Below are 144,179 nucleotides of genomic sequence, written 5' to 3'. Positions count from 1 at the left end.
AAAAGAAAAGCTTGTCTGTCTGTCACAGTCTTACCTTTTTGTTTTCCTTTCTAGGAAAGCAGCATTGAAAGTTTATTTTATCTTCTTTAGAAGAGTGTAAACAGCAAAATAAATCAGCCATTCTACCTTTTACCCAAAAAATTCTGAAGATAATAAGTGCTCAGAACCCATATGAGGCTACGACGAAAGACAGGTTTTTTATTTACATCATGCCTAAATCATGCGGTGGGCCCTAACTCTGCGAGGCAACTCAGTACCCAATTTAACCTAACCTAAAGTTATAAACAAACAAACGAAAAATAACCTTCCTCAATTCATTTCAAAATAAGTGGAGTACTCGACCAAGCACTGGGAGGGAAACTATCTTTTGAAATCTCAGTTCTAGCGATTTTAAAGAAAGAGAGAGAGAGAGATAGAAATATAGAGAACGAGAGATAGAATTCAACAAAATTCCTAACAAACGTGGCATATTAACAATACCAACTGAAAACTAAAACATTAGTATTTAAAACATTTTTTTGATTTTCAAACATCGATAAAAAAAATTTTTAATCAAATTAATATTACAAAATATACAAAAGTCGATACAGGAAACCTTTCATTAAATAAAATGTCAACGATAAATGCCGGATATAATATTTCTATTTTAAAGGTTACAATATTCATCAAAAGAGATAGAGAGAGAGAGAGAGAGAGAGAAAGAGAGAGAGAGAGAGAGAGAGAGAGAGAGAGAGAGAGAGAGAGAGAGAGAGAGAGAGAGAGAGAGAGAGAGAGAGAAAGGAGAAGAAAAAGATAGAAAGATAGATAGAGAGTAGATAATGTTAGATATAGAAGAGTGAAAGAAAATGGATTCTTTTAATTGAGGGAGAGGCCATTGGGTTTCTGAAGTTTTTTAATAAAGTTTTTCTATTCGTTGGCTAAACAACTTTGAGGACTTTTATTGACTTTTGATTGGTTGGTTCAAGAAGTTGAGTGTCCAAACGTTTTAACCACTTATTGTAATCTACAGAAGGGGTAATTTTGTGTATCATCTTTGGGGATGTTTGTACATCAATTTATCAGCTATTGTATTATCCCTTCATTTCATTGAAATGGAAAAGGAAAGTAGAGAAAATGAGGATGGAGAGATAGCGAAAGAGAGAGAGAGAAAAAATGAGAGAGAGTTAAAATAATCTGCCTCTGTAATCTACTATTATAATTGCTAGGTGTGCATCAGTTTCCACATATGCATAACACTAGCCTGCACCATTGGCGTTTTTGGAAGCACATCAGTTAGCTGTTGCTTTGCACAGGAGATGGGTCGTACTAAAGACATTAAAAATGGTGCATATTGCTGCTTTGTCAGTTGCCTAACAACAAAGAAGTGAAGTAAAAGAAGTGTAAATGCTTTAGACCAAAGACAGGTATTACTTATAACCTTAATCAGACTTCTAAGAAAAGATCATGCAATGAAAGGATTGGTTGTCAGTTCGATGTTACTTTATATAATATCCTGTTTTTGGACAAAAAGAAATAGCCTCACCCATACGAGGTAATTGACAAAAAAAATGTCATTATCAAATAATCAGAACCGTATATTAGTAAAAAAAAACACAAGCTCTCCCTTTCCTTTTGATTAGCTATCAACTTTAAATATTCTCATTAATTTATCGATGGTAAATTAAAATAAAATTACTTGGATAAATTGACAGGGTAAAATTTGTCGTCATATAGGTTGCTAATATGGAGATCATTTATTGGCCAATTCGTTCCTCCAGTAGGAGGGGAAGGGAAGGGTTAAGTTGGTGGATCGGGGGTTTCGTTATATAAGCCCGCTAGATTATAATTTTTATGAGTTCAAGAAAATCTGGTGCAACATCCAAGTAATTGTATATCAAATGCTATTATGCCTTTTACAAGTATAAAACAGATTGCAGATGTTTAAATGTGCGGAAGTGAAAACACACCTTATTCCTTAAATATACTTCAATGTTCCAGTTTGATGTACTGAAAATGGATTGCCTATTTCTTTAATAATTTCCAAATGTGTACAGCAGATAACCCAAATATTGCGAAACCTATTTTATGCTACTCTGGTCAAAGGGAAACCAATATAATGTATAAACGATTTATACATTATACATTCAAAATTATAATTTTTCAAATTTTGATTTTTTCTGGAAGTTTGAAGCTTTTTTAGCTAGTAGTAGATATTGAGATAAGACGCGGAGGCTAGGTACTTTTTCGAAAACTAAAATTCAGTACATCTCCAGTTTATATAACCTCAGGAATACTAAGGGATATGACACTGGGCAATAAACAAATTTTCTCCAAATTTTTGTTTGAGGTTCTGTCTATCTTAGATATATATTTTTTAGGGAAAGAGAGTGCTGTAAATTATTTTTCCTGAGAGACTAAATACATTTCAATTGAAATATATATATGGTGCATTATTTGCCAAATGTACCACTTTTCTGCACTACCTCTCCGATTTTGTTAATACTCTATATTTTGGTCCGTTGGGTCATTCAAGGATGCTGGATGGCCAAAAAAAAGTTTCAGAGTCCCTGGATGTCTAGATATCTAGCTATCTATGAAGGTAGGTAACAAAAATGTAAAAAACACCCATTTTTTCACAATTTTAAAAATTAATTTTTTCATCAATCTTACATCCAATCTATACATTTTATACACCAAAATGATCGTTTATTCATGTAAAAAGCGCACATAATGCTATTTTGGCCAAAACTCTAATTTTACAGGGTGTCCAACAAAAAGTGTATTTTGGATATCTAGCGTAATACCCAAAATACCTGTCCGAAAAAAATCATTTTTTTTGGCTTAAATCCTGTGCTTTATTTGTGTGCATATGTGGTATATAACGGTTCGGACCACCCGGGACTATAAGGTTGTCAAATTTCACTTTGGGACACCCTGTAAATGTGATTTTTGCGTCTGTAGAGCTAAAACTTGGTCCAAATTGGCTATTTTTTTCAAATTACTCTAATATGTGTCTTAGTATGTTTGGCCATAGTGTTTTCTGACCAGATCAATATTTTCATATTTTTTGGACACCCTGTATTTTCAAAAAAAGAGAAAATTTTTTTTTGTTTTTTTTTAAATTTTTTTTCTATTTTTAAGTTACTTAAAACTGTCATATAGATACAGATTTTGACTAATAACAATAATATTTGCCTATTTTACAAATTTTTACACTTTTGGGACACCCTGTGCATGTTTTTGAAAAATGATGGTTTTTGCCCATTTTTGGGGGGAAGAAGTCGTTTTAGGGCCATAGACTATTTGTTCATTTTTGTAGAACTTTTCAAGACACATCATTAGTTATTTATGCAAAAACCGAACCATTTTGCGGTTATTCACCGCAAAAGGCAGATTTTTTTACGTTTTTTGCCGTTCTCGAGGTTCTAATGGGCATTTGTGGTAAGAAGACGTTGATTTATCAAGATAACTGTGAAATACTTTTATTTAGGCATTTTAATTTACTAAATTTCATGTGAAGTAAATTTTTTTGTATATCCAACCGATTTTTGTCAAAAAGAATTTCAAATGCACATGATTTATGTTTCTTTTATCACTTATGTTATTGCAATTATTTATGTTATATTCACTTCATTTTCTTGCTTTAACAATTGAAATCCATCTCGACGAAAAACGGTTAGCTGCACAAAAAATTTTACTTAATATGAAATTTAGTAAATTAAATTACCTAAATAAAAGTATTTAAGAAGGATCTTGATAAATCAACGTTTTCTTACCACAAATGCCCATTACAACCTCCGGAACGGCAAAAAACGTAAAAAATTCTGCCTTTTGCGGTGAATAACCGCAAAACGGTTCGGTTTTTGCGGTTTTTGCATAAATAACTAATGATGTGTCTTGAAAAGTTCTACAAAAATGAACAAATAGTCTATGGCCCTAAAACGACTCCTTCCCCCAAAAAATGGGCAAAAACCATCATTTTTCAAAAACATACACAGGGTGTCCCAAAAGTGTAAAAATTTGTAAAATAGGCAAATATTATTGTTATTAGTCAAAATCTGTATCTATATGACAGTTTTAAGTAACTTAAAAATAGAAAAAAAATTTAAAAAAAACAAAAAAAAATTTTCTCTTTTTTTGAAAATACAGGGTGTCCAAAAAATATGAAAATATTGATCTGGTCAGAAAACACTATGGCCAAACATACTAAGACACATATTAGAGTAATTTGAAAAAAATAGCCAATTTGGACCAAGTTTTAGCTCTACAGACGCAAAAATCACATTTACAGGGTGTCCCAAAGTGAAATTTGACAACCTTATAGTCCCGGGTGGTCCGAACCGTTATATACCACATATGCACACAAATAAAGCACAGGATTTAAGCCAAAAAAAATGATTTTTTTCGGACAGGTATTTTGGGTATTACGCTAGATATCCAAAATACACTTTTTGTTGGACACCCTGTAAAGTTAGAGTTTTGGCCAAAATAGCATTATGTGCGCTTTTTACATGAATAAACGATCATTTTGGTGTATAAAATGTATAGATTGGATGTAAGATTGATGAAAAAATTAATTTTTAAAATTGTGAAAAAATGGGTGTTTTTTACATTTTTGTTACCTACCTTCATAGATAGCTAGATATCTAGACATCCAGGGACTCTGAAACTTTTTTTTGGCCATCCAGCATCCTTGAATGACCCAACGGACCAAAATATAGAGTATTAACAAAATCGGAGAGGTAGTGCAGAAAAGTGGTACATTTGGCAAATAATGCACCATATACTTAAATATTTTTCTCTCTTTTTGTACTAAGATACTCAGAGGAATTAAGAGCAATTTGGTAACTAAGAAAAAAATTATTTATTCTTTTTTAATATGATAAGAAATAATTCATAATTATAATTTTATTAAAGAAAACGTAATTTTCAAAGAAGGTGTCTTAACTTTTATTTTTATAGCTAGTCTGTGTTTTTAGTAAGTAGTAGATGTAAAATTTTTCATGGAATTTAGATATGCAATCGTTTTTTTTGTAGACCTCTTATTTTTGAAGTAATTTAAGTTTTTTTTAATTAAGTCGGTTTTTAGGTACTAAAATGCAACAAAAAATAGTAAGATCTTTAATTTGACACCTTACTTTTTGAATTCTGTCAGGTAATTATTGAAAAAATCGATTTTTTAAAACCTGTGTTTAATCAAAACTTTGAACATAAATATATCCTAACACAGGCATAAAAAATATGGGTTTATATATACCTTTAGAATCAGAAAAATATTACAAATCCATTGCAAGCAAAATTGAAAAAGTAATAAAATTTAAAAAGAAAAAAATGGCCTAACATATTATATTGTACAGATAACACAATTGGTTTGGGAAGGTAATCCCCACTTTACCCCCCCCCCCCCCCTTGGACGTCTATGTGTGTCTCCATAACACTACAGATTATGATGTAGATACTATTCAATCTTAAGAATTTCACCAAAAAACCATACATCTTAAATAGCAGCTGAGAAAATCACGTTCCAAATCTGTACACGGACAGACAGACAAGGAATGGAGAATTATAGCGTAGACACGCTACTAAAAAATAATGTATATTTCAATTCAGCTTTCTAGTTGTAAGTTGCTGAAAGGTTTTTTTTGAAGAGTCAAAGTTTGACCCACTCACCCCCCCCCCCCTCACCTTCACCGAAGAAATGTGTCAAATGCAATTTAAAATTTTCCCCGAAGTAAGTGCAAATTTGTCAAATCCTGATAAGCCAGTGAGCAACCCATACCCCCTTCCCCAATGTAATTACTTTTAGGTTAGGTAATATAAGGTTTTTAAAGTCCCGCATGGCTAGCATGTCACAGTTAATTACCTTACAACAATGCAGGGATAAGGAATAGGTCATTTAAGGAAAAACTTTTTCTATCATTTTTCCTCTGTTAAAAAATTCAAGTAACTACGACTAAATCTGTTGTAAATATGTTGTACATAAGCACGTTAAAATTATCTACCAATGAAGACAAATGCAAAAAGAAACTGTTATACTCAACGGGCATAAAATGCCGTAATGTAGGGGAAAAATAGTTTGCCTTGCCTTGCTTATGGAAGGCAATAATTATGTCTATGACACTGTAATGTCAAATACATGAACATCAACCGAGAACAACTGCAAGAAAGAAGCTCCATAACACATTATTAGGGGGGGGGGGGTATAGTCCACTGGTGATAAAAGTAATTCTGCTTGCCAATTTAATATCAAGGTCAAAACTTAACTTTTAATGCAGATATTTTAAAATTAACTTTCTTTAATATTTGTTCTAGTTAAATATTGATTTTTTAACTTGAATACCTGTTTAAATACACTAGTGACTGCGCAATTAGCATTTAGGGAATCAGAAACAACCTTAAGTGGGCGGGTGGGTTTTCCCCAACACCTGAGATTTCTGCTTAAAAAGAAAAAGAATGAAAGCCATCCCTAATTTTATTTCTTGGGAGATGTAGACACCCTCCCGCACGCCCATGAAGTAAACTGTAAATAAATTGCATTTTGTTCTAAATAAAAAAAAATAAAATTCATTTCATGTATAAAATCACAAAATTTGAATGAAAATATAATTATTTTCTTATCAAATATTGATAAAACTAATTACACATTAAGTTAAATGATAAGTTTATTAATTATATATAATATATGTACTGTACATATATGCCTTTTCATAAAAAAATATACAATTTGCAGAGCCCGTCTGCCGCAGCCAAAGCTTTAAACTAGTGGTATGAAGTAGTTGGTGACACAACAATGGGGGTGTTACAAAAAAATTGCACACTTCGCACGCCAATGATCCAATTCAGTTACAATTTTGGGACTATATAGTGATTAGGTGGATTCAAAACCACTGATTACTCCCCTTTAATTTGAAATTGGAAACGCATGCCTTTAATTTTTCACACCATAATGGATTCGCCGAAGCCGTTTTTCAAAATCCTCAGCTATCAATAACTATTTTCAAGAATCCGCAGGAGCATAAAAATGCTACACAGGTCCAGGAACTAGGAACCAAGTTTTTGACAAATAATTCTAAGCGAAAATTTTGTTGGGGGGATTTTTTTGTTTTGGGGGGGTTAGGGGTGTCCCGCCGCCCAAGAAAATAGCTTAAAACCACCACAGGACCAGTAGGTATATTACCTGAAGAGTAGAAACCGATCGGTTTGGTGGTTACTGAGATCTTAAGGGACAGACGGACAGACAGACGGACAGACAGACGGACAGACGGACGGACGGACAGACATCATTCTACTTTGTATTATAGATATCCAATTAAAAATTAATTTAATTGCGTTTAAGTTTAAATGTTTAAAGTCTAACAGCAAACGCGTATTCAAGACCCAATTTTGTTTTCCAAAATGGCGATTTTTTTGCGTACTTTTAAGCCGAATATATTTTTGGTCACATTTTAAAAATTTTAGCTATTGCACGTGCTGCAAAAGAAAAAGTACGAATGCAAAGTTAGAAAAGACTAATTTTGTAAACACAAAGTTAACTTCTTTTGCATTTTCAAATTTGGAACTGCGTCACAAAATTTGCGGATTTTGAAATGTTCTTGAAGTGGATGTATAATTACTTGGATCTTACACCAGATTTTCATGTTCTTTAATAAAGTTAACTCTGTAGCGGGCTAAAATAAAGATCTCGCCCGTCCTCTTTCCTCTTAAAGGATAAACGGCCCGACCAATAAATGCGGGGGGAAATTGCAACCTAAATTGACGAAAATTTTTCTCCTCTTATATTATCCGCGTATATTCTGCATCCATTGTTATAAAATATTTTGGGGTATAGTTAGTTAAATCTAGAAAGCTTTCTAGACAATTAACATTTCAACTTATTATGTTTTATGACGGGCCAGCCTCAAAAAAAGTAAGGATAGGTCATTTGGAAAAAAAATATTTCCACAGAAAATAAAAATTGCGATTTTCTTTTTTTTTGCGAAGATTGAAAAATTTGCAAAACTTGTCTTAATTGGAAAATACATATCAACATTTTCCAAAAAATCAATGGGTACAAATTGAAATAGTTAGCAATGTCTTTAAATCGTTCTTTTTGAATTGCCGTTTTATAGATCTTAAGAGTAAGCATACAAACAAATTAACAAACAAATACATTTTTCATTCAGAAATTAAGAAAATAATAAACAAAATCGTTTTCTTCTAATATAAAAATAAATTCTTGGGAAATTTTTCTAATTCATTCTGATTTAGAAATATCCTGTTTTTTTGTATATAAATTGTTTACACAATATTTTTTAATAATATTTTGTTATTTTTGTTCTAAAGAACTTAAGGCTCGACAACCGCCGTAGCTAATATTTTAGCGGCTTCTGTGACTTTAGCGTCTATTTGGCCTGAAATTAGTCGGCTTAGGTGGATATCATTACTCTAATAGCTGCGGCTGTAGATTATTGAATTACTGACGGCTGCAAATATCCAAAAAGTATGCAGAAAAATTAGTGGGTTTTTTTCAGTTGTGTGTGTGTCTAAATGTTTAAGATGACATGGGCCTGTTAGTAACTTAGTCACGGCTTCTCTTTTTTTTATGGACGTTATACGTACTTGTCTGTTTGACTGTGTGTGGCGAAAGATCTTGCTAACCACTGTACCGATATGGTTCTCCTTTACAATACATCTTCTCATGGGTCATGGGAAGGTTCATACTATTTTTTTATTTTCTTTATTACAAAAAATTGAAAATTCGGAGTCGGGGTTGACTCCTTCTTCCCATCTCAATTGAAAGTAGGGGCCTGTAAGGGCGTAGCCGCTAGTTTATGTATATTTGAAATCGTATAAAAAGGCAAAGAAAGAAAGATAGGTCAATGTAGATTGTACATCATAGATTTTTTTGTAGCATACCTGTCGAAAGAATCAATAAATAAGTTTTCATCCCTTTTTCCTTTTTTATTCTTTCCTTGCGTTTTTTCATCCTTGTTTCCTTTAAAGATAAGACTATAATTTGCAGCGTATACCTTTGTAAAAAAAGTTATCTAAAATTAATTGTTGACTTTTAACCTTTCGTCTAATGTTCACTTTCGTTCTGCAGGTACTGTAAAAATACACATACAAAAATGGATATATATAAGTGGATATTATGACAGGGGGAAAATTCAAAATTGTCGTCCATTTAGCTTGTTAACATGTAAATCGTTTATTGTTAAGTTCGTTCATCAAATAGTAGGGGAGGGGATGGGGTAAAGGGGGCGGAACGGATTAAATTTATTTTAGTCCACAGCAAGCTTCATTTCATTGGAGAACATGAAAATCCGGTGCAAAATCCACGTAATATCATATCCATTCATATAAAACAGCAAAGCAACGTATAATTTGCTAGCTTTACTCAAAACATTAACATTATGATATAGTCATTCACAACGAACTACCGATATAGAAGTTGCGCTGAAGCTAAATAATAACATTCAATAAATCACTAGGTCCTAATTCCTAAGGGATAAGACAATGGACCAAAAATTATGTACACCACTAATATGATTATATTGATAAACAAAAATACCCTTCTTTGGATAAAAATAATATTAGAAATGTTTTAATAAGCTAGCTAGTTTATACCAACCAATCAAGCCTCAAATAAATTTTCCAAAGTTTGTTAGCCAATATATGAGCGAACGTGGACCCTTAGGTGTTCATTTGAGAAAGGATATTAAACCCTAAACGGTTAAAAACATGTTCGTTTATTCATTGGCCTAAAAACTGTAGGGAATAATTTACATTTCAACGTCTCGTTTCTCCCTGAAATAAATACTCACTAGTCCATGCAACAGATCTATAGTATAGATGTATATACAAACAACTACCTCCCTTCCTTTTTCAAAGACCTCTTTCGTCTGCTTCTAAATTATTTTCTGCTACTTGGCTGTGTTAATATTAGCGACACCATTGGTTGATTTTTAATGACCCAATAGGAAGGTTGCACAAGACGGTTGTGATGGGGAGATACAGTTATTTAACCCTTTCTCACTCTAGTGTTTACTCTAATGCCCATGCCTCATACACATGATATAAATTAATTATCCTTGATAACAAAGTGCACAGTCGCGTTGTCCGCGATTCTAGTCCTTACTTGATTTTTAAAAATGTGGATAATAATTAGTCATACAGGGAAAGGATAATCAACGATAAATTATCTTTTACCCAAAATTCTGTCATTTGTAGTTGATAAAATTTGGGGGTAAAGAAAGGTTTGTAGATTAATAAGATCATATTTGTCTTCTTCTTCTCTGATAATATTATTATTAGACTTGAGTTATCATTCACTTTGTTCATGTCTACGGATAAGACATTGGACGATAAATTGATACACATTACACATCACCAATTATGATTGACAAAATTAGCATTTCTTTATGTTCATGATGGACAATGCCAGTATAAACCAACTAATCATTATTGATTTTATAACTTGTACCAAATTAATAATAAGATGGACCACTAGGGGGGTGTTAGCTCCGACTCCCTCTAAGAATCAAAAAACCTATTACTCCTTTTATTGTCACAAAACACAGGGATCTAAGGGGATAAGACAATGGCCGATAAATTGATGTACATCCCCAATTATGATACACAAAATTACCCCTTCTGTAGATTAGTGGTTAAAACCTTTGGACACTCAACTTAATGAACTAACCAATCAAAATTCGATAAGTCACCAAAGTTGTTAGGCCAACAAATTAGAAAATGTTATTTTAAAAACTTTAGGGACTAGTGTGATAAACAGACCAATGTCTTCTCACTCACTGCCAAACTCGCAAATGTAAGTGCACGCCACTGCACTTAAACTAATATAGTTTTCGAACCATACCCTAAAGAAAAAAAAACCTCGAGGCCAGTGGGACAGCCAGAATAAAATTACAAATAAGATAAAAAAAATCAAAACTCGCAAATGTAAGTGCACGCCACTGCACTTAAACTAATATAGTTTTTGAACCATACACTAAAGAAAAAAAACCTCGAGGCCAGTAGTGTAGCCAGAAAAATATTACAAATAAGCTAAAAAAAATCCATTCTTAGTGGGGGGAAATGGAAAAAAAACTGCTTATGTAATTATGAATATGTGATGTCAGTATTCAACAATTTCAAATATGACCTGGACACAAACTTATGGGAGAAAGGTATGTAAATCTAGTTCTAACCTGATATTCTACATTTTTAGACAAAAACTTATTCTAGAAAAACTATTAAAATAACTCCAAATAAAAATCATATTTGGTTCAAGTAAAAAAATAATCAAAAAACTAATATGAACAAGGATGACAACATCCATTAAACTGAAGCTCAACAAATAAAGCGCTTCTTAAAGACACAATATTAGAGAAAACACTAGAGTAGGAAAGGGGTTAAATAACTGTATCTCCCAATCCCAATGTCCTTTTGCCGACTCTCAATTGGGTCTTTGAAAATCAACCAATAATGTCGAGAATATTAACACAGCCAAGTAGCAGAAAACAATTTGCTAGCAGACAAAAAAGGTCATTGGAAAAGTGGAGCAGGTTATCTGTATATACATCTATACTATAGATCTGTTGACACAGTTCCCCTTATTCCATTAACCCTTAACAGTCGGAGGGGGGGGGGGGCGTTGAAGGGACCCGACCGTTAAGGGTTAAGAATATAGTTATTGCTGCGCTACTAATGAACCAAATTGTCCTTGTATCATTGTATAATAGCATGATGTTAACTAATTTTAGCCTGGACAATATATCTACATTATAGATGTATTACCTCCCTCACTTTTTCAATGACCTTTTTTTCTGCTACTTGGCAGTGCTGAAACATATAACACCATTGGTTGTTTTTCAATGACCCAATTGAGAGTTATAACACGGACAGTGCGATGGGGAGATACACTTATTTGACCCTTTCTCCCTCTAGTGTTTTACTCTAATGCCTGGGCAAAATTATTTCAACCTTCCCATTTATTCATTAAAGCTTCTAGGCCATGATCAATACAAAATTGTTGTACTTTTAAATTAAATTAGTGGCTTTGCCCCTTGCCTCGAGGCTTTTTTTATTAGAATGAGGCAACATTTTCGTGAAGGATTTCCCTTCTTAGTCAAGCAGTTAGCGAGATTTAAAGCTTCAAATAGACATTGCTCAACCATGTATAGTATGTAGATAGGAAAATTTTTGTCCAACAAGCCCGACATTAAAGCGAAACTAGACAAATTAAGACTGACTTAACACATACGAACAGCATGAAGTGTGTTGAGAGTAGCACTCAGAAAACAAGTCTAACGAATTGAAAAGTAGGCTCAAAATTCAGAATTTACGTTTTCACCCTTACAGCCGTAGTTTTAAGATGATACGCTTATAATCTCCTTCCTAATCATCAAAGGAATCAAAATACAATTTGTTAGAACCTCAGTCGTTAAGACCGATCATAGTTAATCTAATCGGCGTAACATTCAAACACCCAACCTGAACAATCAGAAAAACGAACTAATTAAGAGTCATAGAGTAGCAGTGCTTCAAACATCGCCTACTTTTTAAAAACTCCTTTCTTAACATTGTAATAGTACAAATAGTGTTACCACATAATAATAACGCGCGTCCTTCTTTAATTGATTAATTTAACAATATTTCTATTCTGATAAGCCTAAAATCAAGATGTTTCACTCAACAGTTTTATTTTATCTCGTATTGAGGCAGAAAAAAATTTTAATTAATAGGAAGGATAAAAATGGATAAGTACAAAGTACAAGTTCTTCGCTTTTATAGATATCATTATCCTTGTTAAATAAAAATTAATGAACAAATATTATTTCTTGAACAGTTTTATTTCATTACCGATAGAAATGAACTAATAGTGTTGCCACTAAATTGGCATAATTCTGAATCCAGTAATATTGTGTGGGCACCCCCTCGCGCCCCCACCACATAAGTGGCAAGGGGGCCAAGGGGGGGTGTCCACACACACGCACAGTAAAACATTCAATACAAACAAAAAAATGTTATGATTATGAGATCATTTTGCGAATTAGCAGTTCTTGTTCAAATAAAAACATATTTTACTTGATTTTTTGTTACTTTATTTGCGACCATTTCTTGAAATTATTAAAATGTGTATATAGGAGGAGGAATATGGTCTCAAAATTTCAAATCTATTTCAACAATAAAATTACAAGTCTTTAAATATTAATAAACTCTAAAATTGCCATATTAAATCACAAGATTTGAAAGAAATAAGTATGCCAGGCGTCTAAGAAAAATCTTGAGAAATATGACAATTTTTAGAGCAAGATTAGGTGTAAATTGTGGGTGGAGGGGGGAAGGTTTGAATGATCATAACATAGTACATTTACTATAATAATAATAATATTACATTGAAACGTCTACAACTGCATGAATTTTCTCTAATCTGGCACCTCTGCTAACAGAAGAGTGACCAGACTTTTTTTTTAATAATTCAATTTTTATACATAAATTGTGTTATTATTTCTATAAATAGGAAAAAGGAAAAATGTAAATATGTATAGGTGGAAGAAAAGTGTTTAAATAATTAAACTAATCATATGTTTTTGAATGCATGGTAATTATAGTATTATCATAAAGCGGTTTTTTGTGTTTGTTCTTAAATTCCAGTCTTATTAATATTTCTACAAGTTGAACAAACACATTATATATAAAACCATGCATATTCAAATATTCAGGATGAATGCTAATATACGTTATAAAGAAAAAATGAGAGAGAGGGGGTGTGTGTATTAACAATAAACGCCAAAAGCCTGCAAAAAAAAAAGGAGATATGAAAGGGGGGTGGGGAGTTTGAGAATAATGAGAATTTGGAGGTCAGTGGCTTTGAAAGAACTGAAAATAAGGAAGTTTGTTTGAATACATTTTTTTACACAGTTTAACAATAAACAGGGGTTGTATGTTTTTCAAATTTTTTTATGGCTTTTTTATGTTTACAAATAAAAATATACAACCCTGTATATTTTCCAGCTTAATTGCCATATAAAATAATAACCTCAAAATTATATTATGTAACATTATTTAAACTTTTTTTTAAGGGTTGGTTTAATGTGTATAACCCAATTTGTAATGTTCATGTTGATATATTATGAGGGTTTATCAGGATTTCTTATCATAATTTGACACAAGCTGAATGTGGAGCAGAGAGTTAGTGTTATCAATCAGCCGAAACTCACTTCACGGAAGTAAATCAATAAAATAAAGCTCATGGTTTGTATGTATAGTAAAGGAGGAGAGTAACACATCGTACTAGCTGGCTGATTGGCAGCTGAAATAAGCGGGCTAAGCTTTGAGTTTATGGCGATGGTTTTTTAAAATTAGTTTCGGCTCAATTAACATTAGATGGTTATCTAAAACACTCCACTCTGTGTATAGGCTGATGATTCAAACAAGGAGTTAACTTGCTGGTTAGGTGGGACAAGGACAGGTCCAGTTCACGGTTTCGCGGCGGCGGCTACGCCTGCCGGCCAGTCTGAGGGTGGTACAGCTGTGGTTTATCACGGGTACAGCTTCAATGTTAGGGAGCTTTATTTACATTTGTTAGGTGATTGACTGGCGCAGAATAGCGCGCGCGCATCACGCGCGTCAGCGACAACTTCTTGTAGGTATAACAGGAGAGTTCCAAATTGGAACAGGACCCAGCAACAGGATTTGTTGTGTACAATACTCACACGCACACGAACACCATTTTGGTAGAAGTAAAAGTACACATTCAATAATCTAGCTACGCATCTAGACTTCGGCACAAAGTGCATTTTTTTGTATTTTTTTCAGAACGAATTTTTTTGGAAACTTTTTTTTGGTTTGTTTTAAATTTTTTATGTATTTTTTCTGAACGTTGATTTTTTCACTGAGTGTTTATGTTTTTTTTTCTTTAGTAAAAAGAGTGAACTATACAAGAATGTTTGGGGGGAGGAGATATGGGGGAGTGGAGGGGGTGTGGCTACTCTGTAGATGAGACTGGACTGTCTGACCGTCTCTTAGTTGTAGCCGACTCCGATGGCAGGTGGGGTGCGACAATCCTCGTCACTGTCGTAGAAATTTCTCTGTATTTTGGGTGACAGTCCAAGTTGTAGTCGTCTCACAGCCTCTTTCAACAGATTTCCTTCACTGAAAATAAAAATAAATAAGTTTTGGAAATAGTGCTAGGAGCAATAAGGGAGGGGGGGGGGGTCTGACACTTTTACGTTAACAGGTATTATATGCTTTGTCGTAAGAGTGAGAGGATATGTTATTGGGCAAAAAGTCTCAGAACTCCCCTCCCCCTTAATTATGCATTATTTCCTCATCAGAAAGTAAAATTCTTACCTATCCCCCCCTCTCTTTTAATAATGCTGAATATTTTGACAGACAACTAGGATTTAATTAAATACATTCAACTATAATGAAGACAAACATTCAAATAATCTTTATGCTAAACAAAGGGAAAAATATCTTTCATTTGCCTATTTCAGTGGATTAGACAGTTGGTGATTTAATGGAATTAAAATATATGTACGATATTAAATGAAGGCATATATATTCGTAAATGTAAAGCAATACAATTGTAAGCTAAGATATTAGCGTATTCAAATAAAAACTTACCTTATAGGTAAAGAGTTTAATATAGAGTAGTAAAGTTAATAATATGTACAGAGGCAAATTTATGTGACCAAATAAAATGTTTAGAAGCTAAACTATAAATTGTCTTTAGTATGACGCGGCGAGGGAATGCTTTCAGATCTAGGAGTGAAGCTTCTCTGATGGTTGTGTTGACACGTACTGGTGAAGTTTATTCTCCGTCATTCAACAAACGAGGACAATTACGTCCAGGGTAGGACAGCAAAACTCAGCCAACATTTTTTTATAATATAAAAAAGAGCTCAATTTTAAGGCAGACATTGTCAACAAATCACAGAATGTGACATTTTAGCTAGAAATGTATATAAATCTATGCATGTAAAATCAGAAAAAAAGAGCAAGAAAATTCCAAAAAATGTAAAGACGGGCGACATAACATAATTATAGAGAAGAACTATGTTCTATTTTAAATGGATTAATAAGACAAGAAAAAGTTAGCTAAGATTCAAATCGATTAAAATTATTGTTTAGAATTCCCCCATTTCTACTATTTTGTAGGTCATGCAAAGAATATATATTGATTTTTTACGCCTCCCGCCCCAGCTAGACATGTGTTTTTTTCTAGAAAACTTTGTACGTGTGTGAGTCATCGATTTTTTTAATATCGATTATTATTAAATACTCCACCACGGATTTAAACAGAACAAAATAACCATAAATAGCGCAGCAGCAGAGATATGTACTCAAAAGTAAAATATAGCTGTGGTATTCATGCCACTAAATTAAACTATGATATTTTAAGTTGGTAAATGCTAGTTTATAATCAGAATAGCTGGAGCCTTTAGGGTGAGGAAGGGCAAGTCTAAACCCTTTTTCAGTTAAAGTTTTTATTTAACAAAAAATTGCATTTTTAGGGAAAGTGGAGATACCATCCCCATAAACCTAGAAATAGTTAGAAACCTTTCTTAGACCTATAAAAAGCTTTATTGTAAAGGAGAACCATATCGGTTTAGCGGTTATCCTGATCCTTCGCTACAGACAAATAAAGTTTACTACTTTATATAAAAGGATTAATCTACACTATATACCAATAACAATTCAGCTGAATAGAAAACAATTTTCTAAAGGGTCATCATACAGACAAGATGTACCCCAATTATAGAGTGGCTGCGCTCCAAATAATATGTATATTCCCCTCAGATTATTGAACAGCTGTTAAATGCCGGCTTTCTCGCCCCCCACCCACCCATCTCCCCCCTCCGACGGTGGAACTATAAAACATGCTTCATTCTACATACATATACATTTTATATATATATATATAAATATATCTGCCAGGGATAAAGAAGTAGGACACTATACAATTAGAAAAAAAAAATTTGTTAATATCTTATTTCTGGTGATTTTTCATTAAAAGCTGTTGAACATTAGTAAAGATTATTAATCAATTTTTAATCCATTCACCTATCCCCAACTTCCCTGCAAAATCCCTTTCCATTTAATAACATTGAAAATTTCCATACCCCCCCCCCCCCCTCTCACTGTAAATAATAGGATACGCTATCCCCCTCACACCAATCCCATTCCCTTCCCCCCCAACTAAGCCTGCCTTACAAAGCCAAACACACATTCTCACACAAATGCAAACTTTTTTCGTCATGGTTGCCAAAACTCAAATTTCAAATGATAAAAAAATAATAATTAAAAAAATAATGTTATTTCTTTAGGATTTTAGAAAAATGGTTTGATTTTCTTAATTAAAATTGGAATACTTGGAAAAATTTTATGTTATAATAAGTGTTACATTTAGCCCGACCCCCCCCCCCCCCCCTCAACAAAAAGCCGGCATAATAACAAGTATAAGACAAATTTAAAAGAATTTATACAACTCTAAACATAGAGAAGTTCTTCCATCTGAAAATAAAATTAGATAAAAAATTTACCTGTGGCTGCTTAACACGAGAAAAACACTAAAGTTTTACGTACGGGTACGATTACTTACTTGTTCTTGGCTTAACGTTACAGTCGATTTTAATCAAATTAAATCATTATTAAAGTCCTAATTGTTCAACCGTAACACCAAACAATTGAATCGTACCTAATCAACTCGTGAAGCATTTCTAGGGGATCCTCCATGCGATCCAACTTCTTTGACCCGTTTGCCGACATGCTGGGATAGCGCTTGCGCGCCGCCACACTCCACTTCTTGCCGCGGTGTGGTCCGCCGCCCGCGCCGGCTCCATCGTCGCTGCAGTCAACACACTTGCCGGCGGAGCCAGTGCACGAACCGCCGCCGACCGCTGAACTAGACTGCACTTTACCAGGTATGAAGTAGGGCGAGGCTCGGCTGTTGCGCGAGCTTAAATAACTTTTGGCTTTTCTAGCGGCGGGTGTGCACGAAGAGGGGGCCATGCTGGAGGCCATCGACAACATGGTCGAGGACGGGATCAGCGTGGATTCCGTGGTGGAGGTCGGTGAAAGGAGATGGCGTGAGAAGTCTGTAACGTTGAGCCCCCCGTGGGAGTCGCCAGCAGAGCAGGCGCCTGGTAACCCTGCCTGCTTCACTGCACTATTATTATTACTAGTTGGTCCCCCTGCTCCCCCCTTCTCAAATGACACAGCCTCATAAGTTAACTTTAAATTATCTTTGATGTTTTGGACCAAATGGTCAACGTCCTTACGTATCAGTTTAGTTTCATTTTCTGATAGCAAAAGCACATTTTCTTTTGCAGGCATTTCTTTAAATGAGGAAATTTTGAGCGTTTTTTGTTATAAATAACAAATAGAGTTTCACAGAGAGAGTGTATGTGCTTTGTACGCCTGGCAGCAGGCGAGTGAGGGGAGGATAGGCAGAGCTAGGCTGACGTGACGGGTCCACAGAGCAGCAGCTTGGCTGACGTGCTGGGCCAACAGAGTAGCAGCTTGCCAGACGTGTAGGGTCAATTACGCAGTACTCTTGCAGCAGCCGTGCTGGGACAATTTTGTTAAGCTGTGATAGTAGGGGCTAAGTTTTCTCTCCTTCTCTGCTGAGTCAACAGTTTTAGTGGACGTGTTGGGTTGTTTGTTCATGTAACGAATTTTTTTATTTCGTTGGTCGAGTTGTTAGCTTTTGTGATATTAAAAAACTTTTTAATGTAAAATCTACATTGAGTTTACACAAATAAGATAGAAAAATGTTCTTTTAATGTAAAATAAGTTTGTACAGTGTTAAATTTAAAGTGAAAAAGTTCGGTGCTCTAAAATTCTTGCCCTAAATGGAAAAAGAGAGAGAGTTCAAAAACTGGCTTTCCGTGACGGTTCGGTGCAGGCGAGGATGAATGTATATGGGGTGAAGTTTATTTTTAATAATCTGTAGACTTATACCTTAATTTTATCAAAGTAACATATTCTTTCAAATGTTATAGAAATTATACTTTTTGGGTATTTTTAAAAAATTATACTATATCCTTAAAACAAATTTTGATGTTTTAAATAAGATGTTTTATTGAAGAAACTTAGTAACTAGATTTTAATTACTTGTTAAAAATGTGGTATTTCAAGTTAATAACCGATGGTTTCAAAAAAATATTCAAATAAAATCGTTTTTGCTTAAATTGTAAAAATAATTATAATCTACAAATCATATTTTTTAATAAGCCACCCCGTCCTCCTTACAAACTGACAAAACAGTCAAAACGCTTGCTCGCTCGCTTCCTATCCCCAAAATAAGGTTTTTCCTACTCTCTCTTTTGTCATCCCTTTTTCTGCCTTGTTTTACATTTTCTCCCAATTTTGGGGGAAATGCAAAGGGAAGCAATAACTCTCACAAAGTGGGGTTATCGACCCTGTCCGTCGGTTTGTACTTATGTTCTATTTTGTTATGAAAGGAAAGAGTCGGGAAAAGAGAAGAGTAAAATAAAAGGAGCCATCTATTTTACTCTCAGAGGAGGAGGTAAACTATCGCGTAATGCGGGCATACACATTCCCCTTTTATATTTACTCTTTTACACCCTCTCTTTTTTCCTATTTTAGATTACATCTCCTAAGTAGAGAAATTTTTTTTTCAACGTTTTACGCACCAACCCACATAAAACGCACATACATACATTAACACATCGCTTACATACAATTGCTGCAGCTGCTCTATCTCTTGCCTTCCCCTTTCTAAAATTCTCCTTGCATAGTGCAGCTAAACAGCTGTTACGCCAATTTTTAAACCTCGAAACAGTACGACTAAAAAGAATAGTTTTTGCGTAAAATAACAATTTTATTACTTAAATGACATACTTTTCCCCAAAATTACTTTTAGTCATATTTTTAATAAAAAATTTGAGTTTCAAAATAATTTAATATTTTAAATATATTTCCAAATAAAATCAGCGGAGTAATATTTTTCTGCAAAGGAAGGTAAGGCAGTGAAGGGGGGGCGGTTGCGTCAAAACAAATGAACTAAGACGCAGGGATCTAGAACTTTTCTTGACTATTCATTTTTTTTTTAAAAATAAGCCCATAAAAAAATGAATATTTTTAAATATTAGGTATGGCCAAAAGTCTTTAAATGTCTAAATTTGGCTTTTTAAACCATATAAATTTATATTTTAAAATATTGTCTAAATAAAATTTTGTAAGATACAAAGATATTTTTTTTGAGATCCAAGGAAAGGTTTCGCGATTTTTTAACAAAATATTGAAATAAATAAATTCCAACATACAAAGTGTAACAAGACACTCTTAGTCTTTTAGAAATGTTTAGAATATTTTACAGCAATAAAACTTTAAGAAATTGAAATGATATAGTTTTATTCAGGCGCGCATATAGGATTTTAATAGGAGTTATAGGAGTTAACCTGGGGGTGCGCGAAGCGCGTTTAAAATTTTTCTATGCTGCTAAATTTTGACACCTTTCTTTGAATTTAAACGGGTGCAACAAATTTTATACATATTATTGAATTTAAGAGGTTGTTGACACCCCTTAAACCCCACTAGGGCACGTCCCTGGTTTTACATCATATCAAAAGTACTAAGCATTATAATTAATATATCTACATCTGTTTAGCTTTCTAATTTTTATGTGTCTTAAATTGCTCTCAATTTCTCTTTTATGACATTACTAGCGGCTTTAACCCTAGAGGCCTCTAGGGGCACTTGAGGAGGGGGGATCCCAATAAATTCCAAAACCCATTTTATCAATTTAGATCTAATTTGGAGGGGGTAGGGGGGTGGCATCCTCCCCTACAATAGTTATAATCCTTCCCGGGACCTATGAGAAGCTACCCTGTTAAGGAGTACCCGATCGGTTCAGCGGTTAGCGAGGTTCTTCGGTACACTAGCATACAAACAAACAGACAGACATCGTTCTACTTTGTATTATAGATTAAGCTAATTTATAGCAGGTGATTTGTGTAGCAATGAATAAATATTAAATGTTCAGAAGAGAAAGCTATTCAGTTGAATCTAATAATTAGCCGGCTAAATTCATGCATAATAAAGGGGGAGGTCATTTTCTAGTAAATTCCGTAAAGGTGTGTAAAGGTGTGTGTGTTATAAGGCCTAAAAATAGTAGTAGAACGATAAGGTGCTCCCTATTGTTCTATTCAATAGGGAATACAAATATATAGAGCACCTTATCGTTCTACTACTATTTTTAGGCCTTATAACACACACACCTTTACGGAATTTACTAGAAAATGACCTCCCCCTTGTTAGTTTTCAAAAATCTTTAGAGTAGTGAATTTGCAAAATCTTGACCAATTTTGTTGACCAATGCACATAAATATGCTCTACAAATCGCTTTATCGATGCTGCTATCGTTAAAACATTTTTAAAAAGGTGTGCTAAAGAATGAAGTTATCCTATTATATAAAGTAGTATGATGTCTTTCTGTCCGCCTGTCTCTTAAAATATCCACCACACTGTTTTTTTTGTTTTTTTTTAAAATTACCTCTTGGGGCAAAGCATTAGAGGCTAGGGGAGAAACCGCTAGTCCTATTATATAAAGTAGTAAGCTTTTTGTCTGTAACGAAGGATCTTCTGAACCAATATGGTTCTTCTTTACAGCGAAGTTTATTATATGTAGGTCTAGATTAGATTAGATTTATTATTCTTGGGTGTACATACATAGAAAAAAAAACAATAATAAATAAATTAAATGAGTATTATGTATACAAAATTTCTTCCCTAAAAAGTAGGGTATGCAGTAATGTGTATTCACACATTGTTTTCATACAGGCCATATAAGTAAGACAAAAAGATAGAAAAAAAAGATAATAAGCAATAGATAAAATCATATTGGAGAGGAAAGAATGATAATAGGAAGGATTAATTAGGGCATACAAGTCTCACTCCATTATTGCAATGATAGAAATTTAAGAAATTTTCAACAGATAAATTTTAACTAATTTATCAGATTTTAAACAATATTGAAAAGAAATTTAAATTTATCTACATTCTTGACATAATGGGTTGTTACACACTAGAGTTAAGCTTGATAACAAAGATTTTTTTTAGATTTTTAATAAATTTTGTTCTTGATTGATTGTGGGTTAATAAATCATGGTCTATGGAAAGTTTAAAATTATTGTAGGGGATCGAGTGTAAAATACCCACCCCCCTCCAACTACATCGTCTTTCCTTTTCCTTTCAAAAACTTAAGTTAAAAGTAAAAGGTCAACTTCCCCTACCCTCCATTCCCTCATGTGTCCCTAGAGGCCTCTAGGCAAAGTAAGTGTGTGAGTAAATATTCTTACCCATTTTATCCTTTCAAATAATCAGATATAAAATGGCACATCCCAAATTTGAAAGCAGTAACCTGCGGGTCCATTGTGTCCGCCTGGAACCTGGTATGGAAATTAAATCATCATTACTCAGGTAAATTAATATTCAATATACGTGGATATTATGACAGAGTTAAAATGGTCTTAAATTTTGGTTGCTAATATGGACATCACTTATTTTCCAGTTTGTTCATCCATTAGAAGGGGAAGGGGTGGGGTAAAGTGGGTGTATGTATGGGGGGGGGGGGCTTTTTTTTGGCCAACTACAAGTTTCACTTAGAGTACATGATAATCTGGTGTATGATCCAATTTATAATAAATTCATTCTCAAGCATAAACTCCCATAATAACTTAAAATTAGCCTCTTGAAGATGAAGGGTTCTGCAGCTAAGAGACAAGTAGTGTCTCCTTTTCTGTCCAAGCCCAGAGTGAGGTTATCACCCAACTGACAATCAACCATTTGATTACATGACTAATGTCATATTACATTCACTATCTGTAACCATAAAAGAAACAATTAAGATCATAATTTAGATTTTTACAAACATTCTTCAATTTAAAATATTTTTATTAATACGTTTTAACTTTTTTAGTTATGCCAAAGAGAATAACCTACAAGCCCCATTCATAATGACTTGTGTTGGAAGTGTTACTAAGGCTACCATCAGATATGCAGCTCAGCCTACAGCGGTAAGTCACGTGTTAATAAATTGTTAGTGTAACTAAGGCTACCTTCAGATATGCAGCTCAGCCTACAGCGGTAAGTCACGTGTTAATAAATTGTTAGTATAACTAAGGCTACCATCAGATAAGCAGCCTAGCCTATAGCTGTAAGTCATGTGTTCATAATGACTTGTGTTGGAAGTGTTACTAAGGCTACCATCAGATATGCATCTCAGCCTATAGCGGTAAGTCACGTGTTAATAAATTGTTAGTGTAACTAAGGCTACCATCAGATAAGCAGCCTAGCCTATAGCTGTAAGTCATGTGTTCATAATGACCTGTGTTGGAAGTGTAACTAAGGCTACCATCAGATATGCAGCTCAGCCTATAGCTGTAAGTCACGTGTTTATAATGACTTGTCTTAGAAGTGTAACTAAGGCTACCATCAGCTATGCAGCTCAGCCTACAGTGGTAAGTCATGTGTCTATAATGACTTGTGTTGGAAGTGTAACTAAGGCTATCAACAGATATGCAGCTCAGCCGACAGCTCTAAGTCTTAACTGTTTCTTTTAAGGAAGAGGAGTACACAGGGTTTTGCAAATGTGGGGGGGGGGGAGGGTGCAATTTGATACCCCATTTAAGCCAAACTCGAGTGGGTGTAATACAGAAAAAAAAGAAGGTTGTTATTTTATTGCCAAGGGGGTGATTACACCCCCCTAAAGTTCAGCCACTGTATAATCAACATACTTAAAAGTTTAAATTGCATCCTTTGTTACTGTTTCGAGTGTAATTTACAGTCCAATGTCCCATCCCTTCTTATGTTTTAAAAGTAAATTTAAAATATTCATTATAATTAGAAAATTGTGCATTATCAAAATATATTTTTTTTTATTTTAGGACAGCACAGTTGATCTGAATGAAAAGATGGAAATTTGTTCACTGGTGGGGACACTTGGAGCTGGAGGTCACCTACACATTGTGTTAGGTAATATTAATTTGTTCACTGGTGGGGACACTTGGAGCTGGAGGTCACCTACACATTGTGTTAGGTAATATTAATTTGTTGGTGGGGACACTTGGAGCTGGAGGTCACCTACACATTGTGTTAGGTAATATTAATTTGTTCACTGGTGGGGACACTTGGAGCTGGAGGTCATCTACACATTGTGTTAGGTAATATTAATTTGTTCACTGGTGGGGACACTTGGAGCTGGAGGTCATCTACACATTGTGTTAGGTAATATTAATTTGTTCACTTGTGGGGACACTTGGAGCTGGAGGTCATCTACACATTGTGTTAGTTAATATTAATTTGGTCACTGGTGGGGACACTTGGAGCTGGAGGTCATCTACACATTGTGTTAGGTAATATTGATTTGTTTACTGGTGGGGACACTTGGAGCTGGAGGTCATCTACATACATATTGTGTTAGGTAATATTAATTTGTACACTAGTGGGGACACTGTAATATTAGTTAATATTAATCGCATATTTTTAAAGATAACTTTAAGGAATGTAAATTTATCATTCTATGTTTAAATTGTGGCTACGCCCCTAGCATCTAGTAGGTCTATATTCAAATGTGGGGGTAGGTGACAGATAACTAGCCAAGAGTCATTTTAAGACCTATACATCCCTAGACTTATGTAAAGCTTCCCTAAAAAACAAGAACTCAATTGTTTCATAGGGTTTGACAAAAAACCTTATTATACTCTATGTTTTGTTGTACAAAGCAAAAAAATTCTCTAGTATACTTTAAGCCTTTTGGGAAGGATTAAATCGGTTTTCATATATTTGAAATGATTGAAGGTTCATTATCAACTCCAAAAACCATTGCATAACCTTATTGTAATGTTGTTAATTTAGTATACTTTAATCATGTAGCGGGACAAAGTGTTTCAAAATCAGCCATTTGACTATGACTAGTGATTATCCATTATCCATCTCTTTTTTAGGGGTTTTCTTTCCTACTTCTCTCATCTCTCTCATTTTTAGGACGTCACATGGCTGAATTTTGAGAAGTTTTGTCCCGCTACTTAATCATAAATTTATGAGATATTTTTTTCAGGAAGAGAGGATGGTTCAACCATTTCTGGACATGCTATTGGTAAGTTAATTATTTTATATTTTTTTAAAACTTGCAATAGTTTACCAGCATTACAAACAAGATTTGTAGAGTAGCTTCTAGTAAAAATGTGTGACAACATCCATACAAGCAAAGCTCTGAAACGGTAGGACAAACAACATTATAACTGAATAATCAGAATTCAGAATATAAATGTATAAAAGTCGAAACAAAATTGTAAGTAAATTTGTTGAAAAGTGCTTAACTACAGGATAATGCTTCAGGACTTGATTATAGAGATACTTTGCCTATAACATTGTACTTTTTTGACCTAGGAATCAGTGTTCCGAAAATCAGATCAATCGGATAATAATATCAAATTAAACTTTGCCGTTAAAAAAGTAAAAAAATCGACATGTTTAAACTTTAAAATGGACATACGGACATTCTGGTTAACTGTAATAAAGTTGCTACGTTTCTAAATCGTACATAACTACTACAGGAATCACCATACAAAGTTTGAAATCGATTGGACAATTCTAACATTCCTAAATTAACGCAAAAAGCTATCCGTTCCAGATGGACGGACGAACGTACGTACCAACCCTTATTACAGAAGTGCTTCGATTTTTAAAAATTATAAATTGTATATTTGTTTATTTTAAGCTTTGCTATTTTAAGATTGTTAAATTGCTTTAAACAATCCGTAAAATTGTATTTTATGCATGGATTAAAATCTACTCATCTGTGATTTAAAAAAAAGAAAAAAAAAATTCCAAAGACAAGGATGTCATTATACATTTCACTTTTTGGATTTAAATATTTAACGAATTTGTCTTGTATTCATAAATAAGGGGCTAACCCCTTACCAAAAAAAGAATGGAAAAACATCTAAACATGAGTTTAAAGCATATACTTCATAAGGGTTAAAAATTCTTATTTTTTTTAACAAATAGTATGAAATATCTTCAGAATATAAATTTAACTAAAATGGTCAAAATAAAAAAGAACAATGTAAATTATGTCCACAAATAGCGCAGTAACAGTAATACATTTAAATATATTGTGTTTAAAAGCAAATTTTTATAAAATAATTAAACTTTCATGGTTATTATAAATTTTATATATATATAAATTTGATCCATAGTAGAACACGGGTCAAATGAATGAGTTTTGAGGGGAAATATGATAACAATATTGATAGTCATTTTATAAAACTTTTAGGTGGTTGTTATTAACCTTTTGTCTTAGATGAATAATAACATTAACCAACAATCCTTAAGATCATTATATAAAGATGATGTCAAGGATCTAAAGGAATAAGACAATAGCCGATAAATTGATGTACATCCCAAATAATGACGCACAAAATTGCCCCTTCTGTAGATTAAAATTAGTGGTTGAAACGTTGGAACACTCAACTTAATAAACTAAATAAATCAAAATTTAGAAAATGTTCCCAAAGTTGAATAAGAAAACGTTTATGTAAACTTTGAGGACTTTTGAAATAAACTGCCCATCGTCTCATCTCTCACTGGGATGATGTAAACCTTATTGTTTTTTTTTAAGGAAACCTGGAAGTGTTTACAACAGCAGAAATAGTTGTCGGCGAGTGTACAGACCTAGTATTCAACAGAACTTTTGATTCAAGGGATTTTTCATAACATTTTCAGTTTTTGGGTTGCAAAGTTTTTTTCTGGGGGGGGGGGTCATTTTTGTTTAGGGTGGTGGTATCCTACCCCTTGACCTATGAGAAGCTTCACTGAAAAGGAGAACCATAATGGTTTAGCGGTTACCACGATCCTTCTGTTCACTCAGACATTTAGACGGGGATCCTATTACTTTTATATAAGAATTAATGGCTTAGATGTAAGCCTCTATGGGCCTTTTTTTAAGGGAAGGGAGGCTAAATTTTCCAATGGTGATTACTCTTCGGGGGGTGAAGCTACCATCTCAAATAAATGATTAAATAAAAACGACCTAGTAAAATGGTCTTGATCAATTTATCAAAAATTGTAAACATTTTTCTCTGACAAGACTCCTCAAGCCAATAAAGAAACAATATATTTCTGATTGATTTTTGTTAAGAGTAAATGGGTTAAATCAGGCAATAGTTTTGTTCCATTAAAAAGATAATATTATGAAGAATTTGTTTTAAAAAGGACTGGATTTGATGAACTGGATATTCAGAAACGAACATAGTAACTGCCAAAGACTAAACAATGATGTTAGCATCCATGACAGAAAATCAATAAGAAATTAAATATTTTATGTTGCATTTATCGTGTTTATTGTATGATTTTATATTATGCTTTCAAAAATAAACCAAAGATTTTTTGTATCCTTGTTTTTATTCAGTTTTATACAACGGTTTATAATGATAAAAGAACAGTATATTATAATGCAGAAAATATGGCAAGGAGTTAGATGCAATAATTGAAGAACATTTAGAAAATTGCCGTCAATTTAGGTTGCCATTTCCCCTTTCTTTTATTGGTCAGTTTGCCTATCCTGTAGATGGCGTTGGGGTAAAGGACCGTTGATGGGGGGACCTTTATTTTAGACAGCTACAAAGTTCACTTTGTTAGAGTACATGATAATCTGTTGCAAGATCCAAGTAATAATATATCCATTGAACATTAACACCCACAATTTACCCTGTCCCGTTTTAGAAAAATTTTGTTAAAATTTTTGCCCCCAGCCATAATATGGTTGATTTATGCAAAATAATGACCCATGCAAAATATTTTTTCTGTAATGCAAAAATTGCGATGGTACAAGCACTGCAAAATTTTTAAAATTTGCAAAAAGACCTGTTTTTAAAGCTCTTGTACCATCTCAATTTTAAAGATTTTTTAAAAATTTCAATTCTAGTGTGTCAAAATAAACCTGAAATTTACCCAAAAAAATGGGGGCAGTCTCAATTCTAACATATGAAGGACAAAGGTGTAGCAAGTAATCTTTCAAAGTAAAAATTGCCAGATTTCATACACAAATAATAGGGTTAGGCCGGATTGGATGGATACAGATATCCGGCTGATATATAATTCTGGATATCAAGTATTTAGGTTTATATTGACACACTAGAATTGAAATTTCATAAAAATCTTTAAAATTGAGATGAAACAAAAGCTTTAAAAACGGTCTTTTTGCAGATTTTAAAAAGTTTGTCCATCTCAATTTTAAAGATTTTTACGAAATTTCAATTCTAGTGTGTCAATATAACCCTAAATACTTGATATCCAGAATTATGAATCAGCCGGATATCTATATCTATCGATTCCAGCCCAACCCCATTATTTATGTATGAAATCTGGCAATTTTTACTTTGGAAAATTACTTGCTACACCTTCTTCCATTATATGTTAGAATTGAGACTGCCCCCATTTTTTTGGGTAAATTTCAGGTTTATATAGACACACTAGAATTCAAATTTTGTAAAAATCTTTAAAATTGAGATGGTACAAGAGCTTTAAAAACAGGTCTTTTTTTGCAAAGAAGTTGTATCAACTTTTTTTTTTATAGCTAGCTGGTTCTTTTAGTAAGTAGTAGATGTAAAATTTTTCATAGAATTCAGATATGCAATCGGTTTTTTTGTAGACCTCTTATTTTTTAAGTAATTTAAGTTTTTTAAAAAAATAATTAAGTCGGTTTTAAGGTACTAAAACGCAACAAAATAAAAGAAGAAAATGGCCAGTAAGAACAAAAATAGTAAGATCTTTAATTTGACACCTTACTTTTAAAATTCTGTTGAATAATTATTGAAAAAATCTATTTTTTTAACCTCGGTATAATAAAAACTTTAGACCTAAATATTTTCTCAAACAGACATAAAAAACATGGGTTCATATATACCTTCAGAATCAGAAAAATATTACGAATCCATTGTAAGCAAAATTGAAAAAAATTAAAAAATTAAAAAATTAAAGAAATGGCCAATTATTTTTTTTGTTCAGACAACACTATTGTCTTCCCTTTTTTACCCCCTCTTTACCCCCTCTTTACCCCCTTCCCATTTTTATACTCAATTGAAGAATTAAGACGTTGCCTGTACAATATAATATGATATTTTCATATAATTCCTTTTATTGTAGTTTATATACTATATTGTAAACTTTTTCTTTCAATTTTGCTTACAATGGATTCGTAATATTTTTCTGATTCTGAAGGTATATATGAACCCATATTTTTTTATTTGTGAAATAATAAAATTAAGTTCAAAGTTTTTATTCTCGTGGGTTAAAAAAAATCGATTTTTTCAATAATTACCTGACAGAATTGAAAAAGTAAGGTGTCAAATTAAAGATCTTACTATTTTTGTTCATAATGACCATTTTCTTTCTTTTTTTTGTTGCATTTTAGTACCTTAAAATCGACTTAATTTTTTTTTTTTAAAACTTAAATTACTTAAAAAATAAGAGGTCTACAAAAAAACCGATTGCATATCTGAATTCTATGAAAAATTTTACATCTACTACTTACTAAAAGAACCGGCTAGCTATAAAAAAAATAGTTGATACACCTTCTTTTAAAAACTTTGCAGTGCTTGTACCATCGCAATTTTTGCATTACAGAAAAAATATTTTGCATGGGTCAATATTTTGCATAAATCAACTATATGGCTGGGGGCAAAAATTTTAACAAAATTTTTCAAATCCGGGACAGGCTCCCACATGAATATTCAATATGAAAGGTTTCGTGATTTTTTTCTTTTTTGTTTCTATTGTTTACATTTCTGAATATTGAATATCCTTTGTGTAAACTTTACGGTAACAACACAAAGAAATTTAACATTATTTCAGGATACCAGTTTCAGCAATGCATTCATTATTACTTAGATCTTTCTCCAGTTTTTCATGTTCCCTGATGAAGTAAAACTTGGCCCCATCCCCTCCCCTTCTAACTGAATGGACTGACTTACCAATAAATGACAGGGGAAATAGCAACCTAAATTGACGACAATTATTCCCCTGCCATAATATCCACGTTTAATCTACACCCATTGCTCCAGCAGTGTTTATTTGTCTTTTCTATCACGTCTTGCCCTTTTTTACGCAATGTGTCGCCAATATCTTCAACACGCTTCGTGTATTAAAAAAATGCTTAGCCACAGTAAGAAAAAGCTACATTTTAAAGATCCTTATTTCGTTAATTTTGTTATGGAAAATTATAAACTTTTCACTAGTATTAAGCTTTTTATCTGAGGCAGAATGGCATATTAATAATGTATGTAACCTAAATATAATTACTTCTGGTGCATTATTCTGGAATTGAGTTGAGTGGATTGGAAAGGTTAAAATCCCTCATAAGGCAAGTGTATCACCCCCTCCCAACCCTAATGTAAATTTATAGTTGAAAATATGAGAAAAGGGAAGTAGAAGTTTATTGTAGCATCTACATTTGGGCCTACATTATGGTCCTAAATTCGCGAAATTCCGTTTCATATAGATCCACGTGTGTTTAGACAATACTATCAGAATTGGGATCCAATTTTGTAAACATTTCCTCGGATTATCATTTCTGGTTTTTCATGTTTTACAGGATAGGATGGGTTGGAAAAATATAGTAGTAACTCCTCAGGGTTAGGGCTGACCACCTGAATGACTTGTTTAATATTACATTGTTGCCACGACACGCAGCCACTTATTCGATACTTTGGTTGTTTTTTTTTTTTGTTTTTTTTTGGGGGGGGACGTGTTTAAGACAGTAAGTGGACACTTTATTTTGATTAAAAAACAGGGGGATGTAATTGGTATACTCATGATTTAAGAGATGTCTCCATAAATTGTGTAGAGAAATACACTGACTCACAATATATGCCTTACATATGCCTACTTGCAATTAACATTTCCAAGAAATTAGTCATAAATTTTCCAATTAACTAATAAATCAGTTCAATAAGGCAAAGCACGAATACTTTAAAATTTAGATAACAATGATGTTATAATAATAGTTAATAAGTTATTTATCGCATCATGTTATAGACAGCTTCTTTCTAGGATTTTTAATTGAATATTCGTGAAAAATTGTCTAGCGAATTCGCCCCTAGCCTCTAGGGGCTTTGCCCCAATAGGTAATTAAAAAAACAGTGGTGGTGGTACAGCACCAATGTTTTAATTACCTGCCTAAAAATTGTTGGGTTGGGGGTGTCCCACCCCCAAAGAAAATAGCCTAAAACCACCACAGGACCATTCCCTGAGGAGTAGATCGGTTCAGTGGTTACCGAGATCTTAAGAGACAGGCGGACGGACAGACATCATTCTACTTTGTATTATACTAGCGGCTTCGCCCCCATTACTTCCCCATAAGAAAAAAATTGTGGAAAAATAGGTACCTACGCAAGAAAAGAAAAAAATATTGGGGGGTGGTTTTTTTTGGGGGGGAGGGTGTCCCACCCCCCAAGAAAATAGCCTAAAACCACCACAGGACCAGTAGGTATATTCCCTGAAGAGTAGAATCCGATCGGTTCAGTGGTTACCGAGATCTTAAGGGACAGACGGACAGACATCATTCTACTTTGTATTACAGGTATATAACAACTTCTCTTTTTGGATTCTAAAGTTAAACAAGGATAACAACATCCTTAAGTAGCAATAAACAAATAAAATCAAGGACGGACAAACGTACAAAATGAGTAATAGAGCAGATTTTCAGTGGGGATAAAAAGAGAGAATAAGAAATAAAACATTAGAAAATCATGTAACCTTTCAAAATGAAAATGTTTTTCTTTTATAGCAAGACTTAGTTGTATGCTGGATCCTCGTTGACAAGGGGTCTCGTGTCTAAAACAAATCAGCACACTTTTTCTTAAAAAGCAGCCGAGAAAATCACATTTCCCATACAGAGTTACCGACTGACAGACAGACAGAGAGAATCATAGAGTATCATCGCTACAAATAATCATAATTGTACACTTTTCAACAAGTTCTATAAGCTTCATTACTATCAAAACAATTGTCTTTGTTTTAAACAAACTTTTTTTTCCATTAAAAGTAAGGCTTTTTATGACGCAATGAACTTTTTCATTGTTATGTGCTGAGTTCATTAGAAATCCCAAAATTTTCCATTACAAGCAAAAGACCCATGAAAGTTTTTACATAACCTCTCCTCCAGTTGTATTTGGGGCATACATGAGCCTCGTTTCCTAACACCCAACTTTATATTTCCTTCTGTATTTTTAAATGTATATCACACTAGATGTAATAGGCCCATGGTAGAACCCATGCTGTTAGGATCCGGCACCACCCCCATAAATTTGTTCAAATACCCCTCCCCCTTATTCTAAAAATCACTAACCCCCCCCCCCCCCCCATTTACCCTAAACTATACTGCACATGTACGCTATGGCAATGATAGTCTGATTCTTCTTGTAAGAGATTCTTTGGGTATGTTAGACCATGGGGAAAGGGGAGAGGTGAAAGAAAGGGCATCAGAAGAATGAGTGGGAGTAAATAGAGAATTAGAGAGAAAGAGAGAGAGAGAGAGAGAGAGAGAGAGAGAGAGAGAGAGAGAGAGAGAGAGAGAGAGAGAGAGAGAAAGCGAGGAAGGAGAGAGATAGACAGAGAGAAAGAGGTAGACATAGAGAGAGAACATGAGAGGCATAAAAATGGTAGGAAGCCAAAGGAAAATGTTTTTACGTACATTCTAAATCTCCAGTTGTGGATTAGATTTCAGCTTGGAATGCAGGGCAGAGTCAAACGCTTTTGTGATATCAATAATACTACAATTTAATTGGTTTAAACATAATAATCAGAACTTATAATTTTATTTGTTTTTATTATAAAAAGATATTGAACTTTTTTGATTTTGGTAATGCAATAAAAATCTTGGAAGCAATATATTTTTATATTACCTATAAAATAAATCTGAATGAAACATAGGAGATAAGATTTTATGACTTTTTGTCCGTACCAAGAAAGATTAAGTCAAACACCAAGGATGATGATATTCAAATAGGTACAGAAAAGAATTTTGAACTTCATATTCTTGATTTATCACTTAAAATTTAAAGATTCTTTGAACCATGCCATTTCTATGCTGTTATTGTACTAACATGGCACTATTCATAATGTCATTGTCAGAATAACGTAATATGTTAACAGATCATTAATGTTAGTCAAAAGTCAACGTGTTGAATTAAAATCAGCCTTATCTATTTTTCTCAAATGTTATTTACATTTGATTTTAGTATTTGTAAAAGATTGAATATTCGGGTATAGTCCTTTTCACGACATCCCCCCATAAGGAGCGATTCTTCGTATTTTTAAAATGGCTTTTTATAGGTTATTTTAGGTTAGGTTAGGTTATATTGTGTTAGGTGATTGCCCCACAGGGTTAGGTAATTGGCCCCGCAGGGTTAGAGCCCCCCGCAGGGGCTAGAAATAGGAGAAAAGCTACTGTGAAAAATACGAAGAATCGCTCCTTATGGAGGGATGTCGTGAAAAGGACTATACCCGAATATTCTAAATTAAAAACTTTTAATCCTTAAAAATATAACAGTGTGTTCATTTAGATTATGTAATTTTAAGCTTTCAGGAAAATTATTGTATATATTCATATTGAGAAATAGAGAGTTTTTGGTTTGTTTGTGCAAATAAACAAGTTGTAAACAAGGACAAACTAATTTATATGACTATATACATATATAAGTTGATAATAATTGGAGAAAAGCTATTTCGCAACAAAAAACACAAAATCTTACAAAATTGTTTGTATATAGATTTTTTATACCATTATACATTTTAGAATCATATAATTAAGCATTAAGATTGTTAAAATATAAATAGAGTAGAGTAGCTGCGCTTCTAATGGGGATAAAAAACACCAATATAGCAAACTACAAAGATCATAGGCTTAATTTTTTACAGCTGAGATTGTAACTGGACAAAGGGTCTCAAAAATTAGCTTGTGACGGCATAAAAATGAGGGAGATGAGAGGAGATGTGGGAAAGAAAACCCCTAAAAAAGGATGGATAATCAATCATTTTTACGACGTCACATGGCTGATTTTTGAGACACTTTGTCCAGTTACCTTAGATTTACAGCTTTTACAGCTTACAAATAGCGAAAAATGCTACATACGTTCGACCTACAGACTTGCAAACTCAAATCTAAGAGAGCTTCGCTTGTAAAATAGAATATTTGTTGTAAGTAATGTTGAATAGCTCATCAATAATGATGTTATTTGGTGAAATAATCTTATAATCTTTTTCAGTTGACCAATAAAAATTCCCTACTTTAATTTTGAAGACAAAGAAATTGACGTCATAAAAATGAGAGATAGGGAGAGGAGGAGTGGGAAAGAAAACCCGTGAAAAAGAGATGGATAATCCCTTGTTTTTATGACGTAACATGCTGATTTTTTAGGGACATTTTTCAAAAATGAGTTTCCTTACATGGGTGAGGAAACCAAGTGGCGTGCACAGGGTTTTGCTAAGGGGTTGCCCGATTGCACCCGAAAATATTTACTCCCCTTAAACCAAAATTTAAGAGGTTGTAATACAGGCAACAGGAGGGGTGTAATTTTAATGTCTGCAAGTCCTAATTCTGTGTGTGGTCAAAGGCATTTCTTTTACTCACTCTAGATGTCATGTGCAGCAGTAGGTCCTTTTTTAACGTCTCTAGTATGGTGCGGTGTGATCTAGACTAGAACCCAACACCTCCATTCCAACAAGCATGCCTATTACAAGGTTGAAGGGGGGTTCAAAGTTTTTCATTGGCCATTTATGGGATAATGACTGTTATTTTGTGTGATTGGAGAAAACCAAAGGAAAAATTTCTACATGGCCTCGTAATAACATGCAATCAGGAAAAGGATAATACGATAGCAAAAGTCACATACAGAAAAACCTGCAGTTTTTCAATAAGTTAGGTTACGTTTTCATTACTAGTAGATTGTTGTTATTTATGCAGACCTGTCAATTTTTTGTGGTGTTGTTATTCTACAGTCATAATGTCATTATCAGAATAGAGTTAAACTAGAGATATATTAAATGAATAGTAAGGTTTCATTTTGAAGCTTAAGATTTCGATATCTACTTTACCGATTGAGTTTTCCAATTTAGGTAAGATTTAAAGAGGTCCCAGTATGGTTTTAGGCTATTTTCTTTATAGATTAAAGTCTTAGTCTTAGATCATAGATTACAGCGTACCTAGATGCTATGTGCGCAGCCACTAGTTATTTTTTAAGCAAATGAGGCCCATATGCACGATATATCGATGTTTTACTGTCATGCCTTGCCTTATATTCCGACAAACCATTTAATTGTGTGTCAACACAATCTTACAAGTTTGATAGGGGTTTTGTACTCATTTTTGACGGTTACCTTGCTCCCCAAGCTTTCAATGCATTCACTATCTAGAAAAACCATTAAAAGTTGCAAGCTATCAATCAATCAATTATCTGCCCGCCATTTATAACAAGAATAGTATGGTTAAGAAAAAGGAAAGCCTTTTGCAAAGCAGATTAAAACGGGACAAATGAAATGTTGTAATCTGGATAGTATTGAGTTCATTAGATCATTTGAAGCATTTGTCTATTCAGTACACGACAAAGGTCGTGTAATCAAAAGGTTGGTTGTCTATTGGATGTTACTTAACCTAATATACTTGGGTGTTAGAGTATCGTATCCCACAACAAGTTCATGATACTCTGGCTTCTCTAGTTACATCACTTAAATCGTAGGAGAATCACGCCCTAACGAGGTAATTAAGGTAGTATAGGTAGAGTAGGTCTTTTGTAGAGTAGGTCTTTTGTATTGGTAGGTCTTTTGTAGAGTAGGTCTTTTGTACGGGTAAATCTTTTGTAGGGGTAGGTCTTTTTTAGAGTAGGTCTTTTGTATGGGTAGGTCTTTTGTATGGGTAGGTCTCTTGTACGGGTAGGACTTTTGTAGAGTAGGTCTTTTGTAGAGTAGGTCTTTTGTAGAGTATGTCTTTTGTAGAGTAGGTCTTTTGTAGGGGTAGGTCTTTTGTAGAGTAGGTCCTTTGTAGGGTTAGGTCTTTTGTAGAGTAGGTATTTTGTAGGGGTAGACCTTTTGTAGGGGTAGGTCTTTTGTATGGGTAGGTCTTTTGTATGGGTAGGTCTCTTGTACGGGTAGGACTTTTGTAGGGGTAGGTCTTTTGTAGAGTAGGTCTTTTGTAGAGTAGGTCTTTTGTAGGGGTAGGTCTTTTGTAGAGTAGGTATTTTGTAGAGTAGGTCTTTTGTAGGGGTAGGTCTTTTGTAGCAACGCCATAAATTCAGTACATAAGACACGCAAAAGAGCATAAAATCTTCTTGAGTACTTAACAAGTTACAACAGCCTGACGCTCAAAGTCTGTAGAGAAGCTTTGCTACAAAAAAAGTGCATAATTATATTACATGAAAACGTTGTTGGTAAAAATTTTAAAGTAAAGTAAATAAAATAGTTTAACAATGAACTTTAACTAGTGTAAATTTCATTTTTTTGTTGTATATTTTTAAGATAAAATTAACAAAAATTTATAATTTTATTCTTTTTTAATGTTATAATGCAATTATTCATTTATTTGTCTTAGAAAGCTGAAGGAAAAAACTCTTTTGTTCTCATTTTTTGTTTTCTTTAGCCCAAATTCTACAGTTTGTATTCTTCTAAAATGGAAATGAATTTCCAAGAACCACGCTGGCAAAGCTGTAGATTAAAATTTGGGAACAGTCCTCTTATTGACAGCAGAGCAGGTATAACCCCCATGGTGGTCATTATCCTATTATATCGCCCAAAATCATTCAACTTGAAGAACGTGGAGATACTGGAAAGGGTTAAATAACTGAATCTCCCCATCGCTTTGTCCTTGTACCCACTTTCAATTAGGTCATTGAAAATCAACCAATGGTGTGGTGTGTATTAACACAGCCAAGCAGCAGGAAATAATCTGGTAGCAGACGAATAAGGTCATTGAAAATATCTGTATATACATCAGTTTTAATCCCTTCTTCCTCCCTCCCTCCTCCATAACATATTTATCCCAATGTTGGGGGTTGTCTCTACTTGACGCTCTCCCATTTCATTTAAGATTTTTATATGGAGGTTTATGGGCGTTCCACTGTAAATTTGAGGAATTCTACCTAAATATTTTCTCTCTAAAATGAATCTGCGATTATTCTTGAAACTTAAAACCAGGGACATTTATATTGAAACTGACACGTAAATATTTCAATATTTAATAGTATAAAATATGATATAATTGTTGATAATAAAAATTTTTATCAACAAAAATCATTTTAATATCAAAAGTCACACAAATATAAAACATATAAAACAATACATTTGATTTCAATGATGGCTATGTTCGTCCGACCAAAAAGTTGAAGGAAAATTATTCTTTATAACCTTTTCCCTGTTTCTTTTTAAAATGTTTTAAAAGGTTTTCTATGTTGTTTTTCTTTTGAGTGATAATATGTGTTCACAGAAAATTTGTGTCACTCAACTTTGCCGGGGATAGGGCAACGGATAAAATATGCAACCTTTACCCAATTTTGACAGATTTTTAGATATTAGAGTAACATTGGAGTATAGATTAATTTAAAAAGACCAAAGCTGGATCTTTAAATGTGGAGCGGTTGCTGTAGCCGTAGCCCTTGCCTTAGTCGTGGCCGTAGCCGTAGCCGTAGCCACTGCCAGTGCTGCTAATAAAACATGGATTTTTTAATGGTTGAAGTTTCTACGTATTATTTTTTTATTTTTTTCTTCATATTTTTACTGAAAATTCAAAAAAGTTGTTTTGATTTAAAGATTTAAAGCCGTGGCCACGCGTAGCCAATTTGATTTAAAGATCGCTATTAGTATAGTGGCTTTACCTCTGGCAGCGGCAACGGCAACACATTTAAAGATCCAGCTCAAGCTAATATCATTAGATTTACTTCTACAAGAGAAATCATCGAAAATGACATCTGGCATCTAAAAGGATTAGACAATGGCCCTTGAATTGTTGTACATACACAATGATAATACACAAAATTACCCCTTCTGTAGATTACAATTAGTGGTTATAACGTTTGAACACTCAACTTAATGAATGAATCAATATAAATTCACTCCAAAGTCTCCAAAGTTGTTAAATCAACAAATAAGAAAACGCAATTAGAAAACTTTTGGGACTAGTGTAATAAACAGCCCATTGTCCCCTCTCTTTGATAACTGCCAAATATAGTATCGATCTAGAATTTCTTCTATCTTGTCCGCTAGTTGTCAGGTAGCAGTCAGCCCACATTGAAGCATAAAATAATTATGAATTAACTGCTGCTATGTCAGTCGTTTAACATTCTTTAAGAAACCTGAAGCAATTTTTGGACTTACAATGGAAATTCCTATAAAGTCTAAGAAATAAAGAATATACCTTTAACTTAAAATATCTTAAATAAGGGGGTAACAAGTAAAGTTAATATGTATATTGTGTATATTATAAAGGAAAGCAAAGAAGAAAAATGGCCAATCTGCCAAAATTGTATTATGTCTATGGCTAATAAGATTATGTTCCCTACCTTTGCAACTAGTTTATTCCCTTTATAGTCAGATTTCATTTGGCTCATGCAGTTGTGCGGCTAACAAAATATCTCTTATACTTTAAACAACCTTAGATTTCTATTTTGGTTACTTATCACTGATTTAGAAGTTTTGGATCCTAACAGTAATAGATCTATAAATATAGATGTTTAACCAGATAACTATCTTTTTCGTCTGCTAGCGTATTGCTCTCTGCATTTTTGTAGCGATTTAGCTGTGTTAATATTCCCTATGCTATTGGTTGATTTTTTAAGACTTAATTAAAAGTGGGCACAGGGTCCTTGGGGTGGGGACATACAGTTATTTAACCCCTTCCCTATTGCTTTACTCTAATCTAATTTACCAGTTCCCAACAAAAAATAATATTAAGCTCCAATCAGGACAACGACAAAGCCCATATTGTCCTGTTGTGACGTCATACAATTTCGGGATAGGAGAGGTGATGGTGGGAAGAAAATCTCTTGAAAGGAGATGGGAGAAATGGGGTTCTCCTTTCCCTTCTCCTTTCCCTTTCCCGAAATTTATGACGTCACAACAGGACAATATGGGCATTGCCAGGACAACTACAACATATCCATATTATAAAGCAATATAAAAGTTAAGAGAAGGGGTTCATTTTCAGCCACCCATCCTTCATACATACTAGAACATGTTTTATGATCCACGTAGTGGGCCAATTATTCCGATAGTATTTGGCCTGTGTGCCACGTTTGTACTCACACATTCATTCCAAGAAAAACAAGAATAAATGCAACCATAACTATCAAAATGTTCAGTAATATTTTCCAGTATGGCTCCAAAACAGACAAATATCCGCTAGATTAGAACCGGTTCTTAGCCATACAGAATAATCGTATTACAGACATTTTTCAACGAATATTAAAAGATAATCATAAAATTAATATCAGTTTTTAGCCTTGGCGTTTGACCCATCGGTGCTAATCAAACTGGTTTAAATCTCATAATTTCTTAATTTTCATATCGGCGGAAAGCTATATATGATACGATGCGACAAAAAACTATTACAAATTGGAATTTTTTTATATGATAATTAAATGATCTTTCTAGTACCTATTCAACAAAATTTTCTCAAAATTTGTACTTTTTTAATTGTGGAGAAATTTATATGCACTACGATACTGTACATAAAATCAGCAGCAAATTCAAAAAATCATTTTTCGCAGAATAGATTCTTAGCGAGCATGCTATATTTTTTTAATCTTTCTATTTTCTTGCAAATATTGGATAAACAAACATCCATGAAAATAATAGTAACAAGGATGGCAACATCCATGCAAAGTTTGAAATCGATTGGACAATTCTAACATGCCTAAATTAACGAAAAAAGCTATCCGTTACGGACGGACGGACGGACGTACGGTATAAGAAAAGCTTTTAAAAACAGCCAAACAGGCGGATGGTGAAATGGTTTAATTTAGTAGATGCTTTACTTAAACTGTTTTTAAACTATTTTTAAAAGGTATATTAAAAATATACTTTGACATCTGTAGAATCATACTGCAAAGCCAAAAATGAGAACAATTGCCCACATCAATTTTTATTAGGATTTTAAAGTTTATTTTTTACTATGGATTAAATAATTTTTACTGAATCGTGATGTTTCTTCCCTTTGTAGGTAAAATACTCAGCTGTTAGAGTGTCTTGCTTCGTAAATATTGTATGCAAGTATACAGTAAAGTTAGGTCTTTTGATTTTATCTTTCAATACTAATTAAAAATTAATTCTTTACAATATATCAATGAATTAACATAAAAATGTTTCATGTTTATTAAACATTAAAACACATAAAAATTAGCTGTAATGGGTTAAATAAATTAAGATGACAACAAATGTTTATGCAATACAACAAATTTCTTTTTGTCACATATACAAATATGATATAAAATAAGATTATTCAAACATATTTTTAAAAATATTTTTAAAAAGTATGTATCTTTTATGAGTAGGGTTTTCATTCTTTTCATTTTTATTAAATAAAATTATTTAACTACGTTTGAAATAAGTCACTTTGTGAAAACACTCTTTCGGAAATTCTAATTTCTAATTGGTTTAAATTCAGCATTATGTTTTTTATTGTATTATGTCAGATTTTTCATTGAAATTAATTGTTTTAGAAAAAAAATTATTTCCATTGAACAGAGTAATGTTTTTTTTATTGTATCAGTATAAAGTGAATTATATAAAATTGTTCACTAAGTTACAATATTACACGAAGTAAAAAAAGACCCTTTGATCTGGTAAAAATGACCAGAGCAACAGTAAAAATTAATTTTTAAAACCCCCAAATAAAGTTTATTGGGGACTTAATTCAAATTTGGGCTCTGCAGTCTGATTCTATAGGTGTCCTAGTATATTTTTGACCCCCCATTCAAAAATAGTTTAAAAACAGTTTAAGGAATCTTCTATAACTTTTGAAATAACTATACTAAATAGCAGCTGCAAAAATGCAATTTCCCTTAAAACCAACCCCTTGTTCAATAAAAAAAATGAAAAAATTACCATAACAATTTTAACTATGATTTTTAATAAAACCTTTTGATAAGCTTACAACTCTCCTATGACCTCTTAAAGCTTCTTAAAATAATTTCAAGTATGGCTTCGAATCCGATTATTATCCCCTGGATTAGAACCGGTTCTAAGCCATACTGAAAAATAATGTCTCGTATCGTATTATATCCAGTTTTCTACGAATTTAAAAATGTATAATCATATTTGGACTTTTTATTTCCGCGGAGAGCTGTTTATAATATTTTGCGAAAAATAACTATACCTGTTTAAGAGATATGCAGTATCAAACGGATAGAAAATTGCTAACTTTAATTATCTATTTTTTATTATTATGAACGAATGAAGTCGATATTTTGAGTTATATATTAGATGAGCTACTAAAAAATAAAAATAGATAATGAATCTAATAATATCCAAGTTTGATGTAAAAATTACAAAAAATTGCATTTTCTATTTTTGGAAGAGTAATTTTGTAAAAAGAAAAAGCTTCGTTAAAACTTGATTTTCTCTACCTGCAAATAAACTTTATAAATTCAGATATAATCAGTAGCGTGCGAGAAAGCTCAAAGTGTTATGTGTGACGTCATAAAAATAAAAAGTGGGAATTTACACCCCTAAAAAAGAGATGGATTCTTATGACGTCACTTTTCTTTTATGACGTATTGACACTGAGCTTTCTAGGAGCGTGCATTTGATTGGTGGAATCAGGGGTATAGAGGATGTACTTACAATATTTGAAATAAATAGAAATAAAGGTGGAGGTGTTACATTTTCAATAAGAAAAGTAAACAGAGGTGGATTCTTAAAAAACTTTTTGGCTCACTACATCACTAAAATAAGTGAGGCTCGGTAAAAATTTTGTAAAAAATTCTCCAAAATCGCATAAAAAATTTGCAAAAATTAATTAAAATCATAAAGAGTTATTAGTATAAGATTTTGTTTATTTTTTGAAGATTTTTAATGTGATTTTGGAGGATTTTTCACAAAAATGGTTAGCGAGCCTCACTAATTTTAGTGAGGCAGTGAGCTAAAAAGTTTTTTAAGAATCCACCTCAGGTAAAAAATATAACTTTTAATATCCAATGTACCCAATGTTTATAACCACTTAAAAACTTGGGGCAAAAAAATGTACAATTCTTACTTCTCATGAAAGATTGGCAATAATAGTTATTTCTCTCATCGTATTATAGACAGCTTTCCGCGGATATAAAATGTACCATTATAAGATTAAAACCACTTTTATGAGCCCCGAGATGTTTTTAATCTTATGATAGTACATTTTATAATCGTAGAAAACTGGATACAATTCGATGCTGCTAGACATAATTTTTTTTCGTATTGATGAGAACCGGTTCTAATCCACCGGTTTCGAATGAATACGAGAATAGTTATTTCTCGCATCGTATTATGAACAGCTTTTAGCCCGTGCCTCCGGCACCTCGGGGCTAAAAAAACTGGTTTTAATCTTATGATTGTACATTTTTATATTCGTAGAAAGCTGGATATAATACAATGCTAGACATAGTTTTTTCGTATGGATGAGAGAGAACCAGTTCCTATCCACCGGATTCGAATGAATACGAGAAAATAATTTATAATATCTTTTTATTAAAAATATTTAATAGGTGGATTAAGATAGGTTTTTCTGCTGAGGCAGGTACACCAATGGGTATACCTATTTATATTTTTGCAATTAGATCTGTTATGATCCTTACATAATCAATATTTATGCAAAATCAAAGAATTTCTGGTTAAGTGCATCAAAATTTGAACAAGCCTGCAAAATTTTGCAACTATGAAATATATCTATTGCAAAAATATGACAATTTTTAGGTACTATCCACCAAATCGATTATTGGACTTTGAATAACCCTCTCATTTTATAAAAATATTTCTTCCGAAGCAAAGGTTTTTGTCGAATACATGTCAATACCAATATTTTTGTCGACTTTATGGTTGCAAGTAAAATGTTCATAGTTGACATTAAATCGACATTTATAAGGTAACTCTTCGGAAATTTCTAAATAAGAGATGATATGTACTCATAACAAAAGTATTATATATAATTTTTTTTTAAATAAAAGAGGCTAAAAATTTATGGAAACTTGTTAGCAGAGCAGAAAGTACTTTTACATTGTGACGGAGTGACATACAAACGTACATACTATAGTTATAAATTAGCTTCTATTAGAAGATCTAAGGGGGGGGGGGTTCTCGATTTAAGGGATATTGTTGGCAGTTTTTCTAAACGCTTATAGAGCCCTTTAAATGATTGTGCAACAAAATATTGGCATTGATTCTTCCTTTATAAGAGCGCAGCTACTCGTTACAAGCTTCATATTTTATATTTGTAATAGCGGCTATGTCTCTAGAGGCCTCTAGGGGCACTTAAAGTAGTCGGGGGAAAGTCACCCCCTTCTTCTTTTAATTTTGAGGTTTTTATAGGGAATACTTTTTTTCTTGGAAGGGTGGAGATTCAACCCCCAAATAGTTAAAAAAAAAACCTTACCTAGACCTAAAAGAAGCTTCACTGTAAAGGAGAACCATATTGATCAAGCGGTTAGCGAGATCTTTGGCTACATACAAAAAAAACTTACTACTTTATAAAATAGGATAAGAAAAATTATTAAAACAGAACCTTTTTATTCAGTTTTATCTAGATTTCTACATGCAAATTTAATCAGTAGCATAACTCTTTATAACCTTGTTTTTTATTCTAACCCCGCGGGGGTACGTCCATTGTACAAACCTATACATAAATATGTATCCAACTGAAGTATATTTGTGGGGTAACAGTCTATTATTTTCAGAAAAAAAATGTCCGTAATATCTGATAATTCAACCACTACAGTTGGCTCTACGGTAAGTACTTATCGGTCAGGAATATGGTAACTATAATTGTTATTTATTTCGTATGGATGAGAACCGGTTCTAATCCACCAGATATTAATCGGTCTTAAATGAATACGAGAAAAACTATTATGCCTCTAAAGAACGTGTCCTAACTTTTGTGATTTTTTTCTTCTAAATAGCTAGTCCGTGTTTTTAGTAAGTAGTAGATGTAAAATGATCCATTTAGAATTTTAAAGAATTTAGATACGCAATTGCAACAAAAACGAAGAAATTGCCATTATTAACAAAAATAGTAAGATCTTTAATTTAACACCTTACTCATTTTAGTGAACACTAAAACATTCTTCAAAATCTGACATTTTTTTTTAGGCAAATTAATTGTGTAAAGTCTTCTTTCCCTGTAAGCACTAAACAATCCTCTTAATATTACAAGAAAAATCGATTATAATGTTATTTATAACTTTTTATAAGGTTTAAGTAAACAATAAATTTCATGAACAATAATAAATGTTAATTGTACTTTCAACAAGTTTACTAAACTTTGAAAATTTTTCATGGCCAATAATAATAAAATGATTAATACAACAACACTTATTTATATTTAGTTTACCTATCATATTAGCATTTCATACTGGCAAATATTAAGATAATGGATTTATTATTACTTGGATATTACACTAGATTATCATGTACTCTTATGAAGTGAAAATTTTAGCTGGCTGAAATAACCACTCCCGGTCATCCACCTTCTTTACCTTATCCCCTTCCGTTCTACTGGATCGACAAACTGACCAATAAATGATGTCCTGTTAGCAACCTATATTGACTTTTCCCTGTCATAATATCCACGTATATTCTATATTCATTTTTAATATTATAACTGTTGTTCAGGTGAGCCTGATAAGAAAGGAGGATGACATTTGTTTAGCTGATGAGCAACCAGAAGACAACTACAACAGCCACCAACAGATTGCTAGAAGGGCACAGCAACAACACATGGATAATCATGCAGCTAAAAAGCCTTTCATGAAGAAGCTGTCAGATTTGTCCAAAAGCTGCTACCCGAAAAGACCGAAGGTAAGCCAAAAATAAACTGTCGCGAGTAGCACATTTGAAGTCTAAATGAGCAACTACTTTTAAAAACTAAAACTACCCACGAACCCTTATATATAATTCTTTCCTAAAAAGCATATACAAATCATTTCATCCGATATAAACAAAAAAAGGAACCTAACCAGACGGACAAAGTGACCTAGCGAGATAACACTCGTTTGTCATGGGAATCTGCACAAAAAATAGGTATTGTATCATTAGCAGTAGAAAAAATCTCGTTTGCCATTTCGCCAGACGGACAGACTGGCATTTCAAATCACAGAGTTGATTCGCTACTTCCACCTCTTTGCTGTATAATGAATGTTTGGTGACCCCCCCGCCCCCCCCCTCTACAATAAGATATTACATGATATATAATGAACTGAGATAGTGTAGGTAGAAAATTATTATTTCTAAAGAACTGTACATGAGAATCATTAATATAAAGAAAAAGAAACCGAAAAATCCATTATTCTCTACTAAAGCAATTATACCACCCCTCTTAATTTACAAAACTTTGTATGTTCTTTTAAAAAACAAAAATATTCAGCGAAGGACAAAATAAAACATAATTTATGGTATTATTAAGGGCTTCAAAATTTAAGTAAACAAACATTCTAACATTTTAACTATATTCACTACTATTTGAACCATATCCTCATTCTTTATAGCGAAGCTGCTCTACGTTACTCCTTGTCAGTCAGTCAGTCAGTCCGTAGCGCTATGGGGAAATATGATTTCATTTAAGATAGATAGCTGAAATTTTCAGTGAAGATACATCTGACAGATGAAAGATGAATGCCGCATTTTTTCGACATTTTTTTGACATTGATTGATTGGACAAAGATGATAGGATTTCAACAGAGTATACAACTTAAGAATTCAAAATTTAAAAATTATTATTTTAGCCATTTGTATAATGTCTAATACAGCTCTAAAAAGATGCATTAATAAATATGCAGCAAAAATGGATTGAAGATAATTTGTTTTTCTTCTATGAAGGCCGTACCAACAAAAGCGAAAGAATTAAATAAATAGTTGTATACTCTGTTTAAATTTCGCGAATTGAAAAAACGCGGCATTCATCTTTCAAAAACCCATCTCTGCAGTCATGCTTCAAAGACAACTGAACATCTGCGTTGTAACTCACTTTGTCCATTTGTCTATATCATGAGTTTGATATTATTATGGATTAGGGTGGGTCGATTTGGAATTTTTACATTAGTAGACATTGGCAAGGGTTACTGGGCCAATATAAAACCCTTTGAAACTTGAAAGAGTTTTTTTTAATCCAAAAACAACGGGCGCGCGGGGGATATAAAATGTGCCCACCCACATAAAAAAAAACAAAAATTGAAATTCCTTCAAACACAGGCATGTTGCATATCAAAATGACCGCATTGAAATGCTGATTACAGATCTGAAAACTGTTTTGAAATATACTGATTCAGTCTAAAATGATTTTCAAATAACCTACCAAAATGAACATTTTTAAATAAAAAAGCTGTTTTTAGGTACTTAATGAGATTTTATTCGAACTAGGAGCAATATTTTTCCAAACGGTTTTTAGATTCGTATAAAGCATTTCAATGCAGTCATTTTGATATGCAACATGCCTGTGTTTGAAGGAATTTAAATTTTTAGTTTTATAAGGGGGTGGGCCCTTTTTATACCCCCGCGCGCCGGCAGCCATAAAAGCCAAGTCACTTTTTAAACTTGAATGGGGCTTATCATACATATATATTAAGAGATATAAGTTTTCCGGAATTTTAATGTAGGGAGTAGATTTGAAATCTGCATCAAATTTTAAGGATTCTTTATAAAATTCGTTTTTTGTAAAATTCTTTATCTAAAAGCGGAAATACATTTTAAGTTAATTAATTTTGACCAATAGGATAGGTGGATTTTAAACTACCTGCGCTCTAATTGGTTGAATGATGTACGACATCCAATCAGAGCGCAGATTTTTTAAATCCACCAATCACGGATGCCAAAATTAATTAACTTAATTTGTATTTCCGCTTTTAGATAAAGAATTATACAAAAAACGAATTTTATAAAAAATCCTTAAAATTTGATGCAGATTTCAAATCTACTCCCTACATTACAATTCCGGAAAACTTATATCTCTTAATATATATGACTTCTGCAACTTATGATATCAATAAAATCTAAAAAAAAAAGGGTGAAATGGACCTACCCTAATATGTATGTTGTCATCCTTGTTAAAATAATGTGGCAGAGGGGATAGGGACACTACACTTGCAACAAATAAAATTATGCCACACAAAAAAAGTATCTGGTATTGAACACACCTCTAATAGATTCTTTTTCTACGAAACAAATTACAAGTAATGATAATGTAATAATAGATATACTTCAATATTTATTTTTTTCTACAATCTCTAGAGCAAACATTAGGAATAAATGCTTTAATTTACTGTTAGGTTAGGTCACTTAAGGCTCAGCAAGTTTAAAACTCCTTTAGAGGCTAGATGAAAAATTAAAAAAAGATTGACGACGGATTATACCTATTTTCACTCCAGGCCTTTCCCCGGTTATAATATTTCATGCAGTTTAAGGCAAAACGTCACATAGGGGGAATAAGTCACTCCAAAATCAGACACGTGACGTCATAAAAATGAAGGAGATGAGAGGAGAAGTGGGAAAGAAAATCTCTAAAAAAGAGATGGATAATCCCACAATTTTATGACGTTACGTGACTTTCTCCCCCTACAATTTCATTCTTAAGATTTAAGGAAAGATTTATCTATCATTGTCCTATCCTCGCATACCTGGATACAAGTGGACATTCCTCTGAGAAGGAATGTAGTGGCCATTTTAATGAGAATCCTGTTGGTATTCTGTCTGCCAATAGTTCCATCCAAGCCAGGGATACAGTGATTGCACAATGAACGAAAAAAATCTACAAAAATTAAATAACACTCCCAAATTTTTTTGATAATATACTTAATTCCCCCCCCCCCCCCTAGAAAATTAATTCACTCTACATTTGATGGACATTTCTAAGAGAAAACTATTTTGTCGCATTCTCAATCTTTTTACCGATTTCTGTAGAAAATAAGGAAGACAAAATCCATGTATTGTATGTATACCAAGCTTATCAAATTATAAAAATAGTATAGAAGAAATAGAAATTATTCGGTGCATTATAGACCGACACACAGAAAGACTTCTAAAGAAGCAAAGCTTCTAAAATATAGGTATTTTTTATCTAACAAATGTTATTTTGCAGGATCCGTATGCAATGCCCAAAAATGTGCCACTTAATGATGAAGTTGGTAAGTCAACTTTTTTTTTGGAGCGAACCAACTCCATAATTTGTTTATAAAACCACTAGTTGATTAGTCCCTAGCATCTAGGAGAGGGTAGGGTAGGTCAGGAAAATAGCCTAAAACCACCCATAGGCATTCATGAAGCTTCCCTGAAAGTACAACACATTCGGAACAGTATTTTCTGAGATCTTAAGTTTCAGACAAAATAACCTTACTACTTTATGTTATGTCGGCCCGTCCATTACATTATTTTAAAGGAAAAATTTTGTTTTTGCTTGGTGAACAATGTAACATTTTTTAAATCTTTAATTTATAAATTTATTTATACAATCTATTGTTATTTTACTCCTTTGTATATTTTACAAGGATGGCAACATCCATAAAAGCGAAGCACTGAAACGGTATGACAAACGGACATTAACACTTGTAAAGTGTAAGAACTGAATAAGCAGAATATAAATGAATAAGAGTCGAAGCAAATTTGTAAGTAAATTTGTTGAAAAACTGAATAATGTTTATGGACATACTTACATTTTTAGGACTTGATTATAGAGTTGCTTCACTTATAGTACTGTACTTTGTTGTCCCAGAAATCAGTATACCAAAAATCAGATCAAACGGATAATTAGATCACATAAAAATTAATTGTTAAAAAAGTAAAAAAATCAACATGTTTTAATTGGACGTACGGACATTCTGGTAATGATTATAGAGTTGCTACGATTTCTAAATCGTACCTAATTACTACAGGAATCATCATGCAAAGTTTAAAATCGATAGGACAATTCTAACATGCCTAAATTAACGAAAAAAGCTATCCGTTACGGACGGACGAACGGACAGACCGACCGACCCTAATTATAGAAAAGCTTCGCTTTTAATAAATAATCAGAAACTCTTTCAATGCATCTAAAAAAATGACGGCGTACAATACAAATTACCAATGATATACCAATACACAGACTAAATTACCAATAGCAGGCCAGTATACATTTTAATTGACCAATGGTAGGCCAGTATGACGTTATTTTTATGGGAACTACAAAAAGCTTCAAATTTTCCAACTATTTTCAGTGAGATCCGGGCATATCGAGTTCCAGACCCTGTATGCAGCTAACGATGTTGTCACACCTAACTTTGTTGTCAACGGCCTCGGAGCACCCAATAACTCTACCACAGTGGTAAGTAGAATTCTAAACTAATTAGGCATACTTTTTAAAGACTAACTTTATGTCTAAAACTTAAGAAATGTTTGTATTTATTGATCGCAAACGTCATACAATTTAAAAGTTATACTTTAACATTTTTATTTTTTAATTTTACTAACATTTTATTTCAATATGAAATAAAAAATTTTTTTTCACATGTGATTATCCAGTAATGGGACCTTGAGACTTGAGAGTCTATGAAAAGGATAGATATAAGCCATAAAAATCGATTGAAATTTGTATTTTTAAAGATTAAACGCCATTTAAATTCAGAAACTGCCTATATATGGATCCCATGAATTTTAGACGTCTAGCAATATGAATCAAATAATACCATTAAGTATCAAATGTTAAACTTAGTATTCTCCATTTAAAGTTTAAGAACTATGTATTATTTCGTATAAACCCTCTTACTACTTACAAAAGCCTTCTTGGCAATTATATAAATCTTTACAATTGAGGTCCAAATGCAGAGGTGAATACTAAAAAAAAACTTTTTTGGCTTACTGTGAGGCTCGCTAAAAAATTTGTGTGAAAAATCCTCCAAAATCGCATAAAAAATCTACAAAAATGAAATAAAATCATAAAATGGTTATTAACATAAGATTTTGTTTAATTTTTGTAGATTTTTTATGCGATTTTGGAGGATTTTTCACACAAATTTTTAGCGAGCCTAACAATGAGCTTTTTTGTAGTTTAGATGTTAAACCAAAGACAACTACCTGGTAGTTTTCTTGGTGACCTTTTTCGTCTGCTAGCAAACTACTTTCTGCACTTTTGTATCGACTTTGCTGTGTTAATATATTCGACGTTATTGCTTGGTATTCAAAGACCCAATTGAAAGAAGTCACCGTGTCCACAGGGTGGGAACATACAGTCATTAACCCCTTCTTCTATATCGTTTTCCCTATACATTAAAACTAGCGGCTACGCCCCAAGAGGCCTAAAGGACACGTAAAATTGTTTCTTTCAATCTATTTTTAAATTCAGCTATTTACCAAAAATATTTCTTTCGCCGATAGATGGTGTTAGTTGTGTTTTTAGCTAATTGCAAAATTTGTCTACAGGGCGGCGTTTTTTATTTAATCTATTTTTATCGATTTCTCTGGGGAGGTTGGTGGTAACCTCCTCCAAAATAGTTATAAACCTTCCCGGGACCTATGAGATGCTAAAATGTTAAGGAGAACCCGATCGAATTAGCGGTTAGAGAGATCCTTCGGTACAGACAAACAAACAGACAAATAGACACACAAACATCCTGTTACTTTATGATAAGGATTAGATGAAAAACTGTACTTTAAGTCTGTATATAAAAATAATGTAGTTAAAGTTAGTGTATTATTATTCAGTGTGGCTGCGAGAATATTAGCTGTCCTTTCTGTAATGTTGTTCTAAGCATTAGAAACAGGTATTAACTTTTATACTATCTCACGCTGCAAGGCTACTCTACAAATCTTACGTAACTTCATAAAGTGTCTCAAAAATCAGCTATGTGACGTCATAAAAATGAGGGAGATGAGAGGAGAAATAGTGGAAAAGAAAACCCCTAAAAAAGAGATGGATTATCCCTCATTTTTATGACATCACATAGCTGATTTTTGAGACACTTTGTAAAGTTAAATATTCTACGTCTTTGTATGTAATGCTCATATTATTTTTATGCCCAGAGTGTTTTCTGCCTCACCAGACCCTATTTCTATTAAATATGTTTTCTTATTTGTAATATCTGTAACCTAAATTAAAAACTAAGAACGTCCAATGGAGGGGGGGGGGTAAAGGGGTGACTACTTCCCAAATTAATTTGGGCGTGTAAATTTTGAATTTTTACACCTCCACCCCAAGTAGAAAAGCTTGGACGCCCTATTAAAAAACCAAAGCGTTTAATATCAAAGGATCATAAAAATATAAGGACAATAAAAACAAGTTAAAGAATTTTTAAACTATGAAATTTAAAAAATGAAATTTTTTTTGTAAATATTAAGTTAGTAAATCAAACACTATATTAAAGTCAATTTAACACTAATTGATTGTTCATTCGAACTTAAACTCAGGGAGGAAGGTTTCCAAAAAGTAGTGATCAGACTTTTCAACTTACTGATTTTAATCTACTGAGGGAGTTAATTTATAAAAAATCATTGGGAATTATATCAATTTATCGTTCATTGTCTTATCCCTTAAGATTCATGCTTAAACTTAATTAATTTGATTTTCAGGGACCCGGCTCTAGATGCTGAAGATTTAATGAAAAAGTAAAAAAAAAACAAAAAAAAACATTTTATGTTTGTCTACAATTTACCTATTGGTGTAACCTAAGCATTTTTAAAAGCGCAGCTTTTCTATAATTAGGGTCGGTCCGTACGTAACGGATAGCTTTTTTCGTTAATTTAGGCATATTAGAATTGTTCTATCGATTTCAAAGTTTGCATGATGATTAATATAACTTAGTAAGTTATGATTTAGAAAGCGTGGCAACTCTATAATCGTTGCCAGAATGTCCGTACGTCCATTTTAAACATGTTGATTTTTAACTTTTTTAACAACCATTTTTTTATGTGATACAATCATACGATTTATCAGATTTTTGGAGTACTGATTCCTATTACAATGAAGTACAATGTTACAAGCGAAGCATCTCTAACAAATTTACGCATAATTTTGTCAAAACTAATATATTTATATTTTGTATATTCAGTTCTACCAATCTACAAGAGTTAATGTTCGTCAGTCATACCGTTTCAGAGCTTCGCATTTATGGATGTTGTCATCCTTGTTTATTAAAGGAGGCCTTTATAAAAAAAATTTGATGCAAATATTAAAAGCTATAGTTAATTGTATTTTTTTGTTTGTGTCAATTTAAAGTAATTGTTATTGTATTTTCACCTATAATATTTTTTTTAATATTTCATTTTTGAATTTAATTTGCCTCTGTAAATAAGTTTAGTAACTTTTGTCATCAAATGTCATTTTTAATTTTTATATAATATCTTTAGTGCATAGTTAATTAATATTTTACATATTTTAGATTTTATATATTACGTTTATTTATTTTAAGTATTAAATTTTAAAAGAAATGTATCTAAAACGCTTAAATTTTCAAGGGTAATATATTTTTATTTTCAGATTTTTCTTTTTTTCTTTTTACCCAAATAAACACTTCATTTTAGAACGAAATAAAACTTAAGTCTATTTACTAAATCATCTTTTTAAAAGTTATCAAAAGCACAAATTGATATAAATCAAGAAATTTTATATAAAAAAAAGTATTTTCTATGATTGTATTATACATATAAAGTTTATGTACAATTATCGTAAATAATATTGGAAATAATAATCATATTGATTATTTTTTTTGTCCCAAGACGGGTTCTTAAAAAAAATTTGAAATTCATCGTTTTGTAAAAAAATCTATCAATTTGATACCAAAAATCTTCAAAAATTTAATAATATAGAGTATGTATATTAATAATTTTTCTAATGTTTTAAAAAACCTACTCTAAAAGACATTTTAAAAAATATTATACAAATATAATTTTGATTGAGCCACTATGTAACTGACGTTTTTTAAGACCCCGCCTCAAAGGTTGGGAAATGACACCATGAGATAAAACTAACTTTTTCGTAAAAACTTAGATTCCTTTTAAAATTATTTTTAAAAGATAAATAATATATCCATTATGATTATTTTCACCAAAGCTCGGCTGCGCGTCAGCCGCGACTAAGCCTCGAATTTATTTTAAACCCGTTTGGATGGTTTGAAAATCCTTTTAAAAGAGGGATTGCCATCATTTTTGGGTCATTTTTAGACTTCCAACTAAATTAAAATTGTGAAAGGTTAATTTCATTGAAAAATTATTGGCAACTTAGGTGTCATATTCTTGTCTATTTTAACGTTCTTTTGGTTGAATATTCTTTGTAAATATTTACATGATATTTTTTTTCCTTTTCAGCTAAATTAATTATTTTAAATTTTTATTTAAAATTTAATTAGAAAGTGATAAAAACTTTAATGGAATTGTTATAAAATACTAAAAATTAAACTATATGAGAAATTCAATGTATCTAAAATTTTTACTATTTTCTCGAGCTTCTTGTCTGTAATACTGTATCAACTATGAGCAATGCTACTCTATAATCTGTTATTTGATCAATAGCACATTTCTGTGAAATGTAAGTGAAAATCTGTATGGAATCAATATGTACTCTAAACGATTTATTTAAATAAAAGGAAACAGCGTAGCGTGCAATAAAAAATGACGTCATATAAAACATTGTAATTGAGCAATGGTAAATTTAATACTAATTAATTAATTGGTAAACTAATGGTGGATTGTAAACTGGCCTATCGTTGGTCATTTGTATTGTATGACGTCATTTTTTATTGGAAACTATATGCTGTTTCAATAAAAGTGTAATTTGATATCATTACGAAGTATGATTCTTTAAATGCCGAATTATAAAAATGTGAATTATATCTGCTGTTGCTGCGCTACTGTGAATGTTAACCATCTTGTATTTGGGTCATGTGAAGAAAACGAAGTTGCGGGTTTCGTCATATTTTCACAGTAGCTTTTCTGCTATTTTTAGCCCCTGCGGGAGGCTCTAACCCTGCGAGGCAATCACCTAACCTAACCTAAAATTACCTTTCAAAAGCTAATGTTAAAATACGACGAAACCCGCAACTTCGTTTCCTTCTCATGACCCTTGTATTTTTACTATTGTGATTGAGGAGAAATGTTGCCAAAATAAAAGTGAAACCTCTGTCTTGATGTCACTCTTTTTAAATGTCAAATAAATATTTATTGAAAGGTTATACAGTTTTGTTTTATATGTATTCATTAGTGAAAGGATGTGAGTGTGTTTGTGCCGAAAGATCTCGCTAATCGCTAAACAGATATGATTCGATCCATTGCATAGGTTTGTTACTTGGGAAGGTAACTTCATCAAACCTACGAAGAAAAATTCTTCTAGCATAAAACTACGCCCCCCCCCCCCCCACCAAAAAAAAGATTGTAGATAACCTCCGCCTAACTCCCTTTCTAAAGTCTCCCTGAGAGCTTTTATGAGCGTGGCAAAAGCAATAATTAATCAACAATCAATAATGTATTTAACAAGAGGCATTCTTAACTTATTACCTAAAGTTTTAGAAAAATATAGATATTAAATATTTTTATATAGTATGAGTATGACTAAATTGTTTTTACTGTACTCTCTTTTATATTTACATATATTTTCCTTAGTATTTTTATGAAAACTACATACTTTTATGATTTAATATACGATACACGTCTAAGCTAAATTGTTTTAACATAGGATAACCCTTATTGGTAAAAAAGGATGACTTTTTAAGTAGGTTTAATATTGTACATTCTTGATTTCGAATGGGAAATTTCGGGCCATATATCCCTGGTCACAATTGGATCTATGTGTTGAGCAGTTTATGAAATCTTAATGTATAGGCTTCTTAAGTGAATATAGGATGATTATGGATTCCCTGGATTTCAAAGAAGTGGGATAATAAAAAAAGTTTTTATCCGCCTTGAAAGTTTTGATGCGTGCCACGTCTGCTATGTGTAAGATAATGTCTTAAATTTGCATAGGATAGCCAGTGTAGCATGTAAACTTTATCTATATCAATAGAGAGATAATTAACTATTATCTTTTATTAGACTAGCAGCTAGGCCCAATGCATCTAGGGGTTCTTTATTTAAAGGATATAGGCAAAAAAGCGTAAAACCATCCTAAGGCTCAAATTAAAAAACGAAATGTGGACATTACCATACCAGTTCCTATATGAGACTTCCCTTAAAAGAAGAACTTGGTCAGTTTAGTAGATAAAATTGATTTATGAAGCTTCAGACAAAAAAAATTACTTCTTAATAAGAGGTTAGTCAGTACAAGATCTTAAACATTTTTACTGTTCCAACCGTAGTAAAATATGAATATGAATTCTGAGAAAATTATTTACCTAAAGAAATGACCCTGCCAGGTTTGCTGGCATCCTGTACCCGCCAGGATGGAGATAATCAAAAAATTTTATCTCTCAGTTATGTGTCATATCCACTATTAAAAAGTCATCCAGGTATAGCCCTTTATGTTTCAATAGAAAAAACCGAAGGGGTTAAAGAGCCACAAGAGGATTACATAGAATTTAATATGACATGAGTTTCATTGGCTGTCTTATTATGTTCATGTACATATAATCCTTGTTCCATATTTCATATGATACAATGTGTAATATGTATGGTATATCTATAATACAAAGTAGAACGATGTCTGTCTGTCCGTCTGTCTGTCTGTCTCTTAAGATCTCGGTAACCACTAAACCGATCGGATTCTACTCTTCAGGGTATCTACCTATTGGTCCTGTGGTGGTTTTAAGCTATTTTCTTGGGGGGTGGGACACCCCCAACCCCCCCAAAAACCAAAAAATACCCCCCCCATTTTTTTTTTTTTTTTTTTTTTTTTGAAGGAGATTTCCATGGTCCTTTACGATTTTCGCCAAAAAAAAATTTTTTTATCACCTCTTGGGGCAAAGCCCCTAGAGGCTAGGGGCGAAGCCGCTAGTAATATATATGGCCACAACTCTTAATAACATTATATATTTACTTCATGAATTATAAATGTCTTTCACATCAAAGGAATACTAATTCACAAGTCGGAGCGGGTGTGCATTCAATTCTGCACATGTATCACATTAGTAAATTAATAGCAGCTACGTCCCTTGAGTGAAGAGGGGAGTGGGAGCTTGAGTCAACCCTCAACTTTAAATTCTAATTTTATAAAGAAAGAAAAAAGAAAAAAATATTTTTTCAAGGAATGATTTATCTTTGGATGGAGGAGGTACCATCCCTCAAACTAGTTTTTAACATTCTCTGGACCCATAAGAAGCTACAGTGTAAACGTAGACCAAATCGGTCTAGCGATTTACAAGATCTCATGTTACTTTTATAAAAGGATAAGAACCGCATTCCTTCCACTACCATAAACCTATCCTACTTCTTTGCTTTCATCTCTTTATACACTTTCTCTTATAGTTATGTGAAACAATTGCGGATTGGAAGACAAACACTAGAAGCAGGTAGGCAGATTTTAGACTGAATTAAATATTGGAAAACTTCTAAATTATATACAAGAATGACAATGTCCGCTTCAGGAGTTTATAAGAGATGTTCTCAATATATGTTTGTTGGTTTATGTTATACTAGCGGCTTCACCCCTAGCCTCTAAGGGCTGTGCCCTAAGAGGTAATCTTAAAAAATTAAGTACCTGTGGTGCTGCACTGATTTTAAATTAACTGCCTAAAAAATTTGAGGGGTATTATTTTGTTTTGTGGGGGCATTGGGGGTGTCCCTCCCCCCCAAGAAAATAGCTAAAAACTACCACAGGACCAGTATATATATTCCCTGAAGAGTATAATCCAATCGGTTTGGTGGTTACCGAGATCTTAAGGGACAGACGGACGGACAGACTGACAGACTGACATCATTCAACTTTGTATTATAGACAGACAAAGTATCATCCAAAAGCCAGGGTCAGGGAGGGAGGGGACATTGCACTGCAAAATAAATTGGTACCCAAAGTTTAACACAAACGTTCTCTCATTTGTTTACAAGAAAACGTCAGGGTCCCCAAACTTTTCAACCAATAATCAAAATGACAATCTATAAAATTACATTATTTATAGCAAAAAAGACATACAATAACCTCAGTAATAGAGAGTAGCTTTGCTTTGAAAGCAGAAAAAAAATCACAAATTCTAAATCTAGTATTTATTTCTATTTGTTATTAATATCAGCAATATGTTAATATTAAGTTACAATATTCTCTCTATTTACATATATTTCTTGCATATAATAATAATTAATCTAGTAAGAAAATAATAATTAGAATATCTGCAACTAAGAAAGCACCGGAGTATTTATGGTTAATTATAAGGTATGCGTGGCGTTACAATAGAACTAAGGGTTCACCACACCCCTTAAAATATTCAAGAAAGTTGCAAGTAAAGTTAAAGTGGAGGGTTTGTGTCTGACAATGGCCTTAAACCACCCCAAGCCATAAGACAATTTCCTTATAATGCAATTTCAAAGATCTTTTGATAGGGAGAAAAATAATGGATGTAGAATTTAAGTGGATATTATGACAGGGGGAAAATTGTCTATTTAGGTGGCTATTTCCCCTGTCATTTATAGGCCAATTTGATAACCAAGTTGGAGGAGAGGGGATAGGGTGGATCATTATTTAAGCCCCTTACAAAGTTCACTTTACTAAAAAATGATAATCTGTTGTAAGATCCATGAAATAGTAAATCCATTGAAAAAAATACAGTTTGAATCACATAAACAAGTGATATAGATTAAAATATCATTGCCTTTTATGACAGCATTTTGAAATGTCTTGAATCTTGATTATTTTAAGGAATGTCGCGAGACAGATTTAATTTCAAATCAATTTGTCATCTTTACAATAATATTAAATCAGAAATATTAAAACAAGCTTAGCATTGGAAATCAGTTAAATATTAAGCTGGTTAAATACAATAAAATGAGAACCATCAAATAATTGTACATACATTGGGGTATATGGAGTTTACTTTTCAGCTATTCTATTGTATCTGCGGATAGAAAAATAAAAAGTAATACGATAAAATCTTTTACTATACATGTGTTTTCAGCACGGTATAGTAATATTTTTAACCAGCAAAAATAATTCTGTTTTACACATTCTTTGTGATATTGAAATAAATCTACCAATAAAGTTAAATTCTATAAAAAAGTCTATTAAAATAGCTGAAGAGTATCTCCCATTTCCCTGTTGGAAGACAATCAATCTTTTGGATCAATTTTATTTTACTTTATTTTCTATTATCTATTTCTATCTCAAGATTTATTTCTTTTTTTTCTTGGTTAAATATTTATATATCTTGATTTATGGACAGTTGGGAGGTTGAAATATTTTAGTTCTCTTTAAAAAATCTATAATGGACTTTCATAAATTAATTCGGTAACCTTATTTTCATAGTTTTAGAAGAAGGGCTACTCTATATTTAACAGTGTTTGTCATTCCTTCTGTCTGTTCTTCAGTACTGCTGCGTTTTATTCGGTTCTCTTTATTTCTCTTTCTCTCTTTCTCTTTTTTTCTTTCTCTCTTTCTCCCTCTTTCTCTCTCTCTCTCTCTCTCTCTCTCTCTCTCTCTCTCTCTCTCTCTCTCTCTCTCTCTCTCTCTCTCTCTCTCTCTCTCTCTCTCTCTCTCTCTCTCTCTCTCTCTCTCTCTCTCTCTCTCTCTCTCTCTCTCTCTCTCTCTCTCTCTCTCTCTCTCTCTCTATCTCTCTCTCTCTCTATCTCTCTCTCTCTCTCTCTCTCTCTATCTCTCTCTCTCTCTCTTACTATGTAAGGACTCAATGTAAGTTCGGTTCTCTTTATTTCTCTCACTCTCTTTCTCTTTTTTTCTCCCTCTCTCTCTCTCTCTCTCTCTCTCATACTATGTAAGGACTCAATGTAAGAGAAAAAGTATCTAAAATTAAATATTAAATAGAGTTACAATATTTCAACCGCCCAACTGGTTGGATGATGTATATTGACTAGAAGCCGACAAATATTGGTTTGAATTCTCTATCACCCCTGACATGTTTGTCAATATTCCACTCTGGTATGGTCGGATGCCGCACTCTGAAAAATAAATATTTATTCATTATTGTTTATATATGCATTATTATGTGATTGAGTTTTGACAAAAAAAATACATTAAGATATAATACTAAGACAATATAAATGATAATACAAAGAAGAATGATGTCTGTCCGTCTGAAGATCTCGGTAACCATTGAACCGAATGGTCTCTAACCTTTAGGGAAATAATGCTACTGGTCCTGCGGTGGTTGTATCCTATTACCTTGGAGGAAATTCCACCCCCCCCCCCTTCTTCCACGAAAAAATGCCCCCTCTTTGGTTTCCTATGACTTCTTTGGAAGAAGCTCCTATAGGCCAGTGCCAAAGCCACTAGTGAAATTAAACGACAGTGTTACAGACTGACCAACACTTGCACGTTGTTATGTTATAAAGTAGCTTAGCTTCTAAATCATGGGAAAATAAAAAGTTTAGTAAATGAATAGACTAAAAGTAATGAGCTTAAAACTTGCTAATGAATCCAATTAGGTATTTTTGTCACAAATATTCATTAATGTACATACAAAAACAACAAAAATAATGCTTTTTTGGCGTGTATGTAAAAATTAAGTTTTGACAACTGTTCACTTAATTTTTAGACAATCTGCAGATAAATTGCAAGTTGGTCAACAATATGTAGTCCATACTAACAGAGATGGGTTTTTGAGTCAAGAACGCCGCGTTTTTTCAACATTTTTTAGACCTGTCGTCTTCCGTCAATCAATCATTATTATGAAAATGCCTCGTAGGATATAAACAGAGTATACAACTTTGAAATTCAAAATTTTAAAATTATTATTTTAGCCATTTGTATAATGTCTAATAAAGCTCTAAAAAGATGCATTAAATAAAATACAGCAAAAATGGATTTAAGTTTATTTATTTTTCTTCTATAAAAGCCGTACCAACAAAAGCGAAATAATTAAATAAATAGGTGTATACTCTGTTTAAATCCTACGAGGCATTTTCATAATAATGATTGATTGACGGAAGACGACAGGTCTAAAAATGTCGAAAAAACGCGGCATTCTTAACTCAAAAACCAATCTCAGGTTTATAACATAACAATCAGCCACAATGACAAACATAACTAGAAATGGTGGCTTGATAGCAAACACTGAATCAAAGCTGCATAGATTTTTAGCTGCAACGTAAATGTTTCAAAAAATGATTCTCAAAAAATTTGCAACTGCCAAGCCCTAGCAAATATTATAATAAATGAATGTAGTTAATTACATTAATAGACAGGGAATCGTTGGTTGGGTTTTCCTTGTAAAGATTTGACCTAAATATGAGGTTTAGCCTTAAAATACTAGAACGTTTTTATATTTTTATATGTTAATTACTACAAATAGTATAGAAATGGATTCTTGTTTCATAATCATTATACTAAATTAACAGGATGTTTGTCTGTTTGTCTGTGTTTCTGGACCGAAGGAACTCGCTAACCGCTGAACCGATCAGGTTCTTCTTAACAGGGTAGTTTCTCATAGGTCCCGGGAAGGTTTATAACTATTTTGGGGGAGGGTACCACCGACCTCCCAAGAGAAACCACAATAAAATCGTAAAAAAATGAAATATTTCTGCCGCATAGTGTTGCTAGCGTAGTCGCGCTGCGTAGAGACATGAATTTAACAGCTGATAACATCGACAAATTATTTCTCAAATTAGATATTTAAAATAAAATAAAAAACATTTAAATTCCACTACAGGCCTCTAGGGGCGTAGCCGCAAGTACATAAATATAGCACGTTTAGAATGAATTATATTTTCTATGTAAAATCCTTTACTTTGATGTGCAAGTATGTGCCCTCATTAAAGTTAATGACCAATTAAAATACCAAAACTTGCCAGCTAAAAATATATAATACAACGTGACAGATTTTGGTCACATGTCTGCATTATTTAACACAAGCATGTTTTATATGGTACAGTTAAGGGATGAAATTGTTCCATATTTCTAATAATCAGGGATTGATTTCAAAAAACCATCTACAATTTGAAGTAATGGTGACATAGAAGGATGTATTTTTTGTTTGGGTTTAAACTCTAACTGCTTACTTTAAACTATACTTTCTTTCGTCTGCAGATAATAATTTACTACAAAACGGCTGCTGCAGCTGAACACTGTTTTAAATTATGATAACACGATCTTTAAAATTTTAGAAATACATTTTAATAATAAAGTCAAGATTAGAAAAAGTAAATTCTTTGTAATGTAGACTTTAAATGGGTTAATAGCAAGCTAAAGTGAAATTACTCATATAAACTTGATCATGATCACGGCCAACTTTTTTAAAATGCTTAATTTCAAAACTTCTAATAGCCATAGGGTAGGGGACATTAGCAGCTTAGCTAATTTGTTCTTATTTGCCACTAATATTTTTAGCCTACTAAAGGCAGAATTGTACACATAAAACTTTGGTGGCAAGATAATCTATTATTCATTGCTTTATTAGAGAAATTATAATATCATAAAAAATAATCATTTATTTGTTATCATTTTATAGGATTTTCAATATCTCAACTGATGTACGTAGTTCTATAATTATTTAATTATCGATAAAAGGTAAATCAATTATAATCTTATTTTGTCAGAAAAATAATTAGTTTAATGTATCTGTATTAGTCTATACCAACGTCATATCGTTAATCGAAAATGTAAACCGAAAATCTAACAAGGATGACAAATAACAATAATGAAAAAAAGGGAAGCTTATCAAAACAGACAAACATAAAAACAGTATTAAACATAGAGTTGAAACAGCAAAAAAATGACGTCATACAATACAAATGACCAATGCTAGGCAAGTATACATTGTAATTTACAAATGGTAAATTGTATACTGGCCTATCATTGGTCAGTTGTATTCTATGACGTCATTTTTATTGGACACTAGCCGCTGTTTCCATAGAGTTGCTGAGCTCTTAATACTGAACAAAAATCCGATAAAGGCACTTGAGGTGAATGGGGGATTAATTTGAAGGATGCACCCCCCCCCCCCTGAAAATAAGATATAAACCTTTACTGGACCTTTAAGAAGCTTCCCTGTAAAGGAGAATCATATCGGTCCAGTTTTTTTAGAAAACACAGACGTGCAACAAACATCCTAACACTTTGATAGGATTTTACCTGGAGAGAGCATTATGAAGATCTCTGATGACCTCGTTCCTCTCCAGGTTTCCAGACTCCGCAGAGGTTTCCTACCAGAAATAATCAATTAACATTTCAATAAATTATTTAGAAACAAATATCAAATGAGGAAATATATAAATGTGTTTCTTGTTTATTAATTTTACTTTAGATTTTTATATTTATTTCTGTATACTTTCATCATGATAGAATGAAAAATAATAAGAAATTAAATATTTTCAAAAGTATTCTATTAATAAACCAAACAAGAATAATTAAATACAAAAAAGCGGGGCTCATTAATATAATAAATATGTTTAAATCAGGGACTAGGGGATGTGAATCAGACAAACAAGTGAAAATTTTCCCACAACCCTTTACTTCTCCCCCTTCTTACCCACTTTCCTTCAGCTACATCAAAAAACAACTCTACGCCAACAAAATATCTAATTTTCGGTAACTTCAAATGGAATTAATTGGCTGAATCACAGCAACTGTGTTTAAATATAAACAGCCAAAAGGATAAATTAGCTATCATAATAATCCTTCATAAAGAAATGGATGGACGTACATTTGAAATTATAGAGCAGCCTATATATACCTAAGTATTAAAGCTTTGTCTAGAAAATAAGCCATGTGACGTCATAAAAATTAGGGATTATCCATCTCTTTTTAGGGGTTTTCTTTCCCACTTCTCCTCTCATCCTCAATTTTTATGACGTCACATGGCTGTTATTTTACACACTTTGTAAAGTTTCCAAATTATATTCCTACCTCTTTCTCCGTTGGAAGATTTGAGACTCCGACAGAAATTCTAGAAGAAATATAATTTAATTACATCAAGTGGAGAACATGGTAATTTCCCGTGAAAAACATAGTAGACCACTTTAACCTTCATCCCTGGACGTATTTTAAAATTAAATATTGGGGGGGGGGGGGAATTAATCATTATTTTTATAAATGAGAGGGGTAATGGATTTAGGTCATGTGAAGGAAATGAAGTTGCGGGTTTCGTCGTATTTTCACAGTAGCTTATGAAAAATTATTTTAGGTTACGTTAAGTTAGGTTAGGTGATTGCCCCACAGGGTTAGGCACTTGGCCCCGCAGGTTTAGACCTACCCACAGGGGCTATAAATAGGAGAAAAGCAACTGTGTTTCCTTTACATGACCCATAGGTTTTTAGCATGTTAGAATAACTATTTCATTAATATCCAACATTCCATGAGGATGCCTGAATCAATAAGGTATATCATGGAAAGCTTAAAAGCTTTAAAATTGTTCCTATATCTTTTAAGTTTCGTTTTTATAAATGTTGTTATCCTTGTTGTGGTAACAAATATCAATTAATTTTCTGTAGATCTTAATTAATTTCGTTTGTTTTGTTTCTTATTTTCATTAGTAATGGTACATAAAATTCTCAAGCACCAAACAAGTCTATAAATAAAATATATAAAAATCCCCATAATTGAAATGAAAAATAGAATAGACAGAAACCACCTGTTTTGAGATATAATAAATAAAAGACCCAAAAAAAACTTCTTAGTACTTTAAATATTAGAACTAGCGGCTTCGCCCCTAGCCTCTAGGGGCTTTGACCCAAGATGTGATAAAAAAATTTTTTTGGCGAAATTCGTAAAAGGACCAAGGAAATCTTCAGAAAAAAAATTGGGGGGGGGGTTGTTTTTTGGGGGGTTGGGGGTGTCCCACCCCCCAAGAAAATAGCCTAAAACCACCACAGGACCAGTAGGTATATTCCCTGAAGAGTAGAATCCAATCGGTTCGGTGGTTACCGAGATCTTAAGGGACGGACAGACAGACAGACGGACAGACAGACATCATTCTACTTTCTATTATAGATAGTGTGAAATTGTTGATGTTGGTTTCTAATATCAGATCCCTCATGCAAAATGCTATTAGGACCACTTCACAGAGCATAAAACAAGAGGAAATGTAAAATTTCACTTAAACGTTGTTGACCGACACTCCCAGATTACTTGAAGGGCGTTTCACAAAAAAAATTTCTCACCTGGATTCCGCCCCACTGGAATCAATTGAAGACTGTGGCCTTAATTTAATCTTCTCCAGTGCCAGAAACACGGGATTTGTTGGCCTAAATCAAAATGAATTAAACAAACAATTCAAGCCTTCATAATTCCAAGCCTTTTAAAATTGAAAACTATTTAGGCTTTTATTACCTGTTATTGTGAATAAACAAATTTATATATACCCTACATGTCGAGCAAAAATTAGATTTTGATGAGGTGCAAAATATTTGAAATTCTATGATAACGTGTAAGATATGCCAAATTTTAAACTTTACAGACATAAAAACTTATACCTTACTACTTTAACACAGAAAGATCTAACTTAGCCCAAGAGTTTCCAAAATTTAATACAGAATATATAACTTTTTAGATACAATTAAATTGATTAAAAAGCATCTTTAAAAATGTTTGTATTGGTAGAAAAATTTTTTTTTCAATTGACAATTGAGTCATAGAATAACCGTCCTATAAATGCTGTAGCTGTTTGAAATAAATTTATTTTTTATAAAACTTCACAAGATTCTTTTTAATGAAATTTCTCTTATGTAAAGCGGATTTGAAACAAAAGATAAATTCGAAATGGAAAAAGAAAAGCGTTAGGATCAAGTCTGGTAATACCAAGGAAGATAATTTCCGTCAACTTTAAAGCCTGTCATCCTTATAGAAAGTGAAAGGATGTCAATCTGTTTATGAGTCTAGTTAACCGTTAAACCGATTTGGTTCTACTTTATACTTAATCTTCCTAAAGGTCAAGGTAAGGTTTATGACTATTTTAGAGTAGAAAACAATCTCCCCTAAAAGGGGTTAGTCGACCCTCAACTTTCAATTTTAGTTTAAAAAGAAATACAGGTCAGTATATAAGAGTGGCATGATATCTGTCTGTCTCTGTGTACCGAAGGATCTCGCTAACCGCCGAACCAAAATTTTTCTCCTTTACAGTGTAGCTTCTTATTGTTATGTCGAAAGTTTACAACTGTTTGAGGTATGGTACCACCACCCTCCCACGAGAAATCACCCCTAGAAAAAAACATACCCCCTCCACCTAAATTTTTACTTTTTATATATATAAAAATGTTTAATTGTCCCTTAAGGCTTCTAGGCGCTAGTAATAAATAATTAGAATTTTGTCAACATGCAATTTTAATGGTTTATATCGACTAAATGACCTAACTTAAAATTGATCAAAGCTATAAATCGACTACATAACGTTATTCTAATCACATTAGGATCCCAAACTTACAGTGAAAAAATTACTATTGCAGCATTTAAAGTTATTGAGAAAAAAGACCTTCCTCCGTTTATACAACATGATCCAAGATTTCAGTTTTATTTAAATTTTAAAATTTTCTCAAATCTTATTTCACAATGTCTCGACAAAACAAGCAGTGCAGTGTGTGTCAGAGAAATGAAAACATAATATTTTCATATCAAGTTCATACAGTTTGCAACATTTAGTTTTCTTTAAAAATACAGGGTGCCCCTCGTAAACTGTTTTTTTGAAACGCTTATTACTCCCTTAATATTTTACCTATCTTAGTAAAATAAAAAGTATTTGGCAGCCTACTACTGACCATTTAATGATATAGTGATGAAAAATCCGCAAAGTTAACAAAAATAAATCTACAAGGTAATACATAACAAGCTGATTTTAGTTAATTTAAGACTAATCCCCAAGAAAAAATATGCCTTAGTTAACTTTTAAAGCAGCTGGTGGTCAAGCGGTGAATCACAAAGACTTACTCCAGACATTATAAGAACTGGCATTGTAGTCTAATTAAATAATCTGGTATATTTCAGGTTCTTGTGTGCATTTGAAGCGAGCTCACATAAAAAATTTGCAAAGAAGGTCAATATTATGCCTATTTTTACATATTGTTCACTTATATTACACTTCAGATTCTTAAATATAGAGAATTTCTGGTATGACATGTCAAGCCTGTTCTTTTTTTGTGCTTAGAAAGTCTAAGCGACCAGCCGTTTGGACCCCAACTAATCTTAAAGTTCACAAAGCAAATATTTTCTTGTGGGTTAGTCTAAATTGTTAAAAATGAACCTCTTATTTAATACCTCGTAGATTTTTTCCTGTTTATTTTGTGGATTTTTCATCATTACCCCATAAATTGGTCAGTAGTAGGCTGCCAAATACTTTTTATTTTACTAAGATAGCTCAAATATTAAGGAAGTAATAAGCGTTTAAGAAAGAAACAGTTTACGAGGGACACCCTGTACATTTTTTGTATATTTAAAATTGAAATCAAATAGAATATTTTTATTTATTTATAAAAATGGCTCAAATGCACTTTTCTGAGGCATTTTAGTTTTTTTTTATATGTATGTCAATTTCTTAATCTGGATAAGCTATAAAGGAAGGGATTATCTTTTAAAAGTTTATAATTATGAAGTAAATGATAACATCCTTCAGATAACTAGCCCAGAACCTGCGTCTAGCTAAGATATTTAAGCTAATAATATGACAATGTAAAAGGCACCTAAGCACAGCAGTAGTTTGTACAGATTTTTTTGTCTCACTTACTTTTCTTCGGCCCCCTCAGTTTCCTGTAGGGGTGGTGTGCCCACAACCAACCCATGTTTATCCCTCTTGGATACCATCTTTCCCAGGAACCGGGTTGAAACAGGCAAACCTTAAGAAATAATGTTGGATTTTATAGTCAGGGTAGTAAAAAAAAACAGACCCAACCCGCGAAAAAAACGGGCTTTTTGAGGGTTAGTTAGAAATTTTAAATAAACGTTTATACAACAAAGTAAATAATGATTAAAACTGATAGTTTTAGGTGTGTTACCCTCCTTAAAATATTTCTAAGTGAAATTAAAACTAACATTTTTGGTGCTACAACGAAGTTAAGAAGAAAAAAATCAACTAAACGTAAAAAATATTGTATTCTATTGTAATCTATTATCATTTACTAAATTTACTACTAACTTATTATATTTAGAATAAAACGTGGTTTTAAAAAAATCACATAAAATCTTACCTTTAAACCAATGACTTCCAATTTCCTGAAATTAAAATAAGTTTTAAATGCTATTTTTTCCATAAAATTACATAAATTATTTATCATAAAATGAAAAATGTAGTCTTTTAGAGTTTACAGTATACTATTAAAAAAGTTTTTCAAGTTCAAGTGTCTTAAACCCACTTGTTACTGCTTGTCTACGAGTAATTAAATAACGTCTTTACATAGGAAAGACTTTGGACTGCCAATTAACTACGAAACGAGTGGTTTATTAAATCTAATGTATACCTGTTCGGTGACAGTTTCATCTGCAAGAGAGGATGTAGCTGCTCCCTGGCTCTTTCCACCTGACTTTTTACCAACAGATCTAAATACATTTAATTTCATATTATTATAACTTTATTTTAACACTGAACCCCTAACATCTAGAGAAGCCACCCCAAAAATTCCTTATTTCTACAGGAATCTTCAGGCAAGGTATGAAATAAATACTCGTTTATTATGCTTGTATAGTATCAATGCTATTCGTTACGCCATGTGTTCATGTTGTGGTACCCTAAATTTAGAAAAGCTATGCTTTAATTATTACTAGCGGCTTCGCCCCTAGCCTCTAGGGGCTATGCCCCAAGAGGTGATAAGAAAATTAAGGCGAAATTCGTTAAAGGACCAAGGAAATCTTCTACAAAACATAAAGGACCAAGGAAATCTTCAGCAAAAAAAATGGGGGAGGGATTTTTTGTTTTTAGGGGGGTTGGGGGTGTCCCACCCTCCAAGAAAATAGCTTAAAACCACCACGTGACCAATAGGTATATTATACCTGGTATATACCCTGAAGATGAAAATAATACTATCGGTTCAGTGGTTACCGAGATCTTAAGCTTCAGACGGACGGACGGACGGACAGACAGACATCAAGCTACTTTGTATTATAGATTAAGTTTTAAAGATTGAATATTCAGAAACAAAATATAGAAATTTGTATTTCAATAAATCAGTTGCTTTTCTAATCTTTGCTGTCTTCATGAATCAGAGTTTACAGTTATCAGGGTTGAGGGGGATATTGGTCTGTTAATTTCAGCAGTACTCAAAGTTTTATTGTCACGTTTTCTTATTCGTAGGCTTAAAAACTTAAGGTACTTTCATGGAATAATTGATTGGTTGGTTCATAAAACTGAGAGTCCAAACAGTCACTATTAGTTTTTATCTACAGATGAGGTAACTTTGTTTATCATCAATGGGAAGGGACAGTAATTTATCCTCCATTATCTTATCCCTTAATATCCCTAAAAGTTATAGAATTGTTGTTAGTTCCCGCTTATTGTATCTAAATTGGATAAATTGATACAAATAAAAGTATTTTCCACAGAGACTTCAACTTTGGAAGCACTGATAGAAGTGTTCCTTCTAACATACTAATTTTTATACAAAATGTAATACACGTTAAAAAAAGCTTTTTTGTGTAGCGTAGCTGCTTTAGAATTTGGGTAAGCTATTCTATGTGTGTGTATACATATGTTCATGAATTTTTCGTTACTGGATTTACTGCAACTGAGAAACTAAAGTACTTAGGCTCAAATTCTAATCCTGTAGTACTGACATTTTACATTCCTTTTACCTAAATCCTGAATAAACTAAGTATTCTTGACAATGCACGAAGATACTGCTAAATTTTATGTGAAAAAATTTATATAAATAACCATACCCTGATGATGTTTATGCCAATAAACGAAAATATTCGGAGCTGATGTGTTGATTTTTTTCCTTGTTGGGGAATAGAATAGTTGGTGCGCGTCCTTTTTATGAATATTAATTAAGTATTGTCAGATTTAAATTAACAAGTAGCCTCTAGGGGCTTCACTCCAATAAGACCCCGTCCCTAACTTAAACTAAGTAAGTGTTGAATGCTTCAAAATGTAAAAATATCCTACCTGCTTTGTCCACCAGAAATACTACTCCTTCTTCTGGAACCTCCTCCAGCGCCCTTTACAAAGTAGAAGATTAGTTGTGTGCTTTATTTCAGGGCTCGACAGCCGCGTGTGACCCGCGACTAAGCCTCAAATCTAAACCCGTTTTGATGCTTTGAAAATGTTTTTGATAAGATGGGTTGTCACATAAAGGAGGACCATATCGGTTCAGCGGTTAGCGAGATCCTTTGCTATAGATAAAAAAGATTTCTACTTTATAAAAATAAAAACGATTTCTGTGCTACGTTTAGTTTAGGAGCTACGTGTTAAAATGTCCCTACTGACTTAAAACTTGATTTTCGAGTAAATTTTGGGACATTTTACCACCTAGCTCCTAGATTATTTGTAGCACAGGAACCGTTCTTATATTTCCAAACAATACAGTTCATAGCGGTTTTAACGGTATGCGTAACATTTTTCTACTAGTAACACAAGCCGCGCAATTTGAAATTTAAAAATGTAGGCATCTCTTTTTGCAAAATATCTTCTCTAATTTTTAGTTATATTTTAAAATTTACTCGCAAGTCAAGTTTTACATCAGTAGGAACATTTTAACACGTAGCTCCGTAACTATACGTAGCAGAGGAATCGTTCGTATATTTCCGAAAAATAGACTTCTTAGCGGTTCTAACGGTATGCGTAACATTTATCTACTATTAACACAAGCCGCGCAATTTCAATTTTAAAAATGTCCGCATTTTTTTTGCACACACTTTAGGATAATTTAAAATCTAAAGTTTGAAAATATCCTTCAAATTAAAAATAATCACCTGATCCTGAGAAGGTTTAATGAATCTATTGAGATAAGTAGCCGTGGCAACAACCTCTTCAACAAAGGTTCCTATTTCCTTAGTAATCTCCTCGCCACCTATTCCAAAATATAAACTTTAGAACACCGTATCAATTATGCACCTTGTCATAAAGCCACAGTATCCCATATTCTTATCAAATAGTCTTTAAGGCGGTTAACAGCAAACAGCAATACGCCATTAAAAATGAAAAAAAGAGCTATAAATAATATGAAAAATAGTCAGCAGAGCTCAATTATGCGCGTTTTTTAAGCACTGTGCGCTAACTATGCACAATTGGACTTGAGTTTTTTATGAATGCTCTGATATAAACCAGTTTTAATTTTGTATGAATTTACTCTGTGCGACCAGCCGTTTGTCTTTTATCTGCCTTTAATGTTATAGAATAGAAAGAATAGTAGGAAACTGAGACTTTAGCCATTTCTATAAAGTATTTTGCTATTATTTTTTCCTTTTTAATAAGTGTTTTTGTTAATTTTGTCCTGGATTTTTTTTTTAAATAGGAATGTCCTGTAATTATTTATTATTATACCTTCTTATTTTTTTATTTGCTATTTTTAACAATATATGATGTAAAAATGATAAAAATTATCCTAAAAATGCAATATGTAATGCGAAAAAAAATTTAAACAAAATTTAGATATTCTGTCAAATTCAAAAGAAAAATATTATTATTCAATGTTCCAAATAGAATTTTCATTCATATAAAAACATAAATTCTGAAATCTGACAATTCTTTGTAGGGGGCTATTTTCATTTAATTTTTCTGTTATAATATAAAATTATTTGATTTGATTAAATTCTTGTAAAAAGAATATTTCAAGTAAAGTTCTGAAAGCAAAAAAACCTTTCAACTAGGAACTACATTATAGCAGATTCTTGATCATTAATGTTTGTTTTAAAATACCAAGGATCGATGACCGCATTTTTCAAGCTGGAGCCGCAATCATATCTGCATGCATAATGATTGTTGATCTAAAGCTGTAGTCTAGCACAAAGAAATTAGAAGAGCAGCAAAAATGATCAACTTTTGCTGTTTTCATCAACTTTTTTCGCTTCTCAGCTGATGCAGTACGGCCACATTTTTAAAAAAAATATTGATTCGCGGTCACACCTGCACTACATTTGAAATGGCCGGCTGCACAGCCCTGCTTCCAATGAATGGACTCTTTCAAAGCTGACATCAAAGCCCAGTAAAATGTTACAAGTTTGTGCTGCATTATATATTCAATATGCAGGAAAATGTCTCAATTTAAATTTACTTCAGCACTCACTATATAATCTAAATTTTTTTAAAATGACCCCCCCCCCCCCTCTGCGTTGTATAATCGAATAAGAAGTTTTAAGGCAAGTTTTTAATGCCTTCAATGAGGTTACGTCCCCCACCCCCTTAGTCATTGCTGTAAGCGTGGATTTAGGGTTAGGATTATTTTCTATTTAAATTTTAGATTAAATTTTAATATTAATGGATTCAACTATGTATATTGAATTTAGTTTTTTTTTCAATTGTTAGTTGAAGTATTAGTATTACGTATCTATATTTAGGACAAAATAGCACTTTCTTTTTATTAATTTAAAGTTTAGGTTTAATGAATTATTTGATTATTTTAAAAATGGAAGAAAGAAGACTTTTTCTTTTATGACGAAAGGACAGCCAGACAGACAAAGTTTGTAGAGCAGCTCAACTACCTCACTTGTAATGTAAACCATATAAAATATTAGAAATAAGTAAAAGCTTTAGGGCTTTTTAAAAAGGCATTAAAACTATACTACAGCCGAAATTAAAAAAAAAAATTTAGATCTAAATTGTCGGGTATAGTCCTTTCCACGACATCCCTCCATAAGGGGCGATTTGTCGTATTTTGAAAATGGCTTTTTATAGGTTATTTTAGGTTAGGTTAGGTTATATTGGGTTAGGTGATTGCCCCACAGGGTTAGGTAATTGGCCCCGCAGGGTTAGAGCCCCCCGCAGGGGCTAGAAATAGGAAAAAATTTACTGTAAAAAATACGAAGAATCGCCCCTTATGGAGGGATGTCGTGGAAAGAACTATACCCAAATTGTCCTGTAAATGATCAAAACTGTAGAACATTAAAATAATCTTATTAGTAAATTAGATTTTTAATGTTATCAAAGTAAATTCAACAATAAATTAAATCAATAATTTTCAATATTTCTCTACATATAAGAAAAACTGTACCTATTCTTTTTAAGAATAAGTACATAAAAAATATTATCTTTATATATATGAATTAAAATGATATACAGAAAGGAAATAGTAAAACTAATATATGTAAAAGCTTTCTGTCTAAAATGTGCATAACTTGAACTCCTTTTTTTAACTTGTTCATAATTAAACGTTATGTTCTATTTTAAAAGTCTCATTTTTCTTTTAATTAAATTTTAAATAAAAGATAAAAAGAGCAAATCTAATGTAAGCCTATTTATTTTATTTGAAGTCCTTTTTCCATGATTAAAACTAAAACCTAATGATTTATATGATACTAATAGAGCTTTCTTAATGAATAAAAATATATTTCTATGTTGTACATATATCAAAAGTCCCTTTTATAAGCCTTTGGGTACCAGGACAAACGTAGGAGTCCCAAACGTCGGAGTGGACGAACGCAGGAGTGTTAAAATATTAATTTAAGTAAGTATTTCTATACAGGTTAGGTTAGGTTAAGATATGAATATACAAATAAGCTCCCCGCAGGGGTTAGGCATTTAAAAAACCTAAATTATGGTTTAAAATAGGTTAGGTTAGGTGTCCACTCCTGCGTTTGTTCACTCCGACGTTTGGGACTCCTGCGTTTGTCCTAGGACCAGCCTTTGTACTAATTATCAGTATTCTAATATAGGTTTTTTAATGTTCTCTAAATATAAAGAACATAAAAAAGTCAAAAATTTACAGCTCTTAATAACTTTCTATGTATCCAAAAATAAAAATGTTCTTATTTGAAGTCCTTTCTGATCTTGCATTTTGGTGGACTTACTGCTTGATGGTACACGGGAGTCAAATTCATCGTCAAAATCTAGTTTCAATCAGTGGTCAATAAAGTTATCAGGTTCGGTAGCCGTCAGCCAACCGCCAAAAAGTCATTTGCTGCAAGGTGGCAGTTTTATAAGAATTGTAAGTAAGTTGATACAATTTTTCCACAGCGTTTTATTGGCGGCTGCCGAGCCATTAATTTTCCAATGTTTTAGTAACGAAGCTTCGCTATTTATATGGTCTGTCTTTTAGTCTGTTGGTGTGTAATGCTTGAAGAAATAAAAGATGTGGTTGCAGATTAGGATGATAATATTTGACATGGTGGGCGGAGTTTTTAAAGCCACACCTCCACACTATATGGATAAAACAGGTTTTAATACACTGCCCGTTTCTTAAATCAAGATATGTTCGCTGCTTTGGGAAATGTTTGTCCTTGTTTATAATAACATATAACATACACATTTAACATTTAGAATTTATAAATTCGTAATAATTAATGTAGAATATTTTGTTTTTATTTTTGCTTCTTTTAAAGAATTTTAGATTTTTGAAGTTTTATCTGAACATTAATATTGCTTTAAACATACTTTAAAAACTAAACATCTAGATAGAATTAGACAAGTAGAAATTTTAAACATTTAGAGCGATTTCATAAGATGAATTCAAAAATATTGTCCTGAAAAAATAATTGAAATCATGCAGACGGGTTTTACAATTTATTATTCTCATTTTTTTGGTATTTTGATTTTTTGCATGCTTTTAACAATGAGAATATTTCTAGATTATTATTATTTTTATGTTTTTATACCTGGGAGGAAATAGCCATCAGAACCTAGAGATAGAAATAAGTAAAAATAACTTGTTTTCCATGTAAAAAAAAAATTATGCAAAAAATGTTCAAAATTATTTGCAATTTTATATGCACATAATCTAACTTTCATGTTCAATTTTTCATGTTTCACTAAGCAGATAACAAAATCCCTAAATGCCAGTGAAATATCCACCCCGTCCCATATTTATATATTTTGGAGGGAAAGAAAAATAGAAGTAAATATTTCTCTGTTAAGTTACAAGATGCCTTGCCCACAGGGACCAGCAATAAGTTTTGGAATAGAAAAATTAAAGGAAAGAACTGTCTTGCAGTCCACAAGTCAATATAATGGATTTTTCAAGCAGTTTAAAGGAAGGGGGGTCTTGTAATCCACAAGTCAATTTAATGGATTTTCCAAGCAGTTTTCTGTATGTTCTGACTTCATCTTTACCTTCTCCCGTAGGAAATCAGCAGGAAAATTAAATTACACTTCCCTTGGATGGATACAAATTTAGTTGCAATGCAATGGGAAAGGTTATAGTACAAAATACGACTGAAAACGGCCATAACACGGAAATATGTACATATAAATGATCAATTTTCGCAAATAATTGTTTAAAATGAAGTATATAATTTAAAAAAGCAAAAAATAAAGGGTTTTTAAAAGGTAAAATTGAAAGATATTAGATAAACACGAACTCATTACAAAGATCCAAAATTAACAGATTAACATAAATTAATGCATTATATAGTTTCATACATTTTGAGCTAGGGAAGCAAAGCTTTGAGGAACACGCTTGCTAAAAATATGTACAGGTTTTCAAATATGTCAAATATATAAGTGAAAAGTATACTCATTTTATTTACAAATAGAAGTTACCGGCTGTATACTTAGAAATTTCAAGGAAGCAGCTTAAACTGCCTAATAAAAAATGATGTCATACAATACAAATAAACCAATGATAGACCAGTATGCCTTGTATTTGACCAATGGTATGATAGATACCGGCATATAATTGGTCATTTGTATTGTATGACGTTATTTTCTATTAGGCACTGTAAGCTGCTTTAGTTTTGATGAAAAGCAAAGGGTTTTGTTAAATGTTTTTAAAAAAAATAACTTTTAAGATAAGCAACAACAACACACAAACACAATCACACAAAAGCCATGTTTAGACATTGCTTTTCAAAAAGCGCTCAATAATTATGTACAAAAATATTATACAATTCTCAGTTTTAAAATATGTTTTTTTCTTTGTATTTACTTTTCAAGATATGTACAAAATTTATCCAGTAAAAGTTAAAATCTTATTTTTTTTCAAAGATAGGAAGCGCTGGAAAGTGTTATGTGTGACGTCATAAAAATGCATCCAAAAAGGAGGGATGAAAGGAAAAGTGGGAAAAGAAACCCCTAAGAAAGAGATGTATTTAGACTATTTTTATGACGTCACACATAACACTTTCCAGCGCTTCTAAAGATACTTTTTTTGTAAGCCCTAAATTAATTTTTAATTCAGCTATGTTATATTCAGAATATAGATGTAACTTTTTTCATGTTTTCAACAGAATTCTGTTAAACATACCCATTTTCTCTTTAAAGGGATAATAAATAATTATTATATGTTTATTCTAAATATTTGTAAATAGTTTGATTTTTAAATAAACTTTTGAGGTTATAAAAAGAAAGAATTTGTGAAAATCTAATTTTACCAATTTTCTTGATGATTTCTTCGTCTGTAAGTTCTTTTCTGACGACAAAGAATAATCTCTGTTTGACTGTGCCTGGTCCCTGGTTCTCTTCAATACCACCAACAGAGTCCTGCAACGATCAGAAATGATTCATTCTAATTCATATTACAAAGAATTGGATGGGTGTACTGTAAAAGTGTGAACGTAAATCCAGAAAAAGCTGAAAAAATAACTGGATTGTTGCAGGGATTTTAAGACTGTCGGCCCCCGGCAACGAGTGGATGCACTAAGTGTTGAGCCACGATCGCGGGTTTTAAAGAAAATATACTTTACACCAAATTATAGAGAAGCTTTTTTACTCAGACTATATTGCAATATAAATAAATAAGTAGGACACCAAATATGTTGTACAGCTAGCATACCAATACGACAAAACATAAGTTAATAAAGAAATTAGATACCTAGGGAATTCTTTTTCCCATTCCTCTATGAATATCATATTTTTTAATTAAGTAGCACCGCTACTTTACAATTCTTAGTAGGTCAATTTTTGGCAGCATTGCATATTTCTATGATGCAAGTATTTTATTATATTTAGGTTTGCATGTTATACCTGTGAGTCTTCTGATTCTTTCTTCTTCTTTTTGAGCAATGATGCCTTCGCCTATAAATTCATATTTTTAACAATTTTATCCTCTACAGAAAGTTGTTCAAGACCCCACAAAGAGCCATGTAGTCCGATGAAGGTCCCAATTCATGGGAGCTTATCCTAACCCTCACATAACCTAACCTATTAGTGAATACTCATCAAAAATAAGTTTTTTTAATTGCAAGGAAAAATGTCATCTTTAAGGGAGAAAGACTAAACTACATAACTTTTGTGTAACTTTTGAGGAAGAAGATTCCCTTTTCTCCCATCTCTTTTGAAGAGATTTTCTCCCCCCCCCCCCTTCCCTTTTTCTTTTCCCTTTATATGTCGTCACAGGAATCGTCTTCCTCAAAAGTGACACAAAAGTTATGTAGTTTAGTCTTTCTCTCTTTAAGGAATTTACAATATATATAGTATATTTTTATACACATATTTAACACCTACTAACTAGAAAAGGATTTTTTTAGGTAAAACCAATTATAAAAAGTTATACCTTTAATGTAGAAAGTCCAGTCGAAGCAGCAGTTGAACCTCTTTTCTCCTACAATTAAAAAATTATTTTACTGATTGAGAAAAAAAATTTATAAAAATAACAGAGCTACTACTTATCTATCTTACGAACCACAAATCTATCTATCTGTCTCACCTTTCCTAACCCTAGGGACATCAAGGATGGTTTCCTACCCATAAACCATCCTGTTGCCACGCCCATTCCTACAGAGCTACTATCTATCTATCTGTCTCACCTTTCCTGACCCTGGGGACATCAAGGATGGTTTCTTGCCTCTAAGCCAGCCTGTTGCCACGCCCATACCTACAGAGCTACTATCTATCTATCTATCTGTCTCACCTTTCCTGACCCTGGGGACATCATGGATGGTTTCCTGCCCCGTAGCCATCCTGATGCCACGCCCATTCCTACAGAACTTGACTGGCTTCCCTCCCGGGGGCTTGATAGCCTAAATTAAAATTATTTAAAACCACAAGGTAGTTTTATTGCTGTCAATATGTCCTTTTAAATCTTAAACTGTTTCTAGTTCATAAACACGTTCGCTCATTCATTGGATAAAAAACAACAGGGACTTTTATTTAATCCTGATGGGTAAAACAAACTAGCTGTAACCAAACTATTTCACAAGTAATCTTAAATTTCAGTTTTTTTGGGTTTTTTGGTTATCATAATTGGAGGAGTACATTAATCTATCGTCCATTGTCTTATCCCTTCAAATACTGGTATTTTGACATTCTCAATGCCCTCTTGGTTGTTCTAAATTCTAAAATTAGTAACAACAGTTTTACCTTGAGTTAGAAGAGTCATTAGAATCTCGTCTGTCATTTGTTTTAAGTTTCATCTTTCCAACCATTAAGACAGAGCCAGAAAATCCTAGCAATAGAATCAAGATGTTAAATAGTTATAGTTACAAGTATAGGCCAATGAAAGGACAAGTTTATTCCCCCCCAGCCCTCCACCCCCTTAGAGTTAAGTATAGACAATATCAGTAATTAAATTTTTTATCTACCATAGACCTAACCATGAACATTATTATAAAAAGTTTAACTCAATAAAAAATAAATTTTGATAGAAAGAATTATAAAAAAAGCATTTAATTACATTAATTCCAAAATAACTTTTGTTAAAAATTGATGTTAAAGGAATATCATGTTTTTAAGTGTTTTTTTTTATACTTTGATTACTTTGCAATAACAATCCCTCTCTATATTAATGTGTTTTGTAATTTCTAAGTTTTATTTTGTTTGTTGATTTTTTAGGGATCCAAGCATCATACTTAGATAATATAATTTTTTCTTTTAAAAAGGTTTTGTAATAAATACTGTAAATGTTATTTTAAGTTTGTTTACTTTTTGTTATGTGTGTGTGTGTGTGTGTGTATTGTATCAAATGTCATTCTAATGTCAAGTTGACATTAATTTATCTAAAAATAAAACAATAGTTTAATATTTTTCTGTTGTAAATAAAAGTTTTAACTTTGATTATCAGAATTTAATCTTACTCATGCAAAAAAAACGAAACATTTCTCTTTTCAAAAATAATTTTACCTTCTATTACAATATACTTTATTAAGTTGTCCTTTTTTACCATGCATTGTTTACATTTTTTAAAAAATAAGTTTAATCTTTAAATTAAATACTACCGCAAAAAGTACAATATACAATATATTATTATTCCACATAAGTCATTTTGTAGGGAATAAATGATCAGATCACAGTTTTGATTAACAGGTCCTTTTATATTGCTATATTTTTTTAGTTACTCACTCATTTTTGCTGGAATATTCAGAAAAATTAATTTTTTAACATCATTTATATACAAATAATATACAGGTCTTTTTAAAAAATAATTAATAAACAAAATTGAAAATATTTAGCCGAGATTTTTCGCTCCAGAGCAAGGAAGTAACAACAAATTCAAAACGGATTTTTTACTGCGTTTTTTAGACCTAAATAAATACCTAATATAAAAAAGACCTAAAAACAAAATATTTAATGGGATTGTCTTTTAGGTCTTTTGTCCTAATAGGTCTCTTTTAGGTCTTTTTATACTAGTTCTTTCAGGTGTAAGGTTGGAGTTACAAAGTGTCTCAAAAATCAGCCATGTGACGTCAAAAAAAAGGAGGGAGATGAGAGGAGAAGTGGGAAAGAAAACCCCTTAAAAATAGATGGATAATCCCTCATATTTACGACGTCACAAGGCTCACTTTTTTTAGATACTTTGTTCAGCTACAGGATATTAAATGTAGTAGTAGTAGAAAGAAAAAAGAAACAAAATAAAAAGTTTTATGTACAACAAAAATAAAAAAGAAAAAAAACACCAATAAAATTTGAAAATAGAAATTGTAAATATAAAATATTTTGTACAAAATTGCATTGTATTTACAGTGTAGTACAGATTCAAGGACGTACATAAGAGGTATTTGAGGGTGGGAAAACCCTCGATCAAGATTCCTAGACCATAGACCACCCCCTCCCCCTCCAGATAAAAATCTGTTTACGCGCCTGAATAGACAAGATTTTTTTTGTCAAAGACTAGGGTTAGTAAAAAAAGTATTTTTCTGACCGCTCTTTAATGTAAAAAAAAACAAGGAATACAACATGAATAAGTAGCGAAGCACCAAAAAATTATTGAATGGATAACCAGACAAAATGAGTTATAGAGCAGATGTCCAAATCTTATAACACTTTTAAAAATAAGAGAGAATATGAAGGAGAGAAGATCCAAGAAAACCTCGAAACCTTAAAAAATAACATTTGCGTCTTTTGATGATGACCGACAAACAAAAAGTCAAAACAATGCAATGTAAAGATTAGATGCAATATGCTATGGGAATCTTAACTAAAAATTTTAGCTGTGTATCTTCAATAGCAACTGAGAAAATCATATTTCTCACCTAGCGTTACAGACTGGTCGACGTACAGACCATGTTATTTATAGAGTTGCTTGGTACTTAAAAAATGTTGACTAAAGCGAAACTTTATACATAAAAAGCACACGAAGATACAGAACTAACAAGGATTCAAAACATTAAGATATATTAAAGATACGAGGATAATCAAGATTCAGAGCTAGTGTACAGCAGAAAATGATTATCAATAAAATTAACATATTATTTTATAATTAGGTGTCTTATCCTTCATCTTTATAAAAAAAAGTTTCATAAAATCGGATCATGAAAAGAAAACGTTGTAGAGGGTTTCGTCGTATTTTCACAGTATCTTTTGATAGGTTAGGTTAGGTTAGGTTTGTTTAGGTAAATATTAATGATTGCTTGGAGAGTTGGAGCTCCCTGCATTTGCTAGAAATAGGAGTAAAGCTACTAAAAAAATACGACGAAATCCGCTACTTCGTTTTCTTTCTATCAAAAAAATTTTCTTACGGAAAATCCTCATATCTTTCTTAAAACATTGATATGTACATATATACAAAATCCCATAAAACATAAAATAATAGCAAATCTACTCGATAATTAGTTTATGATGTTCACCTGATGCTACGGAGGTTTTGGATCTAGGAGTATCGGAGGGAGTGCCAACAGGTGTTTCCTCAGCTGAATTAACTGGCGGAGAATCCTTATAACAACAAAAACAAATAAAGTATCAGGAAGATCGTCTGTCCTTATAATACGGAGTGACCTTTATTACAAATTGTATTTTATTTAGCGATAAAATGAATACAAACAAGAGAACCAAGGCAGGTATGATATCTTTCGAAATTTGAGGCGCCTTGCTCAATAGAACTTTTGATTTCACAACCTTTGTATTAAGGGGGTTTAGACACTCCCTACCGCACACCACTGGTTAAGGTATTCTCAGGGCTCATTTATATAATTTCCGGATTAATTTATTTTATCTAATTGTGACTGAAGCATTCTAACCAAAACCAATAGCGTATAGCCCAAGAATACCCCAACTTTACGTAAACACAATAACCCCTTTATTAAATTTTCCAATTAAGTCACAGTCTCTAGGTGTCAAAATTATGAATGTTCACCTCATCGTGATTCCTGGGACTCGTTTTCTCTTCTGCAATTGTTTCAGTTGTTGGAGCAATCGAAGATCTTCGAGAACCTGACACAAATAGAGAGTTCATCAATTATAGAGTAGCTGCAGGGGGGACTGTCATTTGCACATCCAGCAAAATTACAGTAGATGTATTTTCGCTAGTGCAATTAAAAAAGTACGGATGTATTTATGAATTTTAGTTGTGTAAATGACAAAAATGTACATAGAATTTATCCCATCAACCTTTTGAAAAAACAGCTCCACCCATTTTTTAAATAAATTGAAATAAGTGGGGAGGGTAGTTTTTTTCTAACCCTGTGGAGCCTAAAACTTTTAGTTACCCTAACCCTGGAAGACCACCCAGTGCCTAATATAACCTAACCTACTGTGTTTGACTAGGTACTTTGAGGAAAACTCCCACTGTATTTGCTGAAGCCTCTAGATTTTACAGGGAAACATTGTTAGTTGACTGCTTCTAGTTTGCCCTTTATTATTGGACAGTTCTTGTTATTTCTACAAGGAAAATTGGATAATCTTTTAAATATTTAAACAAAAAGCAGTAAACAATTATAGATTTCCATAAATTTTGTCTAGCTCATCTTTATTTGTGAAACAATTATTTTTATTGCTGGCTCAGCCTAGTTTCAATTAAAGTCTTTTTGTCTGACTTGGTCTTTTCTGGGTTCAAATTCAGTTTGTATAAATAATTTTTTTGCAGGCTGCTGCGCCTCTAGCATCTAGAGGATCTGTGTTGGAAGTGCGGGGATATTGAAGGAGAATATTAGCTTAATCCCCCTGCTTGATTTAAAACCAATCTGTGACCTTAATGAAGCTTTCCTAGATAATAATTTCATTAGCATGGAATAAAGATGTTCAAGGGGGGGGGGAGATAAAGGGGTGATTTTACTCCCTAAAATTTGGAATTACCCCGACCATCTAATGAAATTTTGTATACACCCCCCTGTAAAGATTGTGTATCTCCCAATAAAAAAATTCCTTGCACGGAAATATTCTTTAAAAACATTTCCTTACTTGTTTTTTTAATCCTGTTTTCTTCCATTTTCATCATAACTTTACCAACAAATCTTGTTGGTGTAGGTGCTGGTAACAATCTTAAATAATAATATAATTTTATTAGGATATAATTTTCATCATAACTTTACCCACAAATCTTGTTGGTGTAGGTGCTGGTAACAATCTTAAATAATAATATAATTTTATTAGGATATAATTTTCATCATAACTTTACCCACAAATCTTGTTGGTGTAGGTGCTGGTAACAATCTTAAATAATAATATAATTTTATTAGGATATAATTTTCATCATAACTTTACCCACAAATCTAGTTGGTGTAGGTGCTGGTAATAATCTTAATTAAATAATATTATAATTAACAGGTTTTAATAATTACAAAACTAACAAGGATGACAACATCCATAAGTATCGAAGCTCAACAATTATTAATGGATATCAGGAAAAAATTAACTATATAGCAGTGTTATAAAAATAAATATTAAATTTGATAATAACGAAAGCTTTAAAATCACAAAAACTTAAAAATCTAGGGATCGATCTAGCACCGCAATTATTAGATAAAACATGATGCAAATTTGTAGAATGTAAACATAACATTAACTCCCTAAAAATAATTTCAGCCGTCAATCTTGAACGGAATCAATAAAATTACGAAAACCTAAAAATCTAGGAATTGATCGAGGAATGAGAAACTGTCCCAATATTGTATAACTTTAGCGGAACAAGTTCCAATTACGACATATTTTTCTTTCCCGAAAAAGGGAGGGGGGGAAGAAAATCTCTTCAAAAGAGATGGGGAAAACCCCCTTTTCTCCCATCTCTTTTTTCTTCCCCCCTTCCCTTTTTTTTCTTTCCCCCTTCTCTTTTTCGGGAAAGAAAAATATGACGTAATTGGAACTTGTTCCGCTACAGTTATACAAAATTGGGACAGTTTCTCATTCCTCAATTGATCTAGCACCCCAATTATTGAGCAAATCTTGATTAAACTTAGTTGAAATATGACAAATGTGAAATTGTTTAATCCCTAAAAATTTCAGCTTTTTATCTTGAATAGAAGCCGAGAAAACCACGTTTCCCCCATAGCGTTACAGACTGACTGCCGGACTGACAAAACCACTCTTGTTATAACTCTTATAAAGTTTAACGATTAATTACCCCATCAAAGCTTCTTCCTCTTCTTCTCCCCTCTCCTCATGAGTCTCATCAAGACCTGTGTGTATATTCTCCACGGAGGCTTTCAATAACTGATCAGGCACAAGTCAAGCATTTCAACCAGTATAGCGTCATTATTAGGGATATATGCGCTTTAAATATGATTTTAGATTTTATAAACTAATCATTAAAAAAAAATATTATTGTATCATTGAATTAATTTCATAATCGTAATAAGTTTTTATGCTATGCTTTCCTTGCCAAAAGGAGCTTTCGTCTTTGTTACAACAACCTAGAAAACAAAGTTAGATCACTTTATGATTTATAATAACAGACTGTCAAACTTTTTAGAGACAAATTCTAACTCTAGCGCATTGTAGGCCAGACTCAAACACATGACCTTCATTCCCGACAACTTTAAGCTTTGTTTTTTAACTGTCTAAGAATATTGGGTCTCAACACTGCCCCCCCCCCTCCCCTTCTTCCATATAATAACTTACTTCCCCAAAAAATTCAAAATATGGTTATGTAAAATTTCCATTAAAGAAAACTAAAATTGCAAATTTTCTTGCAGATAAATCATCTACCTTATAAATTTGCTCATAAGTTATATTACCCAGATGCAAAGTCTAATATCATTAGTTGTGAAGCTTCTTTATATAAACGCTTTTAGGATATATTGATCAGGGGAAATTTGTCTTGAATTCAGGTTGGACCTCATTTATTGGTCACTTCGTTCATCAAGTTGGTGAAGTGGGCAAAAATTGTAGATGGGGAATATCGTTTTTAATTCATTTTAGTACAAGAAAATCTGGCGCAACATCTAACATGTCAATTGATATAACCTTGTTGCATACATTCAAAATATTTTCTATGTTTCTATCTAGTTTTTTACTGGTTTTCCATCTATTTTCCTTCTCTTTTTCAAATATTAAGATTATAAAATCCAAAGAGTGAAAACCTATGTATTTAGATTGGCTTATACAGACAAGTCCGTAGCAATTTTTCAGGGTTGTCGTGACGACTTTTTAATAATCCGCTATCTTATAAACTCAGTCTAATATATTTTATTCTATGTGACATAATCGTTCTTGTTTGTTTAATTTCAAGGTTCATAAAGTATCCCAGGTGCCATCAAATAAGAAAGTTTAGTTGAACATCCAACCCTAAATGCAAAGTGTAAAAAGAACTGGGATATAGGAATAAGATAATGAAATATGAATTAGCCTGTATATCATAATTAGATTTGTTTTGTTTTGTTTAAATTATTCGTACATGAATAATAAATGGTATGCCAATAACAACATCGAAAGACAATCAGACGTTAAAGACAGAATACTCTCATTGGGTCTGTCAGAATAGTGCATCACATTTAATGTCTTTGATTATGACGCGGCTTAATCAAGAAAGCTAGAAAGCTACTCGATAACTAATAAAATTAGTATCAACCTTTAGATCAACATTACAATCTTCTACTTATTCATAAAGATTATTTAATCTTCTATTTAGCTATGCCTCATTGCCTATTCCGAAAAGGTCAGAATAATAGTGAGTTTCAGTTTTTATTTTATCCTAGGATTTAGTTGAGTCAATGTTTGAAAGGAAACTAACTTAGTTCAACCTCTAGCAAGAAATTCAGCTAATAAGTTTCAAAGAACCTAAGGGTTAGGTTGAAATGTAAGCGTCATTACATTTAGTATTTAATTAGAAATAATTTATAATACAAAGTAGAACGATGTCTGTCCGTCCATCTGTCTGTAGGTCTGTCCGTCTGTCCGTCTGAAGCTTAAGATCTCGGTAACCACTGAACCGAATGGGCTCTACTCTTCAGGGAATATACCTACTGGTTCTGTGGTGGTTTTATGCTTTTTTGGTGGGAGGTGGGACACCCCCAACCCCCCAAAAAAAGAAAAATTCCCCCCCCCCCCAAATTTTTTTTTGCTTTTTTCAAAGAAAAAAATAAGTAAAGAGGATGGGAAAACCCCAACCACACCATGGGGCGAAGCCCCAATGAAAAAATTTATAATCCTCCCTCAACAAAAAAAAAATTTGAGCCATTTTGTAATTATAGGTATTAAATAAATATTACGCAATTATAACACACAAAACAAAAAAAGATGGGTTGGGGTTGAACTTCCCATCACATCTTGGGGCGAAGCCCCTAGCGGCTAGAGGCGAAGCCGCTAATTTAGTAAAAAGTAGTAAGACTTTTATCCAACGAGCACTAGTATTAACCGCGCGCTAAACCGATTGTCTTTTATTTTCTATGAAACCAATCTCTCAGTTTTTGGCCAATTTTCTTGATAAGTGATTTTCCCATGTTTCACAAACAATCGTAATAATGTATTGCCAATAATTCTATTTAAATTTGTTTTTGATGCATTTTTGATGTTTTGTTTTTAATGCACTACTTATCAATACTGCCATCTTTGTTTATGATTTTACCTCTGGTTTTATTGGTTTCCTGTTCACATTCAGAGGATCCTCTGTTGGCTCTGGTGAATCATGTCTGTAATAATAAATATAGGTGTAGTTAGATCCTCTGTTGGCTCTGGTGAATCATGTCTGTAATAATAAATATATGTGTAGTTAGATCCTCTGTTGGCTCTGGTGAATCATGTCTGTAATAATAAATATATGTGTAGTTAGATCCTCTGTTGGCTCTGGTGAATCATGTCTGTAATAATAAATATATGTGTAGTTAGATCCTCTATTGGCTCTGGTGAATCATGTCTGTAATAATAAATATATGTGTAGTTAGATCCTCTGTTGGCTCTGGTGAATCATGTCTGTAATAATAAATATATGTGTAGTTAGATCCTCTGTTGGCTCTGGTGAATCATGTCTGTAATAATAAATATAGGTGTAGTTAGATCCTCTGTTGGCTCTGGTGAATCATGTCTGTAATAATAAATATATGTGTAGTTAGATCCTCTGTTGGCTCTGGTGAATCATGTCTGTAATAATAAATATATGTGTAGTTTGATCCTCTGTTGGCTCTGGTGAATCATGTCTGTAATAATAAATATAGGTGTAGTTAGATCCTCTGTTGGCTCTGGTGAATCATGTCTGTAATAATAAATATAGGTGTAGTTAGATCCTCTGTTGGCTCTGGTGAATCATGCCTGTAAGAAATACAAACTTTTTAAAAGTATCATTATAACTTTTGAAACGAAATAGTTCCAAGTAAAAATGTTCCAAAAATAAATGGGAAATAAAGTATCTGCAAATATTGATAAACGTCCTTAGTGAGAGAAAGTTATACAAACTCAAACAATGCATTAGGAGACAAAGACATTAGGAGGGATTGTTAACCGTAAAAAAACCCACACATATACAATTAACATTTGCAAGGATAGAGGTTTCTCTAAAATTGTACATGTACGTTCGTCCGTAAGGGTAGTGGGGAAACGTAATTTTATCGGCTGCTAATAAATTTGGAAATTTGAAAATTGGACAAAACTTAAATTGTATATTCTCAATTTATGCTAAAAAATACACAAATTTGTATATGCCGTATCTATGAAAATGAAAAAGATCTGTGTCACCTACTTTAACCCTCTAAGCTCTAATACTTTATTTTCAAAAAATAACCCTACCCCTCCCTCCTGAGAACTCTTTCCCTTTGCTATGTCAAAGTTTGTGCTGTAATACTATTAACATAAGTAAACACAGAAAATGAAAAAAATTAACAGTTTGTTGGTTTGATATCAAAAAAAATTATATTGTCCAAATCCTTTTCGAAGTATGGAATATATTTAAACATTTAAAAAGGTTTTATTTCTTTTATGGCATATGTTAAAGTAGATTTTATGCGCATTTTTATGTGTCTAACATATATTAAAATACGTATTTCTTGTATGTAGAATGTTGAGTTTTCATAAAAAAAATTCTTATTTTAGAAATGAATTGAAATTGATGGGAAAAGGTAGTTTTTCCCTATGTCTAAACCATGCGGTACCATAACAGTAATGATAAAAAAACATACTAATTGTAGTTTGTAGGACTATGCTTTTACTAATTGTTAAAGCCAAGCAAATCAACCACATGCATCATATGTATTAGCGCCTAAAATATCAGTTTTTCAGGATGCTTTTGTCCTGTAATGAATTTATATACGTTAAAATATATTTTTTGCGTTGTCATCATTACAAACTTTTAAAACTGAGGCTTTTTTTCAATATATTTAAGAGTTAAACTAGAAAGCACTAATTAATTGAGATAAACATTATGCTGCAAGTAGATGTGTTACAATATTCGTCACAAGAGAAAAATAATAATTCTTACCTGGAAGCTACTTCCCCATCTAAAACGGATGATTTCAAGCTTGATCTTCGGCTTAGATCCTGAAAAAATGTATACATTTATCTTGTGTTATTGACAATTATCATCAGACAGGAAAATATAAATAACGAGGATTTATTCCTTTTTTGCGGTAGGGGAGGAGTCGTGTTCGAACTGGCCCACACCATGTCATCATTGCTGCTACGTCTGGCACGTGACACTAATATTGAGAGTATGGTGAATGCATTGACCCATAAATAGGCGCAACTCATTGCCAAGTACAATTAGGACTTCCAGAGAAAGGTTGTGCAATCAAAAGGTTGTTTGTCTGTTTGCATGTTATTCAACCTAATATTTGAATGGAAGTTAAAGTATCGCCTCCCATTACAAGAGGATGATGCTCTTCCTTCTTTCGATGTCCGGTAGAAATCTATTTTGAATCCCTTTTGGGGTAATTGACTATTACCAAAACAAAAAATCCTATTGCCAAAACACAGAATTACAGAACATAGTGTGGGGGGGGGGTTAAGCTTTATAGTACACTATGTGCGTGTTAGAAATACACAAGCGACGCATAAAAATAAGACATGTAAATCATAACTTGCATAATATTTTATAATTTGAATAAAAGTATACTTTTTCTTTCATGGTAGTACAGAAAAAAAAGACTGAATTAATAATATATTTTGAGACATCAAATAAAAAATGCATCGATATTCCAAAAGGTGTGCATAGATTTTCGCACATGCAATTTTAGAACCGAAAGTAATTACAACACTCTACTATTCCTCAACCTTTGCTTATAACTAACGTAATTATTTATTTCCTACTAGCAGGTACGATCCTAGAGGCCTCTGGGGGCACATAAAATGTTTTCGTTTTAATCTATGTTATGATCAGCTGTTTATCAAGATATTTTGCCGCCAGATGTGATTTCTTTTGGGAGGGTTGTGTTACACTCTCCCAAAATATACATAAACCTTCTTCCCAGGCCTATGAGAAGCTACCCTGTTAAGGAGAATCCGATCGGTTCAGTGGTTAGCGAGTCTTTTCGGTATAGACAGACATACAGACAGATAGAAATTCTATTTTTTGCGAATGTTTTAAAAACATTTGCATTGTGTGGATCAAAAAAATGCGGGAGGAAAAGGACACCACTTGATAAAACTTTCTTCTTTCCTTATTTAACTTTACCTTTTTTAGACAGAATTATCAAACTGAATTTATCAATTTTAAATTATGGAAAGTGAAACTTTTTTTATAACTAGGGTCTTTTATGTCACAGCGTTTTAGAAGTATGAATTAATTGTCAAATTAATTCAAATGTCATAAATGATAATTGTTCTTAAGGTAATTGAGCCAAATTTTATTGCAATAGTGCATATTATTTTTATTTTTTATGTTTTAAACAAGTGTGGATTCTTAAAAAAACAACTATTTGGCTCACTTCTTTTCTAAAATTATTGAGGGTCGCTAAAAAAAAATTCTGAACAATCCTCCAAAATCGCAATTGAAAATCTACAAAAATTAAACGAAATCTTATGTTAATAACCCTTTTATGATTTTATTTAATTTTTGTAGGTCTTTTATGCGATTTTGAGCTTAAAAGTTTTTTAAGAATTTACCTCAGATCCGTACGTTCAAATTAAATTTTTGCACATTTGAAGCAACTTATTGGAATATTCGGTATTTTTATGTTTTTGGTTATAGTTGTTATCAAGATAATTAAATGCAGCTTCTCTATAATTTACTCACTTTAATTTATCAATCATAAGAAATATAAATATAAAATATTAGAGTAAAACACTAGAGGGAGAAAGGGTTAAATAACTGTATTTCCTTATCGCAATGACCATGTGCCGACTCTCAATTGGGTCTTTGAAAATCAATCACAGGTAATGGGAATATTAACACAGCCAAATAGCAGAAAGCAATTTGCTAGCAGACGAAAAAGGTCGTTGAAAAAGGGGTTGAGTTAGTTACCTGTATATACATCTATACTATAGATCTGTTTATCAGAACACTATGATTTGAGTTTCAATATATTAATTAGATTATTTAATACCTATATTTGAAACAACTTTTATTCAATGAAATCTTCCAATTTTTAACATGTATAAAACGGCCTGCTTTATTGCATCAAGATCCATGACAGATCTATTTAGGAAATAAACGTCTATAATCAAGCTCGAGTCTTCCAAGCATATGGTGTTAAAAACTCATAGTGCTTCAATAATCCATATTAAACTCTCACTGACCAGAACGTTAATACCCATTATTCTACTTTTTGCATCATAAATTCAGTTTTTTTAATTCATGTTGCTATTCAAATAACATGAAAGTATTTGATTTCTATTCTTAAAGCAGAAAACTTAAATTTTAAAAATAGTATATCTTAGAAAACTTAGTTTTAAAATGAATTGATTCGTGCGACACTCCCGTAAATGTGTTCAGATATTGAACTAAATGTTTTAACCCCTTCAGGACGAAAATTTGAAATGAAAAATATTAGGATTTTAATCTTTAATAAATGATTTTAAAAAAGGAAGCAAAACGTTAAATCGTGTATTTTTAAATTTGGTGAAAATATAAACTAATTACTGAATACTCAGTTAAACAAATATTCTAACGTAAGACATTAAAAAGTCGTAGTAACGAGACAGAGAGAGGGGGGAGAGAAAGAGAACGGGGGGGAGAGAGAGATAAGGAGAGAGAGGGGGTAGAGAGAGAAATATAACGAGGGGGGGGGGAAGAGAGAGAGAGAGAGAAAGATTAACAAGGGTGACAAAATCCGTAAAGAACTACTAAATACTAAAGAACATTAAGAAATATAGAGTAACTGCACTTAAAAGAGAAAATATTTATATTGCAGCAAAAATTTGAGTAAATATGTCATTTAATACCTTAAATACAAGTTATTTTATTTGGACATACTAACGTCATGGTGATGGGGAAACTATGTGAAGCAATGGTAAAAATTTACTTTGACTTCATTGCAGGACAGTTTCATGAATTTTATTGTCAAGTTTTAATTCAATAGAACAATTCTAATATGCCTAAATTAACAATCAGAACTCTCTTTTAGGGACGTACGGATGGACAGAACAACTGTAGAAATAGATCATTAATATTATACAACCCTTCTACCCCATTTCCTTCCCTCTTACTGGATGAACGAACTGACCAATAAATGAGGTCCACACTGACTAGCTATGTAGGGAATATTTACACAATTTTTCAGGCATTGAATTGAAAAATTGAAGAGAGAAAATCACATTTCCCCCTAATCCTAGCCATCAGACGAACGGACGGACATTTTGAATTATAAATAAGCTTCGCTACTAAGTAACAGCGGAATTTGCAAATGTTCCATTATAATCTTGATTAAAAATTTAAGCCATTTAATTTTGATAGCAGCTGAGAAAACAAATATTTTAGCTATTAAAATATGATGTCTCCAAAAGACTAATAGACCATATGAATTTAGAGGAAGAAGGATAGTTTCAATACCAAAATTTCTTTTCCTCAGGGAAGAAGGGAACATTTGACTGTAAATTACACTGTTACCAAAGTTTAGTAACCACGTTGACTAAAAAAACTTAATCAGTGTTTCATCAGTTCTATACATACTAGAAGTGTCCAAACTTAAATTAACAGAAGGCTTACCTTTGTTTATCATCATTTGGGATATAAAATAAATATAGAACATTATCTCCTAAGATCCCTAAGTTTAAAAATCATCAACAATGATGATAATATCCATAAGTAGCAAAGTTCCTAATAGTAAAAGTAAAAACACAAAAGTTAAAAGTTAAAAGAAGAAAACGCGGTATAAGCGACAGACAGACGAACGATGATCAGTGCAGAGGTCATACAAATCTTCACACAAATTAGTCTTTGATATCAGAAAATAAAATTATGTTTATGTGCAGTACTGATTGATCGAAGGATAGGCGGACAGAAGTACATTGGTCTGAAAAAATTCAACCTTCTATATTAAATAGCAGAAGGGAAAATAAACATTTCCCTTACAGTAATTTTATTTATTTCGAAGCACTATAGACAGAATAACAGACTAAGTGAGGAATAAAATTATTTAACTTAATATTAATTGACTTTGCTACTAAAATTTAACAGGTAGATAAGGATGACAACATCCATAACCATAGAAGCTCTTGAATTAAAAAAAAATAAAAGGCAAAGCAAATGAAAGCAAAAAGGGTGCACAACAGACAGACATAGAAAGTACACAAAAAAATATCTTCGATAAAAACTGGGAAATTACTTAAGAGCATTACCAATAGACCGACAGACAATATTATTCTTAGAGTAGAGGTGCATTGGTCAGTAAACATAAAATAAGTCTTCTGTCTTAACCCTGAAAGATCGGGCCCTCTACAAATTCTTAACTGATCGGATTTTATACCTTAATAATTGCATCAGACTTCTACCTTTCCAGTAAGGATATTTAATATTCTTAAGAGCATTACAGACCAGCGAACAACGTGAGCTGTAGGCTAGTATCATTATACAACCAACTCAATACTAAATAAAATTCTCGAAATTTCAAGGATAAGACAATGGCCTATAAATTGGTGTACATCCCCAATGATGATACACAAAATCAATTCTTCTGTAGATTACAATTAGTGATTCAAACGTTTGGACACTCAACTTAATGAAGCAACCAATAAAATTTTTGTAAAAGTTCCCAAAGTTGGCCAATTAATATGATAACGTGTTTATAAATTTTTGTGGACCAGTATGATTTCCAGCTCCATAATCACTGATAAGTTTAGCTAAAATTCAGAAAGTTTGTCTTTAATCTAGATTTGTGACCTTTACTTGTATGGATGTTTTCATCCTTGTTTGGTAGGACTTTCACAAGTATATGAAACCTCAGCATGTGAAAGTTTAATTGCTTACATATGTAAAAAATCTCTGTAACTTTCAACGTTACCCAAGACTATAATTTACCAAGAGTATAAGGATAGGACAATTGCAGATAAATTACCTTTCTTCCCCCTAATTCAAAAAGTATATTTTGTTCGTGTGTTGTTGTGGTTAAAATTCACGGATCATGGAAAGAAAACGAAGCTAAATAACGGGTTTCGTCGTATTTTCACAGTAGCTTTTAATAGATTATCTTAGGTTAGGTTAGGTGAATGTTAATGATTGCCCCGCAGGGTTATAAAATTAGCCCCACAGGGTTAGTGTCCTCCGCAAGGGCTAGAAATAGGAGAAAAGCTTCTGTAAAAATACGACATAACCCGCTACATCGTTTTCTTTCCATGATCCAAACTTATCTCCTTTTGACCTATCCCTACTTGCCTGGGTATTTTAAATAAGTTCCATCTTAAACTTATCTCCTTATGGCCTATCCCTACTTGCCTGGTAAGGTAAAAATAAGTTTCCTCTTATACTTATCTCCTTATGACCTATCCCTACTTGCCTGATAAAGTAAAAATAAGTTTCATCTTATACTTAGATTGCACAATTTTTCATACGTTGCAGATAAAGTTTTTTTAAATTACTTTCATATTTAAAAATAAGTTTAATCTTATACTTATCTCCTTTTGGCCTATCCCTACTTGCCTGATAAGGTAAAAATAAGTTTCATCTTATACTTATCTCCTTATGACCTATCCCTCCTTGCCTGATAAGGTAAAAATAAGTTTCCTCTTATATTTGTTTCCTTATGACCTATCCCTACTTGCCTGATAAGATAAAAATAAGTTTCCTCTTATACTTATCTCCTTATGACCTATCCCTACTTGCCTGATAAGGTAAAAATAAGTTTCCTCTTATACTTATCTCCTTATGACCTATCCCTACTTGCCTGATAAGGTAAAAATAAGTTTCCTCTTATATTTGTTTCCTTATGACCTATACCTACTTGCCTGATAAGGTAAAAATAAGTTTCATCTTATATTTGTTTCCTTATGACCTATACCTACTTGCCTGATAAGGTAAAAATAAGTTTCCTCTTATACTTATCTCCTTATGACCTATCCCTACTTGCCTGAAAAGGTAAAAATAAGTTTCATCTTATACTTATCTCCTTATGACCTATCCCTACTAGGTAATAATCATTTCTCGCATCGTATTATAAACGGCTTTCCGCGGATATAGAAAGTACAATTATGAGATTAAAACTAGTTTTTTTAGCCCCGAGGTGCCGAAGGCACCGGCTAAAAAAAACTGGTTTTAATCTTATGATTGTACATTTCTATATTCGTAGAAAGCTGGGTATAATACGATGCTAGACATAGTTTTTTCGTATGGATGAGAACCGGTTCCTATCCACTAGATTGGAATGAATACGAGAAAAATAAGTTCCATCTTATACTCATCTCATTATGACCTGATAAGGTAAAAATAAGTTTCCTCTTATACTTATCTCCTTATGGCCTATCCCTACTTGCCTGATAAGGTAAAAATAAGTTTCCTCTTATACTTATCTCCTTATGGCCTATACCTACTTGCCTGATAAGGTAAAAATAAGTTTCCTCTTATACTTATCTCCTTTTGGCCTATCCCTACTTGCCTGATAAGGTAAAAATAAGTTTCCTCTTATACTTATCTCCTTATGACCTATCCCTACTTGCCTGATAAGGTAAAAATAAGTTTCATCTTATACTTAGATTGCACAATTTTTCATACGTTGCAGATAAAGTTTTTTTAAATTACTTTCATATTTAAAACTAGTGAAGGTTTTGTAACTTAACTTTCCTCATATATAATTTATAAAACAGCTAAAGACTTCTTTGTTGTTAAAAACATACATATTTTAAAAGATTTAGAAGAGCTCCGAACCAAACATTGTCCACAAAAACATTAGATATTAAATTTCCATAAGTCAACAATAACCTTAACGTATGAAACTTGAATTGGACTGTTGATTAAGATATATAAGTTGGAAAGAATTTTAACCTGCGCTCTAATTGGTTGAATGATGTACGACACTTAAGCTTTTACAATCACAGCGCAAATAGTTTTCAATCCATCAATCACAGATGTCAAAATTAAGTAACTTAAATTGTATTTGCGCTTTTAGATAAAGAATTATACAAAAAAAATCTTTAAAATTTGATGCAAATCTCCCTCTAACATTTTCCAACTTATATATCTTACTGTTAATGAATAGACTTAGTTTGAGTGGCTTAGCTGAAATTTTTTAAGATAAGAGACTATAATGTCACTAAAGTAATGAGTTGCTTACAAGGGATCAAAAGAAATAAGACAATGGCCGATAAATTGATGTACATCCTAAATGATGATACACAAAATTACACCTCCTGTAGTTAAAAATTAGTGGTTGAATCGTTTGGACACTCAACCCAAATGAACTAACCCATCAAATTAAAAATAGTAACCAAAGTCGTTCATCCAACTTTAGAGAGTAGTGTAATAAACAGCTCAATGTCCCGTCCCTCCCTGGTATAACGTCTTCCCTATTTCAATTTTAAGGGGTTGTTAACAACTTAACACCCTCCTACAACCCTCAATATGCTATTGGTTGAAATGTTTATACCTGCCACTCATTGGCTGATTCTTCTTGTTGCTGGGATTGTTGGAGTAGTGATCCTTGCAGGGAGCCAACCTAAACAATATTACAATGTAAATAATGTATAATAATAGTTGTGACATTATCTTAAAATCTATCAAAAAAGTATATTTTAATGTATGTTTGATTCTGTTTAAAAACCCATAACCTACGATTTCTAGCAAACCTGCTATTAAAATCGAACAAAACAAATGTCACTCTTAAAAATAAAAATAAGATAAAAAAGATATAAGGTAGTAAGTATTATTTTGTCTAAAAGTCTGATCAATCAATTTTGCCCAAAGTAATTTGGGTAAGAGTATAATTAAGAGTCCTATGTTCCTTACCTCCATGGCAATTTCACAAAAACTTAACTAAAGTTTTGAATTTTAGGTTATAGCATAAGAAATCATCTAAAAGATTAAACTTAAAATTCTTTCTTTTAACTTTCTTAAACTTTAAGCCTTTAGATTAAACCTATACAAATCATCTATTAACATAACTTAACATAAAAGCTTGTCGTAATCAAAGACTAAGATTATAAACATCTAAGTATCGTTTGACAAATAAATGAATAAGTTTTTTTTTATTAGCTTAATTTATTTCAGTATAATTAAAATAACATGAAACAAACTATAATATTTTTGGATTTTTTTTATGAATTAAATACAGTAAAATATTTCACATTAATGAAACAACATGTATAATATTTTGTTTTGTTTTAATAGTTTTTTTTTTAAATTTTTACTTTTTTTTGGAAAAAAAACACATTTTTAGGTTTGAAAGTAAGTAATATTATCTTTATATTGTAAAAGAAAATTCAAAAATTCAGATGGAATATTAACATGTGAAGAATTTTTTTCTAAAATTTTTTTGGCAAATTGGGCAACAAAAAGTGTTTGAGAGTAGCAATTATTAACAGTCCATTTTTGTATAGCTTAGTCCTTGCTAGATTTCAATGCCCTGTCTTTGGCTACTAAAATGATTGTTGAAATTTGAAGAAAATCTGGATCATGGAAAGAAAACAAAGTCATTCCTAAATTAGGACAGAAGTCACCTTCCTAGGAAGGACATAAGTAGCCTTTCTTAAGTGAGAATTTGTTAGATGAAGGGCATAACATGCCTCCCTTAACAAAGATTTGCAAAATTGAGGACATAAGTAGCCTCCCTTCACCTCACAAAACCTAGCTTTTTTATTCTTCACATAGCAAAATCTTGCATAAAATTGGTTTTTGGTCCATCACATAGCAAATTCTTGGAAAACTTAGCTTTTCTGTCCTTCACATAGCTAATTCTTGCAAAACATAGCAAATTCTTGGAAAACTAAGCTTTTCTGTCCTTCACATAGCAAATTCTTGGAAAACTTAGCTTTTCTGTCCTGTTTTGTAAGAATTTGCTATGTTTTGCAAGAATTTGCTATGTTTTGTAAGAATTTGCTATAATTTCCAAGAATTTGCTATGTTTTGTAAGAATTTGCTATGTTTTGCAAGAATTTGCTATGTTTTGTAAGAATTTGCTATGTTTTGCAAGAATTTGCTATGTGAAGGACAGAAAAGCTAAGTTTTCTAAGAATTTGCTATGTTTTGTAAGAATTTGCTATGTTTTGCAAGAATTTGCTATGTGAAGGACAGAAAAGCTAAGTTTTCCAAGAATTTGCTATGTAAAGGACAGAAAAGCTAAGTTTTCCAAGAATTTGCTATGTTTTGCAAGAATTAGCTATGTGAAGGACAGAAAAGCTAAGTTTTCCAAGAATTTGCTATGTGATGGACCAAAAACCAATTTTATGCAAAACATAGCAAATTCTTGGAAAACTTAGCAAATTCTTACAAAACATAGCAAATTCTTGCAAAACATAGCAAATTCTTGGAAAACTTAGCTTTTCTGTCCTTCACATAGCTAATTCTTGCAAAACATAGCAAATTCTTACAAAACATAGCAAATTCTTGCAAAACATAGCAAATTCTTGCAAAACTTAGCTTTTCTGTCCTTCACATAGCTAATTCTTGCAAAACATAGCAAATTCTTGCAAGAATTTGCTATGTTTTGCAAGAATTTGCTATGTTTTGTAAGAATTTGCTATAATTTCCAAGAATTTGCTATGTTTTGTAAAAATTTGCTATGTTTTGCAAGAATTTGCTATGTTTTGTAAGAATTTGCTATGTTTTGCAAGAATTTGCTATGTGAAGGACAGAAAAGCTAAGTTTTCTAAGAATTTGCTATGTTTTGTAAGAATTTGCTATGTTTTGCAAGAATTTGCTATGTGAAGGACAGAAAAGCTAAGTTTTCCAAGAATTTGCTATGTGAAGGACAGAAAAGCTAAGTTTTCCAAGAATTTGCTATGTTTTGCAAGAATTAGCTATGTGAAGGACAGAAAAGCTAAGTTTTCCAAGAATTTGCTATGTGATGGACCAAAAACCAATTTTATGCAAAACATAGCAAATTCTTGGAAAACTTAGCAAATTCTTACAAAACATAGCAAATTCTTGCAAAACATAGCAAATTCTTGGAAAACTTAGCTTTTCTGTCCTTCACATAGCTAATTCTTGCAAAACATAGCAAATTCTTACAAAACATAGCAAATTCTTGCAAAACATAGCAAATTCTTGCAAAACTTAGCTTTTCTGTCCTTCACATAGCAAATTCTTGCAAAACATAGCAAATTCTTGCAAAACATAGCAAATTCTTGCAAAACATAGCAAATTCTTGCAAAACATAGCAAATTCTTACAAAACATAGCAAATTCTTGCAAAACATAGCAAATTCTTGCAAAACATAGCAAATTCTTGAAAAACTTAGCTTTTCTGTCCTTCACATAGCTAATTCTTGCAAAACATAGCAAATTCTTACAAAACATAGCAAATTCTTGCAAAACATAGCAAATTCTTGCAAAGCATAGCAAATTCTTGCAAAACATAGCAAATTCTTACAAAATATAGCAAATTCTTACAAAACATAGCAAATTCTTGCAAGACATAGCAAATTCTTGCAATATAGGTCCCAAACTCAAAAACAAATTTTCAGCGCGATCCGACCACCGGTTCTTGAGATACGGTGACCTGGTGTCCTTGGTACCGATGGTAAGATTTGGGAAATGGTTCGAATCCTTAGTAAATTTGGCTAAGTCCAAAAATATTTTGACACTTAGTCAAATTTTTGAAGAAAAAATACCAAGGTGACACCAAGCGTACCTACTGAGAGGACACCAGGTCGAAAATATTCTAAGTGTCAAAAAATTTTTGGACTTAGCCAAATTTACTAAGGATTCGAACCATTTCCCAAATCTTACCATCGGTACCAAGGACACCAGGTCACCGTATCTCAAGAACCGGTGGTCGGATCGCGCTGAAAATTCGTTTTTGAGTTTGGGACCCTTATTGCAAGAATTTGCTATGTTTTGCAAGAATTTGCTATGTTTTGCAAGAATTTGCTATGTTTTGTAAGAATTTGCTATATTTTGCAAGAATTTGCTATGTGAAGGACAGAAAAGCTAAGTTTTCCAAGAATTTGCTATGTTTTGGAAGAATTTGCTATGTTTTGCAAGAATTTGCTATGTTTTGCAAGAATTTGCTATGTTTTGCAAGAATTTGCTATGTTTTGCAAGAATTTGCTATGTGTTGCTAGAATTTGCTATGTTTTGCAAGAATTTGCTATGATTTGCAAGAATTTGCTATTTGAAGGACAGAAAAGCTATGTTTTGTGAGGTTTTGCAATGTGAAGGACAGATAAGCTAAGTTTTGCAAGATGAAGGACATAAGCAGCCTTCCTAATGTAAGAATTTGTCAGACAAAGGACATAAGTCACCTCCCTTAAGTTAGATTTTGTTAGATGAAGGACATAAGTAGCCTTCCTTAGATCAATTTCCAGTGACTTCTGTCCTAATTAGGAATGACTTTGTTTTTTTTCCATGATCCGAAAATCTTTATCATTGAATTGAGGATAAGTGATGTTAAAAGGGAAAAAGTTTAAAACAGTTTTAAAAAAGTAATGTCATTACCTTTAATTTTGCACTATAAATCTTTCTTATTAGAACAGCTTAATAAATGAATAAGCATAGATGTAAAACCCCGGACAACTACTTCGATTCAGTCTTGGGGATCTTTTTCCTCTGCTAGCAAATTGCTGTCTGCTCTTTTGTAGCGACTTGGCTGTGTTGATGTATCCGACGGTATTAGCTGATAATCAAAGACAAAATTGAAAGTCGGCACAGAATCCACGGGTTGGGGAGTGACATATAATTATTTAACCCCTTCCCTCTCTATTTGTTTACTTTAAATGTTTGACAACAGTACTTAAAAATTTTCGCAATGGAGATTAGTGATGCAGTGCACAAACCACTTGTTATTTTGGTGATTTCACTCAAACCCTTTTTTGGACCACTGAAATCATCCCTTTAAAAACATATTTTCTATTTCTCTGAGGTTCCTTAAACCGCTGCTACGTGGCACTATATTTGCAGGGCTTATCTAACCACACCATTACCTAACCATCCTGCATTTTATGTATAATCCAGCTTATACATGAAATTAATTAGGGAAAAAATTCACGAAAACTATACGTTTTTTTCTGCTGTCTTCGGGGGACAACACATAGTAAAATTGAAGACCTTTCCATCTGCCCACAAATATAATTTTAGATTTATTTCGCTTGTTGGTTTAAAGAAAACGTCATACAATATAAATGACCAATTATAGGGCAGTATACATTTTACCATTGGTCAATTAAAATGTATAATGGCGTATGACGCCAGTAAGGCACTATAAGCTGTTTCTTTTTTGTCAATATTCGGTAGAAGGAAAATTTCCAAACTTTCATTATCATGATAAACAGGGCCTGGTCAATTGAAGATAAATTAATCTCGGTCAAACTTTATTAAGTATAATACCTGTGAATGAGTATCATTGTCCCTACGTTTATTCTTTTTAGCTGCAGCTTGTTTCTGCTTCTCTTTCGCTCGATATTGTTCTCTAAAAAGTAAAAAGTTTAGAATTAAAATAAGCTAAATTTGTATTTTTAGAAGCGGAGCTTTTCTATAAATAGAGTCAGTCCGCCCGTCCGTAACGGTTAGCTTTTTTCGTTAATTTAGGCATGTTAGAATTGTCCTATCAATTTCTAACTATGCATGGTGATTAATATAACAGTTAGTTACGTAGCACCTCTATATTTGTTACCAGAAAATCCTTACTTCCATTTAAAACATGCTGATTATCAACCTTTTTGATAAAAAAAAATCATGTGATATAATCATCTGATTTTTGGAATACTAATTCCTATTACAAAAAGGTACTATGTAATAAGCAAAGCATATCCATAATAAAGTCCTAAATATGTAAGTATGGCCTTAAACAGTATCCATTGTTTAATCAGTTAGCCAACAAATTTACTAACAGTTTTTTAGATGTGTGTTAATGTTCGTTTGTTGTCCTACCGTTTTAGAGCTTCGCTTTTATGTATGTTGTTATCCTTGTTTTATATAGAATACATAGGACACCTGCCACGCTAAAAAATAGATCTTTAAAAATGTAGAAACGAAAAACTTGATAAGATATTGGTGATAAATAAGATTAAAAGAACTTTTTTTCTCGTATTCATTCGAATCCGGTGGATAGGAACCGGTTCTCATCCATACGAAAAAACTATGTCTAGCATCGTATTATATCTAGCTTTCTACGAATATAAAAATGCACAATTATAATATTAAAACCAGTTTTTTTAGCCCGTGGCATCGGCACCTTTGGTCTAAAAAAAACTGGTTTTAATCTTATAATTGTATATTCTATATCCGCGGAAAGCCGTTTATAATACGATGCGAGAAATAACTATTAAATTGTATCTTTGGCTAAAGTATTATTTATGTAAAGTATGATTCTAATTATATAGAATTTATTTTTTAATAATTCTAATGAAATAACTATTTATGATTTTAAAGATCAGCTGGAAGTCTAAACCTGACCCAAAAAGTCTAATAATCTAATCCCTCTTTTCAAAAAATTTTCGGAACTGAAGCGCGCTGCTGAGCCCTGTTACTGAGTAATTTAAAATGTACTTAATATACTACGTAATGAATGAGTGTAGTTGTATTTAGTTGTACACATGAAAGGTTGAAAATTAACTTAAAAGTTGAACCGGATCTCTTCAGCGTTTAATCTTACCCCAAACTTTCATATCTGTTCCAAGAAACTGGGTTTCATTAAACTTTCCTGTTCACCTGGGTTTCAGGTATAGCACAACTTCCTATTTATTCAAAATTCTAATATGTGGTAGGAAACCATTGAGTTTCACCCTTTTCTACTTATTTTAAGCTGTTATGATGCTTATTTTAGTAACGTTAGGATGGACGTCATAATTAAATACCAATGCTTAGTAGTTATAAGTTTCTAGTAGTATTCTTGACTATTAATCATGATATGAACATAAAATTTTAACATGTTTTTAATTATACAAAACTTCAAATCTATTTCACTGTGCTAAACACTAAACAGCCGACAAAAACCTGTCAATTTGACTTATGTTTGGCAGCTCAAACAAATTTGCTCAAAGATAAATTGCTATATATAGTATTTGTTTATGCCAGCCATATTTATCCATTCCATTTATCTATCCCTGTCTCCTTGTTGTAAACTGTGATTAAAGGGTAAAAGTTTAAAATTTAATGTTCAAAGGACATGAATATTGCTAGGGGAGGTGTGTATTCAATTCCGCACAGGTACCCGCACAGAGAGGGAGGAGACAATTGGCTGTTTGCTACACTACACTTTGAGGGAATTTTGATTGGTGGGTTCATTAAGTTGAGTGTTCAAACATTTCAACCACTAATTGTAATCTACAGAAGAGGTAATTCTTTGGGGATGTACATCAATTCATTGACCATTGTCTTAACCCTTTAGATCCCTGGGTATCATATCATCAATTTATTAGAACTGTATATTTGACAGTAGCACAAACTATTTGCTTTAATTTTATCAATAAACATTTAGTCTTAGTTGATTACTTGTATCTTTTGTTTGCAAATGTGAAAACCTATACGAATGTTATTATGTGTGGAATTTAATGCACACCCTGGGGGAATTATTAATTGTTGGTGTTCTGGTTTCTGCGGGGAGAGGTCAATAGGAGTATACTATAATCAAAAATAAAAATTCTCAATTTTTTTCCTACAAAAATAAACTTTTTAACTTTTGAAGATTATTTTTTTCTATAATGCGATACAGTACAGTACAATATACAAACACTAACTATCCTCTCCCCTTTTGACTTTGTAAATTTTAAGGAAGGGCAAATAATCTTTCATTGTCCTATCCATCATATTAAGATTTCTTGGATACTTTTTCTTTGTATACTTCAACATTTATTCAACAAATTAGTTTTCAATGAATGACATTTCTGAATTTATATTAGAATTAATTGAGGAATACAAGCATCTATATTAATTTAAGCAGTTGATATTTATGGTTGTTCCGTCGGTTGTAGCATTAAAAGATAGATCAGATAAAGGTGAGTTTGGTTTAAAAAAGGAAGGAATAGTAAGAAATAATTTCAAAAATAATTTAAGCTAGAGTGTTCCCTCTAGGGGTTTTGTACATTAGAGTAAAACACTAGAGGGAGAAAGTGTTAAATAACTGTATCTCCCCATCGAAACCGCCTTGTGCAACCTATCTATTTGGTCAATGAAAATCAACTAATGGCGTCGCTTGTATTGACACAGCCAATTAGCAGAAAATAATTTAGAAGCAGACGAAAGAGGTCTTTGAAAAAGGAAAGGAGGTAGTTGTCTGTATATACATCTATACTATAGATCTGAGGTGAATTCTTAAAAAAACCTTCCCCCTCTGAACAGGGGCGTCCAAGCTTTTTTTGGGGGGGGGTAAAAATTTTTTAAGGGGGGGGTAATTCGGTTTCGGGGGGGGGGGGTAAAATGGCGCGCGAAGCGCGCCGCAAATTTTTTTTACCCCCCACAAAATTTTTACCCCGGGGGTAAAATTTGCTTGGGAGGATAATTACTCCCCCTGAAATCTGTTGTTTACCCCCCCCCCAAAAATTACCACTGGGGTAAAATTTTTGGGGGGGTAATTTAAATTTTATTAAAAATTTAGTATTAAAAATGCGCGCGAAGCGCGCAAAAATTTTTTTTGTTAGAGTTTTTTTATTTTGGGGGGGGGTATTTACCCCCCAAAATTGTTTAGGGGGGGTAAATACCCCCTCCTAAATGGTTGGGGGTGCCTAAGGCACCCCCAGGGTAGGGGAAAATTTTAAATGGGGGGGGGGTAAAATGAAAAAAATTTTGGGGGGGGTAATCGCCCCATTACCCCCCCCCCCCTTGGACGCCTATGCCTCTGAACTTTATTCCACTCTTTTGGAACAATCTGTTCTTTGTACCATGATAATGAAAAGTTACTCCTTACCTCAAATTTTTGTTTTATTTGATACAATTTTTGGTAAGTGCACCAAATCACTTGGAAATTGTTAAAAAATCCAGGACCCAAATATATCTAGCAATTTTTAGACTAATCGGCTCAGTAGTATTCGAGATCTTATTTGAAAAACATATATGCAACCAAATACTTTAGCTTCCTGGATAAAACTAATTTTGCATACATTACTCTATTTATATAAGCCTTTGATTTCACATAAAATTAGGGAGGGAGGGGACATTAAACTGAAAATTATACAGGTTCCTTAGGTTTTACCTCATACATACCTACTCAAAAAACTTTGGACCCTCTTAATGAATTTTGATATGTTAGTTACAAACAGTAGGTTTTATGTTTATATTCATTGGGGATGTATATCAATTTATTGTCCAACGTTCATATCCTTAAAATTACTGCATAAAATATATTGAGTTGTAAAACTAGAATGTTGAAATGGTGATGGCTGAATAAATAGACTTGGCAAGGGAAACACAATTTCTACACCAGCCAAATTTACCTTTTATATCTAGCAGGGAATGATGGCAATTTACTAATTGCCTCCCCCCCCCCTTCATTGCTTAGGTGTGTATTTTTTTATCAGCTGGGGAAAATTGAGGGAAAAATTTATGAGAATTAGTTGACATTGTCCTCTACCTCCATGCATTTTATATCTCTAGACATTTCAGACTGAATCAGTAGGAATGATGAAACTTTTATCATTTTCTTCTGATTTTTTGAAAACTGATTCCTATTACAACAAGCTACAATATTATAAACAAAGCATTTTTATAAACAAGTCCCAAAAATGTAAGTATGTCCTTAAACAGTATAATATATTTATGCAGTTTTGCAACAAATTTACTTACAATATTGTTTGTACTGATGCATTAATATTCTTCAAATTCAGTTCTGACAATCTACAAGTGTTAATGTTCGTTGTCCATCCATTTCAGAACTTCTCTTTTATGGATGTTGTCATCCTTGTTGTATATAGGAATCATCTTGGACTAAGAAAATTAGAATTTTATGGCTTTGAAAACCCGAAATTTATTTCTTATTCTATATCAAATGCCATCAAATTAGAATAAACAATTTTGGCTTTCTTATCTAGGTAAATTCTGACGTAAAAGCACTGGATGTAATATCTTTATAACCTGAAAAGATCCATTCAGAGGCCTGGAGGAGGAGGAATGTATCCAACCCAATGTCAAAATTAAGGGGGTATATACACCCCCCTACACTAAACCCTCCTTGTCAAGGATCTAAACACAGCCATGATACACCACCATAGAGAAGCCAAGGAGGGTTAAAAGTTTTTGAGAAAGTCACACCTCCCATTAATTTCAAGGGGGGGGAGGTGACAAAATATGAACATACATCTGGAACAACTGGAATTCCTGAGCTGGATCTTTAAATCATTTTAGTGGTGAGCCAGATCGGGGTGAGCCAACTTTCCACCAATGAGAGCACAGCATTTTATGAAATGCCGCGCTGTGATTGGCTGAAATTCGGCTCACCCCGATCTGGCTCACCATTAAAATGATTTAAAGATCCAGCTCTGATTTGTAAAAATAAATAGGATGATATACTTTCATCCCCCTTACTGTTTATATCTCAATAGACACTTCAGATTGGAACCAGGAAGGGAGAGGACAATGGCAAATAAAATTAATCTACGCCCCTTTCTTCTTATAATATTTCCATTTTATCCTAAGGAAGAATTCACACAAAATAAATTGGATAAGATTAAATTATCATCTATTGTATTATCTCTGTAATCTTGGATTGGAATTGATAATAAATTGAACGAAAATATTTATGTCGCAATTTAAAGGATTCGCCATTTGAAGTGCCAAAGTGTGAAAAATAAATCCATAAAAGCCAAACTGATCAAACTCTTTTTTTTGTAAGCAAAGCTTATTTATAATTTGGGTAAATTGTTGTTTTCCTTCAAGGTTCCTATTGAGCACTGTTCTACCCTCCCCTCCGCTCCCATCTTATCTTTTAAATAATTTAAAAATAAAGGGTTGGGGGTTGTCTTTTTTTTTCTTTATAATTAGGGTCGGTCCGTCCGTAACGGATAGCTTTTTTCGTTAAATGATTAACATGTTGATTTTTTTACTTTTTTAACAACAAATCTTTATGTGATCTAATCATCCGATTAATCTGATTTTTGGTATATTGATTCCTGGGACAACAAAGTATAATGTTATTAGCAAAGCAACTCTATAATCAAATCCTAGATATGTAAGTATGTCCTTAAGCCTTATCCTGTATAAAGCAGTTTTTCAACAAATTTACTTAAATTTTGCTTCGACTCTTATACATTTATGTTCTGATTATTCAGTTCTGACACTTTTCTTTAACACTGCAGAAGACCCTAACCCTGCGGGAACTATACTTGCGTTACCATAACCCTGCGAGGCTACCCAGTATCCAATTTAACTTAACCCACTTTTAAATTGTTTCAATATATAGGAAGGGTGCCCGGGTTTCTGTGCTCAACCAGGCAATTTAAGGAAAACGACCGTTTGTTTTTGTTCTTAGCTTGTGTCGTAATAGCTTTTAGAGGAACGAATATATTCAAATGATTCTAAGGTATTAATAAGTAAGAAAAAAATCAATTTTCATTCTTTTAAGCCATGGTATATGTATGTTGTATTTAGATACTAGAAGCGACGCCCCTTTCATCTAGGGGCTCTATATTCAAATGGATATGAAAGGACAGAAAAATAGCCTAAAATCATACCCAGGCTTAATTATATGTCCTGAAAAAGGCTAAAACCATTTCAGGACATGTAAGAAGCTTCACTGTAAAAGAGAACCCTATCGGTTCAGCGGTTAGCGAGATCCTTCGCTACAGACAAAACAAGAAGGATTAGCTTGTTTTACAACATAATGTGTTTCTTTAGGTGCTATTTCTTTGTTGATTTTGATAAAATTGTAATGTAACAGAACTTACTTGTATTTATTGATGCTACTTTGGGCAGAACCATCCAATCTGAAATACAATCAAGTATGAAATAGTTTTGATTATTTCATAACTTCAATTAGTTATTTGTCGCATCGAATAATAGGCAGCTTTCCACGAGAAGTAAAATTGAAAATTATAAGATAAGTTCACTGATGCTTATAAAAAGTTGACGAATTAAAAAACTTTTGACCGAAAAATCCCGAATGGCGTCATATCAGAATAATAGACTATTCTAATAAAAGTTTTTATATTTATCCATTTTTTAAGGAACTATAAAGACCTTCCTTTTGAAATTTCACTGGTTTAGACAGACATGACACAAATAAGGATAATTATAGTCAAAAGTACCTAATCCAATAATAAAAAAAAAAGATTTAGATCTTTCAAATTCAATAGAATGAAGAAAGAGAGGAGAAAAAATCTAGGAGAGGGGTTATGATAAGATTATGATAAAAAATTCCACTTCTGTACATTAAAATCATTCGTAAAAAACTGTACACATGTCCCCTCCCTCCCTGATGCACACATACAAGCTTAATAAAAACATTCACATTAGGAATGCAGACAGACTGACAGACCAACACGTGTTACTTTGTAACAAATGGAGATAAATAGAGTTAGTTCATTACCAACAAAGTTTTTGGTACAATCCTTGCAATGAATGGAAAGCGAGGTAGCCCTACACAGTGGGAGAGGTGACAATGGGATGTTTATTACACTAGTCCCCAATCAAAATAACGTTTTCTTATTCGTTGGCTTAATAATTTTGGGAACTTAGTTGAGTGTTTAAACGTTTCACACACTAATAATGCTTTAATAAGTCATATATTTTGACAGGTTTACCCAACCTTATTAGTCCGGGGAGGGAAGGGGGGATAAGTGGTTCACATACCAAAAATAAAAGTTTTTTGTCACCTTGGTTTGAGTTTGTTATAGAAAACTTCTCTCTTTTGTCTCTTTTGTGTGAATTGAGACAAGAATACCTTTCTGCAAAAATATCAAATTCAGCTAAACTTTTTCTTGTTGCTCCCAGTGGCGTGCACAATAGGGTTGCTGGGGGTTAGGGGGACATTGGGCTGTTTATTATACTGGTCCCCAAAGTAATACCGTTTTATTATTCTTTGACTTTGACAGTTTTGGAGACTTTTTAGGCCATTGTCGTACCCCTTTAGACTTTAGCTGTAAGGTGTATATTTATACGTCCTTAGTACAAAAAAATAGCTAAAAACCACATAAAATAAATATGTTTTTTAGTATATGATTCAAATGGACAATTATATCCATGATAATAACAATGTATGTAGACTATACGAGTATACTATGATAGGAGAAAAAATGTCGCCATCTTAGGTTGCTATTTTCCCTGTCATTTATTGGTTATTTTGTTTATCCAGGTGGAAGGGAGGTGGTGAGAAAAGAAAGGGGGTGGTAGAGATCGTTATTTTAGCACGCTACAAGATTAACTTTATTATAGTACATGATAATCTTATGTAAGATTCAATTAATAATAATAATGTTTTGATGCCAATAAAATATAAACCAAAAAATAAGTGTATTATCAATCAAAAAATATATTGAGATTCATATAAAGAAACATACTTAGAAAAAAGTTGTTTTTGACTTTATTAATTTAATTGACTTTAAGGAGTTATAAAAATAGTCTGTGAACATTTTCGTTGCGCTTCGCGCACCGCCCTGAAATAATTTCTGTGTGAACCCCTTTCTACTACTCATTTCTTTCAAAACCAAAACTTTTCTCTCTTTTAAACTCTCTTTTATTCATATGTTGCAAAATGCTTTCAAATTCCAAAACGTGGCATAAATCAGGAAGGTACGGGACAATAGTGCAACCATCTACCTAACCCTCTTTCCTATCAAAAATGTTTCAAGCTACCTAAGGAAAAATTCCACACCTAGAAATCGAAAGGGATGATATTACTGTCAGCCATTGTACAATCCCTGGCACATACGGAAGAACTTTTATCTTGCATTTTTAGAAGCGAAGCTTTTCTATAATTAGGGTCGGTCCGTCCGTCCGTCCGAGACGGTTAGCTTTTTTCGTTAATTTAGGCATGTTAGAATTGTCCTATCGTTTTCAATCTTTTTAAGGTGATTCCTGTAGTAGTTAGGTACGAGTTATAAAGCGAAGCAACTCTATATCATTACCAGAAAGTCCGTACGTCCAATTTAAACCTTTTGCTTTTTAACTTTTTTAACAACAATTTTTTATGTGATAAAATTATCCGATTGGTCTGATTTTTGGAATACTGATTACTAGGACAACAAAGTACATTGTTTAGCGAAGCATCTCTATAATCAAGTCTTAAAAATGTAAGTTTGTCCTTAAACAATATCCTGTATTTAAGCAGTTTTTCAACAGATTCACTTACAATTTTGCTTCGACTCTTATACATTTATATTCTCATTATTCAGTTGTGACATTATACAAGTGTTAATGTCCGTTTGTCCTACCGTTTCAGTGCTTCGCTTTATGGATGTTGTCATCCTTATTTTTGTATAATATGTTTGTTATATAACATTTCAACAATTGAATGACAACAAAAGGTACTAAAGGGTGAACAGTTTACTAATTTCAGCTTATTATGAATTTTTGGTTATTGTCCCTTTTGTGATAACGCCTCTTAAAGGATGTTTCGTCGTATTTTCACAGTAGCCTCTAATAGGTTATTTTAGGTTAGGTTGGGTTAGGTGATTGCCCCGCAGGGTTAGGCAATTGGCCCCTCATGGGCTAGAAATAGGATAAAATCTACTGTGAAAATACGACGAAACGCCCCTTGACACAAAAGGGACTATATCCGAATTTTTAATAATATTTTCAGTGATAAAAAGTTGCTTATTCTATTGGTTGTTTATTCGTTTATTTAAAGATTTCAATTAACAGACAGACAAACACCTATATACTTTATAAATAAAACTAGCCGCTGTATCCTTAGCATCTAGAAACTCTGTATTCGAAGGGGTAGGTAAGGCAGAGAAAGAATTCCCAGACTTAAATATAAAAACTAAAAATAGCCTAAAATCAGCCCGAAAGCTTCCATATAATGGAGAACTCAATCGGTTCAGTAGTTATCGAAAAATCTTAAGATACAGATAAAAAAAAACCTTAATACGTTATATAAAAGTATAAATAGTTTTGCTCAGGGATAAGGGATAGGAAACCTGGCCATAAATTAGGTCTCGGCCTGGTTTTGAAAGGGATCATGCAACTTTTACCATTTGCCTAATTTAATGACCTTACTGGCGGACGGCTCATATTGGCTACCGCTCTAAACCAATAGTGTTCTGTGATTGGTTGATACAAAACAAGCCCAAATCACAGATGGCGGAAATTTTAGAAGCAGACAATTATAGAAAAAATAATGATTTTGTCTGCTACGAAAAAATAAATATAAATGGTGTTAGATCACATTAGTTTAATTATTAAATCTGCTTAGAGTTAAACATTAAAAAAGGGCCACATAGAAAAAACAAAAATAACGGGATTATTTTTTTGGAAAGAAGGTAGCTACGAATTTTCATTTGGTAGTTTATAAATTAGATGTTGTATTTTGAATTTTAAAAATTTAGTACGGAAATGATACAACACCTTCACCCTAATTTTTGTACAATACAACACAGTACAGATATATCATTACATTATATCCAGTATAGTATCCAAAGAACTTGATAGAATGTTACCCAAGTGCATATTTATCTATTTATTTTGAATTTTAATTAGCAATGAAATTTTCAAATAAAATTTTTACTCATTAATAAAAATGCAAATAATACAAACTAAAATCTGTCTGAGGGAAACCCAACGATAGCTTTCTGACAGTTCAAATTACCAAAGTAAAAGATAAAAAATTTTGGGAGAGAAAAAACTTCATTTTAACAAAAGCCATTAATATATAGGTTTATAAAAAGTTATGTTTTTTACTTTAAACTAGCTACCTGAATTTGATTCTATACTTTATCTACACACACACACACAGCTTTTTCATTAGCATTTTATACGAACCACTGCGCTATCCCAAAACTGGTTTATTAGGCTAGAAATAGGCCTAGGCTTGAAATAGGCCTGAAATAATATTTTCCTACGTTTCCCATCCCTTATCCCTGGTTTTGCTTAATTTGAATGAATCATCTGATATTTTATTCCTGTCATAATCAGCGGATCTAATTTGTTTCTGTATCAACTTGTTGGATAGTTTTAGCTGGGTATCCAGGTTACGGCTTATACCTACACAAAAAAAAATTTAAGTAGGATTTTTAATTATGTGCAAAAGAAAGTTTGCATCAACTGCAGTTCACGGTAAAATATTCCTGGTAACGAATATTTCCAAAAATCTATGAATTTTAAAGACTGCTAGCTGCCAGGCTGAACTTACAGATCATACCCGCACATCATTTTAAGCGGCATAAGAAAGCCTACAAATAATCTGGAATGGCCAAGATCCAATGATGCACAGGGAAATCTTCACTGAAGAAAAAACGCATAGATTTAGCGCATTTCTCTGCACTGCGAGATAATTATGCATTATTGATTTATGGCTATTCCATATGCTATCATTTGTAGGCCATCTTATGCCAAAACAGTGTACGGGCATGATCTGTACGTTCAGCCGTTTGGCAGCTAGCAGCCTTTAAAATTCATAGATTTTTGGAAATATTCGTTACCGGGAATATTTTACCGTGAACTGCAGTTGATCCGAAAGTTTCAGTAATTATGAATGAATGAACAAGCGGTTACACTCATAGCATTTAGGGGCTCTGTATTCGATTGAGGGGGTGAGGACAGAATAATAGCCTAAAATCATCTCAAGTCCTCTATAAAGTTTTCCTAAAATTGTAGTTTACAAATCTTTTGGTGCAAATCCTTTGTCTGTAAGTCATAAGAATTGAATATTATCAATGTACTAAATTAGATGCATTAGGTTTTTATACATGGGCTTTGTTAATGCTGAGCACTTGTGAAATACATCTGATCAAAACTTATTACAGTGCAGTGCATTCCCTACTGCAAATTATCACATTGTCAAAAAATCAAAAACGCAGATTACTGCAAGAACAAAAAACTGCCTCTTTCATTTGATAGTTATTTCTCGCATCGTATTATAAACAGCTTTTCGCGGATATAGAATGTACAATTATGAGATTAAAACTAGTGTTTTTAGCCCCGAGGTGCCGAAGGCACCGGCTTAAAAAACTGGTTTTAATCTTATGATTGTACATTTTTATATTCGTATAAAGCTGGATATAATACGATGCTAGACATAGTTTTTTCGTATGGATGAGAACCGGTTCCTATCCACCGGATTCGAATGAATACGAGAAATACTCTAACATCATTTAACACCTCCTCTTTTTATTTGCCCCACTTTTAATTTTAATTTGAAAACGAAAAAGTATAAAAATATTTGGAAGGTGCTAGATTCAACAAATTAAAATTTTCACTTAGAAATGTTTGTCACATCCTCGTCCCGTATCCCTGGGAGGAAAGAATTTTTTTCTAGTAGTGATTTCTCAAGGGAGGGTGGTGTTGCTCATCCCCCAAAATAGTTATATACCTTCCCAGGACCTATGAGAAGCTACAATTTAAAGGCGGCAAACCATATTGGCACAGTGGTGAGCGAGGCCCTTCGGTACAGACAGACACACACATATTCACAGAAAGACAAACATCCTGTTACTTTTATACAAGGGTAACAAGATTTCTCCAAAATTCTACTGTGCGAATATGGGAGTGATCATGCTGACCCAAATCATAATTTACCTGGATTAATCTTGAGAATTGTATCTGACAACTTGGAGTTTGAAATCGGAGAAGGTTTCGTCATTTTGCATTGAGATCTTGCAGCAACAATCAAGGTACTACAAACTATCACAGATTCTAAACACAAGGTAAGTAGATGGAGGATTAATCCTATTATATGAAGTAGTAAGCTTTTTTGTCTGTACCGAAGGATCTCACTAACCGCTGAACTGATATGGTTCTTCTTTGAAGTAAAGCTTCTTCTATGTCCTTAGATGGTTTTAGGCTATTCTATTATAATTTTAAAAAGTCTGTGTATGGTTTTAGGCTATTTTTCTACCCTTCCATATCCCTTAGAATATACAGCCCCTAGATGCACGTGGTGCAACCGCTAGTAAATAATTAGGTACAAACAATCACAGATTCTAAATGCAGGGACAGGTGAATAAACTAGTATCCATAGAGAAAAAAATAAAAGAGAGGAATCGAAGCAACTAGAAGACGAAAATAGGCAGTGGGCCCAGGAGCCTAATTAGCGCTGTTGCCGCGCTAAATTGTATTGCTATTCCACCACTTTTCAAATGGGAGGATTACAAAATTAATATGTAAAGTTTTAATAATTAGAATATAATATTTAAATTACAAATAAAAAGAAAATTTTGTTATTAACCCTTACAGATCGGGGGGGGGGGGGGGGGCTCCAAGAGCCCCCCCCCTCTAGTTTTTTCAATCTCATTTTTTTTGTAGGTAAGATGGAGTGCTGTGACTTCATGACTTTTTAAGTTTAGTAATTATACGTCGGCAAGAGTTGATTTTATTAGGATATCTGGTCTGTGTCGGTCGTGGTGTCCGGTCAAAGTCGGTTGGGTAACACCAAAATTAGAAAAAAATTCTAAATAAATCTTAATTTCTACATTATGACTTTTGTGTATAAGGCCGGAGAAACCTAAAATTTTTTTGGTGAATACTTAGATATCAATGACCTTCTGAGAAAAGTTGTGTTATGACCGTTTGACCACTCCCTGACCGACTTTATGACCGATTTTTGTCCGGCTTTTACTACAGACATATATCATGAATATCGTGGCTTCTATTACAGCTAGAGACCTAAAATTTTTTTTGGTAAATCCTTGAGCAACATCAAACAGATAAAAATATTATTTGGCGCCGCCAACCGCCGTTTTACCACCGTAACCGCCGAAAATGGCGGTTTCCAGTATTTGCCGTTTTTCGGCGATGATCAGAAAAAGTATTTTTTTTGTTATGAAAAATAAAAGTTCGTCCTAAAATTTGGTCATCCTAGCTGCAAAATTGGCCGCTCTACAGCAGTTTTAGAATTTAGCGGCTGGCCGCTAAAAAGCGGCTAAGGAGCGGCCTGGCCACTATGACTAGAAAAAGTAATTTTCTCTAAAAATACACATAAACCACCAGAAAAAAATTTTACGCTTTTATCTGTAACAGGAGCCGAGATAGAGGGGGGGGCTCTTGGAGCCCCCCCCCCCCCCCCCCCCGATCTATTAAGGTGGGAATTGGGGCCCGAGCTGTAAGGGTTAAATAGGTATAAAAAATACTAAAATAACAACATCTAAAAAAATATTTTTTTTTTACTTTTAGATATTGTCGTTTTAATGTTTTAATTAAAAATTACAAAGAATTTATTTTTATTTAAAAAAATTTGTGCATGAAAGATGAATCCTTTCATTTCTAAAAAGGGGGAAATTTTTTTCATAATAAACATTCAGCTGATTCTGACCACCCATGGCTGTTTGCTAAATATCGCTTTTCTTTTTATTCACATTATTATTTATGATTGACATACAAAAAGCCCTGGGCGGCTTTTGACTTTCATCTGCTATATTTTCTTTAAAGATTTAGGGATGGGGAAGTAGTATTTTACCATGAAAAGGGGGTGATTATTCATCCTCTTATCCTTTTTCCTTATGCTAGTATCTCAGATTCTAGCATGAGAAATCATGGATACAGGGATAGATATATGGATGATTAAGAAAGACTAGATTCTACAAACTATTACAGATTCTAAACAGAGGGATAGATATATAGATGATTAATGTACAACTAAATACTACAAACTATCGCAGTCTCTAGGATAAAAATCAAGAATTCAGGGTGAAGGATTCATCATCAACTTTACACTACAAACTATCACAAATTCTAAATACAAGGATAGGTGAATAGCTAGAGGATTAATCAACTAGTATCTCAGATTCTAGCATGAGAAATCATGGATACAGGTATAGATATATGGATGATTAAGAAAGACTAAATTATACAAACTATTACAGATTCTAAACACAGGGTAATTGGAGGATTAATACACAACAAGGTATTACAAAAATTTATATATTATTACTTGGATCTTAAGCACCCTATTTTCATGTTTTATAATAAATTTAAACGCGCAGCTGGCTAAAATAATTATTAACTCTTTCAGTAACAGAAAAAATTTTTAACGGAATATCAAAATGTTGAGGTTTAAAATCAACTTTATTACAAAAAAAAACATTTATTTTCGCAAATAAAGTTAATCAAAAATAGTTTTTTAATAACTTTTACAACAATTATGTTTATTAAATATTACATCAAGGTCTAATATAAAAAAAACTTTGCTTACAAATATATATCAAAGGGGAATTTATAAATTAATGGAAAAATAACCTAAACAAAATTAATGATTTGATATAAATATCTCTACCTGGTTTATTATTGTCTTCCAAGCATTTTGAGAATTTTTAAATCAAACTTAGTTTTAATTTTGATATCATTTTATTATTTCTAAAATAAAGTTTAATGTTAAAGAAATAGTTTTGCAGAAATGTTATTATTTGTTGTTGTGTTTATGGTTGTAATATTGTTGTAGTACTGGTAGCTTCATCATGAAAGTAACCTTGTTTACGGCTTGTAGTAGTAGAGTAGAGTAATGGCTGGGTAACAACTCTCATTTTTAAACTCTCTATTCTGATATTGAAAGCAGTAAGTTTTTTGTCTGAAGCTTTCGATTTCAATAACTATTGAACCTATTGAATTATCCTTTTCAGGTAAGGTTCACTTAGGTCCAAGAGTGGTTTTAGTCTATTTTATTTTCATATTTAAGTCTTGTATTGGTTTAAACAAGTATTACAGAATAATCTTTAAAATAAGCTGCGCGGCAATAACAAAGCAAACCAGTTTAAGCCCTGATATGCCTAAAGCACGGCAAAAAAACTGTTTTTTTTAATAATTGTAAATTTTTATATTCTTAGAAAATTGGATATAATACGATGCTAGACATAATTTTTCAGTGTTGCTAAGATTTTAATCATTTTCGAAGCGATACTGGAATAGTTATTTCTCGCATCGTATTATAAACGGCTTTCCGCGGATATAGAATGTACAATTATAAGATTAAAACTAGTTTTTTAGCCCCGAGGTGCCGGAGGCATCGGCTAAAAAAACTGGTTTAAATCTTATGATTGTACATTTTTATATTCGTAAAAAGCTGGATATAATACGATGCTAGACATAGTTTTTTCGTATGGATGAGAACCGGTTCCTATCCACCGGATTCGAATGAATACGAGAAAATATATTACACATTTCAAAATAATTAATTATAGCATGGTTTTTTTCAAGAAAAATAATTTCCAAGAGTTGATACAAAGCCATGATGATTACACTTACAGGTTGGTGGTATTTCTTCCTTCCATCAGTCCATGCAATTTCTTTTCCCTTTACCTTTCCCTTCTCTCCTCCATTTCAGAATTGTGCGAGGGAATAATTCCAATTCTATAATATTGAAGCTAACAAATTTTTGTTCTTTGGGGGATTTTTGACAAGAAATAAAATGGATATTGATTGGTTGCACGATTAGATTCGACACAAATATATAGTTTACCAAATTTATTTTCATTTCTTTGGTGTCACTTCTAGATTTGTTGGAATGAAGCTTCTTTAGCCTTTTCTTTTTTTATTAGTAGTAAAAGCTACTCTATAATTCACGTTGTCTGTCCATCAGAAATTAATCCGTAACAAAATGGGTAAAAATAATTTTCTCGGCTGAAAGTTACAATGAAAATTCCTTTGAATTTGCGAATCTAGTTCATAAATTGATTTGTCCGTCTGTCTGTCGCTCATGCTTCAATAGACATGCACCTTTTTTATGTTTTGTGTTTTTTAAATTCTCTTAATTTCTTTGTTACTTGCGGCTACGCCCCCTAGAGGTTCCTAGTGGCACTTGAGTTGAATCCTAAAAACCTATTTGTTTAATTTAGATTTATTTATAAAAAATTTTCCTTTAAAGCCAGTTTACTTTTTATTAGTTCATTTTATTTCATCCTTTTTTTTTTGACGCATAGAATTTGAGACTTGTAAAAGAAATGAAATTAACACTATCTACTTTTTACTACACAGTTTTAAAATTTTTATCTTGGAGTTTGTTTTATCTTTTAAGTAGCAAAACTTCTCGATATTTATGGTATTTACGTCCGTTCGTCTGACAGACATCTTGATATTCAATAATTTACTAATTCCTACAAACTAGGATAATCTTCACATTGAGCAATTTTATAAGATTTTCCAATTTTTATATTGTATAAAATAATTTACAGTATAGCTTCGAAACCGAATAATATCCGCTGGATAAGTCCAGGTTCTCAGCTATACTGAAAAATAATTACACACAGTTTTCACGAAAATTAAAATAAAAAAAAAGATTTATATCAGTTTTGCTAGCCCTTAATTTCTTCTGCCCTACGGGACTAACAAAACTAGTTTTGATCTTATATTTTTTTATTTTATTATACGCGGAAATGCGATAAATGACTATTATTGGCTTGTAGTTGCTGCTCTACTGAAAGCAAAGTGTTTTTTGTTTGATTATATTGTAAACATACAATAAGAGATAAAAGAGGATTTATATTGTCTTACACTTTGTTTTCTTAAGCCGTCTTAATCAGCCAGGTGGCTGAAAAAAACACGAAATCATAGTGCACTAGAGTAAGTTTATTTTTTTTATTTCTTTCTTTTAAGGAACCTAATGTCCATTGTCCATCACTAATCAAATTATCTTGAAAGTTATGTCTTAAGTATACCATTAATAGAATTGTTTTCAATTTAGAAATGGGTAGAAAGCTAGAAGATAGTTACACCTATCTATAATACAAAGTAGCTTGATGTCTGTCCGTCTGTCTATCAGTCCGTCGGTCCCTTAAGATCTTGGTAACCACTGAACTGATTGGATTCTACTCTTCAGGAAATATACCTACTGGTCCTGTGGTGGTTTTAGGCTATTTTCTTGAAGGGTGGGACACCCCTAATCCCCCCCAAAAAATAAAAAATCTTCCTCTATTTTTTTTATTATTTTTAAAATTAGTGGTAGCAGATCCAGAGGTACTTAATTTTTCTTTTAATTACCTCTTGGTGCAAAGCCCCTAGAGGCATGGGGCGAAGCCACTAGTGTTATTATTTAGTATTGTGTTGATATTATAACAGCAACAAAATTTATTATGGATATTCTTTAATCAATTGGTTCAAAATCCTTGACTTTGTTGTTTTTTTCTTGACAAGAATGCAGTTCAAAAAGTAAACTTGAAGTTATCGGTATTCTGATTATTAGGTATTATCCCTCAATAAGTTAGTATAACCAACATAGCCCCACCACCCTCCCTCTAAAAATAAGGGAATGGGACGATGAAATCTTCTTCCTTCCCTCAAATTTTTGCTTTAATGTTTAAGGAAGTGTAGATTCGCTTCCGCTTTAAATGTGTAGATCCGCTTCCCTCGCTGAATGACTGACTCAGTCACACACTCAAACAGTAAAGTTGTATACCGCCAATAGAGTACATGCTATTGCAGTATTTTAGTCTATCCGTAACAACCATAATATTTTTTTTCATTTGACTCAATTTTCAATACCTGTTAATTTATATAAATTACATTAATTTTACATCTACGCATCTATGACCGTTTTAGGTCTTGTTTAATTGCAAGCTTTTCGTTTCACTAAATGTTATACTACTACACTATACCAAACTACTAAAAACTAAACATTTTCTTATTGTTTGTCCCCTTTCTATTGATAAGGATAATGCAGCTTATTATTTTGGGTCAAATAAATGCAGAATGCAGCAGCGTATTTTGTCCAAGTTTGAAGGATTCCAAAATATTGTTCACACAGAGAGAGATTTAGCGGGCACAAGGTTCCATATTATTGCAAGGTTACTCTACCCATCACACAGGGTTGGAATGGAGGGGGTATTTTTTGTGATGATTTCTCTTTGGAATTGGGAGGTACCCTCCCACAAAATAATTAAAAACCTGCTCTGGATCAGTATGAGCAATTTCAATTCAACGATTAACGAGATCCACAAATACAATTACACATCCAGTTTCTTTCAAATGAGGATTTGCAAAAATATCTTTCCATGTGTTACTTCTCCTTTATATACTACTTTGCTATCAGGTATAAGGTATAACCAACAAGCGAAATAAATTTAAAATAAAATTTGGGGGGCAAATGGAGAGGTCGTCAATTTTATGATGTGTTGCCCCCCCAAAGACAGATGAAAAACACGTATAGGTTTCGTGATTTTTTTCCGAATTAATTTCATTATTGGTATAAGCTGCTTTGCTATACTTTAAGACAGTAATATCACTTTAAAACCTCCTAGGTTCTCTAAGCCATACATAGTCCTTTAAATCCATGCTATTTACTTCGCCCCTAGCCTCTATAAGTGGGTAAGAGGTCAGAAAAATAGCCTATAACCACCCCAAAGATATTTTAAAGCATTTCTGAAAAGTAGAATCAATTAAGATCAGTAGTTTTCGAGATTTTTAGCTTCAGAAAAAAAACTTACAACTTTATATACATATAATGCTAAGGATAACTCCTGGGCTAATTTAGGGAGACGAAGAAAGTTCCTCAATGACGTCATAAAAATGAGGGCTGAGGAGAGGAGAAGTGGGAAAGAAAACCCCTAAAAAAGAGATGAATAATCCTTTGTTTTTATGACGTAACATGCTGATTTTTTGTGGGACTTTTTGGAAGACGAAGATGAAAGATGATGTCATAAAAATGAGGGCTGAGGAGAGGAGAAGTGGTAAAGAAAACTCCTAAAAAAGAGATGGATAATTCCTTGTTTTTATGGCGTCATTTTTTGTGGGACTTTCTTTGTCTTCCTACTTTAGCAAATCTCATTGGATCTAAACTATAACTTTCATTAAGAAACCTGTATTTCTGTAAAAGCGAGGTGTGATGCTTTAAGTAAATACTTGAAACAAGTTTCAACAATTTCATTTTTATGGCCAAAACTTTTCTAAAGTTTTACTTTATTAAGAAAAAAAAACCAGGAACTTTTAAAAGATATTTATTAAAGACTACTAAGAAATACATATTTTGCAATTCTAATACATATATAATTACATTAAATATGCAGAATATTAAAAATTTTGAAAAATAATATATTACATTTCAATATATTATTAAATAATGTGCAATGAATAAAATCTAATGCCAATTAAATGAGGTCCTAAGACTATGGCCTAAAACATAATAAATGATTACAGTTTTTTCTAAAACTAAAATAAGTTCATATATTATTTAAAATTATAAATGCCAATAATATTATCAAACAGAGGATTGCATAGAAAATTAATTAATAAAAACTGGACTGTTATGTTTTACAATGACATATGAGTTACAACTACAACTACTAAATGTATGTATGTATGTATTGTAATAGATTTAGTTGCCTATTTTCACCAAAACCTGTAAACATTACAAGATGTTGTTAAGATTCTGATTTAAACAATGCATTTGACGAGTAAAAAATTCGGAAACTTATGTTATAGTAGCAAAGTTTATTAAAAGAAATATGATTTAAAAATCCAGACAACATTTAAAAGTTGATGATAGCAAAATGAGAAAAAGGATAAACAGACGATTATGGCTTTTATAGTAGCCTGAACCAAATCTTGCCTAATTGTGTGCATAACTACCCAACGTCCTTCGGACAACCAACCTTTGTCTAGAAGTCCTAACTGTGCATTTTTATGACACCATGGAAACTGTCCCAATTTTGTATAACTTTTGCGGAACATGTTCCAGTTACGTCATATTTTTCTTTCCCGAAAAAGGGAAGGGGGAAAGAAAAAAAAGGGAAGGGGGGAAGAAAAAAGAGATGGGAGAAAAGGGGGTTTTCCCCATCTCTTTTGAAGAGATTTTCTTCCCCCCTTCTCTTTTTCGGGAAAGAAAAATATGACGTAACTGGAACATGTTCCGCAAAAGTTATACAAAATTGGGACAGTTTCCATGGTGTCATTTTTATGAATTGCGCTTGTTTTGGCAAAGGCATTAACCCTACTCTAACAACTATTTATATCGCGCAATTGACATAGCATCAGTAGGAACCATTTTTAACTTCTTTGTTTATGACACGTTGTTGAGCCGAGATTCGAACCTATCACCTTCCCGATAACGAGTGTAGCACTATGTGATATGCCACTTTCGCGAGTTTGCAATTATTGATTTAAATTTAAGCATCTTGTAATATCTTCCTTGTTTTAGTTTCAATGGAAGCCAATATTTGTTTGTGTAGGTGGTGGTGGTGTGAGGGGCGCACCTAGCTCAGGAACCTGATAGACATCTTCTGCTCGACGTCGGTCCTCTCCAGCACCTTGGCAAACTCCTCGAATGAGATCAGGTTGTCTCTATCTGCAGTCACATTATTCATTATACATAATTTTTTCTAGATTTTGTCAAAAAGTATAAAATTTTCAAGGATTTTAAAAGTTTTGAATACTATAGTGTTTTCAAAAATAGGAAAACATGGATGGATACGCCAATGGAAGATAGATATACCATTTTGTCCCAATTGATACATTAAGATTTAAACAGCAATTTTTTACATTTTCAATATACTTTTAATAATTCTTTTTAACCATTGTTTTAACTTTTTTATTTTGTAGGATATTGTATGAAAACCAAATTTTGGCACTAATTCAAATAATCTTGTTTTAAGACAAGAATATAAGCAAGATAAGATTGTAAATAATGAATTCCTGTATCAGCTTCAATAATAGTTCTCTCTGCAATAGATAACAACTGTTCTGGGCAGATATTCTGTCCAACCATCATAGTCAGCACAGCTAATAATTCCTCCTAAATAATACAGTTAGTTAATTCACTAAAAATAAAATTAATGTATTTTTTACAGAGACAAACAAAATTGATATGCATGCCTTGGTCAGAGTAGATATTAGAGTAAAACACTAGAGGGAGAAATAGTTAAATAACTGTATCTCCCCATCGCATCAACCTTGTGCAACCGTTCTATTGGGTCATTGAAAATCAACCGATTGTATCGCTTATATTAAGACAGCCAAGTAAGAGGAAATTATTTAGAAGCAGACTTAAAAGGTTATTGAAAAAGGAAGGGAGGTAGTTGCCTGGTATATACATCTATACTATAGATCTGTTGAGCAGATATTTCTTGCAACCATCATATAGTTACCACAGATCGGTAGGACCTGTCTATTTTCAGTCTTACTTGTGAGGCCTGTATGAAAACAATGTGTGAAAACACATTACTGCATGCTAACTGCCTATTGGAAAAATTACCATTTGGGAGGAAAGTTTTTATATAAAGCCCATGTAAATAAAATTTGACTTTATATATAAATATATATAGATGTAAATTACACTCATGTTATTCATTTATAATTATTGTTTAATTAATGTATGCATTGTTTATCCAAAAATAATTAATCTAATCTAATTTGATACATTTATTATTCCTCTTAATTATTGGAGATTAATGTGTATTTTTAAAAAGAAACTGATCAATGCTTCCGTGATCAATAATTATAGATAATACTGCTAAAAACCAAGAATTTTGTGTAAACCTAACTAGAATTTTGTCTAGACCTAACTAGAATTATCAAATGAAAACATAATTTTTGCTTGAAAAATTATAATTTGCGCGCCATTACTTCTCTCCTACAAAGAAAATTGTGCAAAATCAACACAACTTTTGAATAAATGCACTAAAGATCAAATTACTGGAATAACAAAAAAGCACAAGGGCAGGTTTTGGCAAAAAAAATGCATAAAATATTTGGAGTCAAAATAGCAAGGCTCGGCAGTACTTCAAATCGATATTCGCGTCTCATCTTCTATTTGCAAATAATCTGAAGCAAATGATCGCGGCTAAAAACAACAGCTGCCAAAAGTGCCGCAACCAGAAAGTAAAAAAATTACACAGAATCACCTTTTTTCTCCATCTTTTATTGACCCACAGCTAAGCCGTACTTTTTTCATATTCTGCAGCCGAATCCAAGCCGCTACTTTCTTTAAAACAAGCAGTTTCAGACGCGACACTTGAAAAACAGAAAAGTTGCCGAGACCTGACAAAATATTATGATAAAATGAGCGTCCTTGCAAAGTTATTAACTTTATAAGTATTCTGCGACAAAATATATCAACATGAAAAAAAGTTTGTTTAGTTTGTCAAGTTAGAAGGAGGATATTATATTCTCATGAAGGATAATTGGAAAATAAAACCTTTGAATTTCTGAACGTATGTTTTTAAAAAAATGTCACTTTACCTGGTATATTTAAGATTAGGCTAGGTTAGGTAAGGGTTAGGAACAAAAAGAAATAAAATTCCCACTAGAAACTTAAAAATTTTAATAAAAGTTAAATATTATTGGGTTTTACAAACTAGAAGTGTCCAAACGCTTCCACAACTAATATTAATCTACAGAAAGGGTAATTTATCTTAAATTGTCTTATCCCCTGTGGTCCCTGCTTAATCCTAACCCCTTTAAACACAATAATACAACTCAGGCCTAGCTATTCTAACAATCAATTCTAAAAAAAATCACGAAACCTTTGAAGTAAGGTGGAAGAATATCTTGATTTTTTTTCATGTGACTGAAGAGGGGTGGGTAAGAATGGGGTTGTGGGGAAATTTTCCTTCATAATTGTTTTTCAGAATCACATACCCTTTTCTATGATACAACTAGTTAGGCCCTAAAATCATCATGTTTTTGCAGTAAACTCCAAATGTTATATTTTTTCGGATAAAGTTTTTGAAAAATATAAACTTGTTTTTATCATTTTAATAATTTATTATGGTTGTTATAATGACACACCCAAAATTTTATGGAAGATACAGTTTTTAAAAAACAACAAGGAAAAATATGTCAATATGTATCACAGCAGTAATAACCTAAGTATATATTGCAGTCAAGGACGTCTAAAGGGAGGGGGGGGGGGGTAAAGGGATGATTACCCCCCAAATGAATTTGGGGGTGCCGTACACATCCCCAAAATTTTGAAGCTTGATTATTATATAAAGAATACCCCCCCATATTTTTACTCCCCCCTCGCATATGAAATAGCTTGGACGTCCTTAATTGCAGTAATAATTGCAATATATCTATAATACAAAGTATAACGATGTCTGTCTGTCTGTCTGTCCGTCCGTCCGTCTGTCCCTCAAGATCTCGGTAACCACTGAACCGATTGGATTCCACTCTTCAGGGAATATACCTACAGGTCCTGTGGTGGTTTTAAGCTAGTTGCAATAAAAAGAAACAGTAGAATATTATGCAACAAAAATGAGATTTAATGTCAAAGAATTTATGTTTCAATATTTCAGAAAAATTCAGAAAGATAAATTTAATTTTCTTAATAATCTTTGACGATATTTAAGAGACGTCCTATTTAGAGAGAAGATTCGCTCTGCAATTTTTAAAACTTTTGTCTATCTGTTTGTCATTTCTTGATTATGCAGATATAATCAAAAACACAACAAGAGTAATTTTTTCCAAAAGCTGCGTTGCAAAAATATGCTCACAATATTTAAAAAGATAACAATAAACTGTTTGAATTGTTTCTGAGTATTAGATTAAATGCTAGCACATATTTGACTGTTTTAACACGTTGTATTTTAAAGTATGCAGACCGTACGACAGATCCTAATACAACAGAATTTTTGCAATTTAAAAGTTTGTTTAGAATTGTTGAAATAAAAAGTAGAGACAATCATGCTACCTTCAATCAAAACTTAATTATTTCATAATCTGCAAAACATCAGGGCAATGTTAGGGCAATGACGGTCAAATATATCTACAACCCATTTCCTTAAAATATTTAACTGTTATCACAACATAAAAATGAGGGAGGAAGTTTAATTTCCTGTATGGATTCGAAACCGATTCAGCCATACTGAAAAATCATGTATAACATCTTATTACAGACAATTTTCCACGATCATCAAAATAAAAATCATAATATTAATACCAGTTTTGTCAGTCCAAACTGGTTTTTCATCTTAAAATTTTCATTTTAATATCTGCGGAAAGCTGTTTATAATATGATAAGATAAATAAAGATTATTGTTCATTGTCCTATCTTTGAATCCCTGACATAACAGACAGACAGAACAACAGATGTATAGTGTTTTACTCTAATGACAGAACTTTGCTAATTTACTGTCTGTTTTCTTTTAATTATGACTTTAATTTCTTTGACATTTACAATAAAAGTTTTTGTTTTTGCTAAGAAGTTTATTAAATGAATAACAGTTGCATAAGAAAATGATACAATAACAGTATTTAAAAAGGTAAGCAACAATCAAATTTTAATTTTAAAAAAAGTTTATGTTTTGAAAACTGTTGAGGAACTTCTAAACTTAGTACTCAATAATGTTAACATAAAATTCCAGGAACAAGGGACATGAAAATGAAACTGTATAAAACAACTTTCTAAAAAGTAAAAGATTCTTTGTACCAAGGTAAAACAACGAATGTTTTTTTTTACTTAAAGTGCTGCTCCTGGAAACAACTCAGACGTTTGCATATTATAAATACCAGAACAAAAAGGCATAAAAAATATCTAGAATACAGCACAAGGCAGATGCAGTGCCCGAAAACCGCGCGAATAAGACCGTTTTGTCTAACTTTTGCTTTTTTTCAGATTTATAACAATCTGATTTATTTATTATATTACTTGGATCTTACACCAGATTATTATGTACTCTAATAAAGTAAAACGTGTAGCTGTCAAAAAAAACGATCTAACCCCATCGCTACTCTCTCCTCTCCTACTAGATGAACGAACTGACCAATAATGAAGTCCTGTCTATTTTAGCATCCTATGTTGACAAAAATTGTTTCCATTTCATAATATCCACTTATATTCTATATCCGTTTTTATAACCCCTTTTCTATGGAAAAAGAAAAGCTGACAAATTTCGTGTAAATTTTATCTGATTTCAGAGCCTAACAAGCAATAATTTAAATTGACACATCCATTATCCAGAGAAACCAGAATTAACTGAGCTCAATGCTTAGCAGTCAGCTGAATTTGAGTTGCCGATTGTGTAAACAGTTTTCTCGGTGTTTCCTCATCCAATCTCAATATTTACTACTAGGTAAAAGCTTCAAACTTTATATTTTGATTTTTTATGAGGAAACACCGAGGAAACTGTGTACACAATTGGCACCTCAAATTCAGCTGACCTGCTTAGCACCCTTTTTAGTAGCGCAACCACTGTATAACTAGGGTATGTTAATCCGAATGTAGAATTTATAAATCAAATCCTGTTTTTCATAGCAGTATTTTTTGTCTGTAGCTTAAGATTTCGAAAACTTGTGAACTGTTTCAGTTCTCCGTTTAAGGGAAGCTTCACATAGGTTCATGAATGGCTATTTTTAGAGTTAAGTCTTACAATGGTTCTAGGCTATTTTCTACTCTTCCATGCCCCTTAGAATACAGAGACCCTAGGTGATGATTCATAACTTCTATATGAAAGAAAAAAATAGCGATAAGACTGGTCCTAAAGTTATTTCAAAATTGTTCTTTTCTCTCTTTCTCGATTCTTGGACTTTTAATGTAATACATTTGATTATTGTCAACCTTGTTAATTTAAATTTCTTTTGTGAGCTTCAAATAAAAGCAACGCAAATGAAACAAGCTAAATTGTACTTTGAGGATCAAGTTTTTTTTTTGGCAACTGCCTATCAATTGAAAGTGGAATAAAACAATCTTAATACCTAGAAAAAAGTATTTTTATGAATATTTTAGGTCATTTTAAGCTATGGTTAGTAAAGCCCCGCAGGAATAGTTCCATTTAGGGTCAGAGGTCGTTTTATGAAACAAAAACACTTTTTTTAAAGGAGGGGTGGGGGGTTGTGGATCACTTGTAGCTTTGAGGAATAGTACAAGTTTTCTTATCAAGGATGTAAAAATTTGTTTATCTTTATGAGATAATGCGTTTTCATCATTTATTTAAACAATATCTATTCTAAAAAAGAATAATAATGTCAGGGGTGTCAACATTTGTATCTGAGCTGGATCTTTAAATCATTTTAGTGGTGAGCCAGATCGGGGTGAGCCGAATTTCAGCCAATCACAGCGCGGCATTTCATAAAATGTTGTGCTCTCATTGGTGGAAAGTTGGCTCACCCCGATCTGGCTCACCACTAAAATGATTTAAAGATCCAGCTCTGATTAATGTATCTTTCTTTTAAAATACAATTCGTCCGAGGGAAAGGTCAAGCGAAGAAATGTTCTTAAAAAGGCAGAATCTCACATATTCTAACTATCATTATCCCATAACTCTAAACCTAATTTTCTTTTAATGATATTTTTTATTGCCAGGACTAAGACTGTGTGTCATATTAACGACATTTTAAAAAAACAATTATAAAATGTCAGGCTTATGACTAAAAAGTATGTTTATTGAAATTAAATGTTTCAGCCTAAATCATGTGCAATGAATTCCTTTCATATTTTTTTTTTTTAAAGGGTTGGTTGCAGGGACGTCCAAGGGGGGGGGGGAATGGGTGATTACCTTCCCCCATAACTTTTGATTTTTGATTTTTACCAACCCCCCCAACAAAAAAAATAAAAAAGTTTATGTCCTTGCTTCTATGTTTTAAAGAACCCCCCCCCCCCAAAAAAAAAAAAAAAAAATTTACTTTAAATTCTTTACCCCCCCCCCCATCATCCAAACAAAAAAGCTTGGACGCCCTTGGTTGGTTGTCTGTTCAATGTAAAATTACCTTTGAAATTTTATCATCACCATCGATATCGTACATTCTGAATGCAAAGTGGAGCTTTTCCATACGTGTGTTCAGTTTGTTCTTCTCTTGGTTTTTCTTGATGGGGCGGAAATGGGCCAAAACCCTCACGAAATCCTAAAAAACAAACAAGAAATAGGTTAGAATGGGGAGGGATATTTCATCTTGAAACAAATTAATTTGCCTCCAACAATTTACCCTCTTTTGTTATCTTATCATATAATTTGATACCAATTAAAGATTATGTTTGATATCTTTTAAAAAATGTAAATAGGGATAATTGAATTTATTTGTAATATTATTACTATTAATGTTATCTATCTCATCGAATCATACACAGGTTTCCGGTGGTATTAAAATTAAAAACTGGTTTTAATTTTAAAATTTTTATGTTCGTAGAAAATTGTCTATGATACGATGCTAAACATTATTTTTCGGTATGGCTGAGAACCGGTTATAATTCAGTGGATATTAATAGGTTTCGAATCCATACTGGAATATTCATTCCAGCCTGCCCAAGAGAAGAACCAGACGCAATAAATTATAGAGAAACTTCGCTTTCATGTTAATCATACAATCTTATAAATACCAGTACGGCTGGTTTTTAAATCAAGTATGATATGCAGTGTATAGTACATATTTTCATACCATAGAAAAAAAAACGTACTAGGTCAATAAGAAGAAAAATTATTCTGATTATAGGTTAATTCAGATCCTTATTTTGTACAGTTTATACTGTTTGAAAGATGGGTCTATCTTAAAATGCTTTATTTTCTAGAAAATACACAAGAAAGGAGTTTCTAAACCAAAAATACCACCCTTAGAAGAAGCTTTACAAAGTGTCTTAAAAAATCATCCATGTGACGTCATAAAATGAGGGATGAGAGGAGAAGTGAGAAAGGAAACCACAAAAAAAAGAGATAGATAATCTCTCATTTTTAAGTGATTAGTTTCTGCTACTTTGTCAGGTGCGTAACACCAACAGTTAGTATACTCACTACCCTACAAATTTGGGGCATTGAGAAACTAATTTTTAAAACTTATTTAAAAGCCAACACAAGATTATAGCTATTGAAACCCAAATTAATGAAAAGTTATGTGGTAGATTTACGTTTCTTACAGTAATATTCAATGTGAAACAAAGTATGCTAATGTCGACTAAAATATCAGGCATGTCAATGAATTCTTACTATGGTAAATTCCATAAATTCAACGGAAACCAACGAAATCTTATGTAAATATATGAGAATCCAAAGGAAAATTTTCTTCTATTGTTTTATTTACATCCGATTTGGCAATGGAAAATTTACAAACATGGAAAGAAGGGACAGTGCCTGTTTAATTAATCAACAACTCTACTCTGAACCAAACATTTCACACATAACAAAGATAGAACTCCTAGATTTTGGGATGAAGACCAATTTATTGTCCATTGTCCATTCCCTGATACCCTGATTGTAAACTTACGGTGGTAAAAAGGTTTTGTTGTTGGTTCTCACTCTCTCTTACTCTTGTTTGCATTTCAAATTTGCAGGGTTATAGGGATTGTTAAATGGATCTATAATTCTAGGAAATTTCGACATAAATTTAGCTATACTGCTCCACCCCTATTCAATTTATTCCATTTTTTATGAAATAATAGTCGTCATAAAACTAAAAAAAATGTGTACCACTCCCAACTCCAAACTATTTTAAATCTCCAAATGAACACTTTTCTCTCATTCCCCAGGTACTCTATCTAATTTTTAGGCAAAAAATATATATTTAAAGTCCCTAATTATAGCAAATAAAGTAAAGCTAAGGTATTTAAGAGCCAAATACAATGCACTTCAAGCTATTGAGCTTTGGCAACAACCCCCTAACGATACAGCGTAAAGTGTCTCCAAAAAAATGACGCCATACAATACAAAGTACCAATGATAGGCCAGTTTAAACTGTAATTTACCAATGGTAAAATTTATACTGGCATCTTATTGGTCACTTGAATTGTATGACGTCATTTTTTGGCGGCACTTCACGCAGTTTCACTCTACTCCACCCCTAAAAAATTTTTATTCCATATAGCCATGTAAAAATTCCTCATTTTACTAAATTCTTTGAGAAAAACATGTTTTTTACTCAAATTTCCATACCTATGAATAGCTATGTATTTAACTTTTTATGAACATAATAAACTTTAAAAAGCATTGTTTTATCAATGCAATGTAAAAAAAAATAACAGGTAGCTTTTTGTTTAATAGTGCTATATAAACACTAAAAGAATCTGAATTTATACATCTATAAAAATAAAAAAAAGTTACATTAATAAATTTTAGCCCTTTTATGAACTTTAATTATAAAGTTGCAAGTTGCTCAGAAAAGATTAAATTTGAAATCCAGGAATAATATGAATGTTATGGCTGGGCAGACAACTCCCACGGGACAAATAATTCCAAAATAAACTTGAAATTCCTAATTCAGATCAAATAAACTATTTAGTTCACTCTCCCCATTCAAACTTTCAAACAAGAATGGAATAATTCAGAGATCATACAACTTTTGATTATGGAAATTGGATTATTTTGCCCAATTTGTGGAGGGGTTACATTGGATCCATATTTCTTAAAAACACATTCTTCCATTAATACTTAGGCACGTTTATTAGATATTGCATGATTGGGTTTTACAATCAAGCAAACTTATCCAATTTCAGTCCAAATAATGGGTAATTTTGTTTTATCATAATTGGGGTTTTACATCAATTTATCATCTATTGTCTTTTTACTTAAGATTCTGCCTAAATAAAAAGAAATATTTAAGGGCTTTTTAATTCTTTAAAAATTCAGAGATCTAAAGGGATAAGACAATGGCCAAATTGATGTACACCTCCAATGATGGTACATAAAATCATCCATTCAGAAGATTAATATTAGTTGTTGAAACGTGTGAACACTCAACTGAGTAAACCAACCAATCAAAATTATAACATTATAGTCTTATAAGAAAGCGTTATTATAAACTTTTAGGACTAGAGTAATAAACAAGTAAGTCCCCTATCCCTCTATGTTAAAAATGACTTACCTTGAAATCAACTTTATCTTCTTCACCGTTCTTGCTTTCATAAAAGAAGGCGTGCACGATTCTAAAATATATTTAAATCATATTAATATTAACGAAGATGACTAAACCCAAATTATGTCAAAAATGATCCACATGACGTCATAAAAATTAGGGATTTCTCCTCTCATCTCCCTCATTTTTATGACGTCACAAGTATCATTTTTGACACAATTTGGGCTTTGTCAACTAAGATGACTGAAAAATAAAATAGCTAAAATAACAAAAAAGGAAATAAAAAATTTTAAGAATTTTTCAATTAATCCTGTAAGGTATGATTTTATTATGTTCAAATTTTAAAACTTGCAACAAAATTATTATTAATTAATTATGATATTCTTATGTAAAAGAGGTAGGATGTAAGTACTAAAAGATCTACCCGCGACTGTGGCTCAACACGTAGCGCATCCGCTCGTCGTCGGGAAGGTGATAGGTTCGAATCTCGGGCCGACACTGCGTCATAACTAAAGACGTTAAAAATGGTTCCTACTGCTGCTATGTCAGATGCGCGACATAAATAGTTAGAGTAGGGGGAATGCCTTGGCCCAAAAAAGGCGCAACTCGTTACCATGCACAGTTGGGACTTCTCAGACAAAGGTCGTGCATCAAATCGAGTTGGTTGTCTGTTGGATGTTACTTAACCTAATATCCTTGGGTGTTTGGACAGAGAAGGGTGCGTAACAGTCATCCTGAAGGTCCTGGATTGCTGGACCAGGACCTAGACAGTACACCAAGTCGAAAAGGTCCTGGACTGTAATCCCGCCCGTACGAGGTAATCTACTAAAAGATCTCACTAACTGCAAGTCCCGGAAAGGATATCAGCTTTTGGGGAGTAGGTAGATCGAAACCTTTCCTCGAAAGAGGAACAATACTGGTAAAAATTTACCTTATGTAATTTTTTATTATTAAAAAAATGAGGGGCTGAGCTACTTCCCCCCTTCCCCTTAACTTTCCCATCTATAATTAATCTTCATAAAGTATTCATGAATAAGACAAAAAATATGAAGATATTTTTAAGCTCCCAGTGGAATAATCCCAGAAAATTTATGCGTTGATGTTCATTTTTGATAATATGAAATTTGTATGCATAAAAAAATTCCAGTTAAAATTAGGTGCTATCATTATATCAGCTTAGTCTTTATGCAGAGGTAACTAATATTGTAACAATCAATTCTACAAAAAATCATGAAACCTTTTAAAGAATTTTGAAGTTTTCTCAAGTGAAGAGTGGTGGGTAAGAAGGGGAGGAAAGGGGGTTGTGGGGATATTTTCCTTTAGAATTGTTTGTCAGAATATCATTCCCTTTTCCCTGGTCTTTATGTAATTATTAATTGTAGTGACAGAGAAGGGTGCGCAACTTTCAAAATTTAAGTAGTTATTATATAATCCGTGCGTAAACGGTTATTATAACATATTTTGCCATCTAATAACTATTTCAAAATTAACAAAATGCTACGAGTTTTTCGAGAGAATTGTTAATTTTTAATAATATTGATTATGAAGATCAGGCTATTGTAAAATTTAGGTAGACTTATCAACGATTATTTTATTTTATTTCAATAATAAAATTAAATGTCAGCACATTGCCTCTAAGTTTAACAGGTATACATTAACTCTGGAAAAATGTGCATTAAGATTAAGATTTTCTGATGAACAAGAAATGGCTGTAACAAAATTCAGAAGAAAAATATAATTTTTTTTTAGAAACTGTAAAGTGATGCTCAGCCCTACACATAAATATATTACCAAACATTCTTCTTAATTGCGTAGCTTCTCTATGACTAGGGAAAGTCCGTTGTTAAGTCACTACGTACATTAAAGTAATGTAGACGCACTGTTTAAAACTCTTGTAAGGCTGCACCCCTAGCATCTAGAGCTTTTTAATCAAAGTAGAAGGATTTGGTAGAAAAATAGCTGAAAACCATCCCAATACTTCAATCCAAAAAACCACCCCGTAAAGCTTCTCAGAATGGAGGACTCACTCGGTTCGGTGCTTTATATGATAGGTTTGAAAATTTGGTTTTAACTTTTTAGCTTGACTTGATCTTTCATCCAGGTGTTGTTAGTTAGATTATTGCAAAGCTACATTTGGATATTATAATCCTTGTTTTCTATGTTAGTTATGGTGTTCATTAGTGTTTTTTATTTCTTGGTATCAGATACATTAACCCTTTGATAACAAAAAGAAGAGATTCATTTTAATTTAACAATCATGCATAGCAAGAAAATGGTCAGATTACATAACACTTTTTCGCTAGTCAAAAATGAGCAATATAATACAAAATTAATTCCCTTTTCAAAAAAAACTGCTGTACTACTAAGAAAGAAAGAAAAAATTATTCTTTCATACATATATGACCTTTTATTTTAACTGGCAGAACCTAGGAAAAAGCATTATCTATTTAGGTGTCAAAATACTGTTTATTATATCTCATTTAAGAACCTAAAGAAAAAGGTTCTTGAACACTGTACCTGTCTCCGAGAGGATTGATAGCCAGCTCTGGAATTCTAAGGAAATCTTCTCTTGTGAGATGGCTCTTGCCTGCCTTGTCTAAGCTGGAAAATCTGAAGAAAAAAATCTGATTTTAAAATCCTGTCTTATACATAGGTATACGTATACTCCAGTAGTGTGTTTTTAAGGTTTGCTTGTGGGATGGGGGGGGGGGGGCGGTTATAGACAATGCTCTGCAGTATATAAGTAAGTTATTAGACCGGTTATAAGGTCAGTTGAATTTTAATTTCCGAATGTGTACACAGTTACCTAGGTGTTTCCTTATCCTCAATACACACTACTAGCTAAAAAAGCTTCAAACTTCAAAAAATCAAACTTTTGAAATTTTAAATGTATGATGAATAAATCGTTTATACATTCAAATTTAGATATTTTTGGTAATTTAAAGTTTTTAGCTAGTATTAAATTTTAAGATAGGATGAGGAAACACCGAGGAAACTGTGTACACATTCAGCAATTCAAATGAATATAAGCTATACAAAAAATATCATTTTTCTACTAAAAATTAAGTAAGAAATATAGGATAACTCCTGCAATGAATCATACCTGCAATACTATCTGCAAAAAAAATGTTTTTGTAACGATACGGAAAAATATTACATTAACCTGCTGTGCAGTCTTTCAATCTGCTGGGGAGTAAAACCTGTTTCATCTTGTATGGCCTGTACATCCTCCTGCTGCAAATGTAAACTCTTACCTGCTGTAGAGTCTTTCAATCTGCTGTAGAGTGAAACCAGTTTTATCCTGTATGGCCTGTACTAATCCTTCAGCTGTAAATATAAATTCTTACCTACTGTACAGTCTTTCAATCTGCTGGGGAGTGAAACCGGTTTCATCCTGTATGGCCTGTACATCCTCCTGCTGCAAGTGTAAACTAGAACTGTTACCCATTTTTGTACAAGAGATGTTCTTGTCTGAAATATTAATTGTAAAAATTCTAAACAATTATTTTGCATATTATTTAAGATCTCTAAAACAGCTAGTTTGATTAGTAATTTATAAAAAAAAACATTTCATTGATCAAACATTTAAAATCCACGAAAAACTGTCCCTTTTCCTATATCCAACATGCTACCTTTTTTGTTAATGACACTTTCTTAACTATTTTGCATAATTACCCAATCTGAAACTGCACACAAAAATATTTGTTAATTTAGAATATTAGATCTATCACAAACTTAAAAAATAATTTTCATCAAATGCAATTTCTAGGTTAAACTTTCTTTTTATTTACTTTCTATTATTTACATTATTCTGACACGAAAAAAGATTTCAAAGTTTGAAAATTTGTTTAATGTTTGGTTTGTTGTGTTTTGAAACATTTAGCTTGTTACATATGTGTAGAAAAAAAACTTTTTTTTGCAAACTTTTGGGTGAATCCTTTTATTTGAATAGGGTGAAACACACATTCCACTCCCCTTTAATCTACTTTAAAAATCTTGCTCTGGTGATTTTCCAACCTTACATTAAATTACTTTGATAAATAATCAATCTTTCCTCTTATTTTAATTTATTTCCTCTTTAACAACCTAAAAGTTTTTTTTTGGGGGGGGGGGGGGCGGGGCAAAGGTGTGAAAAGGTTAATAGGATACAAAATTATCAACCCCCAACTATCCACCAAATAGTTTTTAAAAGAGATAAATTTACTTATTACAATTTGGGAGAAGCTTAAATTATCGTTCTATCGTATGCATTAATATAAAAAGGGTTATGCATGATTCACTGGTGACTGGAGGTATGTTGCCAACTTATAGAATACATTAAACAATTTAATGTATTCTATTTGTACTTTAAAAAAAGGGACAAATCTATCCATATTGGCTGACCTAGTGTAACCGATAAAATTAAATTTTTAAGTGTAAAAAGCTTTCCAAAAATACATAATAAAAAGTCATGATTTAATTTGGGATTTATTTAGTTTTTGTTAATTAAACAATAAATGCAAAGAAGCAATTTAAATTAACTAGGGTACAAGCCTCCCAAAAAAAGGTTATTGTAAACAACTTAAAAAATTTTAATTTAATTACATAAGGCGGTTAGCACTTAGTTTAATATTAAGCTTCCCTGTAAATTGTGAACAAAAAAGTCAGGTAATTTGTGAGATCTTAAAAAACATTGTAAATCGAACTACTTTGGTTTGAGATTTTAAGGAATTCTAATTGTCATTTAATTAAAATTAGCAAAATGTAGGACGGGCTACTGCGGTTTAACAAAGCAGATTATAGTGCCTAATAAAAAATGACGTCATACAATGGATATGACCTTTGATAAGCCAGTATACATTTTGTCTTTGGTCAATTACAATGTGTACTGGTCAATCATTGGTCATTTCCATTGTATTACATCATTTTTATTAGGCACTATAAGCTGCTTCCGGTTTAACATTCATTTCAATATTTGTGACAGAATATCACACCTAGACTTTGGGAGGGAAGAAAAATCTACCCCCTATTGTTCACTCCCTGAATATCTGGGTTTTTAAAAGCGAAGCTTTTCTATAATTAGGGTCAGTCCGTCCGTACGTCACAGTTAGCTCTTTTCTTTTAATTTAAACAGGTTAGAATTGTCCTATCGATTCCAAACTTTGCATGATGATTCCTGTAGTAGTTAGGTACAATTTAGAAAGCGTAGCAACTCTATAATCAATACCAGAATGTCCGTACGACCATTTTAAACATGTCAATTATTAACTTTTTTGACAACAAATTTGTGTATGTTAAAATTATCCGATTCTTCTGATTTTTTTAAAAACTGATTTCTATTTTACAACAAGGTACAATGTTATAAGCGAAGCATCTCTATAAACAAGTCCCAAAAATGTAAGTATGTCCCTAAACAGTATCATCTATTTATGCAGTTTTGCAACAAATTTACATACAATATTGTTTGTACTGATGCATTAATATTCTGCTAATTTAGTTCTGACAATCTACAAGTGTTAATGTTCGTTTGTCCTTCCATTTCAGAGCTTTGCTTTTATAGATGTTGTCATCCTTGTAATTATTGCAAATATTGTTGTTTCGGTTAGTAACTTAATTTTGTCCTTTTCCAGAAATTTTGCCATTGCGTAAAGATTGCAGCTGCAAAGTAGCCAGGCTTAATATACAGACTTCTTAAATAAATACTAAATTAAATGGATTTCTATCTGTGTATACGAGTGTCAAACATGATCTCAAAAAAGTTAGATCTATGTGAGCTCAAAATTTAAGAAACTCGAGAAGCATATGATGTTAAAGGTGGGGGAGTAATTTGTTAATTTATTTTTTTATGGAAAAATAAGATTTTAGAAATTTAGGCCAGGCTACTAGGATTGATGCTTAACTTCCTAATAGTGCAATTTGCATGTCATTAGACAACATCTAGTTTAATTAAATGAGAATAACATTTTTAAACACTTTTGTTGTTAAAATCTAGGCTGATTTAGTAATTTTAAACAGATTTTATGGTGGTTCTGATTACCCATACTAGAGAAATACACATAAATTTAATCAATACATTTTAATGTGTTTCACTGTGGGCTAGAATTGAATCAAGACAAAAGTAAGTGCCGAGCCCTGGGACATATGTATGGTGAAAATAGACATAAAACCATGATGATTCCAGGTAAAACCAAAATATTTCAGCGGGGGCTTTTTGAGAAAATTAGAATTGAAAATTTCAAGTTCAATTTTCACCACCTAGGAGTTGCCGCATAATCATGACAAGAAAAACAAATATTATTTATTTTAAATTTTGAACAACTTTGCTTTTATAAAGTTCTTCATAAAACCACTCCTGAAGGGAGTTAATAAATGGCCATTTTTATCACTTGCTTTGCAAAGGTCACGAAAATTCAGCCTAAAATAAATCATATATATAGAGGTTTTAAGAAGGACTTCATAAAAACAAAAAGATGTTCATTATTTAAAATAGATAATATTTGCTTTTCTTGTCATTATTTTGCGGCAACTCCTAGGGGGTGAAAATTGAACTGATTTTTGGTATACTGATTCCTATTACAACAAGGTACAATGTTATAAGCGACTTTGTTGTTAAAAAAATTAAAGATTTATGATATTATTTTTAAAAGGTTAAATTTGATAGCACTTAAAATTGCTGAGGATATGAAGTAAATAAATTTAATTGTCAAGAATCCAATGATAATGGGTATAAACACTGGTAGGGTGGGTAGATTTTGGACATTTTTATCTGAGACCAAAGCGGGAATCTGCAAATGATTTTTATAAGTTTAATACACCTCTGGATCATTTAAAATTTATCTTCAGTGGTAAAACCGCTGACGACCAGTCATATAATTGTATGCCTATTTGAAAATGGGAGTCAAAAATCTATTAAATCAGAAGTATGGCTTCATGGTGCTCCCAGGAAAAACCTTGCTCATTTCATTGCTGAAAAACAAGGACGTTAATCAAGGACGTCCAAGCTTTTTTATTTGAGAGGGGGGGGGGGGGTAATGAAAATATTGACAATTTATTTAAGGGGGGGGGGGAAATCTCTATAAATCGTATAGGCAAGGACGTCCAATCTTTTTTTATTTGAGGGAGGGGGGTAAATTAAAATAAATGATTTTTAGGGTGCCTACGGCCTATAACATGCTGATCTGAAAAGCAATGATAAATCAAAAATGATATAAGGCGCGAAGCAATTAATAGAAAGCTATACAAGGATGTCTATCTGTCAATGTGTAGCGAAGGATACCCTCCCAAGAAAAATCGTCCATAGAAAAAAATTACCGTCCCCACAAGTGTTTTTTTAGACTAAAATTCAAATTGGGGTGTTACTGTTCACCCCTCCCTTCTCAAACCCACTCCAAGAGTCCCTAGAGGCATCAAGAGGCGCTGCCGCTTGGTTTAAATAATGTATGAAAAAAATATTCAGGCTCTACAATTTAAACAAGGACAATTATGTCCAAAAGCAGTGCAGCAAACCCTCAAACAACAGATAAAAAAATAGCTTTAAACATAGACAGAAGGACATACAAACAAAGTTGGAGACGTTAATATAATTTGATCTTTGTTTGCCTTTTTAAAAATTAAAGATATTCTACTGTTATAAATTTCTATTTTAAATCTCATATACTAATTTTCTGTACAATATTGCCTATTGAAAAAAACAATGGTTCACACAAATATATTAATTAAATGACTGGTCATCATCAAAGATTGAAAAAAATGCAAATAATGGTAAAATACAATTCATGTATTTAAAGTTGAATTTTTAAATCACTTGATTACAATTTTGCTCATTAGAATCGTAGTAATTACATGAAATCTTATAAAGAATTAAAGCATAAACCTAATTCTTGTTATTTTTGGTTGACTAAAAAATTAATTCATTTTTTTACTTTAGCTCGTCAGCCGCGTCTCAGTCACGCATAAGCCTCAAATTTAAGCCCGCTTAAAAATTGTCCCAAAACGAAGAATTGCATGTTTATGAACAGGTTTAGACATCTAGCTTAATTTTTAAGTTAACGATTTTACGGAGGCTTACACAAGACTGGCGTTCAGCTGCCGAGCCCTGTCATTTAGTTATCTTATTTGGTACTAGCGGCTTCGCCCCTAGCCTCTAGGGGCTTTGTCCCAAGAGATGACAACAAAAAAATTCAAAAAAAAAATTAGAAGAACTAAAGAAATCTTCTACAAAAGAAATTTTCTACAAAAGAAATCTTCTACAAAAGAATTCTTCTACAAAAGAATATTTCTACAAAAGAATTCCTCTACAAAAAAAAAAAAAAAAAAAAAAAAAGGGGAGGTATTTTTTTGTTTTTGGGGGGGTTGGGGGTGTCCCACCCCCGAAGAAAATAGCTTAAAACCACCACAGGACCAATAGGTATATACCCTGAAGAGTAGAATCCAATCGGTTCAGCGGTTACCGAGATCTTAAGGGACAGACAGACGGACAGACGGACAGACATCAAGCTACTTTGTATTATAGATTATTCTTCGATTAAAATGTGGTTTAAATTAACCACCCATCTTATCATTTCAACTTTAAATAAATGTACCCAGCCACTAGCCTAACTTAAAATTTTAAATCATTATTTCTTAAATTCATTTGTTGTCTACTACTATACAGTTTAAAGTCAACTACCATCTCTAGCTTTATGTAAATTATATACTGTTTTTGTACACTTTAACCTAAAGTTAACTTGAATACTTTGTGGAACTCTATTTCTCTCATTTTATTTTCATTTTTGTTCACTTGAATGACTTTGTTTGTTGACAAAATGATTTGACAGATATTAAACTTGGAATTTTCCGTTCTAAGGATTTAATAGATTTAAATTCCTCTCAATATATCCTTTGGTTTTTAATATTTTAAAACAAAAACTCCAATCTAATCTTCAAATTGATCAAATCCAAATTTTGAGAAATTGTTTAAACAATTATTAAATATAAATTAAGGATTTTTAGCCACAATCGAACCGCTAACCGTTATTTATCTCATCGTATTATAGACAGCTTTACGCGGAAATTTAAATTAAAATTATAAAATTAAAACCAATTTTTTTGTTATCCCCAAGAGACTGATAGCCCGATGTAACAAAACTGGTATTAATTTTGTTATTTTTATTTTAATATTCGTGGAAAATAGTCTTTCATACGATGTTATATATTATTTTTCAGTTTTGTTAAGAACCGATTTTAATCCAGTGGAAATTAATCGGTTTTGAAGCCTTACTGGAAAAAAACTATTAAAAAAATTATTCAACAGCATTACCAATGTCTTATTCTCCAAGTAGCCTTAATAAATAAGTGGGGTTTAGCTGTTGAGTCAAATTAATGTTAAGGCATTGAATACAATTTCAAGCTTCAAGAAATATTTTTTTCAAATCTATAATACAAAGTAGCTTGATGTCTGTCCGTCTGACCGTCTGTCCGTCTGTCTGTCCGTCTGTCTGTCTGTCCCTTAAGATCTCGGTAACCACTGAACCGATCGGATTCTACTCTTCAGGGAATATACCTACTGGTCCTGTGGTGGTTTTAGGCTATTTTCTTGGGGGGTGGGACACCCCCAACCCCCCCAAAAATAAAAAACCCAACCCCCAAAAATTTTTTTTTTTACATTTTTTGTAAAATCTCAGTAACTGCTGATCAAATTGGGCTCTACCCTTCTGGGAATATACCTACTGGTCCTCTGGTGGTTTTTAGCTATTTTCTTGGAGTGTGGGACACCCCAACCCCCCAAAAAATTAAAAAATCCCCACTTCTAAAATTTTTAATTTTTTAAAATTTTTGTAAACAAAAACCAGTAATTGGGGTGGGGGAACCCCACTGCAACATGGGGCGAAGCCCCCATGAATCCCCCCCCCCAAAAAAATAAAAATATTTTTTTTTTAATTTAAATTTTTGTGTACGCGAACAACCTAGGTTTAATTTTTACGAATTGAAATTTTTGTGTATACGGCAAACAAATTGGGTTAAATTTGTACAAATCTAAATTTTTGTACATAAAGCACACAACCTGGGTTTAATTTTACCACAGAGTAATTAAACAAAGAATAATTTTTTTGAATATTTCCATTAAGAAGGGTTGACTTCCCATAACTATATAGGGCGAAGCCCCTAGAGGCTAGGGGCGAAGCCGCTAGTATTTAAAAATTTAATTGGAAAATTATTAGGAGCCTAATATTAAAACCAACCACTTATCCAATGGCATAGACAATTATTTTTAAATCAAATACTGTTTGTAAGAAACCTCAAAACAATATTAAAATCGGTACACCGACAAACGTCCTACTACGACAAACGTCCTAATGCGACAAACGTCCTAAACCTGAAAATGCGACAAACCTCCTAATGCGACAAACGTCCTAAGCGACAAACCTCCTAAACGACAAACGTCCTACTGCGACATCTCTTAAGTAAAACCTCCTCAAATATTAAAGGTCGAATTTTGTAATGCAAGGATGCATCGGGTTCGAAACCATGCCATTGGATAGCCAACACAGACTTTGGAAAAACTGTCCAACAGATTTTCAAAATTTAGCCTATGGATAAAGTTATTCAAGAAATAAATTTCAGTTAAAAATTATTTCCCTGTGTTTTAATCGCCATATTGGTTTTCATTGTTCAAATGTTTTTTTTGTTAGTGGATTTTGTTCTCAAATTTTAGAAGATTTTTTTATTTCATAATTTAAAAAAAAAATTAGGACGTTTTACTTAAGAGATGTCGCATTAGGACGTTTGTCCCTTTAGGACGTTTGTCGCTTAGGACGTTTGTCGCTTAGGACGTTTGTCGTTTAAGACGTTTGTCGCATTAGGACGTTTGTCGCATTAGCACGTTTGTCGTAGTAGGACGTTTGTCGGTGTACCTTAAAATCGACTAATTTTTATCTCAATCCTAATGAATACGATATCAGTCCTTTTCTTAATTCAAATATGGTATATTAAATAGTTTTATGTAAATTGTTTGAATATCTTGAGTTGTATTAAATATTCTTTATTAGCCTTACAGGAAATAAGTATAAATATGTTAAAAAAGAAAAGACTAATATCAATCAATTAACTAATAAATTAGCGTTTTATACAGACGGACATACCATATAAAATAGGGTAGCTGCACTTTTAAAAACTATAACCTTTAAATGGTATCAATTAGTGTAAAATATTTTAATTAATTCTAGATGTGAATCCTTCCTTATAAGTAACGAATCTTCTCTATAGGCATTGCTATGATCTATTTGTACGTTATTTTTCTGTCTTCTATATTTATTGACGGATTTTAAATATTAAAATATCGTTTAGAGCTTTCTAAAATGACATATACAGTGATTCTTTGATAATACTTGATAAAAATGGAAAAATTACCTTATCTTTACTATTATTCATCTAATATTTAATATAAACTTCCCAATTAATACGAGAGAAAAAATATTTGTATAGGTTTCATGATATTGGGGAGCTGCTTAGTAGTAGACCTTTTTATCTTCAGGAAAATATTATTTTAGATTTGCCATGCTTGTTAGATATGTCTAATTCAACAATACTACACCTGTTGTTCTACGAGACAAAATTGTTCTTGTTAATTATATCCCAAGTCATGATCTGGTAGAACAAATAAAGATTATCATTAGCAAAGGTAAAGAAAGAAGTATAACCTAATCTTTTGAAAACCTTAGGTTCTAATCATTTAATAGCAATTTTCTGGCCTTTAACCTAAACATAGAAATCATATTTAATCTATTTTCCAAAGATCTTAAAAGGCCTTATTTAAAAATATTATAATGAGGCAAAATTTATTAAGCTTTTTGAGGATGAATTTACAAAAAAAAATAAAATAAATAATTTTTTTACATTTTTTACCATCGTTTTAATATTATTCCAACTGCCTTCTTTTTCTAAAGATCGGTTATCAGTTGATTTAGGTGGAGTAAAGCACCATATTATGCTTTACACAGATTTTAAAACATAAAACATTTATAATCTTAGTTACGGAGATAGGTCAATAAAGGATTCTCAATGAAAACATAACTTATTTAATTATTCCAGTATGCCTTCGCTGTATCAGCCACACTGAAAAATCATGTGTTGCATCGTATTACAGACACTTTTTCGCGAATTTAAATAAAATAATAAAATTAAAACCAGTTTTTTAGCCCCAAAATCCTATATATTTTTTATTTTTATATACGCGGAAAGCTGTCTAAATAACTATTTTTTGGTAAATGAACAAGTAAAGTGTGTTACCTTTTTTTATGTTTTATTATTATTTGGTTACAACTTGGTCAAAAATGCTCACAAATCAGACCTTTTTCGACCGAAGATGCTCAAATGGTTCCTTTACAAGCCCAATCAATCAGTTTTAAGATATCTTTATATTTCAAGGGAAATTGATGAAAATACTAAAAAATGGCAAATTTGGGTGTTACCTTTTATATGCACAGATACCATAAAATCAACAGAAAAAATACTTATTTTTACTTTTCTGTCATTTTTAAAGTTTGATTCTGTTAAATTGGCTATTCTTGAAGAGATTTATGCATTAATTATACTGAAACATAATATTGGACAGAAATTAATGTATTTCAAAGAAAGAAATTTTGGAAAATAAGAAATTCGACCTCTATCACTTCAGAGGACAGCTGCCAACCTCCAGTTGACAGGATGTAGTGAAATACTTGTTAGCAATAATAATTAGCCCAAAAAGTAAAACAAAAATTTTTTTAATATTGTAAAAAAATGATAATCTAAATCTTAATTTTGGGGATGATGATCTTAAAGACGCTCTTGCTGTTGGTGATGATGACCCAGATGGTATCCAAATACATGAGCATTATGACAACTTATCTACTAAACTATGGTCCGATTTTTGTATTTGTAGCATTCTCCAATCAAGAGAAATCCCAAAACATACAATCATGATTTTTAAATTCTCCAATTCATAAGGTAAATATAGTAGTTTTTAAAAGATGGTTATGTTTCTTGTTACAACTTTTAATTGGAGGCTGCTACAAATACAAAAAATGGACCAGAGTTCAATAGGTGAGTTGTCATAATGCTCATGTACTTGGATATGATCTGGGTCATCATCACCACCAGTAAGAGCGTCCCTCAGATCATCATTCCCAAAATTAAGATTTAGATTATCATTTTTTTACCATATTAAAATCTTTTTATTTTACTTTTTGGGCTAATTATTATTGCTAACAAGTATTAAACTATATCCTGTCAACTGGAGGTTGGCAGCTGTCCTCTGAAGTGATAGAGGTCGAATTTCTTATTTTTAAAACTTTCTTTCTTTAAAATACATTAATTTCTGTCCAATATTATGTTTCAGTATATTTCAATGCATAAGTCCCTTCAATAATAGCCAATTTAACAGAATCAAACTTTAAAAATGACAGAAAAGTAAAAATAAGTATTTTTTCTGTTGATTTTATGGTATCTGTGCATATAAAAGGTAATACCCAAATTGGCTGTTTTTTAGTATTTTCATAAATTTTTCTTGAAATATAAAGATATCTTAAAACTGATTGATTGGGCTTGTAAAGTAACCATTTGAGTATCTTTGGTCGAAAAAGGTCTGATTTGTGAGCATTTTTGACCAAGTTGTGGCCAAATAATAATAAAACATAAAATAAAGTAACACACTTTATACCCTCAAAATCAGAATGATCATCATAGAAATTAAAAGAAATGTTTTTGGAACAAAAAAAATACCCTGCTAAAACAGTCTTTTTGCACTTTTCAGATTTTAACAACACAAACAATATAAAATTATGACTTATAAAAGCAACAAATGAAAGGTGCTTATTCATTTTGTGAATTCCTGACTTTAAATTTTGTATGGCAAAGAGAATTACAAATCAATCAATTAGCATTAATTAAATTAATAAATTTTCTAATATTAACCCTTAACGGTCAGGGGAGGGGAGGCGTTGAACGCCCCCTTCCCCCTCCGGTTTTTTCTATCTCATTTTCTGTGTGTGAAATAAAAAGAGCCCAAACTGCATGACCTAGCCTGGTCATCCAGGTAAAGAGCAAAAATATTTTTTGACTTAAACAAAGCATTTTATCTTACTAAAATATTAAAATATTCTT

General features: G+C 32.3%; 5 protein-coding genes across 11 annotated transcripts; 2 read left to right on the top strand and 3 right to left on the bottom strand.

Annotated features, from left to right (window-relative positions):
• Window positions 1-12,790: 12,790 nt before the first annotated feature.
• LOC145325131 (uncharacterized) lies at window positions 12,791-18,800 on the bottom strand. 4 transcript variants are annotated; one of them, XR_013881403.1, is made up of 3 exons: window positions 17,663-18,800; window positions 14,000-15,114; window positions 12,791-13,470 (listed from the first exon to the last, which is right to left on the bottom strand). XR_013881403.1 is itself a non-coding variant. In XM_080167990.1 (2 exons), the coding sequence occupies exons 1-2, from the start codon at window positions 18,298-18,300 to the stop codon at window positions 14,985-14,987; spliced, it is 768 nt and encodes a 255-aa protein (XP_080024116.1). In that variant the 5' UTR covers window positions 18,301-18,800; the 3' UTR covers window positions 12,791-14,984. The 4 variants fall into 4 exon arrangements, 1 of the variants encoding a protein (XP_080024116.1); XR_013881404.1 differs by having other exon boundaries at window positions 12,791-13,422; XR_013881405.1 differs by having other exon boundaries at window positions 12,791-13,177.
• A 3,463-nt stretch (window positions 18,801-22,263) lies between these two features.
• LOC145325105 (bifunctional protein GlmU-like) lies at window positions 22,264-27,384 on the top strand. Of its 4 annotated transcripts, none has more exons than XM_080167971.1 (7): window positions 22,264-22,410; window positions 22,910-23,006; window positions 23,877-23,943; window positions 24,324-24,344; window positions 25,049-25,087; window positions 26,615-26,697; window positions 27,209-27,384. In XM_080167971.1, the coding sequence occupies exons 1-7, from the start codon at window positions 22,322-22,324 to the stop codon at window positions 27,245-27,247; spliced, it is 435 nt and encodes a 144-aa protein (XP_080024097.1). In that variant the 5' UTR covers window positions 22,264-22,321; the 3' UTR covers window positions 27,248-27,384. The 4 variants fall into 4 exon arrangements, with proteins under 4 accessions (XP_080024097.1, XP_080024105.1, XP_080024089.1 ...); XM_080167979.1 differs by lacking the exon at window positions 24,324-24,344 and adding an exon at window positions 24,196-24,216; XM_080167963.1 differs by lacking the exon at window positions 24,324-24,344 and adding an exon at window positions 24,132-24,152.
• Window positions 27,385-43,888: 16,504 nt separating this feature from the next.
• Window positions 43,889-54,350, top strand: LOC145325373 (uncharacterized). Its single transcript, XM_080168373.1, has 6 exons — window positions 43,889-43,953; window positions 44,836-45,021; window positions 48,293-48,338; window positions 49,407-49,513; window positions 50,890-50,948; window positions 51,754-54,350. The coding sequence occupies exons 1-6, from the start codon at window positions 43,909-43,911 to the stop codon at window positions 51,791-51,793; spliced, it is 483 nt and encodes a 160-aa protein (XP_080024499.1). The 5' UTR covers window positions 43,889-43,908; the 3' UTR covers window positions 51,794-54,350.
• Window positions 54,351-59,034: 4,684 nt separating this feature from the next.
• On the bottom strand, window positions 59,035-114,739 carry LOC145328211 (uncharacterized). Its single transcript, XM_080171811.1, has 30 exons — window positions 114,658-114,739; window positions 111,966-112,082; window positions 110,354-110,432; window positions 107,105-107,179; window positions 106,178-106,216; window positions 99,690-99,771; window positions 94,796-94,864; window positions 87,265-87,323; window positions 85,423-85,486; window positions 83,225-83,269; window positions 82,981-83,069; window positions 81,822-81,901; window positions 80,779-80,855; window positions 80,273-80,357; window positions 77,571-77,655; window positions 77,122-77,230; window positions 76,765-76,812; window positions 76,236-76,286; window positions 75,644-75,752; window positions 73,931-73,954; window positions 73,127-73,165; window positions 70,094-70,191; window positions 69,288-69,340; window positions 67,648-67,726; window positions 67,378-67,402; window positions 66,918-67,026; window positions 64,366-64,449; window positions 63,113-63,152; window positions 62,339-62,409; window positions 59,035-59,208 (listed from the first exon to the last, which is right to left on the bottom strand). Exons 2-30 carry the CDS (start codon window positions 112,027-112,029, stop codon window positions 59,121-59,123), a joined length of 2,019 nt encoding a protein of 672 aa, XP_080027937.1. The 5' UTR covers window positions 112,030-112,082; window positions 114,658-114,739; the 3' UTR covers window positions 59,035-59,120.
• A 4,550-nt stretch (window positions 114,740-119,289) lies between these two features.
• On the bottom strand, window positions 119,290-133,569 carry LOC145325096 (calcineurin B homologous protein 1-like). The gene is made up of 7 exons (XM_080167944.1): window positions 133,427-133,569; window positions 132,597-132,689; window positions 130,089-130,149; window positions 127,011-127,145; window positions 121,002-121,098; window positions 120,497-120,654; window positions 119,290-119,708 (listed from the first exon to the last, which is right to left on the bottom strand). The coding sequence occupies exons 1-6, from the start codon at window positions 133,525-133,527 to the stop codon at window positions 120,560-120,562; spliced, it is 582 nt and encodes a 193-aa protein (XP_080024070.1). The 5' UTR covers window positions 133,528-133,569; the 3' UTR covers window positions 119,290-119,708; window positions 120,497-120,559.
• Window positions 133,570-144,179: the final 10,610 nt, after the last annotated feature.

Source organism: Acartia tonsa, chromosome 1 (genome assembly GCF_053477335.1).
Source record: "Acartia tonsa isolate MP-2025a chromosome 1, ASM5347733v1, whole genome shotgun sequence".
NCBI lineage: Eukaryota > Metazoa > Arthropoda > Copepoda > Calanoida > Acartiidae > Acartia > Acartia tonsa.
This window is presented reverse-complemented; position numbering and strand designations above follow the sequence as displayed.

Coding starts and splice junctions, on each gene's coding strand:
- LOC145325105 (XM_080167971.1), top strand. CDS start 22,322: ATGGCACATCCCAAATTTGAAAGCAGTAACCTGCGGGTCCATTGTGTC. Junction 24,345..25,048: donor TCATCTACACATTGTGTTAG/GTAATATTGATT, acceptor TATTTTTTTCAG/GAAGAGAGGATGGTTCAACC. Junction 25,088..26,614: donor CATTTCTGGACATGCTATTG/GTAAGTTAATTA, acceptor TTTTTTTTTAAG/GAAACCTGGAAGTGTTTACA.
- LOC145325131 (XM_080167990.1), bottom strand. CDS start 18,300: ATGCCTGCAAAAGAAAATGTGCTTTTGCTATCAGAAAATGAAACTAAA. Junction 15,115..17,662: donor ATGCTTCACGAGTTGATTAG/GTACGATTCAAT, acceptor TTTTATTTTCAG/TGAAGGAAATCTGTTGAAAG.
- LOC145325373 (XM_080168373.1), top strand. CDS start 43,909: ATGTCCGTAATATCTGATAATTCAACCACTACAGTTGGCTCTACG. Junction 48,339..49,406: donor GCCACTTAATGATGAAGTTG/GTAAGTCAACTT, acceptor AACTATTTTCAG/TGAGATCCGGGCATATCGAG. Junction 50,949..51,753: donor GTTCTAAGCATTAGAAACAG/GTATTAACTTTT, acceptor TTTGATTTTCAG/GGACCCGGCTCTAGATGCTG.
- LOC145328211 (XM_080171811.1), bottom strand. CDS start 112,029: ATGACGAAACCTTCTCCGATTTCAAACTCCAAGTTGTCAGATACAATT. Junction 80,856..81,821: donor AAACAGGATTAAAAAAACAA/GTAAGGAAATGT, acceptor TATTTGTGTCAG/GTTCTCGAAGATCTTCGATT. Junction 67,403..67,647: donor ATGAAACTGTCACCGAACAG/GTATACATTAGA, acceptor TTTTAATTTCAG/GAAATTGGAAGTCATTGGTT.
- LOC145325096 (XM_080167944.1), bottom strand. CDS start 133,527: ATGGGTAACAGTTCTAGTTTACACTTGCAGCAGGAGGATGTACAGGCC. Junction 130,150..132,596: donor ATCAATCCTCTCGGAGACAG/GTACAGTGTTCA, acceptor AATATATTTTAG/AATCGTGCACGCCTTCTTTT. Junction 120,655..121,001: donor AACTATTATTGAAGCTGATA/CAGGAATTCATT, acceptor ATAATGTGACTG/CAGATAGAGACAACCTGATC.